This window comes from Thunnus albacares, chromosome 2 (assembly GCF_914725855.1).
Source record: "Thunnus albacares chromosome 2, fThuAlb1.1, whole genome shotgun sequence".
NCBI lineage: Eukaryota > Metazoa > Chordata > Actinopteri > Scombriformes > Scombridae > Thunnus > Thunnus albacares.
Genome location: NC_058107.1, coordinates 20,048,242 through 20,162,355, shown reverse-complemented (window position 1 = coordinate 20,162,355; position 114,114 = coordinate 20,048,242). Strand labels below are relative to the sequence as shown.

Below are 114,114 nucleotides of genomic sequence, written 5' to 3'. Positions count from 1 at the left end.
AAGTAGGAGATGGTAAAAGATTGCTTGTGTCTGGGAGAGATGGTGAGTAATTGTAGCCACCCTGGTAAAGTCCAGGAGTGTGGGAAGTTATCTGCAAAATAGCTTAGACCCTTTTCTTTTGTTTCTCTTGGTCTCTATGGTAACCAGTCGAAAACAGGATACATACTCAGATAATAAAACAAAAGTGGAGGAATGGAAGCCAAGAATTCACCGGCAGAAGAAGGGGAAGAGGGGCCGGCCCACACCCAGTGACTGTAGGCCGAAGGCTGCTGTGTTGACAGACGGCCAGCCAGTGTTTTTGTGTTCGAAAAGTGTTACAGTTGTTACACTGTGCGTCTCGTCTAGACAACAGCCTCTGATTTGAAATCATCATTAATAAAAAACAGGTTGCACAAGTTCGTTGTCACGCTAAGGATGAGTGTAGAGAGTTTGTTGTTCGATCTCTCTGTCATTTAAGTGTTCGCAAGTTTTGTGTCTTACACTTCATGTTTTCCATTTCACATTTCTGGAAACTCCAGTGTCAAGTTTCATGTACAGTACATGCACACGCAAAAAAAAAAAACCCAAAACCCAGATGCTAAAATGTTCTATTCTGCTGTCACTTCATACACAAACACCGCCTAATTAACATCTTTGCTGCTTCAGTGCCCCACCACATGCAACACACTACACAGGCCTACCATTCATAATACAGACACGCACAGTTATATAGGCCGGGAGGAACAAGAGCGTGTTACTTAAGTAATTCATTGATGTCATGCAAACAGGGACGGGAAGCCAAACGTTATATAACCTGGCTGTTAGAAAACTGCTCTCCTGCCAAAGCATACAGATGGGGGCACGATGATGTAATTTCAGTATACACACACACACACACACCAGTGCAAGTCAAGTCACTGCACAGATATTTGGTTATGTACATGATATGATAGTTTAGCCATTAAAGCCAGTATCTGTAGCACACTGGGTTGATGATCAAGTATATAGTCCCCCTTCTGTCTGTGCTCTCATATCCCAACTCACAGCTGGCAGCAGCATACTATTAGTTTTGAATTAACTTGTTGAGAAAAAGTCATAAAAAACAAGATTCACGGTATATTATGTAAAAGAAATGTTTATTTCCATAATTAACACATACAGTACATTATTTTGACCAACATAAAAAGTGCAATATGCATTCAAACTACAGCAATGTACAGTACAAAAGTTACTGCATACTTAAATATAAAAAGAAAATGGTTACAAAACTGTAACCTATTGTGATCGCAGCTTTAAAACTCATTGATGATATGAGCGTAAAAGCTTAACAGCTATGAGCCTCGATGACTCCACTGAGTCTCGTCCGTTTCTCCCAAAGGTGCAAAAAGATGTGACAGCATTTAAATACGAACATGATTGACATGATGATTCACATGTTTTGTACAGCTTCAATGGTGTTTCCAATTTGTTGAGACAGCCAAAGAACTTTGGTCTTTTCACATTTCAAGAAGCACGAATGAGTTTAAAATGTTGGCAACCCTCAAGGATGAGCTAATTTAAAGTAAGGAAGGTTTGGATGTCATATCTTTTTTTGTGTTTATATCTTGTCAAAAATGTCCAGAGAGCTCTGTATGTGGGATAAAAACCTCACATATATTGTATGATTTGACTGCTGTAAATCATTTCCTGTCACACTAGGCATTTCCATTATGATTTCAAGCCATGCAGCGTGACTCCTCACTCTGCTCTCCCAGGATCATTGTGGGGAATTATGAGGTCAATAACATTACTCTAATGTTATTTTGGAAGATAGCTTGTTGTGTACCAGTATTCACACAATAAAAAAAGCAGTGCAAAGGAACAACAAACAAACAAATGTTTCTGTTTTGTTTGTTGAAAACAGTGAGCATGCCTCTGGCAAAACAAAGTCACGACCTTCTCTCTTCACTTTCATCCCATTCACTCACTCAGACTCACATATAGTTACATATTAATTTGTCAACATACACCTCTGGATTAAAATGAGTTCAAAAGTGATTTCCTCACTTTGTCTCGATGTCAGCAAATGAACTGAATTAAACTCTAGCCCGGTGTTCATCTGACAAGGAGCTCCATGAATGCAACATGAGGTAACAATTAATTTTACAACCCTCTAGCATCTAAAACATAAACTGTGTGGTAAACAACTCTACATTTATTAACACTTTACTTTCTGTCAAGCTCCATTGAGTGACCCAAGTTCATCAATGCAGGCCACCACTTTGTACCAGACAGGTAAAAATAATCTAAGTGCCAATGGATACAATACCATCATTTGGTACATATATCAGGTACTAACAGCTGTGGAGTTAAAGGTTATCGAGCTTCTTGTACCGTCTCATCCTGCAGTCTAACACACAGCTCTGTGCCTCTGGTCTCATACGTAAGGCACTTGTTTGTCCATGAATCAAACCAAGTTAGAGGTGAACTGATGGCTTTACACACTTGTCAGATACAGCAATATGACTTTCATCACTGTGAACAGCAGTTTGAGAAACAATGTGGCGAAGGAGTGTATGCTCCTTATAATGACAGTTGGCATTGTTCAGTTTTTTTTTTTCATTTGTCTCCTTAGACTCGACTCTCTCATGCTTCCAAAATCTGTACAACCCTCTACAGCTCCACAGGGTGAGAGATGAGGGGGTACGTGGAGTGCATATAACCTCCACTTGATGTGTCAGCTTCTGGGCTCACCTGGTAGTGCTCTCTCTGGAGTGTGCAGGTCCTTGCAGAGCCGGGGCTGAGCAGAGGTGGTGGACTCCCACTCCAGGCCATGGTCTGGCTCTGGGGACAGCGAGAGGAGCAGTAGTGTTCCTGCGTCTGAGGAGCAGGCTGAGCACAGGTCCTCAGAGGACAAATTGAGGCTGCCCAACTTAGCCAGCGAGTTGGACCGCTTGAGCCTCGAGGGCACGGTTAGGCCTGCCAGACGCATGCGGGTCTCAATCTCCTGCGCCCTCTGACGGACGAGGCCAGGTTTCCCCCTCACGCTGCGCAGACTGTCACTGCTGGAGCTGCGAGTCAAGGTGGAGCCGTGAGGCGAGGAGGTCGGTGTGAGCAAGCCAGACCCCACCACCCCCAACAAGGCTTCATTGGTCAGTGGCACCACCAGTGGCTCTAACCGAACTTGGCATGGTGTAGAAGATGTGAAGCCAGAGAACTCTTCCTCCTCCTCGGTGTGAGAGGGGCTTTTCTTAGAATTGTGGCATTCGTGCAAAGGTTTCAGTGAGTGCAGGCTCTCCTGAGACAAACCTGAAAGTTTCTCTAGTCTCTCGGCACGGCGGCGCACCAGACCAGACCTCCGCAACTGCAAAAGGGTCTCCTGTTGCTGACCAAGGTAGCAGGCCATCCCAGGCGCCTCTTCCTCCAAATCCATTGTCATCAGCTCAGGGACAGCCTCTAAAGAGGCTGCAGACTGACTTTTCTCACTCTCTGTGTTTACTTCTAATAAATCACCACTGTCCTTTGCATCCTCTAGGTGCGGTGAGTCTCCTGGCTGCCCCTCTCTGTCGATTAGAGCTGCAGGAGGGGAGGCAGTACAGTTGGCACAGTCACACAGAGGGCCACAGGGGCGCAACAGTCCCACTGAAGGCTGGAGGCCTTCAGAAGAGGTATGGGATGGTGGGAATGAAACAGTTGGGACTTCAACAGGACTGGGGTTAAGGCAAAGCTTTGAAACCATGGTTGGAGAGACTTCTTTCTGCTTGGACTTGGAATCCCAAGAAGGTGGAAGAGGGATAGATGAAGCTTTTTCCTAAATAACCAGAAAAAAGAAAAATAAATGTCAGAAGGAGAGTGATCATTTCTACACACTAGATTCATGAAGTGCGCAGAATGGTAACAGTTTAATTCCAAAATTTAGGTTAATCATATTTTGTGTAACCCACTTCGGCATTGATTTAAGTTTATAATGTAACTCAAACTCACATAGAGATTAACTGGTGTGCTCAAATGGTTGTTGTTGTTGTTGGAATTTTCATTCAGGGTCGCCAGGTCCATCCCGTTACCCTCCGTATCCCCTTCTACCTCCACATCTTGCGTTTCCTCTCCTCCACCTCCTTCCCCACCCCCTCCATCATCTGGCTGCATGAGTACCTCCATCTCTGCCTCCTCCTTTTGCACCTCCTCTTCATCCTCCTCCTCCACTGTGCTAAACTCCAGCCGCAGACGTAGCTCCTCCAGGGGCTCCGGGCCACGGCTGCTCGTCTGAGCAGCAGTACCCTCTGCTGTAGGCCCAAAAGGGGGCAGCGGCAGACCTTCTCGCCCATCAAATGCTTCGTCGTCCAGCAGGGCGTCCCGCTCCACGTCCTCGATTTCTATGAAGACCTTTTCCATGCCCAGGAGGGGAGGGCCGCGCACAGGCGTTGAGGGCTCACTGTCCAGCGCTGAGTCAGAGAGCCGGCGGAAATAATAGTTGTTGTAGGCGGGATCAATTTCGAGTGAAACAGTCCTACATGGGGAAGGGCATGCTGCACCTTTATCAGACAACACCTCCTCACAGCAGGGAGACATCCCCGGCTCTGGGGTGAGGTGGCCTCCCTCCTCTCCCCCACAACACTGGGACAACCCCTGCTGCCCTTCTGCCATCTCACAGTCTCCATCTGGATGCCACAGCTTGTTGTGACGCTGTTTACTGGAAATATACAAATACAGTGTGCGGAAGGAGAGAAAGAAGTCAATAACAAGTCGACTGAGGAAAGACAACTAGTAAATAAAACTGTGCACACACATCAAGCGAGGGACTGTACCTGGCATCTAGGATTCCCTCGTACTCTGCCAGCTGTCTCATGAAACCTGGGTTAGGTCGTGTGATGCTCCTCTTTTGCTTGACAAAGTTGTAAGCCTTCTCTAGTGACCAGCCAAACTCCTTCATGGCGTAAGCAATGACGGTGGAGGCAGACCGACTGACGCCCATCTTGCAGTGAACTAGACACTTGGAGTGGTTCTTTCTGTGGGGGAGAATTATATATATATATATAATTATTATTATTATTATTTAATTATGTATACATATACATCTTATTAATACATAAAGCCCTTTTCAACCAAGTAAGTCCAGAAACTATGGAGTCACAGGAACTTTACTCTGAAACTAGGAAATAAAAGTCTCTTTTGCTCATTCCTGTTTTCACCACATCTGAAAAACTGTGAAGATTAAACAAATTGGATCTGAAAATTGATTAAACTGATTGATTAAAAAAACGACTGCGCCATCTAAGAAACACAGTACGACAACAACACTGCGTTTTTGTTTTTTGTGTTTAGTCGTAGTTCTTTGTATTTACTGTTGATGTTAATGAATTAATGCAAGCAAAAATGCAGAGGTGAAAATGGAGACTGATAACTCAGATGAATAAAATCGGCAAATTGAGATTTGTTTTTGTCTCTTTGCTCTCTCACTGCCATTCTCTCTCTCACTTTTTCACTCGTTAGCTCTCTTGATCACACCACAATCTCATTCGCTTGTGCACTAAGCTCATTTGCGCACACTGTCCTGTTTTATCTCTGGCTTTTTTTATACTAGTTGGGAATCCGATACCATAACTTAGTGTCCCTTGTCCTAGTACTGACACTGTTGGATCCCAAAGCTTTCCTTATTGTAAGTTGTAGCAGTCACAAGTTTTGCATTTGACCAAAAAAAACACCCCAATAGGTTTAACCAATCAGAAAGTAGCGACTCCAGGGACGTTTGTGGCACCAGGAACTGTGGCTTGGGACAAACTAAATTTAGTCGCTAAAAACGCAGAAGTTCCTAAGATCCTGAAATGGTTCCTGCAGTGGAAACAGGCTAATCATAAAAAAACTGGTGACAATCCACTATTTCTTGACTTTAAATCTCACTCTGGAATTTATAAAGACTTATTAGTAGTATTATATTTCAATTATTATTCAAGTTACGAAATCAAAGACTGAGTGAAAAGTGAAAAAATACTGGAACACCCATGAGTACAGTTATAGAAATGTAGTAGAAAACATGCTGAAAAGTTATTGAGATTAATCCTCCAATGTGTTCTTTGTGTTCTCTGTCAAACTTTGACCCTTAAATACTTTATAGATGTGTGAAATGAGATTTTCATAATTTGACATTTCACAATCGCAGGCGATTCTCCCGTGAGGATGAATTGTTTTTTTTAATCTGATAAATACATGAACCACATGTTTTCTGTTCCATTCAGGACTCACTTTGCTTTAACAATGAAGTTGTACGTGTCATTCCAGTGAGCCAGCAGGTCAGTGGCCTCTTCATCGTAGACGCGTATGTTGTGATAACTGAATGTGCCTGGAAAGAAGTTGTCTATCTCCCGGGTAACGTTGAGGATATAGCCCACTCTGGGGAGAAAAGATAATGTTAATTCATCAACAACATTCTTTCTTGCTCAAATCACAATGAAAATATGGTTATCGTTGCTCCTCCACAATATAAAATATATCACCCTGACTCTTGCAGCTCCTCCAAATTAGATGCATTCCACTCAGAGCCCTACAAACAAAGGAGAGAAAACAGTTTAGACGGAGTGTGTTTTTAATTCTCTATCAGACTGTTCATTCTCCAAAAATAATTATACCATAACAACGATTACTCAAACACCAGCCTTCCTTTGGGAGAGAGGGGAGAGGGAATGGTCCTATCTATGTTATTCACAGGAAACGACAGATGTGACAGATGTTTTTTGTAAATGTAAGAGACGGTATCAGTTGTCCCACCAGGTAGACGTGGTCAAAGATGAGAGTGGCTTTGTCCATCTGGCCCAGGATCAGCAGCATCTCATTGTCGATGAACTCTTTGTACTCCTTCAGGTTGCAGTTCATGTGCTGCTCCAACTCTGTACGGATCTGACAAAAAAAAAAAAGAGTTCTGGCATTAGATTATAAGTATCAGGAATTGTAAACGTGGTTACACAGATTTGTTTGGTTATTGTATTTTAAGCAAATAAAAAAGTAGACCACAAGAAAAGAACAAAACAAAACAGTAGTTTACTTCATTGTGCCTCATATTTACCTGTTTGCAGGTGACATTCTCAAGATCCTGGCACGTCATGATGCTTCTGAGTTTGGCTTTAATAAGGCACTCTGTCCTCTCTCTTTCTGAAGGCCTGCCAGAGATGAAGTCTCATTAAATTTCCGACATGTAGGCAGCAAATGACAGCTATTCGTTCAATGTCACACACTTTCAACAGTAAGTTTGGAAGCAATTAGTATAGTCTGTACATTAAAAATCAGATTTGAGTTTCTGTTCACTGACTTGTCGACAAACATGGTGGGCGAATCTGGCCTTGTTGTCTCCAAATCCTTCATGGCGTTCCACTCGTTGATGCAGCTCTGATCTGAAGCAATGCAGCTCTCGTAGTAGCCCATCCAGGTGAGAGCCATACCTCCGGGGAAGTAGTTGTACCTGCGTGACACCTCACATGCCTTGTGCAGCACCTGGATAGCTGACCTAGATTGTGGTGGTGGTGGAAAAATAAAGGTCAGAGTTATAGATGATTGAAGGAAGTACATTAATAAAAATATTAAATGACTGTGCTGTTTTTAATCTATTAAAAGCTCTATACGCTTCTCTGCATGTGCCCTTTAATACCAGCAGGTGGCAGAACGAGGCAGTACTGCGTCACCTGCCTCTCTGCAGCTGAGTGCCACATGTGTTCATCACATGCAATCAGGGGATTTATTACGCTGTGTCATGAAACTGTAGACAGCCACTGTGGCTCCAGAGGCTGTTTATTACTCACCACATAGCCTGCACTGACACAGGTTTGAAGACATGAGTCCGACCCGCTGTGTTCACAGTAAAGCCCCTGAGGAGCAAGCAAAACAGATGGTCATTCCCTGAGATGGAGCATCATGTGTGTGTGTGTGTTATGTTCATCTGTAGAGTCATGTGTAGGTGCAGTGTGGGGTAAAAGGTTAAGAAATATTAGTGGGTTAAATATATCAGCAGTGCTCTCTATCCTTACAACAGGGGGTCACACTGACAGAGGAAACTCACCCATCTCCATCCAGATGGATTTTTGTATCACTCCACAGAGGTAGCACCATGCCGATCGAACAGCTTTTGCTGGCAGAGGAGAATGAGAATTCAAAACCAGGCGAATACAGGATGTTTACTTTTCTTTAAAATGTCTCAAGTGCAATGTTATTAAAAAAAACTTTGTAATTGTAATCTTAACAATTATCGGGCAAACCAAGAAATAATAGAATTACATCTAAAATAATTGTTGTTTGTAGGAACGACATAATGTCTTGAGCAGTTTTACAAAAAATAAAAGAGTTTTTAAGTTCAGAACTGTCAACACTAATAGAACAAAGCTCATCAGCAGAAAAAAAACCCTCAAAGTAACCATCTGACTGTACACAGCATCTGTGTGCTGTTCACTGTGTGTATAGCAACTCTAGTTTATGTTTGTGGCATTGTTTACATTCATAAAAACAGATAAATGTCAACTCATACCACAAAGTAAATAAATAATTATAATCAATTACAAATGGCCCGTATCTTTTTGTTTATGTCTGTCTGTCTGGCAAGCAGTGATCATAAAACTCCACACACAGCAGTATTATTCCTACCAGTCTTTGTTGGTAAAGTCGATTCCCAGTAGGATGTTCTCCTCTGTGTCCTGTCGCCCACTGGTGTACAACACCACCATGTACCGCACACGATCTGACCATGCACTCTCCAGCCGCACCGCCTGCACAGGGGGCAGTCAGATTACGTTTAATTCAAAGCCATATTTCCTGTTTATTCATGTCCAGAGTAAGTAACACCTACGTAAGAGCTGCCAAGCCAAATTACATTTGATTACTGTGATATTTAAGGAAGAGCTTCTATGATTAGATTACTTTTGACACATAAGTAATCAAATTAAAGTATGTTAAATATAAGATTTACAACTTGTGGATTGAAACATAATTTTGTTGTTCATTTTGACCCTGACCCTCCTGCAAAAATCTGTGTCCAACAGCAGTATCCCAGCTGGATGTGCTAAGAAAACTGGATTACAAACTTGATGTCATAGGGTAACTGAGCCCTCAGGACGTGAGAGCACAGAGGCGGTAAACATAAAATGAAAAAACTCCGCTTCGCACTACCACAGACACACACCATGGAAACTTTTGGTAATGCTCTCCTGAGTGTGTTCAAGTCTGCTCTCATGAGCTAATAATTGCAGTGAGCAAATAAGCGTCTTAAGTACACAATAAAATGCATTCTGGAGGTTTTGCTACGCCAGGTTGTTAGTCACCAGCGTGTATGTGCATGTTTATGTTTTGATGTATGCACATATGTTGTCTCTCACCAGTTTGATTCTGTCCTCCGAGCGAAGAATGTTTATCATCACCTGCAGGTGCTGAGGTAAGTCGCCTGTTGAGGAAGATCATAAAGAAAATTGATCCTTGATGAGTGGCGGCTGATTATGAATCGACCTCGACATTCAGCTGATAAATGTTTGACTTGAAAGAGACGATCTGAAGATGATTAAGTCTGTTTTACACGATGAGTGAAGAACATAATGCATGCTGGGGCACAATGAGCTCATATGATGTATGACTTTGCTCCAGTATGTGAAGTAACAGTGCTCCCTAGTGTTTAACACTAAAGCTTACTCCTGGAAATAACAACAGAACCTGTGCAGCAATTTTTTTTAAATCAGTCAACATGTGATTGAAGAGAAATTAACTGATTTCACAACAGCAAATCAGTCACAAAACCACAATTCAAGAGCTGGTCTTTGTCCATCTTTCATTACTGAGTGCTCGTCGTGCCAGGTCTGAGCTGAGATAAATCAGTGAAGCTCAAAAATAAAACAGGGTGTGGAGATGAGCAGGACCAACAGCAATATGAGGTAGCTGTTGATGGAGAGCGTGTTTGTGACATGTCGCAACAGGTAGACAAATCATGTCATACTGACAGGTTTTAATTACAGCTACTAGCATAAAACAGAGAGTGCTCGACTCTCTGCCTGGTCACGTACAGTCATCTTTGTATCTTATGACTTATAGCTTCATGTCTCTTCAGTCAAATCATAATTAAAAAAAAAAATTCTGATAAACAATAAACAAATCCTTTTGAAGTTCTGGTGCCAACAACCACTTGTTTTCCTCAAATATAATGCTAAGCTAAAATTACAGACTAAAATTAGCTTGCAAAAGAAATTATGATTGAAGGCGTGAAAAAACAAACACATCTTGTTCTAAGAAAACATGATTTGATACTTAAGATGATGTTTCACACATAAACAAAAATACTGAGCACAATTGAAACTTTTTTGGGAGGGGAATGCTTATGGGCAGCTGATTGTCACTCATATCATGTTCCCAAATGTGCACATTCACAGATGGTCTTTCAAAATGTTAAAGTGGGTTCTGACAAAACTTGTCAAGACTTTGTTATGCTCAAAGTATATTATCTTCACAAGAGCCCTAGAGGTTTGGCAAACTGGTTAACAATATCTTTAATTGGCACATATATGTATTAACTGTCACAAAAATGGTAAAAATGTATAAAATAAGGAGAAATTGAAAAAATTGTCCTTTGAGATAAAAAATAAAAGCATTATTCAGCATCAGTATGGTAAAGTTTTAAACTACTGCAGTACTGACAAAGCTGAAGACTTCAAACACATTTCCCGTTATGTTGAGAAATGCAGTGGTTAGCTATCAGTTGTTGGCCCAATAACCCTTCTTTTGCCACTATGATCTATGAGTGGGCTGTGAAAATCTGATATAACCCTTTAAAGTGGGTTTTCAATGGTTTCGATGGACAAACTGTTTGAAAAGCCAAGTGAGTTCATGGCCTCAGTTCACTTGCTCTGTGGCAGCCAAGTTGGCATCTGTTCTGAATAATAACAGCTGCAACCAACTAGAGTCTTACACAGAAACATAAATACATCTACAGACAATCATGTATCATGTGCTCATGCTGATGTGAAAGGTTCAAACCAGTTCAACAGATAGCCTTGACTGACACCACTGATTTTACTTCTATGCCCTGAAACAGCTTTAGAGATAGTGCTTTTTGGGAATTTGTAATACATATGTTTGTATTTTTTTATAAAAACTTTGCTGATGGACCAAAAGATATTTGAATTCTGTGAGCAGCGACTACTTTTAGCTGGAATACCTTCATCAAGCACTTAGCATAAGTCACATCACTGTCTCTTTTCTTCCAGAAGGCCATGGTTACTGGGAAATCACACAACTGTTTCCTCGGCCAAAAGTTTTCGAGAACAAAGCAGGACCAGCAAATATGTGGGCTACCTGACAAAGTGGCTGGTAGAGTGGACGCAACCACGACTTGCCAAATGGCTTGGCGTGACTTTGGCTGTTGGCTGGTACTGATTTCCCATCAGGCCAGGTCCTCCTTGTGTCTTTAAAACTAGGCTATTAATCGTGGCTTTCAGTGTTGACATTTTAAAAACAGCCTTTGATTGAAGACACCAGCCAGTTCATCGCTCAAACCAACTTGTTATGTGACTTCAGATTTGAATTAATACAATAAATGTGGAGTGTCTCTATTCATTTTCTATCCAGATAAGTCACCAGGGGAAAGTTGGCATGTAGGGAAATAAAAGTCCTTACATACCCATAAAGACACTGATAGAGTTAACACTGAAAGTCAGCAGCACTGTCCTCTATAACTGTAGTGTAGCATCGATGTTGCAGTTAATTTACATGTTGCCAAAAGCTGTTTCACCCTCAAACTCAATTTCAATTTAACAATTAAGCTTGAACGTTAGAAAGTCATAATTCACATACAATGATTTAATCTGTCAGTGTTTCATCAATGGTGTGTTTCTTCGGTAAAATTCATCAAATGAACAAAAAGTCATTCAGGTATGCTGAGAATACATTTACCAACTCAGTAAATGTTGCATAGTGAGAAAAACAGAGACACTGAAGGTAATACAAACATTAAGGCCGTCTTTTAATTGTCGACAGAAGTTTTGCCCACGGTGTCACCATACGCTGGATTTAAGCACTAATCTGCCTAAGCTATATGTCTGGAACATGCTTATCAACGAAGCAGCCTCCATCCTCCTCACCTCTGCTACACACATCTGCTGCAGAACATTAACTCATCAGACAAACCTGCAACATAACCTGGACTGACTAACAGCTCGACAGTCTGACGAGCAGATTGATGAGACCAAAACAACAGTTTGGATAGATGTGGATAATCAGGTGAACTCCTGTTGAACTCTGTGTGTGTGTGTTGTGGCCTTGTGGTTCTCACCTGCATGTTTGTGGTGAGGATGTGCTTTCTGGCCCTGGTGACTGCTCCCCTGCTGCAGGAAGAGAGCAGCACCCTTCACCATGAAGAAGCTCTCACTCAGGCTGCAAAACAAATGGGAGACATGAGTTATAATCACTGGAACATAAGACGCTACACATCAGACGCCACGCTGCAGAGCAACAGCTCAGCCCTTTGGCTACATATTGTCCAAGCTTGTTTATTAGATAGTGAGGCTGAGAAGTGGGACACAAGATAAATGAAATACTCAGCTTTAACAGGTCGGTTCAGTTCAGTAGACGCAGGAAACGAGATGAGCATAAATCACGGTTGTCTGTTGCCGGTGAATTACCACAACAGCTGAGTGGAAAAGCCCAGCTGCCACGTTACAGAGACAGACCTCAGGTCTGCAGCAGCCATGAATCAAGCTTTGATCCTGAATGCTTATCTGTCTTTTTTCTGCTGCATGGGCTGCATGCAGATTTGACTTATCAGCTCTCTGCTAGCTTGGCCTAATGCAACACAGCCCTAAATAAGTGACCAAACTGCAGTTACAAACATTTACAAAATGACTGAAAAGCTGCGGTTATAGTAACAGTTCACACCTGCCTGTAAAAAAAAAACAAAAAAACTGACTTTCTCAGGTTAGGCTTTGGAGCTGTCAACAGATGACATAAGTGAGGAACTGCAATAAAAAAGAGCTGAGGTGTTTCCTCCAGGCTGACTTCAATCATTCCATTTCACTGGAAAACAATGTGACCACATTCATAAATCATAAATCTACCTGGCAGCAGGGTGGAACACATACACACATACTGTGTGTGCAGTCTGGCAAACGAGGACATCATTAGGAAAATATAGAACTGACGAGTGACGGGAACAGGATCCACAATCCATACAGGTACTTAAGACAGACCTGTCTGTAAACACAGATACAAAACTGCTGCACTTATACTGTCAGTATTACTGCTGAATGTCAGCTTAAAAGAGCAACACTGGCATCAGCCTGATATTATTTTATGATTAAAATAAAGTGTTAATAAATTATCACCTAAACTGACATCAATGACTACAAATTTGTGCATCACATTTTTATGTCCAGCCAGCGTCACAGACCTACAATGACCCTGACCAGCTCTAAAACCGCTCAATCAGCTCTCTCTGATTAGACTTTCAAAACCCACGTACAGAAGAGCAGGCCTGGGCCAAACAGATGATTTTCTGGGAACAATGGCCATCGTTTTGTGCACCTCACAATAAATTCCCTCCGCCCCCAGCGCCACAGAAAAAAAGTTCCACAGTGACAAAGCATGGGGGTGGACACTTCTCAGCAAGCGCTTTTGTCTCACTTTGGTGGATTTTAGTTTCAGTCTGTTCACTGTTTGAGATTTATGAGGCTGTCAGGAGGGTGTACTGTCAAAGAATGATGGATAATATGAGGCAATGGCAAGAGCAAAAAGAAGGTTACAGCTCCATTACTGCTCAGTACTGTGAACAAATCCCTGCTGCTCATTCTTCCCATTTCAACTTAAAGTCCACAGGACCTAGACTGTGACACCTGATAACTTCCCAGAAAAAAAAAACAAACTTTAAAATTGCAGACTAGTGAAACCTGAGGATGTGTGTAAATCAAGAGCTGTCCTACTGTTTCAGAGGCCCTACTCAGACGTCCTAATTAAACAGCCTTAGCTCTACTGTCTCTTGCCCTGCGGCACCCTGCTATCAGCCTCTCCACAAACACTAGAGCTAAAAATACATCTAGTATCAAAGCAAACAAAGACTATGACAAAAAAAGCTTGCCAGATAGCGTCAATGATTCCACATGATTACATCCTAGAGTGCCTAAACCCCATTTACTGTAGAAGACACTGAACGCCAACACATCAGATCATATACACAAGAAATACAGCTACTACAGTGATTTATGCTCCTCTGAATAACAGCTGCCAGTAAATGATAGCTTATTTTCAGAGAAGTGAAAATCAGCTGGTATATTCAGTAATTGATTCAGCATGCTGGCCTAAAATGAAATGATCCAGACAACATTCATACAAATATTGAACTAATGAATTAAACCTTAAAGCAATGCAGAGAATCCAAACTTGTTTTGAAACTATTTAAAACATAATCACACATCCTATTACACGGCCCAAACCTGAATAAAGTTTTGAATATTCCTTGATGTCAAACATCATCAGTGAAGAACTTAACTCACATGCGGTTTATCTCACTCTGGGTCAACACGGCGTTCTCCACAAAATAAGGTAGCATCTTCATCATGGCCTCCTGAATGGGTTTTACAACCAGATGCATCCTGTTGAAAGAAGCGAACCCAGGCCTCTCCCGCACAATCTAACTCCTCTTCATCAGCCTCCAGAAACAGTGATGGAGCAAAGTGCAAAAAGAAGAGCGTCTGTGGTTTCAGGTTTCTGCTTTTGAGTGACAGACTGACTGACAGTCTGCTCTCATCTGTGCTGCTCAGTGGAGAGGTGCCGTCTGTTTGGATGCCACTCCCTCTGTTTCCTCCTCCCTCATCCGAGCGTCTGTGTGTGCGCGTGCGAGTCAGACTCCTGCCTGGAGGGACGTACTGCAGTCTCCACTCCCTGCCTTAGGCTCACGCAACTGTGCTTGTCTGCTCCCTCTCACACTCTTCTACAGTACAAGTTACACCGTAAAAAAAAAAAGACATAAATAGTAAATCACTCTTGTATTTGTTGTTGGAAAGAACAACAATCACGAGCAAATATCCAGAATGTTGCAAAGGGCGATGAATCTGGTACAACTCAAGAGATGGATTTCCCCTTCCTTGAGCATGAATGCTGAGATTCTGTACTTTCCTCTTCCATCAGGTCTGACTCAGTGAAAAATTAACAACAGGTTTCCACTTATCCAGTGCAAAACATGTCCACTTTTAGGATCGTGTACTCTGCTGTCCAACAGAAATCCATTCACTGAGAGAGCTGTGGAGAAGTGGAACCACTTGTTCAACTGGAGGGGGAAAAAAAAAAAAAAAAAAAAAGCAGACAAAGGCGTTGTGGCCAAAACTTCCAAATGGGATGTCTTGATGTGCATGCCACCTTCTGGGTCAACAGAATCCAAGGTAGTGCCTCCAGGGAGCTTAACACATGGGCCAAGCATGGATGGAAAGGGCAGTGAGAACTGGCTATCTCCCAAAACTCCCAAATCTCATTATGCCCGGGTTTATAAGGGAGGGATTATCTTGTCTCTCTCCTTCAAGTGGCCAGCGCTGGCTGTCACTCACTGTCATGTACCGCAAACGAACCACAATGTTTTAGATTGTTTGCAATGGTTAAGGAAAAACAATTATGTCTAATGGATCCGCAAAAACAGTCACTGTTCCTTGTAGATGCAAAAAAGGAAGAAACAAAGAGCTTTAAAATACATTTACGAAATTCCAGTCCAAAAGAACCATTGAAATTGAGCCTGAAGATTAGTCTCTGTTTGGGGCTAATAGAACGTAGGCTGTAACCTTCTTTCTCACTTTCTCTCTCACACTGAGCACGCAAACTCCCCCCCGCACAGACATACACACGCACAATGAAGTGGCACGACTCTGCTAATCTGGAAGGATTTGCTGACAGACATTTACAATAGCTTTGCGACACAGATAATAAGATAGCCCTCCTATTCTTTCTTGACAATAGGGCAAACGTCTGTAACACATGCTCGCTAGCAGATACTGTACTCTACAAGCTGCATGCTCAGTCATGTTCCAGGTGGAAACTTGGGACAGCTCTATGTGTCAGGTGCATCTAGAAGTGAAGGGACTAGGTCAGACTCGGGTACGGTCTCCACTCATGAGGCCAAGCTTTAGGAGCAGCAGGCAGAGTTGATGGCACGTCACAGAGTTAAGGTATAGTTTGTTGTTGCAGCAGTGGCCAGATGGACCTGAACGGGGCCAAACAAGACCAGATGTCCTCTAAGCCACTGCTCTGAATCACCAGTTGTACCGGTATGTGGAAAAGGTGCAGGATTACACACAAGACTCAATACAAAGAGGCTACGTAGAAGCAGTAACCAGGCTGGTGTATTCATGGTCTCAAGAGTGTTTTGCACACACCGGCACAATGATGGGGGAGGAAAAAAAAAAAAAAAAAGGCTCCTCTTGGGGCAGTCAGTTGCATAATGCTGGCATTTTCTCACTGACACCACTGAAAGGGGTAGAGAGAGAGCAATGGCACAGGGAGGAAAAACCTCCTCAGGTGTCAGGGGGAGACATGGAGGGCCTGCGCATGAAAGTAATGACATCATCATGTTACTGAGGAAAGATTAAACTAGAAGAAAGATCTTCTGCTACAGTTCATCTGCCTACATTTCTTCTTCTATCCACACACGTTCTACATTCAAATCCAGAGGAGTATGTTGACATATTACGGTATTTAAATAAACAGTCTTAACAAATGAGCTACTTGAGTGAGAAAGTATTGTGATGAGTTTTAATGACTTCACATTAGAAGGAGGCCTTTTTCTGCTGTTTTTGGAGCTCATGATCTGTTGATCCTTCATCTTACTCTCTGTATTGAATCCCTCTTCTTCATTCCACACCGTGTCTACATGCTTAAACACACATTTTTGTCAAATCTGCTTCTTGCTCAACTCTGCAGTGTACAAGGTGGTAAGATGAAATCGTTCCTTGGTTCAGTGCCACCGACACCTGCATGATGTTTAGTTTGGCCTCCATCAAACCCTTGTCATCATTATCAAGGTCAGCCGAGAACACCAAGTATTCCCACTTGGCAGCCGTTTAGCTGTCCATCAACAGCTGGAGCTATCAACGGTGGTGTACTAGTTCAGAACACTCTGATCTGAAGAGAAATATGTCTGTCAAATGAAAGACAACTTAATAGGGCTGTCAAAAATGACATTTGATTATTCCTTCGCCAAAAACACATAGGTTTGAACCATTCGGACATAATGCACAAAAATAGATATTTTATGTCCATAAGAGGGACAAACCAATACAACGCAAGACATAACTACTTGTACAGGTATATTTATTTTAATTTACTTCAACATGAACATGTCTTTTAAAAGATCTACACAGCTACACAATACAGAATAGACAAATAAAATAATATCCTATACTGTAAAACTTAATTTAAAGATCGTAGACCTCTCTTTCTGCGTAGTGGTTGGTGCTAAAGTGAGAATTGAGGACATGCTGTCTCTCAGAGCAAGATCAAATGAATGATTCGTAATTGATATGTTATAGTGTAGGCCAGAACATCTCTACAGCACAACAATATTTAATTTAAAATGGTATTTTGACACACATTTCACCTTTAACAAATATTGCACCTCCTGTGATTTTAAAATTGTAGTCGGCCATATTGCGATTTCGATAAAATTTCAATTAATTTTTCAGCCCTAAAGGTGACGCTGTGTGACTGTGTGTTCAGTGCAGTGGCCAACGTGAGAACTCACAAGGCAGACAGCTGCGGTAGTGCTGCTTTTTTTTTTTTCTCCCACAATCAAATGTCTGGCTCTTTCCTACAATTCAATTGTATAATTGAACTTATAATATTCATTGACAGCCCTACAACTTAATATACCATAATATTATAAAATGTGAACTGAGTGGGAATTTAGTTGCATAACGTGGCTTACCAGACCCTCAAAAATGGAAGTAATCTTGAGGCAAGACAGGGCTTGCATCACACATAGGCTAGATCATTCTCACATACATACATAGCTCAGGGACTTTACGAAGACTATTGCATAACTGATAGAAACTAGAAAGATGCGTTCATTCATCTTCGGGGTCAGAAGAGTTTTGCTTCTTCAAAAATTCCTCTAGATTATCCAAAACTGTTTTCAGCATCAAAGACATTAAAAAAACAAAAACAAATCACAAACTCAAAACAAGAATGCACATTTACGTTAGAAAAGGGGATTTTGTCGATATGAATGACATATACAGAACCTCACTGTCATGACAGTGAGGCTATGACTAACGTTACTGTTTTGTTTCTTACCAAATAAACTACTCATTACATATCTGAACTGAAAAGTGAATCTCTCCAGTAAACAACCTCATTGTCGTTACAGTAGGCTCTCCTTACTTTGAAATGGCCCCAGGGATTCACAAATGATTATAATTATTCTTTAGGAAAATGACATTATCAAGTTTAAACATGACTGAGTCACTCTGTCACAATTTGAAAAGCACTAATCTCTTATCCGTAAATAACAAAACCATCAACAGAAGTGCTGCAACTATTTGAAGAAGAAAGTAATCTATTATTTAATAAGTGATGTCTTCAAATAAATGACTCATCCTTGGTCTTGTGTCACCACTGTAGAACATAAAATGATGCATTTTAGACTGAATCACTGTTGTGCACTGACTGAAAGTGATGGTACTGCTTCCCAAAAATAACGATGGCAGGAGAACAAGAAAATATTGTCAATTATTTGATTTATTCTTGTAGATGCAAAAATGAACATTTTGAGATGTATTTTTGTGGAGGCGCGACGACCAGCGCAAGCAGTGCTCCAACTGTTTGGTATTTTCCTGACTTTGAGAGTTGCTTTTTGTGTCTGTTCGGTATTCTGGTGACCAGCACAGAGTGCACAGTGCACAGGTTAGAGGAGAGGCACAGACAGTTGAGAGGTTCATTCAAATGAAGCAGTGCAAAGACAGCTGTTGTATTTTGGTTGCAATTTGGTCCCTGATGTTGCCCTGAGAACAGACGTCTCAGAACCACATCAAAACATTTCCTTAAGAAAAGCTTTCCGTTTGTTGAGCTGTCGTTATCAGTTTCAGGGCTATATGAACAGTGATGTGACTGGCTGAGAGAGTATTTAAAAATCACCACATACACTGATCTATAGTCACCTTCACCCAGCACTTTTGCACGTTGTGCTGCTGCACTTACATGAACCAAAAGAGCAGATGTGCATAGAGACGCACAGACAGTCCGTGTGTTTAAGACCTTACATCTTGCGCTTGATGTTGCACTTGTGCGGTTAAAATAGGGCCTTTCATGTCTCAGCTCAACCACAAGTGAAACAATGACTGTCTTACCAGAGCTTGCATAGTGGAAGAGGTTCACTGTGTGAACACTTTGCTGCTTAGTGTCACCACAACAACCAAGTATCAAAATTACAATCAACTTTCTGTTAACCCATGCAATACATGCAAGTTGTGTAAAAGCTAAATACAAAAAGCTGCAAAGAAGTGACTCAAGTGACTCAACTGATGATACATGTATCAGGAACATGTTCAATCTAAGTGCTGATAAAAATACAGACACATTTGTCAACATATTACTTGAGAAACTACTGAGAATAACATGGTTTTACAGTTGGCTATTATGAATTGATGACTCTGCCAACAAGACAGACAGGCAGATGTTTTATTACTCTGACGCTCAGTTGTTGATGCCAGCTAGTCTGCCGACACTCCAGATCTCAGTAAATGACTCAAAGACCGTTGCAGTCAATCAGTCAACAACACCTGTTCATAAAATTTGACCTGCTTTGCCATGTATTATGCAACAAAAGCACTAAGCTAAACTTAAAGTAAACTTACCTTTGATTTATTCGCCGTTCATCTTCACTCCCAAAATCCTGCAATACAGATATAGGGGAAAAATGAATACCACACCAAAACAGATTTGATGGCGTTATTAACAAAGACTCCCAGCCTGCCACTCAAACAGAGCCTACAGGCTTGTCTGTATTATTCCAATCATAAGCTTTAATTAATAAAATGTCAAATATGGTACTGTGAGCAAATACCAGTGTAGTCAGTACAAAATGCAGGGGTGTTATGTTATTTAATGGCATCAATGCCACCTGAAGAGAAGTAAGAAATAAGCATATTAAAACAAACATGGCCTGCAACCAATTAGATGACGAGCCAATTATGATTATGCCGTATTGGGGAGCTGGTGACAAGGCTGAGTGACAATTTTGACAAGTTCAGCTGCTCAGCCTGCTCACACTGCAGCATTCAAAGCCAAAAGCATTGCTCCAGCTTGATCAAAGTCCTGCAACTTATCCTGCTTAAAGCCCACCACACTCAGCAACATCAGGATGAAATTCAGATTGAACAGTTTGGGAGGATAGTGCAGCAAGCCAGTGTTTCATCTAGTTCAACAGGGTTGCTATGTCTTGTGGTTTTGCACCAAAATACAGCTGCTAATCTTGATGCTTTTTATGGAGAGACTGTGAACCATCTCTAAAACTGGGGTTTACCAAAACTCACCCAGTCCTCTTGGACCAGTTTAATGTAGAACAACATTTGTTTGCTTTGTTGTTCACTGTCGAGCTTGCTACTGACTGATTTTTCACAAAAAGTAAAGTAATTTATTTGGAACAAATATCCAATTCTGACTAGAATAATGCTACACATACAGGATCACACAGAAGGCATAAGATGGGAGGAACAAATAAGGCATGTAAATGATAAAACGCTATCTCACGCCACTGAAATAAGCATTGAAAAATCATATAGCTGCCAACGTAGAACAGCTGCGAGAAAAGTATATTCAGCAGGAAAAAAACAGAGGAAAAAAAGGCTATGGCATATAGAAAACGCAGGAGTACCATTAATTAATAACCAATTATTCTGCAAAGAGAGCAACATACACTTCATAATTGACTCTCCATAACTGAGTTATGTGAAACAGTCTTACATATTACCTACATCTCAGCATCTATTTACATCCCTGTTTACCTCAGTTCTCTTTCTCTGCGCTTCCTACAGTAGTACTCCACCACCCCACCCGCCCCTCATGAGTAGATGACATCATAGCTGCAGCAGCTTCCTGACAGCTTTATCTGTCCAACGCATAGACTTTATATACAGTCTACGGTTCAACCTTAACCAGGCTGCTGGACTACACCAACCGGTCCAGGGACGAAACCCAATCAAATTAACAAACCAATTCCTTAAAAAGGAGCAATCTATTTGCAATAAGGAAGTATGTTACAACATGCATGCTTTTGAACACCTTCATCCATTGAAACAAGGTGTATGTTGCCTGACTTTGTTTTGATTAAACCCAGCTATAGCTCAAACACTGATGGTTGTATATTAATGCAGCTTTTGATGTCAAACCTGTTTTCTCTGATGTGGTCATGCAGAGCAGGATAAGGTGAGCTACTGTAGTATAACTAGAGTTGGTAGTTAGCGCCCCCATCCGACAGTGAAGACGAGGAAAATGACTGTACTTGAAAATAGCAAAAGGAAGTTCTTCATCATCTTTGAATGATCATGTATCTGAAGCAACGACAGTCACTTCTTCTTGCTCTGTGGGTCCAGAAACCGCACAGCTCAAACTCTTTAAAGCTGTAGTGAGGCATCAGGAAGAATTTAGGGAGATAAATCTTTTACACATAATGAGTGTTTACCTAACTGGAAATCCCTACTTCCCCATCCTGCCTTTGAACAAACAGAACAACACTGTGATATGGAAATATCCTGTTTGTTGTCTGCTAATGAGAATATAGCTAGCTAAGCCAAGCAACCGCAATAAAACATCGACATCTTATTATTTCTACATATATTCTTAACGCTCAGTAATGTGCATTTAGCAGTGGTTGGACTGCAGCTTCGTCAGGCTGTTAATTAATGTCGTTTGGACCTTGAGCCAGGCAAACTGTTTGATAAAAATGTTAAAGATAAAACGTTATTTTCAATGTCAGCCAGTCACATCATAAACAGCTAACGTTAGCTGCAGCTTATATCATTCATAAGGCACTTGCCAAACTAGAGCTGGAGTTATTTCTTTATTAATAGCCCCAACTAAACTAACAGGTGTGAGGATTTTTTTGAATTATTTAAGAGCTCTACTAGCATATGTGGTGACCAGCAATATCTGCTTATTATTATAAGTAACGAAGACGCTGCTAGCTACCGTCGGCTAACGACCTAGCACAACACGTTAACTAACGGTTGCTAATTTAGCTTCAATCAGCGGGCCTTATTCTCCGGCTACATCTCTCCCACCTCTCCCTCATCTTTTACACGAACACCACCTCAACCACACCAGAAAGGCGTTTCTGTTCGTCCGGGACCAAACTCACCTCCCCTGCGGTCGTGGTAGTTGTGCTGGCAGTGGATGCGGCACTCGGGGTCGGGGACCGCTGCAGAGTAACCAACGCCATGGCTGGAAGCTGAGGATGCACCGGCCGGCCGCTGTGGCCTGGAGAGCTGCTAGCTGCTGCTGCTGCTGCTGCTGCCGGGCTAACGACACATACAACTGATGGATGGACGGATGGATGGAGGGAGAGGAGCCGTGATATCCTGCAGGCAGCGCTGTCTGTGCAGGAGGTGGTGCCTCCAAGGCCCCGGTCATCCCGGTGGAACTTTGCTCTGGGTTATTATATAGTAATAAAATAATAACAACAATAATGAAGCAAGGAAAATGTATTGCATACCACCTGTACACAAGGCAATTCAGATATATACACAAGAAACTCAAGGAGGTAGCTATAAAAAGACATTATATAAGTAGGATTTAAGAAATAAATACACTGCAAAAACTCCCCTACTTGAAACGGTACAAAATATTTTTTGAAATGGTGAAATTTTATTAAGCAAGCATTATCAAGCAAGAAAAAATGCCAAAGGGGTAAGCAAAAATGACTTAGGTTTTCTTGAAACTAGCATAAAATCTATCTATCATCCAACATGATCTAACCTTAAAACTAGCTTTAAAAAAGACTTGGATTTAAGCCTGTTTGGTTTCATATAAGAAATGAACTAATTCAAGTTAAAGAAGCTTGAAACTAGATTATTTGCCTTTAAAGTCACCTCAGTTTATGAGGTTATGAGTTGTGAAATGCTACCTTTTAGATTGGCTCACTTTAGGAATTAAAATGTTCAAACACTTTAGTTGCGGTCTGATTTTTGAAATTAGGAAAGCAATTTTGTTTTCTCATAATAGAGATGTGAGATATTGCGTAATAACTTTTCAGACTTGTTTCTTGTCAGCTCTATCTGAAAAACAGCCTGAATACTTTACTAAGAAAAATGAAGACCAGTTACCTTGAAACAAGTCCAATAACCTACCATGTGTTTGACAGGAGTATTTGTCTTTAATAAGAAAAAAAAAATCAGGTTTAATCATCCTAAAATAAGATATTATAACTTTCTTGAATTTCCTTTTTTGCAGTGTTTAGAGGAAAGACAAACTAAAATAAAACATTAAAATAGAAGAATAAAAAAATAAAGCGCAGTTACAGTGCAGTCAGAGATATGAATAAATAACCTCAATTTTGATTTACTAGAATGCAGGGACAAACAGAGAGGTTCATGCCAATTATAACAATAAGAAGAACAACAATACTATAATAACAATATAATAATAACTAGAACATTTTGGAACAAACATACAGTGTGACTGCTGATTGGTGTGTGTTGCTGCTTTTTTATTTTGGATGTTACAAAGTGGATGTGTGATGGAGCACTGCATTTTTGTCAGTATACTGTATGTGATAGTGGCAGTCAGACTTGTACTTTGTGCACTAGGGATGACAGTAGTCTATTTGTATCTGTGATAGTCCTATTGCAGACAGCCTGTAATATGAGTGCTAGTTGCACCAATAATAGCATCGTAACAGTAGTTACAGAGGTTCATTGGCCACTACTACAGGCATCATAATGTTAATAGTAATACCTGTCCTGATGGCATAGGACAAAGTGGCTGACATGAAGAGGACCATATGAGAGGAGCCATCATGGACATTAGACAACACTGGAACATTGAAATAGGAACCAGGATACATTAATGTTCTCAGTAACACGTGTGTGGTTGTGGCTTGTAAGGGCCTCATATACTTCATATAGCAGAAAGGGGGAGAGAGAAAGAGATAGAGAGAGGGAGGGCATAAAGACTGCAATGAGTACTGTGTCCTTTTTCATGGCAGCCGTGTTTATATGCCTTGACGTAATCAGAATCAGACTATCTTTATTGGTCAAGTATGTTTACACATAAGGACTTTGACTCTAGTCTCTACTCTCTCTAGTGGCTCTCAATGAATGTTCTTACACATAACAATGTTCAGGATGATACACATGGACATGCAGCCAAAACAAGGACAACAAAGCTGAACAAAGATCATTAAAAATAAGAATATTAATGTTATGTACAAGTAAGTAGGTGAAAAAATAGATACATATATTAAGAAACAAGAAATGGAAAACAACATATAACAGTGTCTACAGATCAAACTGTAGACACTGTTGTCAATTGTAAACAGGATACAAAGTAATGCAATAGTGTGTAAGAGTGCAGGGAGTGCTGAAATAAATATTGAATGTAGCTGCAACAATTAGTCAATTAATTGATTAGTTGCCAACTATTAAATTAATCACCAACTATTTTGATCATTGATTAACTGTTTTGAGTCATCTTTAAGTCAATTTTCTGGTTTCTTTAGTCTTTTATGACAGTAAACTCAATCTCTTTGAGTTGTGAACTTTTTTTTTTTTTTTTTTTGAGGAAGTCTTGGGTTTTGGGAAACAGTGATCATCATTTTTCACAATTATCTGACATTTTATGGACCAAATGTCTAATTGATTAATTGATAATGAAAATGTTTGTTAGTTGCAGCAAAAATTGAATAGATTATGTAATAAGTTACTTTATATACTGTACATACAGTCGATATAAACATAGATGTAATAATATTATTAATAATGATTACAAAACTTACTGTCTTTTCTTTGTTTGACTAAGTTACAGTAATGTAATATACATAGAAAAATATGCATGTGGAAAAATATCTTGAATTTGTTGCTGTGTAGTGAAGCATCAAGCTAAAAAAATAAAGTCTTATGTGTTACTTCATGCATTTGTTACAGTAAAACTTGTGAAAAACACAATAACTGGTTACAAATCACATAATCCACTTAACTCCGTAATGTAAAAATGTAGGCCTACTAATATTCACACAAGAATTTCAATGTGAATAAAGGTTACAAAAACTGAGCATGTCTAGGAATATGTAGTGAAAAGAGGTAGGTAGGTAGATAGATAGATAGATAGATAGATAGATAGATAGATAGATAGATAGATATTTACGTGTTCCACGCTTACTACTGCACAGCGTCGTGTCTCCGCCCCTCGCCCATGTGACAGCTACACCACTGAGTTTGGTCTGTATTTGTGACAGACTTCATCTCCTGCAGCAGTGAACGACTACTCATCCGAAGGTAAAGCAACATTTTCTGAAACTCACTCAGATTCAGTTTTCAGTTTTAATCTGTAGCAACACTTGCGTAAGTCTGAAGTTTTCCACGTTAATTAGTTTGCTTTGAAGTGCTGCTCAACTTGATGCATATTTTACCGACATGTTGCTCACTCTGTTACATAATATAGGCCAGTGGTTCTCAAAGGGGTCTTGAGGGGGCTCCAGGGGGTCCTCAGTAAAAAGGGGAATCATTTATTTTCACTATAACTCCATGCATAAGTAACACAATGACAGAATATATGACTGTTTTGGTCATGGGTTTCATACACTTTCTATAATGAAACATATAAAAGCAAAAAATCTCATCAGATGGGAAAAAGTTTGAGAACCACTGATATAGGCTACTACACTCATATTATAATGTGTCTAGATTACAAAAGTTTTACTCAGTTTTAGTGAAGGATCCACTCAACCCTGCAATCTATCAAACATAGTGATCAGTACAGATTAATATTCATTTTGATGTTTTTTTTATTCTTTTTTCTATTCAATAAATCTATTGCACATTACAGTAATAACAATAATGTATTATTTTAAGTAATATATTGTTTAATAATAGGCTATGGAAACAATAATAGAATAATAACTTTCTAATCACATCCAATCTTATGTAATAGAATACAATGTGCATACACTAGAGATCCAGATGATCATGTCAAGAAGATGTTAGTCTGTTTCCATACAGGATGCATTTATAGGTGAGTAATGTCTGAATTAACATGAATTAAGTGTTGTGTCATGTAAATTCAGACATGCGGGTGGCAGTGATTGGAGCTGGAGTCATCGGCCTGTCCACCGCTCAGAGCATATATGAGCAGTATCACTCCATTGTCAGCCCACTGACTATTGAGGTGTACGCAGACTGTTTCACTCCACTGACCACCAGTGATGGAGCTGCTGGCTTCTGGCAGCCGTACCTTTATGACAAGGGCAACATCCAGGAGACGTAAGTGTTTTCTCTTTCACTCCCTCTGTATGTATAAAAAGTGACCATCGTTTTAATGTTGTCTTCTGCTCACCTTTAGAAAATGGAATAAAGAGACATTTGACTACTTGCTGAGCTGCCTCAGTTCACCAGAGTCCATAAAGATGGGAGTATTCCTCCAGTCTGGTTACAACCTCTGCACTGAACCAGCACCGGTGAGCAAAGCTTTGTTCTTGGAAAATGCACAATGGATTTGACCTGTAAGATAAGATTTTACCTTGTTTCCGACGACTTTTATAACCGAGAGCAAAGGTACTGTGCAATGAAAATTGTAGATAAATGGATGATGGTTATGATGTAACCTTGAGATAAGTCATTCATATATATCACATACCAGTGGACTATATACCATAAACACACTCCATTAGTATTCAGCCTGAGTGAAAGTAGAGCTTTGTTCAGATGCACAAAGATGGCCGCCTGCAATGCTTAGAAAACAATTACAGTGAGGCCACATTATGGGTAAAACTCAGACTCAGGGGTTAATTGGGATTCTGTATCCTGACTGCAAACTAACACAGGCATGTTGAGGACATGATAGACATGATCTCTTACTAAGTCAGTTGTTTTTGACTGCAGGATCCATCATTTAAAGATATTGTCCTGGGCTTCAGGCAGCTCACAGAGCGAGAGCTGCAGATGTTTCCTGGATACAAGTAGGTTCTTGCTAAAAGTTTGAAGACGAAAAACGTATCTTGATAAAAGTCTTTTCCTTCATCTCCAAAGCTTTCTTCAAGTAACTGGCTAAATGTTTAATATGTGAATAACCAACTTAGTTCTTGTGCATTATTCATGTTTTTAAGAAACTCTCTGTTTTGATCTTACTTAACAGTATAGTGGTTGTTCTCAATACAAGATAAAAAACATGAATGATTGAATGGATGATTCTGTCACCAGCTGTTACTCTAACACACGTATCTCTTCTTCTATGTCTAACACTTTAGTTATGGATGGTTCAACACTGCACTCATGGTGGAAGGTAAAACATACTTACCTTGGCTGATGGATTGGTGAGTGATTAACTTCTCTTTTGAGTGACTTTCCATGGCAGAGTAGTTGTCAGCATTTTTTTTTCACCAGAACTTAACAAATCCTGAGTTGAACTTTGAACTATTGTATCACTTGCTTGCAACATAATTCATTACTGAATAAAAAGATGAAAGGAAACAAAAACAACACCTGACTGTGTGTTATTTAAATTTTTGTGGCTTTTAAATTCCTAATTTTCCTCACAAAGATCAATAGAGTTTTATCTTATCTTCAACACATGGTTTCTATTTAGCATGTAATGTCTCAATCTGTGTCTGAAATAGTTCATTTTAGAGTGTGTTTGCAATTTTGTAGCATTGTTCATTGTCATCCCATAGTGCATTGTGGAAAGTAGCACGTAGTCAATGGTCACTAATTGAGAGCTATAACTACCATCATGAATTGTGCAGATGTGGGAAAAAGACAGCTGCTAGACAAAAGGAATGACCTGATTAGTGTCTGCAACTGTTTTTGTTGATTTTACCGTCACTACCGACACACTATACAGTCCACTGCATAGAGGTGTGAAAGTGTAACTTCAGACACAGCTTTAGACCCAGATTAAAATTCTACCTCACTAGTATCCACACTGGTTTAGAAAGCTTGAGTTCAAGTTTAACAAAAATGAAAATAAGTTCATTTTTTTAGCTGTGGTTTTCTGGTGTTGGTAATGTACATCTGGTTCTGTGTTATCTCCAGGTTGCAAAAAAGGGGTGTGAAATTTTATCACAGGAAAATTCACTCCTTCAAGGAGGTTAGTGAGGGCTTTTTTTTAAATATTGTAGTTGCATTTATATTGTTAGCTGTTCATAGCTAGTCTTTAATAATGAATCATCCACAAAAAATTGCAAATTTTAACTTACCTTAGGAAAGCTACAGAAGTGCCAAATGTTATCACTTGTCATGTTTGCTATCTCTTATCATGCCTCCCTGTTTTTAGTTGGCAGAAAGTGGGGCAGACGTGATAATAAACTGTACTGGGATAAGATCAGGAGAGCTCCAGCCAGACCCGGAGCTCAAACCGGGCCGGGGCCAGATAGTGAAGGTGAGAAAGTGAGAACAGTTCAAGTGTCTGTTTGTTGTTTATATAACCAACTATAAAGACACCAAGGGAATAACTGTCTGCTCTTGTTACTCCCCTGTTTTACAGGTGGATGCTCCATGGTTGAAGCACTGGATTCTTACCCACGATTTTAAGACAGGAGTCTACAATTCACCGTACATCATCCCAGGGTAGCGCTAGTAACACAATGCACTGTTGAATACTGCTGGAGTTTACTATTGTAGTGTTTATAGTGATGGCTAGTAGTACTTGTGTACTTTTAGATTTATCTTAAACACTATGCATGTTTCTAATCCACCAGCTCTAAACATGGCCTTATATATAATTTAGCTAAATTATGTTTTTAACATCACATTCACTCCAGCAGTGGTTGCAGAGGTTTCGCTGTGTTGTCCAGCTACAGTGTCATGATGTTGCTTTTAGTGTTTCTGAAGCCTGAAAGCCAGAGTTGCTGAACTTTGTCTGCAGGAGTCGTCTTGTGACAGTCGGTGGGGTGTTCCAGATAGGAAACTGGAGTGAACAGAACAATTCCACTGATCATAAAAAAATCTGGGAAAACGCTTGCCAGCTCGAGCCTAGTCTCAAGGTGAAATGATATAAAAAGACTTTCTGACTCTACAGTAATAAATTATTTAGAATATCTTCTCTAGTGCTCAAGTATAGGCTTAGGGTTATTTAAAATGTGATATATTTAGAATATACATTCAGTCCTTAAACATGTTACTGATTCTAACGAAATCAAGATTCTGTGAAGTAATACCAGCACTAGTAGTTTAGTATGTTATACTTCTGTTTGTTTCTGCATCAATTTTCTTAACATTTCAGAAAAATGTTTCTAACCTCAGCATGCCAGGATAGTAGAGGACTGGGCCGGCCTCAGGCCTGTTCGCAGCAAAGTCAGACTGGAGAGGGAGACCATACCGTCCGGAGCAACTGCAATAGAGGTAATCCATAACAACTGATCAGTACTCCACATATGAATATTGATCCTTAGTTTCTGATATATCATGGCTCTAATTCAGGTGATACACAACTATGGTCACGGAGGTTTCGGACTCACCATTCACCGAGGCTGCGCCCAGGAAGCGGCGAGGCTCTTCGGTCAGATCATGGAAGAAAAAGGGAAAGGGCCAAAAGCTCGCTTGTAGACTTGTGTTTAGCAGTAGAGGCTCATTTTTAAAATTTTAATCAAAGTGCCTTGTATCCAAAACACATGTGTTGTGTCTGTAATTAACACTTAAAGCAAACTGATATTCAGTATCATGTATCTTTGGAGTAATTACATCACTTCAACAGTGTAATGTATATGTAACATGAAAGAGGAGATACATGTTCTTGTCCATTCACATGTGATGAAATACGCTTAAAATCTGTACAAGGTAATTTTAAAAAGAAATAAAACATATAGAGTGTATATATCTTTGAAAATGTTCTCAGTAAATGTAAAAAAACAGAGAAACTTACTGATAATGATTATACCTGATAAATAATAAATAATAACATGAATCCGCTGCTCTTTTTGAAGATCATTTACTACAGTATCATACACATTTACATTCAGTGCATTGACAAGAATCTGTGCACACAGACACTTAATGCAGCACTATATCTCAAACACTGGCAGGTAGGAGTCAGCTTGCTGGACCTGTGCTAGTTAATCTCTCTCTTTTTTTTTTTTTTTTAAATAAAACTTTGCTCAGTGTGTTTACTCATTGAATCAGACTAGGCAAAGTCCATCTCCACATCACCTTTGTTACAAACAAAAGCAAAGACAACAACTAAACCAGGTAATGATACATTATTTACAGAAAGACAGAATGTAACATCCTGATAAATGGTCGATGTGTTGCATGTCTATATGTGTTGTTAACGTAGAGTGGTAGATGCAGAATAGTTTATAGATCCTACCACCATATACCCATGTTAATGTCAATTTTTTAAATCATTGAATTCTAACTATCTAGGTTGAATAAGTTTTGGGTGATGATTTGATGAAAATACTCTTATTTGAATCTCCTAATACTTCAAATTGCATAATGTTTTCCAATGTAATGCAGGATTTGTGGACTTCTTCCACCTTGTGCTATAAATATGAGATACTGTGGACAGCACATTGATGCTCTGATGAAGGCAGATTTGTCTGCTCGTTGTAAATAAAATTACCACAAAATGATCAAGACATACGTTGACCTTTGTTTATTACTACGGGAATAATACTGGCCTCATTTCTTCAGGGAACAACAAATATACTACTGGGCCTCACATAAAAACAGAAAACACTTAAACACAGGAAGAAGGAATGCCAGCAAGTCACTGACTTACTGTACAGTTTTTCCTTTTATAACAACTCGCGCCTTGACGGTCTTTGATTTAATTTAATGATCTGTTGATGTGGATCTCCTCTTCACTCCAGCAATGCACTTCTTATAAAACTGAGTTTGTAATCTGTGTGTCTTAACAGGCAATTTGTGTGCACAAGATAATTCTCTTTCTCATCTACACACCTAAAGCAGCTGTTTCATAAGGTAAAGAGCAGGTCTCGCAATGACAGAATAGGTAGTTTAAGGCTTTCTGAAAAGTAGTTAGTTGTTTGAAGCTATTTTAACACTTAATAAAGAGGGTGACCCTTTATTCTCCTTTGCGTCTCTTGCTTTAGAAAAGCAGGATTCAAATACTTCACTTAAAGTATTTAAATTCTCACTTGTTCAAGAAGGTTTCACTTGTCTCCCACCATTCGTTTACTCAATCTTGCACTCATGTAGGCAATTTTGTCTTCCCAATCACCCAGCGTGAGGTTAAACAGTGGCAAAATTGTGACAGCAATGGTGATCGAAGACAATAATTACAGTGACATGTAAAAAATATTGTGCTGCCTGGCCTCTGAAGCCACTGTGGTGCCTAAACTGAAGGGTCATAGGATGGGACTGGAGATGGACACGGAAAGCTGATCTAGCTTTTTTTGGCCTCTCCTTGCCTCTTTTCACCACTGCGGTCACCTCTTGGTTGTACTCCAGCCGGCAAGTCCTCAGCCCTGGGAACCGGAGCTGGAGTTAGGGATTCGCCCTGAGCTTTGGGAGGAGGCCCGGCCCATCATCTCCTGGCCCCACTCACGATGGCTGGACTCCTGCAGGGCCCGACCCGTTGTCTCAATTGGCAGTGCACAGGAGGCAATGGCAGCAAGGAGGCAGCAGCAGCAGTACACGGACAGAGCCAGGTATACAGAGGACTCCAACATAACCTGCAGGATAAAGTGGAAGGACGAACAAATGTTATCACTTTGCCACTTTCTCACTTTGTACAGTATTTAAAAGGAGAAAACTGCTAAATGGGTGTTACCTGTGCAACAAAAGGTGTAATGAGGGCACCGACTCTGGCCATTCCACTGCTTGTTCCCAGACCTAAAGCCCTGGTCGCGGTTGGATACACCTGCACAGTATCAGAAAATATAGAGGAGGCCCTATCTTCTGTTGCATTTCACACAATACAAGCAAAACTTATATCTGTTTTTCTATACTTTACCTCTGGAGTGTACACGTAGGCGGCCTGGAATCCTCCTGCGATGAAAGCTCTGGCGATGAATATCAACACGGTCATGGATACTCTGGAACAGATGAACCCAAAGCAGTAACAATGGATAAATGGCGGATCCGCAATGGGTTTGAAAAAAAAAAGAACATTTTAACATTCTCATGAGGGTCCACTTTACCTCCCGACACAACCGTAGAGTGGGATGATGCACATAGAGAAGACCAAGAAACACAGCGCCATGGTCTTCCTCCTTCCCAATCGATCAATAGCCCACAGTGTCACCAGCAGTCCTATAGAACATAAATCAGTGACCTTACTCAAACAGCATGTTTGTAAGATATAAAACACTGATTTTCCCTTATGTCTATGTCTTATGTCTGTAACTTATGACGTTAATGATGGTGCTGCTCTGTACGGGTTTGACTTTAAGTCTCTTATGTCATAAGTTACACCTTGCCAAAGTGTCTTACTGGTCTGTCCTTGAAATACACTGAAGTAATGTAGTAACATGTAATTATTGACCCTTTTCAGTATAACATAGCAATCGTTGCAGCAACTAATAGCATTCATCAGGAAATGATCACATAATTACTTGTATAAAGAACCTATAGTGAGTACAAAGACATACATACACACAGTATAGTAATTAACACTTGATAAACCAAAAATGATATAAACAGTAGTATTTTAATGCACCTTTTACTGCATAATATCAGAGAATTAAACCAGATATTAACCTTGTGCCAATATTTAATAATCTAGTAAATATAATTCATGTGCAGTGAAAATGCTGCCATAAGTAACTATTATCATTTAATTGAAAATGTGTATAGACTAATAGAGAAAAAAATTAACAAATTTGTACCTGGGAATTCAGATAAGGTCGTCCACAACAGATCTTTATAGTCATCAGAGTTCAGATATTTACACTCCAAGCTGCATCGGAGCTCCATCTTATTACCTTTGGACACTAGAGGGAGATATAGAACAACAAATAAACAGGATAGTACACACCCAGCATTGTCTCAGTCTGCTCACTCTGTGCTGTCTCTTGTGTTGCTTTTGCAAAAACAAACTGTGTAACCAAATCTGTGCATAAGGAAAGATATTAAATGTGTAGACCTTTTTTCACATTACATATTTTGATTTGTAGAAGTAAGAAGTAAGTCGTAAGTCACAGAGGTGTGACTAATAGCATTAACAGTGGCTCAGTTCCCAATTTCAGTTTCCATTAAGTGTGCCAGTAAAATATTGTTAATGTTAATTAATTTTTTCACTGACTTAGAAGTATGATTTATTTAATATTTATTCATTCCAAATGCATAGTTTACTTACACTAGCTCCCATTTCTTCATTTTAGAAATGTAGACTACATTAATCTCTTCTGTTCTGGGTATATATGTATATATGTATATATGTATGTATGCATGAATGTATGTATGTGTGTGTGTATATATATATATATATATATATATATATATATGTGTGTGTGTGTGTGTGTGTGTGTGTGTGTGTGTGTGTGTATATATATATATATATATATATATATACACACACACACACACACATATAGTCACAGAACTACAATCTCTCTTTTATCTTTGAACCAACATTAAAAGGTGTGTGTGCCCTTGAGTGTATGAGAGCTTCTGTCGTTTTGTTTGAGCAGTGACTCACTTCCACATGCACCCCCTTCCTGAAACAGCTCTGTGGTGAGCAGCACCAATCCATAGTAGGAGAAGGCATTTGCAAACCTGAGGAGACAGAGACCCAGCTGATGAATATGACTGTGCAACAAGACAATGTAAAGTTTTGGAGAATAAGAAAAGAAAGTCAGTGAGTAATGGGATGAGGATGTGACTGGTACTCACCAAATAAACCACAGCAGAATTGTGGTCCAGCGAAGGTGGGATGAAAACAAGTCTCGAATCTTCCCACGATCCTCCTGATTGAAAAAAACAGACATAAAAAAACATAATATTAGGTCATACATGAATTATAAGTTATCTACAGAAACATCCTCTTACCTGTCTAGCAGCAATAAGTTTTCCCAGTGGCATGGGTGCTTTGTTCTCTGTGGCAATGCGCTTCAATGTGGCCAGAGCTTTTTCCTGATTTCCTGTCAGCACGTCATATCGAGCACTCTCTGGTAGCCACTGCTCCCCAAAGAGAAGAGACACGTCAGATGATAATGCTGCTTGCTTATTGTATATGATGTAAAGATAGCCTACTCATAACCTCATACTTACAAAACATAGGATGGCAAAGATGAAGAGAGGAATTGTAGAGAGGCCGAGCAGCCAACGCCAGCCCAGAGAGGGCATCACCAGGATTGCTAAGAGGACCTCAAACACAGTGCCCAACGCCCAAAATATCTGTGAGGCAACAGCAGTGAAAACAAGAGAAAAACAGGTTTGATTGCACGTTTTGTAATTTCTTGGTGACATAATCACTATGGCTAGATGGGTTCAGGGTAATCCATACCTCGATCAGCAAAATACACGTGGCTCTAGACTTCATAGGTAGAAATTCAGCATACAGTGTCACCCTTACAAAGAGAGACACTTCACTGTTAATTCAAACTCAAATGATTAATTACAGAGCTGCTTTTAGAGCAACCAATGAGGATTACTCACGACTGTGGTGCTCCTCCAATGCCAAAGCCCACCAGTGCACGGAGGAAGAGGATCCAGCCATAAATAGGTGCAAAAGCACTCATCAGGCCGTAGAACATGGTCCACAACACGCTCATTTTCAGACCCTGCATATGATCAAAACACAACCAGCTGCTAAACAAGTCATGTTGACCTGATACGTCTGTTCAGAAGAATAATTTGATTTCTCCTCACATGCTCTACATCCCCATATGACATCATAAATTGGACACCACTATTGTATGATATTAATCACTTTCTTCCATTTAGAGGTCCAAAAGCAACACTTCCAACACCTACAAACTCAATTCAATGTTTATCTTACAGAAAACAGAGGATTTATTAGAACTTACTGTCTTTCTTCCGTACTTGTCAGATATGTTTCCCCAAAGGGAAGAGCTGAGCATCATTCCAATAAACACCGCCTGCATTCGTGGAAAAAAATGTGAATGAATGTTGCATTTCTGCAACAATTCTAATGCACAACACTAAAATGTACAGCTTTTTTTTTACACAAGTCATCTTCTCTTGTACAGTGAATATTGTATTAAATACATCTAAATTAAGTGATCAATAATCAAAATCAATAAAAATAGGTATGGCTCAGGGTCTTTTTTTATATTACACTTAGAAACATAACTTTGGTTTTGTTTTGATGCTTCAACACAATCTAATGACATTAAAAACCATTAGGGGCTCAATTGTTTTCCATACAATTGTCACTAGTCTATACAAGCACTTATTTCAGAACAATTCCGAAGCGCTTAATCAATAACTATCAGGACAGTAATACAGCACTGCAAGCCGAGAGTACTTTATTGACATTAGAGAGCCATTACCGATGTAAGCAGTGCCACCTCGAGGCTTGGTAGTCTCCATTCACAGTGTAGCTGTGGGGCTAAGATGCTGAGGATCATCATCTCCATCGCATCAGCCATCTGAGCAAACAGGAAACCAAGAGGCACACAATAATTTAGTATTCAGTACACATAAAGATGTAGTACCTGGAGCGACGTAGTTTTAGTAAAGAGCAGTTCTCACCCAGGACAGACCAGTGAGGATGGAGAGTTTCCACTGAAATGTCCCAAAGCCTATGGCCTCTACGGCATCTTCTACCACGAATGTGTCTGAGGGAATGAGAAATGTAAGAATCTTTGAAGCCAAAGACAACTGAAATCATTTTACATTGCGAGGAGAGAAAACTGAGTATGAGTTTGGTAGGAATGTGTAGAGACAGGAAACCAAAGAAGCCCTGCCGTACTCTACCATCAGTTGGATTTGCAAACTCTCGAGGTACCGGAGCTCCATCTGCAAGTGCCACAGACTCCTGATCAGTCTGTTGCTCTGGAATCCTAACAACCTGCTCTCGATTCTCGCCATCATCCTCAGAGCGTGTGCTCTCACCTGTGCGACGGAAGCGGACAACACTACAAAAAAAAAAAAGAAGTAAAATATGATTTTCAAAAAAATCCCAAGAAGAAGCAAATATCCACAATATGGCTGGTCATAAGAGTTTCAGAGGTCTAGTGTCAAAGCCAAGCTGAGATTTGGAGGCTGTTGCCTAGGTGATACAAGCTTTTTATGGCTGTGATTTGTGAAAGGGTGGTTAAATCATCCAATGGGCGAACCATGTCAGGCCAGATAATGCACTCTACTGCTTGGCAAGCTTATAAAGGCTGAATACCCACAGATATACATGTTCACTACAGATAGAAGGTGTAATCTTCTCCCACATGTAGATAATAGATGGTTCGCTGAGGGTGAAACACTATAAGAGAACTTGAACTTGAGTGCCAGTGATGTTCTAATCACTGTAATTACATAACATAGCCTACTTGTGGTGGGAAGCATCAGTGCTGCAGATGAGTTGGTGAGATGTCCAGAAATGGGTATCTTGTAGTGTCCGCCGCTATGATATTCATTTTAAAGCTCTTATTAATGTTAAATACATATATTTTAATATATAATTATCCAGCAGTACAGCAAAAAAAAAAAAATCCCTGTTAGTCCATCCAATTCTTCTCTTTTGTCCCAACTGGAATAGATTTGTTATAATCTGTATGGTTTGACTGATAAACTATTTCATCTGGAAAAAGACTCTAAATATTATGTTACTGTTTGTCTTTGAGGAGCAATCCTAATGAAGGCCAGGCTAGACTAGTATGGGCCAGCCTTTAGCTTAATGTATGTACAGCAGGGTAGAAATAAATCACATTAGGTACTGAGACATGACAGCAAACACAATAACAAGTTAAGATGGAGAACTTGTCATCTGGCAATCCACAACAAACCCGCTTCTTATGAATAAATTAAAGCAAACTGGTCTCCTTGTTAAAATGCTACGACTGTAAACAAACCGCACCACCTTCAAAATGCTATATGGGTTGTTTTTTTACGCCTTAAACTATGAACATCTCTAAATAATCTAGCTGGATAGATATAGCTTGTAATTAAATGACTGTGCTGCTTTTTTTAGAGAATGCATGCTATTTGTGGTACAGCGAGCTGAGCAAACAAACACGGTGGGAAGAGGGAGCTGTCAGAGGGCGACGCGTCGGCCAAACATGCTGCCGAGGTTGAAGACGGACTCAATAAAAGCATACAAACGTGCACATGGTCATCTACTCACGGCAGCTGTCTCAGTTGGAACAGATCATCGTCCATTTTTGGTGTTTATTGGCTCGCTTTGTGTTTGGCCTCATCTCCGTTTACATTATCACGACGAGCAGCAGCGATTTCAGCACCGAGGAGAGCGACCCGCTCCGGGTGTCCGCTGACAGCCAATGAGAGGCCGAGTCACACAGCACGACACACACACACACACACACACACGCACGCGCGCACGCACAGAGAGCAGATAGGATGAGCTCAGGAGGATCTGACTGCTGATTACTGTGGCCAACAACACATGGCTTATCACCACCACACAGAGTCTGAGTGCCAGAGCTGATGAGGGGTGGGACATTATTGCAGTAATAAGTTGTCCTCACAGCTGGACTCAGATGATGCAAATATGCTTTAATCTGACCTTTAGAATAGTAATATTATTTATGAACACCTCAGATCACATTCTGCTTGCGCTGTAAATTATCTATGGCCTGATTTTAGATGATCAATTCAGTTTGTATGGTTTTTTTCTTAGAGAAAAATGATTATGCAAAAACTGTTATGCACGTTTTATTAGGATGTTTACTACTACTACTACTACTACTACTACTAAAAATAATAATAATTAATTCTATTCCTATTTTACAGCAAAACATGTGCTTATAAACAGAAACATCCATGCATACATACATACATACATACATACACACATACATACTGTACAAATATGTTGTGTTCATTTAAGAAAATGCTTGACTGAAAGGGAAGGTCTTGGTACTTTAGTTTTGGTTTTGTAATAATGTACTGTTGTTTGTACTGCAGTTTTTGCAGTGAATCTCAAAGGGCTACACTATTAAAACATATAAGATGAAGAGTTGAGATGAAAAGAACCTTCCTGAATAAAAAGCTTTTTGAGCCGGTGCTGCCCTCAGATGGTTAGGAAGGCTGCTCCACAAGGAAAGACAAGTTTCAAACACAGAGGAAATGTGTTTTACACAGCGAGGATATTGCCTAAGAGCAGCATTTAAAACACAAGAAAATAATGAAGATCAAGTAAAATACAAATAAACAAACAAATACCAGATATAAGGTATAAGGATGGATTCTGAAATTAAGCAACTGGGAATCAAAATTTACAGTATTGTTGTCTATAAAACAGCTTTTTTCTTTGTCTGTTAATAGTCTATAAATTGACCACAGTTAATATTATGCTCGACTTTTTCCACAATTTGTCAAATAACCTACAAAAATGCATATTTTTAGGGGCTTTGGAGCACATTTGTTTATCTAATTTAGACAAATTCAGTTCGACAAAAATAAGGTTTTGACTGTTTTTGTTAATAGAAGCTTCAAATGTGACTTGTTTGGATCCATTAAATTTCCATATATGTACGTGGCATTTAGCTAATAATATCATTATGTATCTTAAAGTCCATCTCCACTCAAAATAATGTTTTCTTCTTGTTCCTGCAGTTGGATGTTTGAGCTTCACTGTGCAGAATGATGTATGTGCAGAGTTTGACACTTGAAGGCTGTTTTCACTTTCATCTGCTGAAATTAGAAAGTTTCTCTGTGCTCATTGAAAATCAAATTTTAAAGGGTGGGCCTGCGAGCATGTTTTGTAACATTTCAACTGTTTGGAAGCCAATCCTGGTTCAATATTCAATTTACACAAGTGTGATGTGAAAACTTGAAGCCTTCAGTGCACAAACACTAAGAATGGACTTTACAGTCAACAAGGAGACATATTGTGTCCAGCAGTTCAACTTTTAAAACGAACAATATTTACATATTCATAGATTCTGGATTTTTAACGAGGGAGGAGTGGATGTAATTTTAAGGATTTTAACAAGATAATTGATCTTTATTGGTGGAAAAACCATACCAGACACAAATTATTATTCAAATAGAGTTTTTTATATACATCTTAAACATGTCTGGAGGGGATCTTTAAGAACTGTGAAAATTAGGAATCCAAAGAAATCACCACAATTTGTACAAGATTTCTTGTATGAGAACAAATAAAAAAAATCAGTGTTTCAAAATATCGCTGACAAAAAAACAATTTTCATCAATATCCTGTTAATGTTTTAACTTTGTCTTATATTTGCTCGAGAAGGTTGCACTCCAGTTGAAGATAAATCACGACTTCAGAAATGTGCGCAACTGACAATTTGTTGGTCGGAGCTTTAACCTTGAACACACCGGTGCGCCGCTCCGCGAATCCGTCGTGAAACATGCCATCAAAGACAGAAGTTCCGCAATGAAAGCAGGATGTTGTGGTGCAGACCAGAGAGCTCTGATAAGCTTGTTGGGGAGTTTCTTGGCACTGGACCCGTAGTCAGGTAAAAACAACAACTAAAGCTTATTTGTAGTTCACTTGGCCAGCGGTGAAACGGGTCATGACGTTGGACTCAAAGAAGTGTAAACATGCGCAGACGAGACAGTTAAACACGGAGTCCGGTTTAACGTTACAGCTTAAAAAACCTGCGAGGATACTGAACAATGAGACATGTCGAGTATATTTCATGATAACAGCTCGGATATTTCTGTATGGAGGCGACATAGTGCGCCGTGGGAACCGTAACCTCGGTGTTGTCGGTAAGTTAGCTCAGATGCTAACGCTAGCTCCTCCGTGGTCTCCTATCATCGGTCAGGTGGACGCGGCTGCTTAGATAATGTCACACAGAAGCTGCAAAATAACGCAACTAACCAAATTATTAACATTTAAAACTAGCGAAGTGGGACCAAGCAAACCAGGCTGAGGTGGAAAGAGGCTTTACTTGATCTGAAGTCACCTCTGGTCCTGTCTTTAATACAGATAAACGGCTCAAAGGTTAATTGATCACATTATTAATGCATTTAGTTTACAGCACGTCACCAGTTTTCATGGGAGAAGGTTTGCAGGCGCGACAAATAGAAAATAAATCCTGCCGTCATGAAGGTGATGTTCAGTTTCTGTTGAAATAGTTTTTGAGAGGTGTTGAGTCAACTCTGTGTTCATTTAGAAACTTGTAGTTTGTGGTGCTGTTGAATTGAAGTGTTTGTAATATTTAGTCTAATGTCACTGATATAAAATGTGAACATAACACACAGACCATGACTGGGTGCACGTGCTCATGTTGTCTTTGCTACACAGACTTGAGTTGAGAGAAAGAACCATGGTATGAAGTGTTTTATATATAATAAATAATAATAATAATAATAATAATAATAATAATAATAATAATAATAATGATGCATTTAATTTGTACTGCACTCTTCATTTGCAGTGAATATCAAAGTGCTACCATGTTAAAAACATATAAAGATAATAACATGAGTTAAGATGAACAAGACTCCCTAAATAAAAAGGATTTTAGGCCTGTTTTAAAAGAGTCTAGAGTCTGTGATGCCCTCAGATGGTTAGGAAAGCTGTTGGCAGATCTGAGGATGCGGGTGGAGGTTTGCGGTGTGATCAGTTCCTGTAGGTAGGGAGGCACGTGTCCGTTGATGGATTTGTATGTGAGTAGCAGGACTTTGTAGTCAATCCTGAAGGAAACAGGGAGTTAGTGCAATGAAGACAGTATTGGTGTCACATGTTTGTGTTTTCGCACTCTTGTCAGGATCCTGGCAGCGCTGTTCTGAATGTATTGGAGCTTCTGATGCTTCTGCCAGGGATCCCTGTGAAGAGCGCATTGCAGTAGTCCAGTCTTTACGAGATAAAAGCATGGACAAGTTTCTCTGCATCTGACAGGGTTAGAGAGGGGCAGCGTTTGGATAAACTTTTGAGATGGTAGAAATAGATTTTACATAGATGATCAAAAGTCAGCTGAGGGTCAAACCTAGGAGAAAAGGGGATGTCTTGGCTGTCAAAGGTGTGATGAGGTAAGGGGGATGACTGAATCTGGCAATATATTGATATAATATCGATATATTGCCCAGCCCTAGTGTGGAGTGCCAACAAGGAGTTGGGGTTTGGCTAACGGACACTTAAATGGAGCCAGAAAGCAATGTCTTAATCTCTCAGAGGCTACTGGGAGCTGCCACACAGGATGAACTCTGCTGTCTTTGCAACCTTTTGTTGTACAAGTCAGACTTTTAACCCCAGTTAGTACAGTTGTCTGTTTGTCAGTGAGAGAACAGTAAAAAACAGATTAAATAAAATGTAAGAATTGAAGTTGTCAACATTTGCCAGATCCCTCAAACAAAAAGACACGTCTCACTTTTACATTATCAACAGGAATGATATACAGTATGACTGTACATTCACCTATTACCTTCATACCTTTCTCCCTCTCCACTCTTTTTCTACCTGCCTTTTCTCTCTCTTCTCAATTCAAGGTCTGGCGCTTTAATTAACATAATGTTCTCTTTGCAGGAACAAGATGATAAAAAACTGGGGTGTCATTGGTGGGATAGCTGCTGCCATTGCAGCAGGAGTATATGTTTTGTGGGGCCCGATTACAGAAAGAAAGAAGAGAAAAAGAGGTGAGAATCAGTATAACAATTTATTACACAGATTATATGTTGGTTTATAAAAACAGCAGCTTAATAATGACCTGTGTTTCCTGCAGGTATGGTTCCTGGTCTGTTGAACCTGGGCAACACCTGCTTCCTGAACTCTTTGCTTCAGGGCTTGGCAGCATGTCCGTCCTTCATCAGGTGGCTGGAGAAGTTTTCAGGTTCACCTCCGATCCAGTCATGTAAAGACAACCAGCTGTCCAACACACTGCTTCAGCTTCTCAAAGGTAAAGAAAACAGTCAGTGACGTGAGTCAATAGAGCCCAGTGGACCCTCAGTGTTCATCCATATTTTTGACATGAATATTATTCTCTTAAATGCACTGACAGCTCTGTCCAGTGATGAGCCTGGGGAGGATGATGTACTGGATGCTGGATGCCTGCTAGATGTTCTCAGACTCTACCGGTGGCACATCAGTTCGTTTGAAGAGCAGGTTGGTCAATAGTGCTGTTGAGTGGTAATTTGTATGTCTACATATAATGCATGGTGCAGTGTTTATATAAATCTCAACATTTGTCTATTTGTGTTGTGTTTTTCTCTTCTTAGGATGCCCATGAACTTTTTCATGTCCTTACATCCTCTCTAGAGGAAGAGAGGGATCGTCAACCCAAAGTCACACACCTGTTTGACATGCAGTCGCTCGAGGCAAGTTATCATCTCCCTACTTGCATTGGCACTAAACCTGCACACAAACCTGTATTGCAAGTCAGTGTCTCCAGTATGAACTGCAGAACAGTTTTCTTAAAATAAATGTTAAGATCTGAAGGAAGAACTAAAACATGCACATAGAACCATGATGAAAATGACCTTGTCACCCAGTAGGTACTGCAGTGCACTTGTTTGATTGTAACATGTCTGCCTGTGTTGATAATGGATAACAGAGTAATAGTAGGGAGAAACACTGATCGGACAACCAAATATATAAAATGTTTGTAATGTGTAAATGTATGATAACACTCATCAGGAATAACAATAAAATAAAAAGTGAATGTAAGTTAAGTAAAAATTGTTTGAGAAGAAATGGACTGTATATGTTTTCTGGAGGGAAATTTGCGCACAATTTCACACGAATTCTGCTTCATGCACCTCTCAGTATGTGACCGAAATAACAATTACTGTAATCCTGCTTATTCTGTTTGTGTGTGTTTTTATACCAGAGTCTACCTGATCAAGATGAGAAAACTATGACTTGCAGAAGTCGAGGTAAGGAGACAAAGACATCAGGATCATTATAATATCAGGCAACAGAGAAGTACGATTGCCAAGATTATTTTTCCTTTTGCAGCTCCTCTTCATCCAATACCGAGTCCATGGAAGTTTCAGCATCCTTTTCATGGTCGTTTAACGAGCAACATGTCATGCAAGCGCTGTGAGCAACAAGTGAGTTTGATTTAGCCAAGTGAACAGCAAAAGAGTTTGTGGAGTTTTTTTTGATGTTTTTTTAATGGCAATTCATGCTTTCGCTTTGCTGTTTTCCAGAGTCCAGTACGGTATGATTCCTTTGAGAGCCTTTCACTGTCCATCCCTTTACCTCAGTGGGTAAGCAGAATTGTCAATATCATTACTTCTAAGAGTGCTTGAAGTACAGTAGTCATAGTATCCCACCTTAATATACGTTTTGTTGTACTGTTTAATCTGATGGGTGTTTGTCCTCAGGGTCGACCAATTTCTCTAGATCAGTGTCTACAACATTTCATCTCCTCAGAAACCATCAAAGAAGTGGAGTGTGAAAACTGCACTAAGGTACATCATCATCATTATAATTTTTCTTAAATTTTTAATTTACTGAAAACCACAGACAAACAACCATCATGACAAACTAAAGGCAGAGTAACTAATTTTCTGACAATTTGTCCTCAGCTTCATCAAGGGACCACAGCCAATGGGCAGGTTCTGGAAAGCCAGAGGACAACATTTGTTAAACAGCTTAAACTGGGAAAGGTAATTGTCATTTATATTTATCATGTTACTCGTATCTAAATGTTTGTACATTAAGATGATAATCACCAATCAGTAAAATCTGTACATTGATTGCTAAATCTATTTTGCCACCCAAATTAAGTGGACAAAAATCAGTAAAATCAAAGAAAACATTTCAATCATGAATAACAGATGTTGTAAACTGGACTGTTGTGGTCATTCAACATAATTGTCTCTTTCCTCCTTCTGTTAGCTCCCCCAGTGTCTCTGCATCCATTTACAAAGACTGACATGGTCCAGTGAAGGAACCCCCATCAAAAGACAGGAGCATGTGCAGTTTACAGAGTATCTATCAATGGACCGTTACAAACACAACGCTTCCACCCAGAGGAGTCAACGGATCAAATGTGCTCCAAAGCCCCTAAAAGCAGAAAAATCAGACGACGCCATGGAAAAGCACACTGCTAATGGCACCGGTACGCTGGATCCGTCAACTCTGTAATAATATCATCAGCAAGTTTGTATTTCCTCATGATGTATTTTAATTTACAGATGCAGAACATCATAACAACAACAAGCCTTTTTCCAATGGGAGCTGTTCATCTGTCTTTCTCCGATCCCCTGGTCTGAACCCACAGCTCGGCCTCACATATGACAGGTAAACTTCCTGTTACAACCGCAGGTTGTCAAGGTGCCACAATACAAGAAGTCAGGCATATTAAGCCGTTCAGTGTTATGGTAGGAATCACAGATTAAATCATTATACACAATACAATGGCAGTATGTTGCCCATGAGAACAATATCACAGAATCATCACAATATCTGTGCAACTGTCGAGGAACGCAAAACTTAAATGGTCAAGTTCAAAAAGCAGAACAGTTAATGTTAAAATAAAGAGATGAGACAGTGTTGTCTTATTAGACATGAGTATGGAAATTACGTAAATCACAAAATCAAGGCTTCAGTCACCAGATCTCAACCCACTTAAACTTCTATGAAAGATTTTAGTCCAACCTGTTAGACGCAGCTTTCTACCACATCGTGAAAACATCTGTAAACATCGTCTGATCTGAGTCTCTTTCCTCTCAGCTCCGCAGAGTACCTTTTCCAGCTCACGGCTGTGCTGGTTCACCACGGTGACATGCACTCAGGACATTTCGTAACGTACCGACGCAGCCCTCCCTCACCTCGCAGTTCTTCACCCATCAGCTCCCAGTGGCTTTGGGTGTCCGACGATTCGGTACGTAAAGCTAGCCTGCACGAGGTGCTGTCTTCCAACGCTTACATGCTCTTCTACGAAAGAGTCCGAAGACTGAACCTCACTCTGCGGTCAGAGGAGTAACCGGGAGCTCACAATCCAACAGCCTGACTGTTCGTCTGCCTTTCCAGTCACACTGTCACAGCTGTATGTGCCAGTTACAACGTGGTGGATCATGACTTTATGACACTGAGACCAGAGGGGAAAGTCATCCTAGAGACAGGTACAGTAGAGGTTATATTGCATCATGGATCACAGCAACACGGTGAAGGTCGTGCTGTGATTAGCTGATAGGAAATCCACAAATGGACAGTTTGCTGCTCTGACACAGAGCAGGAGGCTCTTAATCCCAAAGACTACGGACATGCAGGATTTTTTTTAGTCAAATGTTGTTGATCGAGTAAGCTACTTTCTTTTGACAGGTGTGTGAAAGTGTCTGTCATGTAACATTTTGGCTTCCTACGGACAAAAAAACAGGAAAACCTGACGATATAGTGCATTCCAAGCTAATAGCCCTGCAATAACTTGTACATGTGTGAAGCTTTTAATGTTCAGTTTTGTTGAGGCTGTAAGAAGAAATTCTGTGGCATTTTCATGCTGTAGTGTTTGAATGCAGTGTACTTAAAGGTGTTCCTGTTATTTTAACCTATTTTGTCCATCGCCTGTACTTCACAGACACAGACAGATAATAGTTGATTAGGACTTCTTGGAGATGTTACTTAGCAGTTGTTACACATTATGAAAAATCAAATAGTTAGAATTTTCCTCAATTCTGGTTCTCTGTTGTCTAATGGAATCTAATTTGCCTAATAATTCCTAGCAGTGTATGTAAACTGTATTGAAAATGAGGTTTCAATTGACATTGTTCATAAGCTGATGAATTTGATATTTTTTTATGTTTCCAATAATCCTTCTTACACTGTCGAGATTTGCATAGCTGCACAGTTGAGGTTAAAGTGCCATGTTGTCTTTAATGCTCGAGATTTATGGACATGAGATAAAATATGATGCATCAGAGCCATTTGGTATGGTGTCAAGATTTCTGCAAGATGGTTTAACAGATCAAATATGTGAAAGCCAGAGTATGACTGCAGGTTTTTGGGCAAGTTATCCTCAATATTTTTAATTCTGTGGAACTGATAACTGCCATGTTGCTCCTACCAAACCAGATGAGTCAAATTGAGAAAGGGCCTGGTGCAAAACCCCTTATTGATTTTGCAATTTGCACTATTGTATATTCATGTCAGATTGTGTGTATTTGTGTGCAATCTGTAAAGGTGATTGTTTTCAGGTATTAAAAGATAAAACAAATGCGCTCTTCAGAGTTTTTTTTTTTTTTTTAAAGGAAGACAGCTATATGCTAATTTTGAGGTAGCAGGTAAGTGGACTTGTGGTTAGAGACCATCCATCCATAATCCTGTCAACTCATGATCCACACATGTAATAATAACAGTGATACTTGGTGCTGGTATATCTAACATTTTGCAAACCATTGATTTCGGTATATTGATGATGAATTGCAAGATTTGTATCACAGCACCTTCTTGTTCCGTGATGTAAATGTCTTCTGATCAAAGTCTTTCACTTTTCCAGTAAACAACATAATTTCTCTGAGTTAAAGCAATATTTTTTCCAGAATATCAAGTAAAATACATAATATAAAAGAGTAAATTCACGGTCTTTAGTCACATCCTCGGGTTTAGTGTCATTGTTGACCTTTTCCACTACACCTTTAATCCATCCAAAGTGAAGGGTGACAAACATTACAGCCAAAAAGATGATCTACTGATCATAATTTTTGAAGAAAAATAAATCTTGTCATTTTTTTATACATCTGTGAGTCTTCTTTGGAACAGCACACAGTGTTTCTTTCCACCATGTGGTAAATTTGCAATGACTCCATCATGGTACATAAATAGCTCATTCCAGAGCAACACATACAGCCAAAAGTAGCCTTCATGGTCTTCAGCCAATGAAGTCCAGGCATACCTTAAATTCATTTAATTTTATTCTTTCTTCAGAATTCACACAAACTGCAACACAAAACTTTATCTGATGAAAGTTTACTTGAAGTGGACCTTTAACCTTGAGTTAGTCAGAACTTTTTGGGCATTTTAAACCACTGATTCACTGTAAAATGTGCTTTTTCTCCAGAGTCCCAGTTTACTGTCCTTACTTATTTCACCTTGTGCTGTCATTTAGTCACTCAGTCTGGGTTTTCTACATTAACAAACATTTTATATTTGTCCATCTGACCAGAGACCTTTGACCAGTAAAGTCTTCCATTCAGCTTAAATTGGTGCCAACATGGTCAAAAGTTTCTTGGCTCCATTGGCCAGGTTTATAATCTCCACCTGGCTATGCTAGCTCATTTCTTGCTCTTCAGTAGGATGCGTCTGAAGGTGAGGTTGATGCGAGGCAGGAGGACCTTCTTGCGAACAGGAAGGCTGTGGTACCAGAAAGTGTTGGTCGGTGGGTTCATGAGGAGCAGGCTTCCAGGAGCGAGCTCCAGCTTCACAGGTTCGATCTGTCGGCGGCTCTGTTTCCCCCGAGCATCCCTGTGCCGGAAGATGAAGTCTCGTGCCGCCCCGAGAGAAACGGAGGCGATGGGACAGAGGGGGTCCAGCTCCTTCTCGTCATCACGATGCTCACCCATGTGATCCTGCCCATCTTTGTACCTGGTGGAGAGAAGAACACTTTCAGCAGGGAGTCTAACGTCAAACTGAACTCCGCAGCTTAAATTCAGCCATTTCTCACCTGTTGATCAAGACAAAGTTGAATGTCTGTCCTGTTGTTTTTATGACAGCATCCCGAATGTATTCCAAGGTTGGAGTCCACGGGCAGGCTAAACGTGTCACCCCAGAATAAGTGTAGTTTAGACCTTCATCTCCATATGATGCCTGCTTCCTCGGTATATTGTACACCTTTCCAAACACCTGGACCTTCGCTTCTTCTCCTGGAACAAAAATAGCCAGGATCACTCAACTACACTGCTGCTGCTGGTCATAACTTTACAGAAAAGAAAAGGACTTGTACCTGTTGCGTACACCACTTCCTCTTCCAGCAGTTTAAAAAGGCAGTCTGCTTCCTTCTTAGAGAAGAGCAAAGCGTAGTCACAGTCCAGCCCCTCTGCCTCTATTTTTTGCCAGGGAACAGGATTAGAGAACTCTGCTGAAACTGCATCCTCATCTTCCTCAGCATCCTCTTCCTGCTTCATCCTCTCATCTCTCTTCAGTTTAATCTTCTTCCTTGGACTTCTTGTTGTGGCATCATCAGTGCAAGATCGTTTATTCACAAATGTTTCCATTGCAGAAAGTAACCTGTTGTCTGCGCCGCTCTGAAGAGTTTAATTTTGGGGATTTTTAGACCTGGATACAAAAGAGAAACAAACATTAACATAGATTTTGACATTTACATAAATGGAAAAAATTATTCTTAAATTTTGTCTGATTTAAGTAGACTGGTTTATTATATTTCTCCTAATATTTCAATTTTCAAAGTTGAAATATGTTCTGTTTAGCTGTTTTGATCTAAAGACTTATTAGAGTTTGGTCAATGGGTTGCTACAGTTATTTGATTTTCAGTTAATGTGCTGAACATTTTCTTATTTCGTTGATTAATCATTTAGTCTATAACATGTTAGAGAATATTGAAAATGCACACAGGCAACATATTCCCTGAGCCCAAAGTGACACATTAAAACTGCTTGTTCTGTACAACCAACAGTTCAAAATGCAAAAATTAATCATTTTACTATCATATTAGACAGAGGAAATCAACATATTCTCACGTTTGAAAATCTGGCACCAACATATTTTAGGCATTTTTGGCTTGAAAAATGATTAATTGGTTAGCAAAGTAGTTTACAACTAGTTTTAATTCAACAAAGCGGTGTAAACAACAAAGACCATGACAATAAAACATCATACAGTTTTGAAAAAATGTCTTATTTCTACAATAAAATGTCTTCCAGATGAATGCTAGGTGCTGCAGTGTAGAAAACACCTAGATGCAGAGTGTCTTGAACGGCTCTCAGCTCATTATCATAACTTGCTTTCGTCACTTTGTTTCGGCGCGAAATAGTTTAATATCGGTGAGTTTTGGTGTTCAGAGGAGCCCACCGCTGCTCTGCTCTCACATTAGCAACTTAGTGAACTTAATTAGTGAACGGACGCTGATAACGCCAAGGTGTTTTTCAACAAAATGATTGGACAGAAAACTATTAACTCGTTTTTTTCGCCTGTCTCGAAAAAGAGGATTTCTGCGGATTTAAATGAAACGGAGAATGATGCCAAAGACTCGGTGAGCTCATTTCTTTAAGACAGTTTCAGCTAATATTAGTCACATGTCTAGTTAATTAAAACACATGGTTGTATATACTTAAATACAACTCACAGTGTGCTTGTAAGAGAATTTAAACGCTGAGGTTTCGGTCATTTCCCGCGACACAGTCAGCGTAATCCAAGCTGCGTTCACAGCCACCACGGTGTTCTTGATTGTTGTAAAAAGTGCTGTGCACAGCTACCACAACATGACAATGTTTGTACTGCACTGTCGACGATTTCTGAAACCATTTTATCCGGTTGCTCGCTTCTTACCTGTTGTGTATGTTGCTCAATACACTAAAATTTTGCAGAAGAAGCCGAAGTCCTCGGCGGCGGAGCCAGAGCTGTCCAGGCCGTCTTCCGCTCCTCTGTCCCCGGAGCAGCTGGACAGGATCGCCCGTAACAAGAAAGCCGCGCTTGAGAAACTCGCTTCCGCTCAGACGCCTACTGGGTTCGGGGAGAGCTGGAGGAGAGGACTGTCCGCTGAGTTTGGAAAGCCGTATTTCAAACAGGTGAGAGGACGAGTCGTCGAACTGCACATGGTGTCGCTCCTGTTTGTTTTGAATTGTTTAACGACTTGACATCTTTTCCACAGCTGATGAGTTTTGTCTCTGGCGAGAGGAAAAGCCACACAGTGTACCCACCTGAAGAACATGTCTTCACATGGACACAGATGTGTGACGTCAAAGATGTGAGTTTCAACAACATTGACTTCAAACTGTAAAATATTCTGGTCAGCTGTATGGTTACAGTTTTATCATATAAAGGCAAAAATGGCCGCAAGCAGCTGTATTAGATCTGCAAGATTTGACAAATTATAACCACTGAATCTGATTCTTTTCTCACTGTTGCCTCAAAACCCTTCATCCTGACAAACTCATGCACTAAACAGACAACAATCCTACACTCTCTGGCAAGAGTTAAAGGATTTAATTTAAAAGTTTCAGTAAACTGGAAAAATATCAGCTACAAGGTTTCTACCTTCAGTCTAAAGATGACAGTTCAGACTCTTAAGAGCTTTCCATTATATTACCATTAAATGGCACTAGGACTGCAATTACATCACTTATTTTCATTATTGATTAATCTGCAGATTATTTTCTTGATTAACTGGCCCTTAAAATGTCAGAAAATTGTGAGAATTTTCCATCACAACTTTCTGCAACTCAAGGTGACGTCTTGTTTTCTGCGACCAACACTTAAATCTAAAGATAGTTTGTTTACTATTACATGAGAAAAGCAGCACATTCTCATAATTGAGAAGCTGTAACCAGAGTAAGTTTTGGCATTTTATCTCGGAAAATTAATTTTTGATTACCAATAAAAAAGGCTGATCATTTTCAGTCAGACAACTAATTGGTTAATTGTCTCAGCTGTAATTGTCACAGTTGCCTCACAGTAATATCCTTTTCTGTCTCCACCTGCAGGTCAAAGTGGTGATTCTTGGCCAGGATCCGTATCACGGTCCTAAGCAAGCACATGGATTGTGCTTCAGTGTTAAAAGACCAGTACATCCTCCACCAAGGTAAACCTAACGTGTCGGCAAGCTGCTTAACTCTGGACTAGTCTTCTTCTAAATTCCAAATCAGGCAGTACTGATTAATCTGTGTTTTATATACTTATCACTTCCTGGTTTCCAGTTTGGAGAACATGTACAAAGAACTGGTCTCGGACATCGAAGGTTTTCAGCACCCTGGACACGGAGACCTAACCGGATGGGCCAAACAAGGTACTTTTTCAAAAGCAGTCTGTGTGAAACACAAAAGAGCTGTCGGGCATCAACAAATCTGCCATCTTCATCTGTGACCTTGTTCATCAGGTGTGTTATTGCTCAACGCTGTGTTGACGGTCCGAGCGCACCAGGCCAACTCCCACAAAGACAAAGGCTGGGAGACCTTCACTGACGCTGTGGTGCAATGGCTCAGCAACAGCCGCGAAGGCCTCGTCTTCATGCTGTGGGGATCATATGCTCAGAAGAAAGGAGCTGCAATTGATAGGGTGAGTTTACACAGTTTTAAGAAAAACAAACACTTTGAACCAATTCTTTTTATGTTTTTAATGAATCTAAGTTTCTGTGCTCTCGGTTTGTAGAAACGCCACCACGTCCTGCAGGCTGTGCATCCTTCTCCCTTGTCTGCTCATCGTGGGTTCTTTGGGTGCAGGCATTTCTCAAAGGCCAATGAGCTGCTGAAGAAATCTGGAAAGTCTCCTGTGAACTGGAAGGCACTTTAAGTTGTTATGAATGTCAGCTTTTCTAACGTATGTTGATTAACTACAGACCAAAACCTACTAATAAGCTTTTCCCAGTTTCCTGTTTCAGCAACAATATGCACAGAGTTTTCTTTATAGAAGAGTTTGTGCTTTACGTTGAATGTTCTTGAAAGGCTTTTCCTCAAACTGTTAGGATATATATTAGTATCATCTGCATTTCTTGTCAGTTTCAACATTGTAAATATGTTTGTGTACACTGTTGGCTTTTTTTTCTTTTAGAACTTTTTTTAAAAACCTTTTTTACTGAAACGTTGGCTACATTAAAGTGGTTCTAAAAAGTGGATGTTGTAGTTTAATGTCTCAATACTTATAAAGTTTGCTCAGTGCAGTCTGATCTAATAAAAGTTCACTTTCTCAGACACAAATAATACAGTAGGTGCTGTCAGTGCTTCACAGCAGAATCTCGGGGCTTTTTGCAGTTTTTGTGAATAAACGAAACAATGAAAAAAGTTAATAGAAAAGGTACTTAAGGTACTGTTGAAGTAGAGGGATAAAAACATAAACTTGTGTGATTAGTAACATTAATATTGTTTGCATTCCATTAAGTAACCTGTTATTGAACATGCTGCCTCACTGCCACATCTAAATCAAGTGAGGTGGTGATTAATGTTTTAATTAGTTTCACCTGTGTTTTTTGTGCATGACAAGTTGATATGTTTGCCATTTCTGCCAGGTCTATGGTGTTATTAGAAGTCAATGTGCTGTGCATTCATTAACAAGCCAAAAACAAATACACTTTTTGGTATGTGATGACACTTTCAGGTCTGTCTCACAGTTGCTGATCAAGCTGATATACTTATTATATATAGATATTATATATCTATTATATCATAGATATAGAAATAGACTGCTTGCTGAATTCAATGTTTTCAGTACCAACTTGGTACAACAGATATAAGTATCTGTGTTGCATGTTGCAAGTAATGTTCAGTGTTGATGAAAACCAGTATGTTTTACCTAATGTGATGAAGTTGATACATCTATGTATAGGCCCACTGAATAAAAGCAAGTAAATAGAAATAAGCATTAAAGGACCCTGCACACCTGTACAGGTGTTATTCTGGTTGATAAGACACATTTGTGGGTGTATATAGAGACCCTTAATTATAGGGTTTTTGGGTGTTTAGTAGCTGACATTTATTTTCATGTTTCTCTGTCTACTCTGCAAATCAGTTTCCTCTCGGCCATAATTAAAAACTTATTTAGACCCTATGATACAATTTCTAGTAGGAACATTGAGTCCTCAATAAATAGAAACAGATTGAAACAACAGCAAGGCTACAATAACGATATGCAAACGATTTTTTAAAAGTATAAATATATAAATAAAAATAAAATATCTTTACACTACAAGAGTCAATGTATTGAGATCCAATTAGATTTCAATACATACCTAAACATTGTACCGTAAATCATTTATATATATTGAGACCCTACCAATGAATCATACAGATGACCCATGTGGTGGCAAAAATAATTAAATAAATAAATAAAAACACAAACACTAGTAAACTGCGACATTTGATTGATTTGACATTGATTTGACAGTTTTGCATTGGCTGGTGTGTTTCCCTCTCCTACATTCATTGTGCATTTTATCACTTACATTACTACTCGACATGTCAGCATTTCATACCAGAATAGATAGATAAAAGATAAATAAATTAACTTCAATGAGCAAATGTCCATGATTGGCTGGCTTTGGTCTTGACGTCGACGTCAGGGCGTGGCTCCACCACGGACGCAGTGACGTCGGCGGAAGCCTGGCAGAGTTCCTATTCAACTTCGACCCTCATCTGTTTTTGTATCAGTGATGTTTGTGCTGTTAAAGAAGTAACAATGCCTGTTGCGAGTTTACCAGTTCGTGACGCGCCTTTTCATTTCCGGTTACTGCAGCAGTATCTGCTTCTCCTGAAGAAATATCCAATTCTTACCAAGTCTGTAACGAGGTCTGTAGCTTTGTCACTGCCTTCGTTTGGTCTGTTGATGCTCTGCAGCCTGGTGCTTTATTTGCTACTGTCGTGTTTCCTTAGTTTGACAGTTAATAGACAAGATTTTTCAATTACTGAAAAAGCCAAACAATTGCAGCTAATTCAATTAAGTCACTGTTTGCCGTATTTTTTAATGCCATGTGGTTATTTGTGGATAGTTCTTGCTCGTTGACTTCAAAGTGTTTCTTTGATCACTTTGTTTGCACTGACCACACACTGGCCTCTTGTCTCAGCTGTTTGGCTTTAGCCAATCAGCATCTGCCTGCAGAACCTCCCCTATTAAATGACCCTGACACATTAAATAGTTATTATAAATGACACTATGTTTTTATTTTAGCAGAGAACCATAAAATGAATCTACCTGTTGCATGTTATGATACAGTTGTGTTTGTGTGTCCTTGATATTTTCAGTGGCATCCTCTCGGCTTTAGGAAATCTTCTGTCTCAGATTGTAGAGGCAAGAAAAAAGGCCAGAAATGGAGGCTTGGCCAGTGAGATTGATGCAGCTGGAGCGGCACGCTATGCCATTTATGGGTGAGACTCTATACAGAAACTGTAAAACATATCAACTGTGGTGCAACATAATTACTTCATTGATAGCAAAGAGAGAACATGTGTTCCCTGTTATAATCTGTGTATCTTAAAACTGACCTCCCGCCTACACATGAGCTGTTTGCCGCACATTCAAAAAGTCATGTTTTCTTTTTTGGTGGTTTATGTTATACCTTGTTGTCTATTTTAGGTTAATAATTACAGGACCGGTGAGCCATTACTTTTACCAGCTGATGGAGGTGTGGATGCCCAGCACAGACCCATACTGTATAGTCAAACGTCTGCTATTGGATCGGCTTTTTTTTGCCCCTGGCTTTCTGCTGCTTTTCTACTTTGTTATGAACATCCTGGAGGTGGGTCATCTCAGACACTTAGCTTCCTAATCACCTCAATTAAAGGGGCAATCAAGTCAAAAGTCACAATTTGGTATTACACCTCTGTAAAGTTTGGAGAGATTTTTAAAGAAGGAATAGTCAAATTGCTGAACTTAAAATCATTTTCCATTATGTCCTCCCTGTCTGGTTAATGTCCATATCTTTCAAACCCTATCCCAGTTTGTAACACTTGTTTTCTCTTATAACTTGTGTACTTCCCATGACTAGTAAACAGATTTTTGAGTGTCCCTTTAAATATGATTTACTGCCACTCATGTAATGTTTTAACCTGAAACATTTTTATATTTACAAAAGATGTTGTACAAAATTGCACATGTAATGTAAATATAAATATAAAGTCATTCTAATCTGTTCTCAGGCTAAAGGGTGGGAAGACTTTGAAAAGAAGATGAGAAGAAGTTACTGGACTGCTTTGAAGATGAACTGGAAAGTTTGGACTCCCTTCCAGTTCATCAATATCAACTTTGTGCCTGTTCAGGTATGAATTTCACCGGCATGATGTCATCAAACACATGAGTCAGATACTCACACCTCTTGTAATCTTCTTTTTTCTGCATGTGTTTCTTTGTCTGTTTTTGCTTTCAGTTCCGTGTGCTGTTTGCCAACATGATCGCCTTATTCTGGTACGCCTACCTTGCATCGGTGAGGAAATGAAGCCTCCCAAGATTTCTTCACGGGAAACGAATCTGGAGGAAAAGTCTTCTTCACTGTGTTCATCTCTCTGGCTTGTGAATGCCGGAGAACTGAGATACTGTAAACTGTTCCTAATCTGGACAATAATTTTCACATACGGTAGCTCCTCTGATTAACGTCAAACAAACCTGTTCACTAAGTTTTAATATGCTGCTTTGATATTTTGGATACATGACTGTTTTAATAACAGAACTGAATAAATGTAGTTTATAATTAACTTTTTTTTACAGAACACTGTCAAAATCTGGTGTAACAGTGAACCTTGAATTATTTTACTGAGACTCTTTTAAATGTTGGAATAATGTAAAATGTATACAGTATATTCACTACTAAAGTCTTCTAGTGGTTTGTGGTCTGGCAATAAACAGGACACACATCCAACAAGAGGGTGGAGGAAGGTACGTACAGTGGTAGATCAGTACTCAGATCCTCTACTTAAGTAAAAGTACCAATACAGAAATGCAAAAATACTCCATTAAAAGTAAAAATCCTACATGAAACATCTTATTTAAGTAAAAGTACAAATGCATTAACAGCAAAATATAGTTAAAGTATTAACGTAAAGGTAGTGGTCTGGTCCCTGTAACTGATATATTATTACATATAACATGACATATGTGGTCTTAATTCAGGGTGACAGACAGACATCAGTCATTCACAACAGGTGCAGATTCCAACAACATTTTGAGAAAAACTCTTTACAGAAACTGTCTCTGTGGGTGACTTGTTGGTGCTGCAGGAGCTCTGTGATTTCCCAGCAGCCTTCAGTCTGGTGGATGAGCGCGGCTGGTATCATCTGCACAGGGCGGCGGTTCAACATCTGGTCCTGCTCCTGGTCACAGTGTTGTACAGTGGATAAGAGGTCCAAACTTTTACTTCATAGTCAAGAGGTGAAAAAAACAGAGCAGCTGCTGTTAATGATGCAGGTTTAAATTTGACCCTTAAAAAGTCATTTCAGTTTATCTCCGCCTGCGGCTCAGTGCAGATCTAGAAGAAAAGAGAGTGACTGAGGGAGGGAGGACTGTTGTGGAAAGATAAAGACTCTTCAGTCTAGATCTCCGTGTGCCACAAACAGTCTCATTTTATTGAAGCCTCAAGGGAAGAAGGAAACGCACAGCTCTACACAACAAGACTCGCTTTCAATTCTCCCAACTCTGGGTTGGCAGTTGTATCAATTTATGCCCTTTGATTAGAGATTCCCTGACGTCACCGGTTACTCCTTACTCATACATCAGAGATAAGATGGGGATTACCTTGAAACTAAGAAGATTCATTGTCTCACACAGGACCCCGGAAGACACATGTATTTCAAGCTTGACCTTTCTTCTCCTAAAAGGGCTACATTGTAAATTGTACTTGAGTTTCATTCAGGTTACTTACTTGAACTTGTGAAAAAAATTAAACAAGATCAATCAATAACCTTATATATTTTTGGCTCACATTCCTTCCCTTTGACACTATGTGCCAACAGTCTACCTGAGAAATGTCACTCTGGTCATTGTGTGTACAATTTACACACTAATCAGTGAAGATGCCTAAAACATTAATAGTGACTGAAGATTAAATGCTGGTGGCATCTTCATCATCCTCACTATCATTCATTGATGGAAGAAGTATTCAGATCCTAGCATGCTATCCTAGAAGTACCAATACAGCAACGTAAAAATACTCCACTACAAGTAAAAGTCCTGCATGAAATCCTACATAAAGTAACCTTTCACTTGTCTAGGCACAAAAGTCACTTGTCTGGGTAAAAATGACAAATATTTACTTTTTTCATTTTGTTTGCAAATGCAGAATTCAGACAAACAAACAGTTTAAAGCATCCAAACAGTGCCAACATGTAAATGATTCAATTTATGAATTTTTTTGAAGCCATTACTTCTCTGTTAATGGTCTTTTCATTTGATCTTGAATTGCGAAGCACTTTGTGAAATCTGTTAGGTAAATAAATATAAATATATTTAAATATTAACAATATAGCCTCATCGACGATAGATGGACTAATCAGTCTCTATCTTAAAAGTAAATCTTGATTCTCACACTGTCTCTCTGGTCCTTAATACAGATCAATGTTTGTAATATAACAAAATATCAAAACTGACTCATGGGGAATTAATTTGCTCAAACTTAAAGCCAAATCAAGACAACAGTTTGACTTAAAGATAAATCAGCATTTTATGTTTCCTAATAACTGAAACTATCTGTCAGTTTTAGTGCTGTGTTTACAACAGATACTGAGGTCAACAACCATATAACAGCTTGAGAAAACATCATGTTATTAGAGTTGTTGCGTAGTGTTAGTGTCTGTAATATAATATCCGTAAGTCCATTTATAGCAGATTTTAATCTTGATCTTTGACTTGGATAACAGATTGTGCTTTTAAAAATATATACAGAACAGAAATTCATCTTTCTTTACTTTCTACTAGTTTTTCTTTCAACACCATCACATCCTGCAACTCTTCCTCACTTTTGTCTCCTCTCTCCTGATTCCTTCACTCACTCTGGAAATATAAAAAGTTCTTCCGTTTAAAAGTCTTACAGAGCATGAAGCAGAACTTTCACTTGTATGGTGTTAATTATAGTAATTGTGGACAAACGACACACAGTAGGAATACATCAGCAGTCAAGTTATCCAAACTATCAGCTACATTAACATTACTGTAATGTAAAGCAGAAACAACACTAATGTCAATTTAACAAACTTTAGCTACACTCAAGAGTTTTTGCTACACTCAGCTACTTTCCAATACTGTGTACAATAAATAGAAAGACACCTGTGAATTTTACAGAGATGACTTTATTTAAGCAGTTAACATGATTAATACAAAAAAATAACATAAATTATGAAGCCAAAACAGAAGCAGGAATGAGACACATTGAGGAATGTATAGAATTTTTGAAAAAACAATAAAAAAATAGTTAATTTTAAATATTTGCTCGTCATTTATATTAAATATAAGAATCTATATTAATCTTCTGATACCGGCAGAGTGAAAGTGTCCTCAGCCTCCTCTCAGACGCAGAGTCATGTTGATGGTACTATGTTCTATGACGTTGTAGTCCGCCAGCCTCCCGGTCGACATCTCTCTTCCTTGGTGAATGAGCCTCTGCTGGTCCGCCGGAACCCCCTCTCTACTCTCGACCTTGAGCTTGAAGTTCTTCACAGTCTCGTCGGGTTTGATGTCATAGGTGCTCACCGTCCCCTTTTCGTTTCTGAGGAACACCTGGATGGTAGCGGGCTCGGTCACCAGCAGAGACACCTGGCAGCCAGAGAGCAGACCGTAGGAGCGGATGGTCCTGGAGTCGTCGCTGAGAGTTATTATCTGCCCGTTGACGAAGGTCAGCTTCTGGCTCTGAGGTGCAAATCCCAGTTTCTGATGGATGAGTGTTTTCAGAGATCCCACCGTAGAGTCCGGATGCACGTTCAGGTTCAGGGAAGCCCCGTTCAGCATAGTTATTCTTATATCCATGATAAGTGGCCTGAAAATACATTTTTAAATAAGTTCACTCTCTATACAACTGTGTTCAATTAGTTATTTCAGTTTATTTAATCACAACATTAATAAAGCGAGCTTCCTACCTTGTGATCACTTCTCGAGTCGGTGAAAAACTTTTAAGTCTTCAGACGGTGCAAATAAACAGATGCTCAGCTGTAGATGTGCTGCAAGGTTCAGCTCACAGCAGGTTTTATAGGCTCCCTCAGCAGTGACGTCACCGTTGTTTAAGATTCGTTTTCCCTTCTTTTATTTACTTTCTGTTTCTATTCTTCAAACATGACTCTGCCGGAATGGTTGCAATGTTTTGATCATTACTATGCAACTTTGCCTCAAGCAAACCTTATAATACCTCACTTGTGTTCATCAGAGTTGTTGACAATATGAGGAGATGTGATACAGGTTTGATGAGCATATCTATGGACACGCAGTATTCATGTTTACGGTTAGCGACAGCAAAATGAATTATATAAGTCCCACATCAGTGCTGATCACTCGTTGACATGCAAGAGCTGAGAAATGAGAAATGTACTTTTCTCTCTAAGTGCATTTTAATGCACTGTGCGGCCAACTGCTCTTTCTTTCTTTCTTTCTTTCTTCTTTTTTTGGTTTTTGTTTTGTTTTTTTCTCTTTGGATTTATATGTTTTTATCATTTTTTAAAGGGATTTTTTTTTTTTTTTTTTAGATATACAGTATATCTTTAGCCTGTCTGTTGTTGCACTGCTGTGGGCTTGGAGGAACGGCATTTTGTTTGTTTTTTTTTGTGTGTATACACAAATACACAAGAAAATGACAATAAACTAAATGTCAGGCTGTGTCATCATAAACTAAATGGGCCCTCTGATAGGTGACATCATTCTCTTACCCAAACTTAATGCACCTTTTTACTGTCTTTGAAACCAACCTTCACCCAAAGTAAACAGAGGTGAGGCAGAACAGAAACAACTGTTTGGTTTATAAGCAATGGCATATTTGTAGGAGACCTTTGGATGGATTGATTATGTAAGCGTATATCATCAGATGAATTGTGACTAATAAACACGTCACAGTCTATTTTTAGTCACTTATATGATTTTAGAAATGTTTGTGATGGAAACAAAACAGAAAGAGACAGAAAATATTTTATTTATTACAGTTGAACATTACTAGAATGAAAATAGGACACATATAGATTATAATTTAAATCAAAACAAGGTTCTTGCATTGCTCTGAATATTCACACACAACTACTCACTCACCATTTTCTTAAAATCAAGACTGAAACTACAGAGAGATTTTAAACTCAGCCGTCAGATGAAACTGAAAAACAAAATTTAAATACACAACCAGCAGCTTTTTATTCTCCCTTGAATGTGTAAAACATTTACTTGACAAAACTTTGTTGTTGAAAATATACACAAGAAGAGATGTGACCATAGACTGTATAAAATGATGTAACACAGGCTGGGTGAACATGTCTGAACACGCAGAATTCATGTTAAATGTTGTTTTGAACTATTAGGCCCTGCAGGGGGCGTCAGGCTGTGTCATCATAAACTAACTGAGTCCTCTGACAAGTGACATCATTCTCTAACCAGGACTTAAAGAACCTTTTTACTGTCTCTGAAACCTACCTTCACCCAAAGTGAGCTCGTGAGCAGAAACAGCTGTTTGGTTTATAAGCAATGGCATATTTGTAGGAGACCTTTGGACGGATTGATTATGTGAGCATAAATCAGGATTGTCCAGTTCTAACTGATCATCAGACAAACTGACTGATAAACACGTCACAGTCTATTTTTAGCCACTTGTATGATTTTTGAAATGTTTGTGAGGGAAACAAAACAGAAAGAGACAGAAAAGATTTTATTTATTACAGTTGAACATTACTAGAATGAAAATTGGACACATGTAGATTACAATTTAAATCAAAACAAGGTTCTTGCATTGCTCTGAATATTCACGACACAACTACTCACTCACCATTTTTAAAAAATCAAGACTGAAACTACAGAGAGATTTTAAACTCAGCTGTCAGATGAAACTGAAAAACAAAATTTAAATACACAACCAGCAGCTTTTTATTCTCCTTTGAATATGTAAAACATTTACTTGACAAAACTTTTCTCCAGTTCTTTTGAGCTGCACATAAGCAGGAAAGTGACAATCTGGGCTTCAGCTGACAGATCTGACACATACTGTAGTTCTTGGAGGTCATATCAACTTTCAAAATGTAAGATTAGTCATAAATATCAAGAACAAACTTCAGGATCTTCTGTTTGTTTTAGCAAGGCAGCGTTCTCCTCTCTCTTAGATATTTGAATATTTCCTGTGGTAAGAACATAAATAAGAGATAAGGATCTATTAACCTTACCTTTGCAAACAAAACTGTGGCTGGTGAGACTGACATGCCTCTTATTTGACCTTTGACCTTTTGTAATCTCTGCCGTTAATAAGCCATTTTGTGTTGTTGTCATCATTTATTGGTACTTAAGGCTTTCAACTAAATATATAAAATTTAATATGAATTTTAAGGCATTAGGTCCTCCTGCCCACACATGAGCTGCTGGCAGCAAATTTAGAAACTAAAGTTTGGGGGGTTTTTGGTGGTTTATATTATAGCTTGTTGTCTATTTCAGGTTGTTCATTACTGGACCAGTGAGCTGTTACTTTTACCAGCTGATGGAGGTGTGGATGCCCATGTGGGTGAGATTTTTAAAGAGAGAATAGTCAAAATTGCTGCAGAAGAAATATCAGGACTTTAAGCCCATAATATGAATCAGGCTGAAACAACTCTGGATCCTACACTTCCCACAATGCAACTTAATATCATCTTCCATTAGACCCTCCCTGCCTAGTAAATGCCCATTTCATCAGTCTGTACCACTGGTTTTCAGTTATAAACAGTGCACTCACCATGACTAGTAGGCTGAATTTGATGTAAAATTGATGGAGTGTCCCTTTAAAAAAGATTTACTGCCACTTATGTAATATTTTAACCTGAAAGCTTTAATGAAACCACTTGTAATTTTCATTTGTCTGTAGTTTAGGTGTGTGTTTGTCTGTTCTGAGTGCTGTTTGACAACATGGTCGTCTTATTTTGGTTCGTCTACCTTGCATCAGTGAGGCATGAAGCCTTTCGGGATTTCTTTACAGTGTCTTTGGTGTACTTATGAATACCAGAGAACCCAGATAATACAACCAGGTTGTTTAGTGTACTACTGTATACCTGTTTCTAATCTGGACAATAGTTTCACATACAGTATCTCCTCTGATTAACTCCTAAAACCCGTTCAATGAGTTTTTAATATGCTGCTTTGATATTCTTGAGATGCGTCCTTAATAAAAGAAAATAATAAATGCAGTTTATAGTAAACTTTCAATGATATGATTGAGATAGTCACTTTTAAATATTGGAATAATGTAAATTTTAAAAATGCAATGTATGCCAGTTTTATAACATCTTGTGGTTGTGAACAGGATGCAGCTTCACTCATGTAGCTTTATCAAGACACAGGAAATGTAAAGAGATGTGTTCACATTTGGGGATTTATTTATTTTTTTTAACAGTTCTCAGTTAACATAATCAAACCATGTTGTTATTGTCCATTTAAAACGGTAAAAATTGCTCCTTGTATTGCCAAAACAAAACTACACAGACAGTAAAACATGTTTTTTAACACATACATCTTATTGATCGACTAAGCATTGTTTTTTCAAAAGTAACAATAACAGTAAATAAACAAGTTATTTGGTCCTCATTCACTCAGAATTAAATAATATATATTAACCCTCTCATACATCAGCAAAGTGAAGTGTCCTCAGCCCCCTCTCAGACGCAGAGTCATGTCGATGGTGCTATGTTGTCTGACGTTGTAGTCTGCCAGTTTACCATTCATCATATCTCTGCCCTCATGCACCAGTCTGAACTGGTCGTTCTGGACCTTCTCTCTGCTCTCGACCCTGCGCCTGAAGTTGCTGACAGTCTCGTCGGGTTTAATTTCATAGGTTTTTGTCGCCCCGTCTTTTCTGAGGAACACCTGGATGGGAGCCGGCTGGGTCACCAGCAGAGACACCTGGCAGCCAGAGAGCAGACCGTAGGAGCGGATGGTCTTGGAGTCGTCGCTGAGAGTCGTCATCTGCCCGTTGACGAAGGTCAGCTTCTGGCTCTCAAGTGCAAATCCCAGTTTCTGATGGATGAGTGTTTTCAGAGATCCCACCGTAGAGTCCGGATGCACGCTCAGGTTCAGGGAAGTCCCGTTCAGCATAGTTATTCTTATATCCATGATAGTGGCCTGAAAATAGATTTTTAAAATAAGTTCACTCTCTATACAACTGTGTTCAATGAGTTATTTCAGTTTATTTAATCACAACATTAATAAAGCGAGCTTCCTACCTTGTGATCACTTCTCGAGTCGGTGAAAAACTTTTAAGTCTTCAGACGGTGCAAATAAACAGATGCTCAGCTGTAGATGTGCTGCACGTTTCAGCTCACAGCAGGTTTTATAGGCTCCCTCAGCAGTGACGTCACCGTTGTTTAAGATTCGTTTCTCCTTCTTTTATTTACTTTCGGTTTCTATTCTCCAAACATGACTCTGCTGGAGTGATGCAATGTTTTGATCATTACTATGAAACTTTGCCTCAAGCAAACCTTATAATGCCTCACTTGTGTTCATCAGAGTTGTTGACAATATACACAAGAAGAGATGTGACCATAGACTGTATAAAATGATGTGACACAGGCTGGGTGAACATGTCTGGACATGCAGCATTCATGTTAAATGATGTTTTGAAGTATTAGGCCCTGCAGGGGGCGTCAGGCTTTGTCATCATAAACTAACTGAGTCCTCTGACGAGTGACATTATTCTCTAACCAGGACTTTAAGAACTACTTGCTGCCCCCTGTATTAAATTATTGTCTTTATACAACAAGAACTGTAACAATGAGTAAAATCATCACATCCATGTATAACTTCTAATCACCTGACACCAACATGCCTCTTATTTGACGTTTGACCTTTGGTAATCTCTGCTGTTAATGTGCCATCTTGTGTTGTTGTCATCATTTATTGGCAGTCACACTTAAGGCTTGCAACCAAATATTTGAAAATTTAACATGAATTTTAAGGCATTATGTCATCCCGCCTACACATGAGCTGCTGGCAGCAAATTTAGAAAGTAAAGTTTATTTTTCTGGTAGTTTATATAATACTTGATAAGATAAGAGATAAGATAACTTTATTGTCACTGTACAAGTATAATGAAATGTCGTTTGGAGCAAGCCTATAGATGCCTAATTAAGAATAAAAACTATATAAAAAAGTAGAGACACTATACAGTTCAAAAAATATAAAATATATAAGAATGAAATACTGTAAATAAACTGAATAAAAAAGTAAAATATCCGATACTGGGAGCAAGTTGAGCTAGTAGTGCATCAAACTGGAGTCACAGTAGTTGAAGTATAATACAGTCAGTTTCAGTACAAACAGTTGCACATGATGCTTTGTTGTCTATTTCAGGTTGTTCATTACAGGACTGGTGAGCCGTTACTTTTACCAGCTGATGGAGGTGTGGATGCTCAGCACAGACCCATACTGTATAGTCAAACGTCTGCTATTGGATCGGCTTATGAACATCCTGGAGGTGGGTCATCTCAGACACTGAGCCCCCTAATCACCTCAATTAAAGGGGCACTCCAGCAATTTGATATAGCACCTCTATATAGTTTGGGAGGATTTTTAAAGAAAGAATAGTTAAAATTGCTGCAGCAGAAATATCAGGACTTAAAGGCTGTAGTATGAATCTGGCTGAAACAACTCTGGATCCTACACTTCCCACAATGCAACTTGAAATCATTTTCCATTATGTCCTCCCTGCCTGGTTAATGTCCATATCTTTCAAACGCCATGCCCCCAGTTTGTACCATTGATTTCTCTTATAACTTGTGTACTTCCCATGACTAGTAAACAGATTTTTGAGTGTCCCTTTAAATATGATTTACTGCCACTCATGTAATGTTTTAACCTGAAACATTTTTATATGGACAAAAGATGTTGTACAAAATTGCACATGTAATGTAAACATAAATATAAACTCATTCTAATTCAACTGCTTTGAAGATGAACTGGAAAGTTTGGACTCCCTCCCAGTTCATCAATATCAACTTTGTGCCTGCTCAGGTATGCATTTCACCAGCGTGCTGTCGTCAAACACATGAGTCAGATACTGACACCTCTGGTATGTTTCTGCGTTTATTTTTGCTTTCAGTTCTGAGTGCTGTTTGACAACATGATCGTCTTATTCTGGTTCGTCTACCTTGCGTCAGTGAGGAATGAAGCCTTCCAGGATTTCTTCACAGTGTCTTTGGTGTACTTATGAATACCAGAGAACCCAGATAATACGACCAGGTTGTTTAGTGTACTACTGTATACCTGTTTCTAATCTGGACAATAGTTTCACATACAGTATCTCCTCTGATTAACTCCTAAAACCCGTTCAATGAGTTTTTAATATGCTGCTTTGATATTCTGGATACATGACTATGTTTTAATAACAGAAAATAATACATGCAGTTTATAGTAAACTTTGACTTATATGATTGAAATAGTCATTTTTAAATATTGGAATAATGTACATTTTAAATATGCAATGTGTGTCGGTTTTGTTACTTATGGTTGAACACGATCCACTCATGGAGCTTTAGAAAGACAAAAAATGAGAGACATGTTCACATTCAGGACTTTATTTTATTTTTTAACAGTTCACATTTAATGTAATCATAAATATTTTTGTCCATTTAAAACTGTAACATTTTTTCCTTGTATTGCCAAAACAAAACTACACAGACAGTAAAACATGTTTTAACACACATACCCACATACATTACTGATTGGCTAAGCATTGTTTTTCTAAAAGAACAGTAAATAAACAAGTTATTTGGTCCTCATTCATTCAGAATTATATAATATATATTAACCCTTTGATACATCAGCAAAGTGAAGTGTCCTCAGCCCCATCTCAGACGCAGAGTCATGTCGATGGTGCTATCTTGTCTGACGTTGTAGTCTGCCAGTTTACCACCCATCATATCTCTGCCCTCATGCACCAGTCTGAACTGGTCGTTCTGGACCTTCTCTCTGCTCTCGACCCTGCGCCTGAAGTTGCTGACAGTCTCGTCGGGTTTGATGTCATAGGTTGTTGTCTTGCTGTCATTTCTGAGGGACACCTGGATGATCGCGGGCTGGGTCACCAGCAGAGACACCTGGCAGCCAGGGTGCAGACCGTAGGAGCTGATAGTCCTGGAGTCGTCGTCGAGAGTTATCTTCTTTCCATTGACAAAGGTCAGCTTCTGGCTCTCAGGTGCACATTGCAGTTCCCTCTGGATGAGTGTTTTCAGAGATCCCACTGTGTCCGCTGGATTCACCCTCAGATTCAGGGAAGTCCCACCCAGCATAGTGATGATTATATCCATGATAAGTGGCCTGAAAGTATATTTTGAAATAAGTTCACTCTCTAAAAAACAAAAAAACAAACAAACAAAAAAAACTATTTTCAAAAAATGATCACAGTTTATTTAATCACAACATTGATAAAGAGAGCTTCCTACCTTGTTATCACTTGTTGAGTCAGTGGAAAGCTTGAAGTCTTCAGACAGTTACAGGTAAACAGATGCTGAGCTGCAGGTGTGCCGCAGGTTTCAGCTTACAGCAGGTTTTATAGGCTGCCTCAGCTGATCAGCACAGTCACCTGGAAGATTCGTTTTCCCTTCTCCACCTTGATTACTTTCGGTTTCTATTCTGCTATATGTGTGTTTGTAATGTTTTGATCATTACTAAACACGCCCCAGGCACATTTATGATTGTACTAAATTAGAATCCAGTTTTCCTAAACAGGTGTGGCGGAGAATACATAGGTGTAGGTATGAATCACAGGTAATTACATATTTATAGGGGATTTTTAGATGATGTGATCATTGTGTAAGGATAAATCAGGAGTGTCCACCATAAAATGAACTGTGGCTGAAAAACATGTCACAGTCTAATTTTTAAGCTAGATTATGGCTGATTTTTAAACATGGTGGTATGGAAACAAAACAGAATATGAGAGAAAAGATTCAATGTTTATTTATTTATTTTTTATTAAAGTAAAACAACACTAGAATGAAAACAGGACACATCATAATATAAATCACAAATCAGAACAATCCACCACCCTTGCAATTAATATTCACATCACGACATACTGCTCACTCATCATTTTGACAAAATGATACTGAAACTGAGAAAGGATTTTACACATTGTTGTCAAATGAAACTGAAAAGTAAAATCTAAATCAATTACCAGCTGCTTTATTTTTTCCTGTTTCACAACATGTGAAACCTACAGTACAGCATATTATTTATTATTTTAGGTGATTGCTGCAGATAAGCAGTGAAGTGATGGGGTCTGGATTTGATTTGACCGATCTATAACATACAGTAGTTCTCGGAAGAAACATCAACTTCCCAAAATAATAAAAAAAATTGTTATAAATATCAACGACATATTTCTAAAACTCAGAACTCTGAGTGTTTCAGCAGGGCGGCCCTCTCCTCCCTCTTCGGTAGTGGAATATTTCCTGTGGTAAAAAAAACCAAATAAGTCATTAGACCCTTTTACCTCACACCTGCAAGTGAACAGACATTCAATACACACAATATACACACAGTCACATATGTGCATGTACATTCTCGGCCCTCCATACAACACACAACCGATCCTTCAATCAACACTAATGTTTAAAAATGAATATATTCAGTTTGTTTCTTACCTGGTGGTGCCACAAAATATTCTTCAACTGTGTTTTTGGAGAGCTGCAGCAGTTCTTCTGCACAGTCTCCTTCCTTCACTGCATCTTCCCTCAGGTATAAAGCCCTGAATGTGCACGGATGAAACAATAAACGTGTTGAAAATTCAGCTGCAGTTGTTGCTCATTCCTCAAATGATAAACAAGCTGTTTTTTTTTTTTTTTTTTATAACCATCTGAACCATACCTGTCCTCTAGAACTGAATCCATTGGCTCAAACCCTGAAGTGTCAACGACATGAAGCTGATCTGCAAATCTTATCGCTTTCTCCAAACAGTCCAGTCCCTGTTTGGTGCGGAAATCAACCAAGGCCAGTTGCTCCAGTTTGTCCACCAGGTCAGCAGGGATTTGGGTAGGCTGTAAAATCAAAGCAGTACTGATAAGGACTTTGATAGTGACAGGTAACTATATAGGGACATTCATTCACAACTTGTATTCACCTAATGTAGTCATGACTGATGTGTTGTTACTTGTTATATGTATTTTTCTTTTGTTTTGTTGACATCATTGTGCAAAAACATCTGTTTAATCAGGCCAGAGGCAAATTGTGTAATACTGATGTCACTGCTACTGTTCAGTAACATAAAAATTATGAATTATTATATTAGGTAGAATTAACCTGCTTAATTAGTCACACTTAAAGGACTACAAGCCTTCTTCTGTGCAGAAATGTATTTTAAAGTTTATCTGAAGCTAATATGAAGCTTCTGCCATCCAAACTAGTCAAATCAAGTAGATATCTTTCAACGTTAAAATCTTTTTAGTGCCAAAGTCCCTCTTTTGTTACTATACTTCCACTGCAGCTCAACAGGGAAACACTAAGAGGGAATTTGATGCTAAAAAGACTGTAAATGTGGCAGATATCCACTTGACATGACTAACTCAGACTGCTGAAGCCTCATATAAGCTTCAGATAAACTTTTAAATGCATTTTACAATAATGAACAAAATGACTGTGGACACACTGTGGGTTTTGGCCTCCATCACTTACATTGAAAGTACATTTAAAGGGGATCTTTTAACAGCCAATATGAATATGAATCTTGTGTTGTTGTCATCATTTATTGGCAGTCACACTTAAGGCTTTCAACCAAATATCTGAAAATTTAACAATGATTTTAAGGCATTATGTCATCCTGCCTACACATGAGCTGCTGGAAGCAAATTTAGAAAGTAAAGTTTATTTTTCTGGTAGTTTATATAATACTTGATAAGAAATGAGATAAGATAACTTTATTGTCACTGTACAAGTATAATGAAATGTCGTTTGGAGCAAGCCTATAGATGCCTAATTAAGAATAAAAACTATATAAAAAAGTAGAGACACTATACAGTTCAAAAAATATAAAATATATAAGAATGAAATACTGTATATAAACTGAATAAAAAAGTAAAATATTCGATACTGGGAGCAAGTTGAGCTAGTAGTGCAGCAAACTGGAGTCACAGTAGTTGAAGTATAATACAGTCAGTTTCAGTACAAACAGTTGCACATGATGCTTTGTTGTCTATTTCAGGTTGTTCATTACAGGACCGGTGAGCCGTTACTTTTACCAGCTGATGGAGGTGTGGATGCTCAGCACAGACCCATACTGTATAGTCAAACGTCTGCTATTGGATCGGCTTTTTTTTGCCCCTGGCTTTCTGCTGCTTTTCTACTTTGTTATGAACATCCTGAAGGTGGGTCATCTCAGACACTGAGCCCCCTAATCACCTCAATTAAAGGGGCACTCCAGCAATTTGATATTGCACCTCTATATAGTTTGGGAGGATTTTTAAAGAAAGAATAGTTAAAATTGCTGCAGCAGAAATATCAGGACTTAAAGGCTGTAGTATGAATCTGGCTGAAACAACTCTGGATCCTACACTTCCCACAATGCAACTTGAAATCATTTTCCATTATGTCCTCCCTGCCTGGTTAATGTCCATATCTTTCAAACGCCATGCCCCCAGTTTGTACCATTGGTTTCTCTTATAACTTGTGTACGTCCCATGACTAGTAAACAGATTTTTGAGTGTCCCTTTAAATATGATTTACTGCCACTCATGTAACATTTTAACCTGAAACATTTTTATATGGACAAAAGATGTTGTACAAAATTGCACATGTAATGTAAATATAAATATAAACTAATTCTAATTCAACTGCTTTGAAGATGAACTGGAAAGTTTGGACTCCCTCCCAGTTCATCAATATCAACTTTGTGCCTGCTCAGGTATGCATTTCACCAGCGTGCTGTCGTCAAACACATGAGTCAGATACTGACACCTCTGGTATATTTCTGCGTTTATTTTTGCTTTCAGTTCTGAGTGCTGTTTGACAACATGATCGTCTTATTTTGGTTCGTCTACCTTGCGTCAGTGAGGAATGAAGCCTTCCAGGATTTCTTCACAGTGTCTTTGGTGTACTTATGAATACCAGAGAACCCAGATAATACGACCAGGTTGTTTAGTGTACTACTGTATACCTGTTTCTAATCTGGACAATAGTTTCACATACAGTATCTCCTCTGATTAACTCCTAAAACCTGTTCAATGAGTTTTAATATGCTGCTTTGATATTCTGGATACATGACTATGTTTTAATAACAGAAAATAATACATGCAGTTTATAGTAAACTTTGACTTATATGATTGAAATAGTCATTTTTAAATATTGGAATAATGTACATTTTAAATATGCAATGTGTGTCGGTTTTGTTACTTATGGTTGAACACGATCCACTCATGGAGCTTTAGAAAGACAAAGAATGAGAGACATGTTCACATTCAGGACTTTATTTTATTTTTTAACAGTTCACATTTAATGTAATCATAAATATTTTTGTCCATTTAAAACTGTAACATTTTTTCCTTGTATTGCCAAAACAAAACTACACAGACAGTAAAACATGTTTTAACACACATACCCACATACATTACTGATTGGCTAAGCATTGTTTTTCAAAAAGAACAGTAAATAAACAAGTTATTTGGTCCTCATTCATTCAGAATTATATAATATATATTAACCTTTTGATACATCAGCAAAGTGAAGTGTCCTCAGCCCGTTCTCAGACGCAGAGTCATGTTGATGATGCTATCTTGTCTGACGTTGTAATCTGCCAGTTTACCACCCATCATATCTCTGCCCTCATGCACCAGTCTGAACTGGTCGTTCTGGACATTCTCTCTGCTCTCAACCCTGCGCCTGAAGTTGCTGACAGTCTCGTCGGGTTTAATATCATAGGTTGTTGTCTTGCTGTCTTTTTTGAGGAACACCTGGATGGTAGTGGGCTGGGTCACCAGCAGAGACACCTGGCAGCCAGGGTGCAGACCGTAGGAGCTGATGGTCCTGGAGTCGTCGTTGAGAGTTATCTTCTTTCCATTGACAAAGGTCAGCTTCTGGCTCTCAGGTGCACATCGCAGTTCCCTCTGGATGAGTGTTTTCAGAGATCCCACTGTGTCCGCTGGATTCACCCTCAGACTCAGGGAAGTCCCACCCAGCATAGTGATGATTATATCCATGATAAGTGGCCTGAAAGTATATTTTGAAATAAGTTCACTCTCTAAAAAACAAAAAAACAAACAAACAAAAAAAACTATTTTCAAAAAATGATCACATTTTATTTAATCACAACATTGATAAAGAGAGCTTCCTACCTTGTTATCACTTGTTGAGTCAGTGGAAAGCTTGAAGTCTTCAGACAGTTACAGGTAAACAGATGCTGAGCTGCAGATGTGCCGCAGGTTTCAGCTTACAGCAGGTTTTATAGGCTGCCTCAGCTGATCAGCACAGTCACCTGGAAGATTCGTTTTCCCTTCTCCACCTTGATTACTTTCGGTTTCTATTCTGCTATATGCATGTTTGTAATATTTTGATCATTACTAAACACGCCCCAGGCACATTTATGATTGTACTAAAATAGAATCCAGTTTTCCTTAAACAGGTGTGGCAGAAACAAACAAAACAGAATATGAGAGAAAAGATTCAATGTCTATTTATTTATTTTTTTATTAAAGTAAAACAACACTAGAATGAAAACAGGACACATCATAATATAAATCACAAATCAAAACAATCCACCACCCTTGCAATTAATATTCACATGTCACGACATACTGCTTACTCATCATTTTGACAAAATGATACTGAAACTGAGAAAGGATTTTACACATTGCTGTCGAATGAAACTTAAAACTAAAATCTAAATCAATTACCAGCTGCTTTATTTTTTCCTGTTTCAGAACATGTGAAACCTACAGTACAGCATATCTGACACCAGTTATTTTAGGTGATTGCTACATATAAGCAGTGAAGTGATGGGGTCTGGATTTGATTTGACCGATCTATAACACACAGTAGTTCTCGGAAGAAACATCAACTTCCCAAAATAATAAAAAAAATTGTTATAAATATCAACGACACATTTCTAAAACTCAGAACTCTGAGTGTTTCAGCAGGGCGGCCCTCTCCTCCCTCTTCGGTAGTGGAATATTTCCTGTGGTAAAAAAAACCAAATAAGTCATTAGACCCTTTTACCTCACACCTGCAAGTGAACAGACATTCAATACACACAATATACACACAGTCACATATGTGCATGTACATTCTCGGCCCTCCATACAACACACAAACGATCCTTCAATCAACACTAATGTTTAAAAATGAATATATTCAGTTTGTTTCTTACCTGGTGGTGCCACAAAATATTCTTCAACTGTGTTTTTGGAGAGCTGCAGCAGTTCTTCTGCACAGTCTCCTTCCTTCACTGCATCTTCCCTCAGGTATAAAGCCCTGAATGTGCACGGATGAAACAATAAACGTGTTGAAAATTCAGTTGCAGTTGTTGCTCATTCCTCAAATGATAAACAAGCTGTTGTTTTTTTTTTTATAACCATCTGAACCATACCTGTCCTCTAGAACTGAATCCATTGGCTCAACCCCTGAAGTGTCAACGACATGAAGCTGATCTGCAAATCTTATCGCTTTCTCCAAACAGTCCAGTCCCTGTTTGGTGCGGAAATCAACCAAGGCCAGTCGCTCCAGTTTGTCCACCAGGTCAGCAGGGATTTGGGTAGGCTGTAAAATCAAAGCAGTACTGATAAGGACTTTGATAGTGACAGGTAACTATATAGGGACATTCATTCACAACTTGTTATTCACCTAATGTAGTCATGACTGATGTGTTGTTACTTGTTATATGTATTTTTCTTTTGTTTTGTTGACATCATTGTGCAAAAACATCTGTTTAATCAGGCCAGAGGCAAATTGTGTAATACTGATGTCACTGCTACTGTTCAGTAACATAAAAATTATGAATTATTATATTAGGTAGAATTAACCTGCTTAATTAGTCACACTTAAAGGACTACAAGCCTTCTTCTGTGCAGAAATGTATTTTAAAGTTTATCTGAAGCTAATATGAAGCTTCTGCCATCCAAACTAGTCAAATCAAGTAGATATCTTTCAACGTTAAAATCTTTTTAGTGCCAAAGTCCCTCTTTTGTTACTATACTTCCACTGCAGCTCAACAGGGAAACACTAAGAGGGAATTTGATGCTAAAAAGACTGTAAATGTGGCAGATATCCACTTTACGTGACTAACTCAGACTGCTGAAGCCTCATATAAGCTTCAGATAAACTTTTAAATGCATTTTACAATAATGAACAAAATGACTGTGGACACACTGTGGGTTTTGGCCTCCATCACTTACATTGAAAGTACATTTGAAGGAGATCTTTTAACAGCCAATATGAACAGGAGGAATGATTACAACGAGGAAAACCTCTTTCAGTGTGTATATAGACACCTGACTGTTGTTTTAAAACACACATGAACAATTGTGAACCTATCCTTGGGTTGATTTTCAACTTAATATCTAAAATGTAACATGCATCTGAAGGCATTAGGTCACGAAGAATTACCTCACACCATGCAGGTACTGTAGTACGTACTGTATCTGTACTATGATGGTTTTACCTGGGGCAGTTGGTCCTCTGGTACTGGTTCCCATGTTGCAAACTGTGGTACCTAGAAGATGCACGCACGCACACAACAAACAAGTCAATGTTATGCACAGGCTATTGATTAAAGCGACTGCAGTTCAAACAATAAACGTCAACCTGTATGTTACCTTAGGGTTGTGTGGTTGAGAGCTGAACAGACGCGTCACATTAGTGATGTTTCTTCTGTGGAAGTTCAACACGTTTGATACAAAGTATCGATCCTTAGTGAACGTTTTAAATGACGGCTGAATTATCTTCCGTGACACACCACGGCATGTGCGTCCAGCGGTGAAGCTAAACGCCGACATTTTCGGTACACTTTTAGCGAGCTATGTCCGAGTGGTATTACAAGAGTGTCACATTTTCTTCTGTTTTCACAAACTCATCGCGAAGGTCAGTATCAGGGTCTCATGTCGTAACTAGCTTCACGTTTGCAGCTAACGACTTGCCGTAGCTAGCCCAGGAGAGACAAGATGAGGGGAAACAAGAGAATTACCTTCCTCTTACTTCCTTCTTCGCCTACATAGCTATGGTGATTCGTTTTAGTTGAAATACAGTATCTTAACTATTTTATAGCGTCTGTGTATCTAAACTGTGATAGAATATCTCTTCGTTAAAGAAGTAAAGCTACCCTTCTGTAGGAAAACATCGTAAAGGTGAACATTTGTGAAATACATTGTGAAACCGGAGGGGTTTTCTGGAGAACCCCTTCTCCCTATCGATAAGTTGTTTTCCCTGAACCGAACCAGTCGTCTTGAGATGCTTTACCTTACCCAAACTTTACCGTTAATACAACCAGATATCTACGCCTAACCACAGCATAACCTACAGGTTCAACCCCCAACCCTAAACACAGAGGGGGGCGCACAGGTAAATATCACTGTTTTAAAAGGGAATCACTCTTCGACACAAGACTATTTTCTTCGTCCGTTGTAGCCGTTAGCGCAGGCGTACTATTGTAAAAAAAAAATCTTAAAAACGGTTCCGGTCCAAAACTAGCTTACGTATTTAACGATGTGTAACGTTACACGGGTCATCAAACTAATAAATACGCTCACAATTAAACGCTAGACACTTTTATGTATGATAAAGAGTTTTTAGTTTTCTCGAGCGCCCGGATAGCTCAGTCGGTAGAGCATCAGACTTTTAATCTGAGGGTCCAGGGTTCAAGTCCCTGTTCGGGCGACACTGCTTTTGTCAAGTTAGACTGTTCAGACCATGAATGTATGGTTCAGACCGACATCAGCTCTGAACTAGGATGGTGACATTATGGGGATTTGGTCAAAATGATGATGGCAATATATGAAGAGCTAAGGGAAATGTTTATAAGTGTGTCTTAAAACAACACTCAGGTGTCCTTATGAACACTGAAAGAAGTTTTGCTTGCTGTAATCATTCCTCCTGTTCATACTGGCCATTAAAAGATCTCCTTCAAATGCGCTTTCAATTTAAGTGATAGGAGCCAAAATCCAGTGTGTCCACAAAATCATTTTGTGCAAAAACGCATTTAAAAGTTGAACTGAAGCTTATATGAGGGTTCAGCAGTCTGAGTTAGTCATATCTGCCACATTTACAGTCTTGTTAGAATCAAATTTCCTCTTTGTGTTTCCTCAGACAGTGTTTCCGTGTTGAGCTGCGGTGGAATTAGAGGAACACAAAGAGGAACTTTAGCACTAAAAAGACTGTAACATTGACAGATATCTACTTGATTTGACTCATAATCATATTAGCATCAACGTTATTCCAGTTCACCTCGAGAGGGACCTGAATGTCTATGTCAAATTTCATGGATTCAATCCATCCAATATATACATACATAGATATATAGATATTTCACTCAAAGTCACAGATGTCAGCCTTAAGGTGGCACTCATGGAACAAGTCAGATGATCTCCAAAGTCATTAGGATGTACCTCTGTACAACATCTGTATCAAACAGCTGTTGTGCCACTTCATTGTAAATGTTGAGATATTCCACTGGATAAGTGAAAACTTTGACCTGCTGGTGGTGCTAGAGGGAAAGTCAAGATCACCAAAGTCAGCAGGTTTGATGAGTGTCAAGTTCATGTAATATTTCACAACACATTACTGTTATTTATTATGTAAGTGGTGGACTGACTGATATTGCCACCTCCTAGGAATAATTATGTTTCTTATAGATATAAAACTACTTGGTACTATGTAGGTAACTAGGTTGTACTTTTGTGAAACACGTGCTGATCTGTTGATGTGACTGTCTACCTTCATGGGATATTTTTGACTCACTCATCTCAGCATGATTTAATGTCGTAAAAAGCACATTACACTGTGTTTTGGAAAAATAATGATTCCATTTTTATTTTTTATTAATAAGAACATATACCATTTAATATATATTTATATATGAACTCTTAGTATAGAATTTGATTGTTGTACAATACACATTTAGAACTGGGCACAAAATAAAAATATCAACTTTACAAAAAAAAAAAAAAAGCAGCATCTGAATGAGAAAATCAATAAATAAATAAATATTTTTTGGCAAATAAATGTTACAATAAATTAAGGTTTTCTGACAGCAGTTAGCATTCACAAAGAAACACTGATATTAAATGCATTTCATCTCACCACATTCATGAAACAACACTTGAAGAACAGCTGAGTTCAGTTTTAGGCAATGAAAAGCGTGAATGTGGGTAACTGGGACCAACATTAGTATTAATTTAAGGGGCTAAAAGCATATATATTATATGACCTCAGAAGCTCCAAATCTTCAAAACAATAAAAACAGTTTTCCTCACATCAGGTCATTTACAATCAACTTTGAAAATCAATAACAAGCAGAGAATTTACCTTTCGTTTTCTCCTCTGTGTTGAGGACACTCATACTACAAATTTGGTCACTTGTAACTAAAATATCATTACCGTCTCATCTGTTCTTCCCAATTTATAATCATATTCAAGCTGAAATTAACATTTGATTCAAAGAACAGATGTCTAGGAAATGCTAGCGGACAATAATAACAAGACAATACAAAAAAATCAAGGTGAGTAAACTGCACAGTTTACAAAATATACAGTGTTTCACTGGATGATGAAAAATAGAACTCGGAGGACTTTCAAATCTTGTTGCTTTGTGTAAATCTTTGCTCAGATATCCATAAGTCACTTAAATATCAGGTTATGATTCTACAACTTAATAACTTAATATAATTCTCATAATTTGAACACAATTTTCTCTCGGTACAATACGGTTCACACATGACAAATAAAGACATACTATTTGGCAGACAAGGCAGTTCAAGGACATTGAAAACACTGTCGGATATTAAATCACTGAAATGGTTCTATCAGTTAAATGTGATTGGAGGTTGGTTTTGGACTAAAAGCCACTTTTCGGGATCAGTTATCAGTGAAAATTTTGGGGTAAAAACACAAAAGTCTGCTGACATTCATTCCTTCATCGGGGGAGAGGAATAGGGAGATAACCTGCTTCTATGTTCAACATTTTATTTCATCTTGTAGACTTCAACTATTAAAATAAGTACTAAAAACTATTATCACAACATATTTTTCTCATAAATATAGTCTCTGGTTGAATTCAGCTCTGCATTTTGGTTTGAAATGTGCATCTACAACCATCCTTATCTCAAAATATTAAGAGCACTCTGATTAAGTTTGACACTTGAGGGATTTATGACAAAAACATTTAGAAATCAAAGAAATATTTCTCCTGTTACGTTTGCTTTCACTTGAACATACTGACAAATATGAAGCGTAATATTCTCATACACCTGTTTGACAACACAAACAACATAGTGGATACAGTTAGTAAGGCTCATAGCAGCAAACAGTGATTGTAAAGGCTTTGTGTATAGTGTGTGTGTGTGTGTGTGTGTGTGTAGATGTTTTTTTACTCTTGTGCTGCTACAGCCGTTTACACTTTACTTGGAAGGAAAAGAAGACAAAAACACCACAATCACTTGTTCTCTATAAGCATCTGCACCTTGCACACCAGATCTCTCGCCAGGCTCAGAATCTGCTTTATGTTGTGATGCTCAGCCATTTCTGAAAGACAAAGAAAAAAACAACAACTTCAGTTTCATCGTTACCCGTTTTTTATAAATGCATGAATGACAAAAACAGCTTCAGCTACTTCAAACCAGAAGAATCGGTGGAACATTTTTTATTAAGTCTCCAGAGATTTGAAGAGACGTGTGTAGTCCTTTAACTTAATGGACCCTGGAGCTGTTATCTATCACAAGTACATTTAAACTCAAGCCCTGCACTATAATCATTTGTACGAAAGCCTGCAAGAGTTTTAATTCATTTTTCTCCATTTCTGTTCTGTATTTATCCCATTTTAATGAAGAAAATCATGTTTCAACTAAAAGTTTATTCAATATAATAAATTGTGGATGTTTGCAGGGTGGTATCTGAAAAAAAATAAAATCGGTGGGTCAAATGCTGAAATTTCTCTATTGAGAATACAAATAAAAACTCTCTTACTGAAAATTAGACTCAAGTGCATGCATGCTGTAACAACAGAGTAAACATAAAAAGCTATTCACACACAAAACCTCTATGATTAAAATGATTTCCTACGGTGAATGAAAGCAGTCTTGAGCTTTTGGGCATGGATCATATGTTATTGGGCATGGATCATAATAGAATTGTTTTATTGACATATCTTATTGTATTTGCCAACAGCTCATTTTGAAATTAATTTACCATCAGTTGAACTTTTACATTCAGTGACATTAGCTCAACAGTAAAGCATCAGGTTTCATTGCATTAAATTAAAGGGGCACTCCAGTGATTTCGTATTGCACTTCCATGAAGTTGCACCCTGATTCCAGACACCTGAATTGATGAACACGTCTCTGATTTTTTTTAGCTATTCAAAACAGTCTGGTGTTTTCTGGTTGGAAAAACAATCTAGTTAATCCTTTTGACAAAGGACAAAACACTCTTTGCCATGAAATTTGGTACAAAGGGACATTTTTTTCAGCTCTTGTGACAGAAAAATTGACATGAAAATGGCAACAAGCGTGAATGAGATCAAAGCAGCTAGATTGGTTTTATAACAACTCTGAAATTGACATTTCTTTAAAGCAACTACAAGGAGTTTTTTTTAACTGGTTATGAAACAGTCTCAATTTCATACTGATGCTTCTATATGACCTACATAAGCAGCCAGACCATCAGCGAGAGGATACGGATTTATTCTAAATGCCTGTCCCCGGGTCTGATTCCTTGCAAAATCAGATGAAACGATGATGTTTCAGCGCCGTTATCATAATCAATAATATTGACTTGTGTGAGAGACAGATTTAAAAAATGAATGGCCAAAATTGGTGTAGCAGAGGGTGAGATATCATGACTTTTAGTATGAGTCAAGCTCCAAATTTGCTGGATCCAACAGTTCCCATCCATGCTCCCAGTATGAAACACAGACTTTTGTTATAAAAGTCTCTGGCTATTTTAAAAAATTTCCTTCAGAGTCAGAGAAGACCTGTTTTCACTCTCCATGATGAGTAAACTGATCTTAATTTAGAAAACCTGTGTGAGTTGCCCTTTAACAGATGATGGAGCATATGTATGTGAACTGCAACAGCCATGAAGCTTCATGTTTTACCATTGAAGAATTTAATAATATCAGTAAAGTCCATGTTGTTCTCCAAGATGATATCCCTGTAGATCTCCACCAGCGCCAGGGCAATGAAGAGGACAAAGTGACTAGAGGAGGCAAACTTTGCCGCCCAGATGGTTTCCCAGACTGCAAACACGTCATCGTACACCAGCTCTGAAAGACAAAGCACAAAAGAGCGGGATCGAACCACCACATCAGTGTTTCCGGGCTCGGATGGGACACAAACATGTAGGAAGTTGAGTCATCAGTTGAGAGAGATGAGAGCTGAGGCGGTGTTGTTGCCGAGGTAGGAAACATACCATAAAAGCCGATAGTTAAATCTTTAGTATAAAGCATGGTTGACTTAAAATCCCATCCATGCAGTCGCAGTTCATGCCAATTATTTCATCAGCAACTCCCAGAGAACATTTTTCCACAAATATATCTGAATTCCAAATCCCTTCCTGCATGTCTTGTTAACAAGCTGCCGAAAGGTTTAGCATTTTATCAACAAACAGGGCTTTAAGAGGACTGACTCTGCTATTCCTCTAATTGGCACAAACTCTTTCACACTGTGCCGTCGCTTTACCTCGCTTGAAGTCTAGGAGAAACCAGCGGTAGCAAAAGTAGAAGTGGGTGTAGTCTCCGTTCTGGTGCATTAGCTCAAACAGCTCAGAGTCCAGGATCTATACAGAGATGAGATTCGAGAAAAGAAATAATGAGTCAAGTGTGGAGTTTGTGGGTAATGAATGGATTTAGCGGTACCTGACTTCTACAATACATATATGCCGATATGTGTAAAGACTTTACTGTGTCACCTGGATTAGAGAGCGCATGTTGGCAAAGTGAGTATCCATAGCTCCTCCATGCGGAAAGTTTTGATTCATTCTCTTCATGAGCTCAGAGAAACAGCTGAAGGCCATGGCCTCTGAAAAGGAGGGAGAGAGAGTAGAGAGAGAGGAAGCTGGAGTGAGAAAGTGAGTGGGAAAACTCTCCTCTGTTGTTCCATCAGTAAGAGTAAAAATACACCAAATGTCAGAGATTAAAAAAAAAAAAAAAAAAGATTCAGTGTGTTGACTCACCATCATCCAGAATGACTAGAAGTGGAGCCAGCAGATCGCACATTCCCTGTACATAGCCGATGTCGAGGTGCCTCCAGATGTAGCTTTAAAAATACAACCAAGAAGGTGAATTAAACTGCTTTTTATCTGCCAGGCTGAGTCATACACTGCTGTCCAGATTTAGAAGCACTTCTACATTTTTTCTTCAGCGCTGAACAGAGTTATTCAAATTGACATTCAACATTTATCGAAGCAATTACTTTTGAAGTGCAAAAATTTTTTTTATCCCTTTTTACATTATTAAACTTATCTATAAGGCAGAATTATTAATATAATTATGAGGTCATTTGGTTGGTTTCATGTTCTCTTTAGTTGTGCTTACAGACAGAGGAAATTTAAGAAAATTTAAATATAATTTATCTTCTACTGCAATCCAGGAAAAAAAAAATCTATTACTGTTAAAGTATAATGCTGGAATTATTTTATATATTTCTAATTGTCAGTCATCAGTGTTTTACCTGCACATAATGTTGCGCAGTTTCTCCAGATTTGCAGGAGTGAAGTACCAGTAGTTCCTGTCACAGCGCTGGACGTCCTTTTCAATGCGGTGCAGATTTAATGTATACAAGTCCAAAAGCTCTTGCTGAAACAGACAATAAATACATGAATAAATAAATAAAACAAGCTCATAATAGGGTTGATTTGTCTGAGGATAAATGAATTTGAGCGCTTAAAAAAAGAGAAGCGCTTACAGAGAAGGCACTCCCAGCAGATTCTTGAGAGGTCTCTTCGTTCTTGGTTTCTCCAGGTCCGGCCAGAGAGTCAAAGTGTGGGTAGAGGCTCTCCATCTCCGGCTCCTCAGACAGGATGGACTCGGTGCCCTCTGGACTGGGCTTTCCCTGCTCCTCCTCCGGCCTGAGCTCCAAGTGAGGGGCCGAGTCCTCTGAGGAAGACGATGGATCACACCGCCCCTTCCTGCTCCAAGGCACCATGGAAAATTTGGCTTTGGGGATCTCCTCCATCTCTATGGCTGACGGAGACTCATCGGATTCAGTTATGACTGGAGCCTCATCTTTCTGAGAGGCGCAGTACGCTTCTCTTGCCCTGATGTCTGCTGAGAAAAGGAGGCTCTTCTCCACTTGGGGAGCTCTGGGATCCTTCTCTTCAGCTCCTGCTGCCACCTCTGTCTTTGATTTTTCTGTGTCCTCAAATTTCAACCTTTCTGTCTGGTTTCTCTTAACTTCTCCTTCACTTTCTTCCTTTTCCACATTTGTTTCTGCAGTTTTCTCGAGCTTTGATGTTTCCTCAACACTCACATCTTCCTCTTTTTTAAGACTTTGCTCAACAAGTTCTCCTTTGGATTCTGCAGACACTGCAGATACCACCATATTATCCTCATCAGACACTTCTTTTCCTTCAATGTCTCCTGGTGCAACAGGACCTTCATCTTCACACTTGGTCACCCCTGTTTTAATATTCTCAGGATCAGCCTCAACATTTTCTTGTGTTTTGGGTTGCAGACTCATCTCTTTGTTGGCCTCTTCTGATGGTTGGATCATGTTATCATCCAACACCTCAGTCTTGGTGTCTTCTGCAGTTTTGCTCACATCAGGTACTTTCTCCTCCTCCTCCTCCTCTTTGCCCTTCACTTCACCTTTGACCTGCATGTCTGGTTCTTCTGTCAGACCTCCACTCTCTACCCCTGCTTCCTGAGGAGGTTTGACTGGGCTCTGCGGCACTTGAGGGACAACTGCAGGTCTCGAGGTTGCATCAGGCGCAGCACTGTCCTCTGTGCTGAGCGAGCCATCTGACAGGCCAGAGGTGACGGAGAAGTTGCGGGAGGAGGGATGTCCGGAGTCAGGGGAGCTTGTCCCGTTCTGGAGCGCTCCGTTGGGCATCTTTGGCACCTGCTTGGCCTCTTCATTCTTGGGCTCGGTCTCGATCTGGTCCACCTCCTCTACGGACTCGAACACCTGAAAGAACAAGCCAAAGGGAAGCAGGCTACTCCAGGGGAAGGGATGGGAGGATGTGAAGAACTAGCAGGAGAGAGAGTGCAGGGCGGAGGAATATCGGTTCAAAACATCGAGACTGTCGCATGCATCACTTTTAATCATTATTGAGAAATGTGTCAAAAAATGATCAGGATTTTAAAAGCTGTAAGTGCTGTTTTGGTTGATGTAAATTAATTGATTACCTAATTTGTATGAAGAAATGACAAATTCGATGCAGGTGCAGTACGGTCAGTTTTTGATACCTGTGTGCTGCTGCTGGAGTCACTCTGCAGGCGAACCAGACTCTGCCTGTCTGAGCTCTGGGAGGACTGGGACTGCATAATAAAGACATTCAGGCCAAGATATTATTATATAAGTATAAATATATTTTTATGGATATACAGTCTTATTGTATGTTGGCTCCTGTGCTGTGCTCACATTAGAGTCAAAGATTTATTTGTCACATGCTCATAACTCAAGTACTCATTAAAGGGATACTCCTGTGATTTAGTTGCAGGAAAAAGACTGCTGAATTCTACATTTCCCATAATGCTACCGATATCTTTTCATTAAAATATGTATATGATTTTAATTTTAAAATAGAAAAATCCCTCCAGATGTTATAAAACTGCACCCACAACTAGTAAACTAACCTTTATTTGTTAAATTGGCCACATTTAGCTTTATATACTGTAACTTTCAGAACATAAACAACTTATTCCTTTAAACAGGGAATAAGACTGACTGTGTTTCTCATTCTGCATACAAGTGTGTGTTACTGCGTTACCTCATTGCTGACAATGGAGTCATGATGGACCATCTTCTGACCGGGACTGTCGATGCTCGCCCCAGAGGAACACTTCGCTAACGCTGCAGCATGCTGCTCCTTCTCCCGCTGGCGAACAATCTCCTCACAGCCCAGCCATTCACGCATGGTCTGCTGGTAGCACACTTGGACCTGTTCATCCACCTGGGGTGGAAGGTGAGGAATCAAGGGTCAGCAGTTCAGGTGGAAAATGTTCTGGAGGCAAAGCCATAATGAAGAAATGACAAACCTCTTTCCTCTCGTCTTCAGACATTCCAAACTGGTAATGACCCAGGAGGAAAGGCCACACCTGCTTACGCAGTGAAGGTTCCACACCGCCAAAATAGACCAAACGAAGCAGCTCCTGCTCCTGGTAGGCCTGAAGGCAGAAGACGTGACTTCAGTCTCCTCACTACTTGCTTTCTAGTAAATCTGTACTGTGCTTCACAACAAAAGATTGACAGTAACAACATGGCAGCTTGTAAACAGAGGCCTCACAGTAGCTGTCACTCTTTCAATGTAGACCATGTTTAATGCATCTGAGAATGTATTAGATGGAAAACAGGCATCTCTCAGCTGTCATATATAGTATATATAGTACTATATGTGTTCATTTATTTGAACTTACTTCACAAGGACATCAGAAATTCACCTTCAGATTCAAGTTAAGTCCAGATTAGAAAAACCTGTTCAACCAGTTACCTGCTGCTTCATTGAGCAGGGTTATTTTGTGTCTATAAGATAAATCAGTTTCAAGAAAAATGTTTTGGTTATAGTCAAACGCTCCATGACTCCAGGTAACTGTATCTAATGTTCACAGGTCTAAATACACTCTAGATGTGGACATTTAGACTGACAGGGCCATTAGTCATGCTTCATACACTCTGTTGTGAGACTAATAGTGTGAGACACATGATTAGCAGAGGATGAATATGGATGAGACGGATGAGTGACAGAGTGAAAGAGATAGTCTAAGAGTGAACATGTGCGTGTGTGTGTGTGTGTGTGGACTGCATACTGTCAGCAGTTAATGTGAAGTTTATGTTGCAGCGCTGTGGCACGGATAATGCTTACTGTGCTGTCCTGGAGGAACGTCTGCCACACATCTGCGGTGAGCCCTTTGTAGGCATCACACGGCACGTCCGGAGCCACGATGGCATGATTGACGAGAGCAGAGAGATGTGTGCGCACAGTAGACAGGTGACGGCAGTATGCCAACCCTGGTTGACAATACATGTTAGTTATTTAATGCTTCTGCAGGAGCTAGTGATAATTAAAATGAGGATATTAACCCTTTGAACCCAAGTTTTTAATTTTCTTCACTTACATGCTAATGGCACAGTCACTACATGTGTCACCCTGTCATGCCATATGTTGTTGTTTTCAGGAAAAGTTTGGCTATTCAGAAATGCCACTATTTTGCATGAGAGCAGTACTATGTATGCTCTAATGACGTTTTTATGAAAAAATAAACTAAAAATTGAAATTTTGTAATTTTTATCTTCACTGTATGTCCAGTGGTTTTCAATACAGCACAAATGTACATAATGAATGGATGGAGGAGATTGTCCGGGTTAATAAAAGAACCATGATGATGGGATACTCTTTTGCTGATTGTTCTGTATCAGCCAGCAAGGTACGAATATGTTTTGAGACATAATTGTGGTTGATATCAAGTTGTGATGTCATGTTTTGGACATTAAAAACAACAACTATCTGCTCAGAATTACATGCTGCGTCTACTTCTCACCACAGTCATGGATGCAGCTGTGAAAAGATCGACTGGCTTACTTTTACTGGAGAAAAAGTAAATAAATTTGATGATTATGACCCAAGATCTCAAGTTATAAAAGGAGCGTCTTTATCCTGTGATTCAAAGGTAGATTTACTGAATCTTATCCTTAATAGATTGCAGAGAAACTGTCATGTGTGTAAACCTTTGCATTCTACTTTGACAGAGTGAGGATTTTGAAATTAAGGCGTACGAATTTTGATGTTAATTGCATCCCTCAGGTGCAAAGGGTTAAGTAGCACAGATTTTCATAGCGAATGTGAATAGACAAAGTGAAAGCACAATAAGAAATCACATACAGCCATAAAATGCCCGAGAGATGATTTGATACTTCATGTTGTCACACAGCAGCTTCAGAGGAGTCCTGCAGAGAGACAGAAGGAGCAACACTTTACTGATGTGGAGAAAACACTTTGGTATAATGTAACCATTACATGTAGTGCATGAGAAGTTATTCAAACTGTCCTGAAAATGTGAGTCTGTGTCTAATGTAGCTTTTAACAGTATCGGGGCCAACCTTATATTATTCAAATGATAACCTATTGTGCTGCCATACACAACAAAACATTCATAGCCTTTAACCATTTTATCTGCCTTGCTTATCACCTCATTTTCCCAACACATTATCGTGCCAGTGAGGTAAATGTCACATAATTGTCTTCCAGGCAATTGCTTGTTTCTTGTATCTTTTTCCCCCATCCCTTTGTTTTCAATGATTTTTCGAATTGGCACTGAAGGGAGCGGGTCTGGTGAGCGGGTGTGTCTCTGCAGCTTTAAGCAGTCATCGAATTTAACATGAGCAAAACTAAAAACAAAAAAGTAACTCCAAGAATGTGGTGTGTTGATCTCTCACCTCTCGTGGTTGCACCCTTTGGGCATCAACCCATCAGAGAAGCTCCCCTGAGAACAGGAGGAACACGAGGACTTCCTGAGAGTCGGGTGCCACATAGTGGCTCCCTGATCCATCAAGTCTGGTGGAGTCACTGCAACATGCAGACACACACATCGTCACTGTCACTTTAAAAAACATTACGCTGCCTGGGCTCTCAAGAACAATTACATTTAGACTTAAATGATTTAAGCAGGATTAGGCTGATCAATTGTGATCTGCTGAAAGCACTGCAGAGTATAATTGGTTTGCACTTGATTCCTGTTAGAGCAAAGATAAAGCATATAAACAAAAAGCCATCATTTTCAATTACTTTATATAGAGAACAAGAGCAGCAGAGATCAACTGAGCAAAAGCCTCTCCCAGATCAGGAGCCATAACCGATCAATCAGTTGTCCGCCCATCAGCTGTTAAAAGGTTACCATGTTGTAAAGCAGGAAAAAAAGGTGTGACACAAGGTGGCAGGGAGTGGGTGGGGTTTTAATAACGGGACACATCAATAAACTTGGCCAGAGGCACAGGAGAGGCCAGGAGGATATTAGATGCAAGAGATTAAAGCAAGCTGACAGATGGACAGACAAGCCGAGGTGTGACAGTGTTACAGCTGCTTCCTGTGAGTGAGGGGGATTCTCCAGGACAGCTGCAGGACCTCTTGGGGACAACCAGAGTCCCTGTTTTGGAGGGGGACTGTCCACTCAGTTGAAGGGAGAGGGAGGAAGTCAGATGGGGAGGATGGGTTACAGTCACTGTAACAAACAACGATTGACATGTTCATGAAAAAAATGCAACAATCTGAAGAGGCCCGTGGTCACTGCTCATGTTCATTTTCTTCTCTGGGGAGGGAAAAGTCTCTCACCAAACTCTGACTGGCTGTTTGGAAAGAGGATGCGGAAGACGTAGTCTGTGGCCTCGTCCTCCTCCTTATCTGAGACCGAGTCTGAAGATCCAGATCCCTGAGGAACCCTCTTCCGCAGCTTTGGAAACACCTTCCCCTGCAATGAGAAAATAACTGTTATTAAACAAATGCCAACAAAAAAAAAAATCACTAAAGCACCAGAGCCCAGCTAAGCCATCCATGTGAATTTAAGATGATTGTCTGCATACTTGTGCCTATTAATAGTGGCAGCACAGGCGTGGGTGGTTTTCATTATTCAGTTTAGCTGCAGATACAATGCTACTCACAGTCCGACAAAAACATCCATTAACTCAAGTGCAGAGAGAACATTAAGCTGCATGTTCATCAGTATCACTCCAACCACTACTGCAACAGGGCAGTTCATCCGTTTCCAAATCCAAATGTCTTTTTTATTGATTTATTGATCAGATAACGCTGATTTAGCATTTTAGGGCTCTTTTTCTGGAAGAACGGCTCATATGTGTAATTTGTAAGGTGGGTTGACCCCCTAAGAATGACCTCTGGTGCTTACCTTTCCCCTCTGAGACCAGAGTGGAGGGTCCAGCTGGCCGTGTGGAAGTAGACCGTTTTCCAGACAGGAGAGGAACTGGAGCAAGTGGCCTCCTCTGGGGAAGCGAAGTGGAGGCCTCTGGATCCCGTCCTGACTGACCAGCACCACCGTGCCCCCACTGTCGACTACAGGAGAGGTACAGGATTATTTATTCATCAAATTATCCACGATGACATTCTATTGTCAGTCATAATAGCAAGAAAAAAGCTTTAATATCACATAAACACTAAATAAAAGTTATGGTATTATGGTAGTTTTGTGTGGACCCACCTTGTTGGTGACAGTGCAAGTAAACTATCTCCTCTAGAGGGATTGTCATGGCATAGTCCCAGTATACACTGAAAAACATTTAATCACACGCAGTCAGTAAGATAACAATCCAGACTGAGTGAAGCGCCAGCTAATGCTGGAGCACACAAATCCATAGAGAATGTTTACGTATTATGTGTGTGAGTCAAAATCTCAAGGAACATTAATTTTATGGCTAATAAAGAAAGTAGTCAAGATCATGCACACAGACGAGCAGGCACAGAGTTGCATAATGTGATAATCAATTCTTTTGGTGAAGGAAACCATGCACACACACACATACACACACACACACACACACACACATACACACACACAGAGGAACATAACATGGTTTGCTAGTTTGAGAGATGTCTGACAGCGTCTCAGTCAATAAACCATCAGCTGGCTTCTGGTGAGCTGAAAATAAGCCTCATCAGATCTGCAGCATTTACACCGCACACAGAGTCCCTGAGCCGCACACAAACACACTGCATTATTCAGTAACACCCGAGTGTTCCACTAACAGCAGAGAGACGCAGCAAAGAAATAATGCAGAGTGTTTACATGTCTTTGTGCAAACACAAATGTTAGATATATACAGTTTATAATCGCCAAAATCAATTTGCAGCTGGATGATTTTGCACCTGCGCTCATAGTCCAGATCTCCAACAGAGCCATTCATGAGCTGGTTGGGTGTCCACTTCAGTGTCATGATGTCAGCGGTCTGGTGCAGAGAGAGGTAACCCGGGATAGCCTCCATGTCATCCCTCTGAAACATATGAAACATGTGGACAGATGTTTTAATTTGATGCATCAGACCGAAACTGGCTGTATTGTTGGTGGAGAAGAAAACGCTACTTAAAGCACACGTGAACAAAGAAATAATTTTGTTAAGCATATTAGGCTTTTTGTACAGTGTTCTGAGTTGTATAGGATGACAACAAATTACCATTTTATTCAAGTAAAATGGAAAAAAAAATATTGTCTGTCTGTTAATAAAACGTTCTTGCTGCATACTTTCAATAGCAAACCTCGTCTTTTTTATCTTTTATAAACTCTTTTATATATTTTTTTAAAAAAAAATTTTTTAGCGAGTGTCATATCAATGTAACTGTGAGTGAAAAGGAGGAATCAGACAGTTACCGGTTGAACAAGCACATTGTTTTTGCCAAACAGCAGTGTCGCCCTGCTGTTTTGATGCAGTGACTCCACATATTCACGAGCCGATGGAGAGGGAGAAGGGCGTTCATCCATGCTGCTGCTGGAGTGCCGCTTCTGGATCTGGAAAAAGACACAAAATATTGGACAATTCTAAGCCGATGCTACACTGATGTCTTTGCAGAATGATAAAGATAAAGCCTCTCTTTCAAATAACTTAAGAGAAATATACAGTATCATTCATCCATGTGCACAGTGCATCCTTCCTTGTTCCTGATGCCGAAGACCAGGATACTTTTACTTGGAACACACACACACAAATACACAGCACCAGCCGACTGTAAAGAGTATTAGTGGTGTTGTACGATAGGCCGAGTTGACCTGGTTCACTGATAACTTGACGACTGAACAAATATGAGGCTTTCAGATAAACACAGTAATCTAAGCACTGACACTGATGAGACGTGGCACTGATAAACATGTATTACTGACACATGGGATAAAATCAAAGGAGCCCAGGATTAGTTTTAACACTTACACACAGTGCGGGCCTCTTGGTGGGTGAATCCTGCCTGCAGTGGCCACCGTGGATGCGATGTCTTTGCACCAACTCGTCAGCAGACGGATCCGTCCAGAAGTGGTCGGCTGTCTTCATCTTTGTGTACTCCAAAGCACAAGGGCCAACTGTCACAATGAAGGTGCACAGTTAAATGATGGTGCAGACACGAGCTGTAAGAGTTTGTTAACTAAACAGGCTTAAGATTATCTTTAACATTAATGAGCACACTCAAAAACAGAGGTACAGAACAAGTAGATCTTATGAGTTAAAAAGTAGGCTTTTTAGAGATGTACCACAATAGGCCTCAGATTATCCACAATTCGATCCACCATGAAGGCGAAGGTAGACTTTTTCAGTGGTTGTAGCTCCCAAACTTTTTGATTTGTAACTCCTTAAAACAAGTCATCTCTACTTCTCTTTGTGCATAAGTCTACAGGTGAAGACCAGTTCAAAGAGTGATTTTTCCCTCCAGAATGTTTTCAAATACATTTCAGAGACTTGAAGATAAAAGATTATCTAGTAATTCACAATAAAAAAACAAAGTTCAGAAAAAAAGAAAAACAAACATTTTTATGGCAGAAATATCTTTTCTGCCTCTGCCTGTCTTATTAACAACTCATAGTCTCTCAGATTAATATTGCAACCCTCATGGGGGTGTGGTTTGTACCTATTCCACTGGTTTAGGGTACAAAATTGTACAAAGTCAGCCTAAAGGTACAGGTACTAGCACATGGAACAAGTTGCCTGCTCTGACCCGGGTTCAGTCACCAGCTAAAGTGCTTCTGGCTTTGCTCAATCAAACATAGTAATCACTGTTGACTGGTGGGAAGCTGGTGAGGGATAATGTTTTTGTTGCTGCAGAACCAACTTCCACTGGTTGTTCTGTCAACACTATTTCCTTCAATTTACAACCTCCTCTGGTCAAGAGTAGGAGTTAGCTGCAACACAGACTGCAGTGCAGGAAGATATAGCCATTACACATTGGGAGAAAAACAGAAATGTGCCAAAAAAAATATTCCATTGGTTATAAGTGCTTTTTTGCCACTTGTACTTTTGAAAGTGCAAACAGTGGGGGTACGAAAAAACTCACTAGACAAGGTAGGGTTCCATAATGTTCTTGTGCGGCGTACTGGTCTAAGCTTTTATGCTGCACCATGATCTCACATTTTCATGTGCACATAATCTCAGACCAGGGTGTGTCATATGATGTTAGATGATTACAGTAAATGACATAAATGCTCACAATGTCACAAATAATTACCCAACAAAGAGGCGAGGATGGGTCCGTCTACAGGGTCCATTAGAAAAGCCTCTTTCTCGTAATATTTACTGGAAGACAAACGTGAAAGGGGAATTTTGAGGGGTCGTAGAGCTCTAGTAACACACACAGCAGAACAACATGTAATTTGCCTCTCTCAACGCACCTGCTGTTCTCCACCAGGTAAAGGACGATCTTGTCCAGCACCTTCTCAAATAGAGCCGTGCGGATCCACAGGTTCTTGACGGTTTGTGGGGTGAGGCTGGGCAGTCGAGGCATTTTGCGCAAGCTGTCTTGACTTTGTAAGCTTTGACTTCGTCTGCAAGATGAAAAAAGGGTAAAAAGTGTTGTAGAGCAAGAATAACGTATTTAAAAAATGATTATATTATCTTTAACAAGTAAAATTGCAAATGCATGAGGCTAATGGAATCAGCGAGTCATGATTCATAGGAGCTTATATGAATTATTTAGAGGGCTTTTCAAATTACAAAGTAGCCCTTCAAGTAAGCAGAAAGCCATTTGTTTTCGGTGCTTTTACTCGTACAATCAAACAGGCTTTGATGTCTGCTGTGATGTGTCCGTCTCTCACTTTGTCTCGATGATCTGCTCCAGCTCCTGGGCCTTCCTGCACAGCTCTTCAGCTGGGGCAAAGTTCTTCCCCACCTTCATGAAGAGTGCCGCTATCTTGTTGCTACGCAGAAAACCTGCTGCTCGCCGTTTCAGCCCATGCAGAACACATGCCTCCACGGCAGCTGTTGGGACACAAACGCACCATGTTTGGAAAGAAGAAAACACACTCTTCACAAAAGTGTACTCAATTAATTCTGTGTGCTAGAACAGTATAATGGGAACAAGAAACCAACATAATAACAAGATCACAACCTGCAGAAGCAAAGAGAAAGCAGTAGCAATTGTGCATTATGTCCAAGGTGTATTATGTGCTAGAAAGCATTTCTTGCCATAAAAAGAATGTAGTGGAGTATTAATAGTGTCACGTCACTCCAATATAGAGACAGAGGTGAAAACAATTCATTGTTCTCCATTGACTTTGTATTGAATGAAGGTGCCTCCTTGTCAATTCTGTCTGCTAGCAAACAACAGAAAAATATAGCTGCTGTGTGGTGGGATGCACAACCAACAGGGTAAAGAACCAAGAACTAAGTTTTTATAAGCTGCCGTACCAAAAAACTGAGCCTTTAAGAAGACAAAAGTGGATAACGTTACAGGGCTGTGGAACTGTGCTGCAGAGTGCCTACAGCTCAAAAACCTCCGTAAAAATGACACATATACCTGGACAAGCTGCTAGTCGCAGAGAACACACATGAAAGTAATTGTAATTGAAAAGTATGAGATGTGTGTAACAGACATTTAAATCACAGAATAGCTAACCTGCATTCAGCTGAAATACTAACTGTAAAAAGAGTCTGAATGGGAAATGATTGCACGTCTGTGCGTGTAATTTCCTAAACTATGATTACAAATTGTACTCGCCATATCAGCTGCCTGTGAAAAGTGTCATGCCAGCCTGCCATGTAGTGGAGTTGTGCTATCGCTACTGTAGATGTTGTCAGCCCTTACATTCATCTTAGCATATACAATGTAACGGGTTTCAGCATATGCTATAAACTACTTTTTCCTTTCTGGTAGACATATGGTGCTAAAATAACCCTTTGACATGCTGAAATGTAATGTTTTTAGCTAGCTACAGGCATTTTATTAGTGTTTCAGCCTTTGGTTGCATATTATGGCAGTAATTGTTTTCCCCTCCAGTGGACATGGTTTTCAGAGAATGTCGTGTTGCGCTCTGTCTCTATGTTAATAGATTTTTTTCTTCTGGCCACTTGGGGGCAGCACAATAAGCCGTAAACAAAACAATGACATATCATCACCTTATGAAGTTGTTAACAGAAATGTGTTGGCAAACAGTTGCCTGTTGCCATCAAGCAGACACAAAGCAACATTCATTTGGAGTGTTTCTGGCCACCTGATGAATGTGAATTCAATATTCTCAACATATTTGGCTCTTTAGCAGCTAAATGCTCCATTATACTCTTTAGCTAGTCAGTGACTTTGTGTGTCTGCTGTTTGGTGCTGGGCAGGTAGCGTACAATGGTTTTGTAGAGCTGGGAATCAGACTGATGAGAGCTGTGAGAGTGAACCATTACAGTTGCAAGCTTTAAAACCAAAACAATGAGCTGAAAGAACCTAAAAAAACTCTGTAGAGCCTAGGAAGACTGCAGAGCTGGTGATAATTCTCTGTGATTTTGTCAGTATGAGCAACATCTTTAACACTACACAAAGTAATTTAATTTACTGTTTACATAAAATATTAATAAATGCAGCTTTAATCTGTAGCTTTTGGGATAAACATTTTATGCCATAAAATGCACTGGCAGCTGATATCACACAAAAATAGTCTATGTGGCACAAGATGCTTTTTCTTGACATTTCATGAACATTTTGTTCCAATAATCACAGTTTGATGGCACCAAATGTGTCTAAATGAGATAATATTATACTGCTGGGACAAAACATAAATCAGTTTGATTATTTTTCACTATTCTGCTACATTTTATGGAAAGTTTTGTTTTCACTGTTTACTAGGCTGAGAATGGCATATTTCCTATAATGATTATTTTTTTTCTCTTTGCATGATCTTAGTTTATCCAATAAGCTGTATTGAACACACAAGTAGCGACAAACAGTTGATGACATGATGACACAGTTGCACAATCACTCGACTGTGCAGAAAAACAGACACCCCTCTTCTCTCTCAGGCCTACGTGGCAGCGCCTGGAGCTGTGTTGACATTTGAGTTCTCTTTCAGGACTAATCCTGTGGCTCTGTTCACATGGGGTCAGGGGGAATGCTGGGGTTGCCATGACAACCCCTGTTGATGGAGCGATTGAGCTCTGGGAGAGACGAGCGTAGGGAGGGGCGGCGGCAACTCATTGGCATCACGATCTCTCTCTTTCCATCATCCTGACTCCTTCAAATCGCAGCTTCTCTCCTTCCACCATCCTGTCGCTCTGTGAATCTGTGTGAGTCACTTTCTCTGTCGTTGCCTCTACTACAGTCACTGTTAGCAAGGTTTTACTTAAACCTCACCAATGAAAGTGTCATCACAGCCATCAACCTTCAGGTTTTGTTTTGTTATTTTAAATCTAAAATATGTCCTCAAGATCTTCTCTGCATCTTTGTTGATCTTTTCTTTTTTTCTTCTCTTCTTGCACTTTCTCTCTTCATCTCTATGTGCTGCTTTTCCTCACATCATTATCAGAACAAGAAGCTAAATGTCAGAACAAAGCGTAACACTAAAAGGTCTCCAAATATAGTTCATCCTCCTTACTGTCTCATCATTTGTGCTAACTAGTCTCAGATGGCAAAAGTGCAAAGAAAGCGACTCCCAAACCTTAAAACTCTTCTTAGAGCTACTGTCTACCCAATAAGCTTCAGACAGCTTCTTAAATTCCTCATGTGCCACAGTTTCTGCTGCTACAAACTTATAAACAGTGGCATCAGCAGCATGGTCACAAACAATACTTTGTGTATCCCACACTTAGAGAGCACGTATATATAACTAGAAGAGTGCACTCAGTAGAGTGCAGATCTCCACCAGGTGTGTCTGAGGGCATCTATAGTCTCAGTTTTCTTTAAGATGCATAGAGTAGTGTGATGGTATAACCAAGCGTCCTCCTGGGTTCACCTAACTGTATAAACTCATTCAGATAACAATAAATGACAATAGAACAATAAAAACCTCTCCCTACCTCCCTCTCCCCTCCAAAACAAAGAAGAGTTGCTCAATTGTCCCTCTTGGCTCCCTTACAGTCAAGATGGTGGCAAAGCTAACAAAAACGGGGATTTATTCATCTCATATCGTGCCTAACTTTAGTGCATCATAACATATCAGTTATGGAAATTAATCTGCAGATGCTCTGCTTCAAAATGAGACCAAACTTTTCTATGGATGCCAGTTTTTGAGCCACGACAAAGGCCAAAATGTGGCCTGCAATAGACTTGTTTTTAGCCGATTGTCAGAAATTCCTTTTGCTGCAGTTGTTGATGACTTGTGGCCCCTACCGGCTGGTTAAGAGGAGTGAGGACTCGGTGGTATAAAATACATTATAAAATAGGTTTTTCAACAACTGTGAATCACCACAACCATGAGAGGTCCTTGAGCATACAGTCATAAATGTGCATAAAAGATATTAGGCTGATGGGTCCAGTAGTATGCAAGATTACCTGCGGACAAATTCACACACGGACACACAGACACACAAGCCCAAATGCATGATTTCCTCCAGGCTTATGTCTGGCGGACACAAAAACATGAAGCATTCAGTGTGACTTATTACTTATTTCTTATTACTTATTTCGTAAAATTAAATATTTTATCTGAATCATTTCCCTCAAACAGCAGTTAAATGTGCTGTGAGGTAATGAGCATCATGTCAGCAAGATCACTCTGGTCCCTTCTGGTAAAAACAGCAGTAAATTGCCTCTAATCAGCCTGTATCTGTGGCAACTGAGTGCATTAAGAGACTCTTGGACACTGACACACAGCTGACCAACACACAGCAGATCTCACCAACACAAGGTCTGAATATGTGAAATGCTGAAATGGTTAGTGGATGATTCAATAATTTAATCAGACAATCCACAGAATATTAACTGATGATGTTTTTGAAAATAATTTTATCATCATCAATACTTAGATAAAAGCACACACATGCTCATTACCACTTCTGATAGGTGAGCATTTTCAGCTTGGCTTCATATCATAAACTAAAATCCTTTCTTTTACTGTAGTTCAGACAAAATAGGCAATTTTCAGACATCATTTTGGTCTTTAATAACCTGAGATAGTTGGAGCTACTTATTAATATTTGACATTTCAGGGACAAGATGACTAATCACTTAATTGCTCAGCAATCAGCAATTAAAACAGCTATTAGCTGCTGACCTGAATATGTAAGATGGTTCACCGCAGTTTTTAAAATCAAGTTCATCTATCTTATTCTTCTTTATATTATTTAATATTTTTTATCTTCAAATGAGCAAAATGTTCATTTCATTGAAATATGTTTTGCACAAGTATGATGAAAGAGTCTGGATATGTGAAAAACAGCTGTACGGACTGCGGGCGATGTGGGAGAGAAAATCTAAAAGCTAATGCATAATAGATCTGTATACAGTATATAGTGAACCTATAGTAGTATGTGTTATTATAATAAAATAATTAAATTAGTATTAAATTGGTGATAAATTGGTATTATTTTATATTATGAACAAGTAACAGTACTACCTGACTTATCTTGTATTTTGGGGTTAACACTTCAAACTTATAGCACTAACATTACTACAAATTTCACCTCACGTTTTCTCTTTAACTTTTATGTGTGTCAGACAACTCCAGTGAATATATTCCAGTTCATTTAAACAGATTTGGCAGCATTTCTAACTTTTGTCACATTTTTGCTTTGTCTTCTACAAAGTTGAATTAATCCTCATCGCATCTTGAGAAAACTATTACTTTAATGATTAATAAACAATGACTTGGATTCTTTTGTCCATTTAGATGCAATATACAAATTATTTCTGTGGTTAGGACAGAAAAATAAGTGAGCTGTACTGTCTTGACCATATTCAAACTTCCAAAGTAGATACATGTTTTTATGCATTTTGAATGTAAAATTACAACAATTCCTCTTAAGTTAAGTTGACTTATTGAGAAAGGTGCTGAGACTTTGGGGTTAATTTGATAAAAATGAATCAAATTAATTCAAATCTGTCCACTGCAGTTGAAAGAGAGAGAAAAGGATAAAGAATCCATCATGATTCATATAAGAAGCTCAGAGTTTGACACACAGGCTGTGAGGGGAGGACAGAGCGGTTTATAACTGGGAACTATGGGAATTAGCAATTAAATTCAGGATATAAATACAACTTCTAATCTATCAATGAAAGTATAATTGTTTGGCTTTTCATGGATTCACAACTGAAAGTCAGTGGTGGCTTTTTGACACACATTCCTTGAACACTGTCTCTACATTTCAGACTCTGCCTGGGCAGCTCAACAAAGTAGCCATGATGTTGGAGGCTAATTGCTCCCTGGTGAGCTGGCCGAGCTCCTCTCCCATCCTCCACTCACTCTCATCTCTAAACAGACCGCAGCTGAACGAGGACGTGTAGTAACAAGAGCCGCTGCGAGGATCATAGGAGGAGTCAGGAGGAGGAGGAGGAGGAGGAGGAAGCTGGCTGACAACAAAACAGAGAGTAGCGAGGGTCATCCTGAGCTGCTACGTGTCCACTGGGATGTATGATAGTAGTGGAGAGGGGTTCCTCAGACTGACTGGCGGCTGTTAAAGCCGCTAGACCAGTCCAGTGGATAATATCCATAAAACTGAGCACTAACATGAGTGTGTTATTGGAAACATAAAGCAAATACAACACTAAAACATTGTGTAAGAAAGTCTCTCCATCACATAAAAATCTGTGTTCTGTGACAAATTATTTTCATAACACTCTGAGAGAAAAATGAAACCGTAAAAAGAGATTTGGGGTAAGCTGATTACTGGGTGGGAAGGATGTCCGTTATCATTCGCTTATGCTGGTTTTAATAAGCTTTCAAGCTGTGCTGCAAATTCCTTTCACACTTTGAGATGATGAAAATTCAAACAAGCTCAACTTGGACATCATGAGGAGCTGATTGTACCTCTGAGGACCCAGAAAGAACACAAGATTGATCGTGTATTCTACAAAATCTTAACTCATTTTACCCATCTTCACACTTTTTCTCGAGAAGAGAGAATTCCCGCACACTGTCCTTAGAGATACAACATTTCAGTCCTTAGACCGTCATCAGGTAAACGTTGTATCTCTAATAAAGTTTATTGCAAGTAAAAGGACAGTGTGCAGGAATTCTCTCTTCTCTTGCTTATGGACTTTTCCTCCTACTCACCTGTCTACTAGAAACTGAAGGTATGCACGAGCCTTTACATTTAAGTTTCACATTCTCGCTACCTTTTTTCTTTTCAACTTTAATGAGCTCATGTGTGTGTGAAATGAGGACATTAAGTTAAACTGTGACTGCAGTGTCTTAGCGTGCAAGTGGTGACGATCTCAACTGTTCTGACAACAGCTGGTGAAACTGTGACTTACATTAACGCAGATTTGAACTTTCTTTTTTCATTTATCCGTTACTAAATATAGTGGTGTGTCGCCCGTTCTGACATCCAAATCTGTGATATGTAAGTGTGCAATTATATTTTCACAAGAATATAGAGCAGACAAGCCTTTAGAGACCTTACAGGCAGATAGTCATTATAGTTTCTCCTTATTATCACTCGTGTATCTCCTTTCACATATTTACTCTGTGGTGCAATGAAGATGACTCATTCATTTGCACAATTTTTCATGGTAATAAGGGTCTTTGTCATGGGATGTTTACCATAAAAATGGTTTCTTGACTCAAATATGATTTAAGGGACTTGACTGTTATTAAAAATAAAGAAACAAATAAGATAACATTGCAGAGTTATAATAAAATAGCCTCCTATTATGTCTTTGTTGCACATATGGTTTCCAAATAGTAAAAATATCACATTTTCTGCAGACTGAGAGTCATATTATTCACACTGAAATCCTCAAATCTATTTTGTTGCTGGTTGCAGCTCTGGACTGAGCCAGACATCTGACGAGTGTGAGCGCCTGCATGTGGGCAGTGTGTTTCTCACAGTAATCATACTGCACTACATCAGTGCCATTTGGAGGCAAGAACAATAACAGTTGGTGAAATAATGAACTTTAAATGTCCTTAACACTAATTATACACTTGTGCAAATGTTATGTTGACGATGTGGCTCTTGGCGTCACTGGACCCGACAGCTTGTTTAAAGTAGCACCTAAAACTTCCTTCTCTGTTTAAGAAAAAGTTTTTTTTTGTATTCCAGGATTTGTTACTGGACAAAGATTCTTGTTATTCAGCGTCTTCTCTGATCCACAATCCTCCTCTCAAACTTTAAAACGCTTTACCCTTATTTGAGTCGAGGATCAAAGGACAGAGGCTGTTGTATGTTGTTCAGATTGTAAATCCCTCTGAGGCAAATTTATGATGTGTAATTTTGGGCTATATAATTTCAGTTTACTTGTTGGAAAAATAATATAATAAAGATGTAAATGTAAATGAAAAATGTAAATTAAAGAGTACGGTCTAAACCTGCTCCATGTGAAAAGTGCCCTGAGATGACTTTTGTCGTGAGTTGGTGCTATATAAATAAAATTGAATTGAATTGAATTGAAAGAAGTGCTACCAGCTTTAGCCACACTATGCCATGGACTAAGATTGTTAGTGCCAAGTAAGCTAGACTAGTGTTAGACCTATTGTGTAAGTTATGATTTATTTCATAATGTATTCATACATGTATACAGTCATTTCATACAAAGACTACATAAATAAATCACAACACAATGAAAATGAAACATGATTAAGGATCTACAGCCATACTAGTGGCTCTGTGAGGCTGTAGTTAGGCACAGTGGTGCTTTGAGCTAATGCTAACACATTGTGGTTTATCTTGTTAACATTTGCTAATTAGCACTAAACCAGAACTACAGCTGACGATGATGGGAATGTTATTCCATTTGCAGGTATTTGGTCATCAACCAAAGTATTGGACAAGATTAAATTTTGACCTGATGATGGCGCTTTATGGAAAGTAAAGCTATCACCAAAGTTACTAAAGTCATCCAGAGGGGGACATGAATGAGTGTGCCAAATGTCATGGCAGTCCTTAAAATAGTTCTCAAGACATTTCACTCAAAACCACAAATGTGGAACTAGTGGTGGCACTAGAGGGAAAGTCAGAGGGTCACCAAAGTTATTAGTATTTATCGTCTGGCAACCATAAATATGTGTACCAAATTCTGTCACAATCCATCTAGTAAATGTTAAGATAATTCATAGGATAAGTGAAAACTCTGACCTGCTGCTGGTGGGAATCACTATTAACCACCAGCTTGAAATTAATCAGAAATCTGGTCACATCAAATATGACTGTGACATAAAGGCAAAACAAGTAACAGAAAGTAAAGCTTGCAAAGATCCGCAGTACGATTGCTTTGAAATAAAACTTTGATACATGAGACAGTCATGAGTCACATTAGGAATGACTTCAAATTAAAAAAACTAAACATTCAGTGTGGCACAATTGTTCAAACTGAAGAGGCTGTAAATGAAAGTGTGATTAATTTGTATATTTGGTTACTCACCACAAAAGGACACAATATGGCTGCTGTCTTCATGAACAAATTTCCTGGTGACTGCTTCCTCCATAATCTGCTTCACCTGTCAATGACACGGCAGATGCTGGATGACTCATTCATTAATATGCCACTACTGGTACAAACACACACACACACACACACACACACACACACACACACACACACACACACACACACACACACACACAGGCTGTGAGGGGCTTGTTGGTGAGAGTTTGCTTGAGTGATGAATATATTTCAGAGAATAATTAGGAGATTTGATCTGAACTAATGCACGTCTGTCCGTAAAAACGGAGGGTAAAATGATGGTGAGAGAGTTTGAACTGTGGTTGAAAAGTTAAAGGGAAGAAAAACACTGAGTGGGAAGAGTGCATGTTAAGTTGGTGGATGAGTCACCAGCTCTCATCCCAAGGACCTCTACTGGGAAATGGAGGTGGTACATTTGGGTGTGTGTGTGTATGTGTTGTGGGGGGGGGGGGCGTTCATCCATCACAGACCCCTTTTCTGAACAATTTATAATCCTCAGTGGGAGCAATTGATTCTGTTGCGTCAAACGCTGATGACATCCTTTTCATGCACACACAACTTCTTTTAAAAAAAAAAGATGGAGAAGGTCAGATACACGTGCTCACAAGGCAACGCTCATTAGTTAGCTTTTGTCGTCACGGCGATGTGCCCTTCTCCCCGCTGACCTGACAACAGCTACAGACCAATAGTTAAGACGACTGATAAATCAATCCCCACGGTGGCTATGGAGACGTCCCCCTGTGTGGACACCACTCTGCAATCTGCACGGGGAATATCAACCTCCGGACGCAGCCACACAGATAGCTGTAATTTCCTGTTGAAATGAGTCTGTCCACAACGACCATATTACACAAAATCACTGCCAAGTTCAGCTCCTACACAAACACAGACACATGCATAGATGTTCGCTCCAGTGGTCCAAGTTCCTTCAGCTCGATCTTAAACCCGTTTTCCAATTTACACATTGATTCAATCCTTCGGTGCTGAGAGCAAATCTCTTCTCTGTGAGGCAGTCCAGTGGTCACGAAGCAGTGGGCTGTCTTCTAACAATATTAGTTTTCATCGTTTGATATTTACAGCCTGATCATAAAATGCTCTGGGACATCAAGTTCTATCTTCAGGTTAGATATTCCACTATGGCTCAATTTTATGGACCAAAGAGCATTTATAATATCTAGTTAACCTGCTGTACACAGATGGGTTATAATACCTGTGAGTAGGGGTCGACTATAAGGATAAAATCTTCCATCACAGTATATGTAACTTTTTTATTGTTATATCCAACTACTATATTGTCATGAAGTGCATTTTCTGGAATTTTAACAAGGCAGCCGTTTATGGTAGGGCTGCAACCTATGATTATTTTCATATTTTGATTATTTTCTCGATTAATCAATTACTTGTTTAGTTGAGTGTTAAAAAAAAACATTGAATAATTTCTCAGAGCCCACAGTGATGTCTTGAATTCTCTTGTTTTGTCTGACTAACAGTCCAAAACCATAAAATATTCAATGAGAGAGAGAAACATCAAGATGTCACATTTGAGAATCCGAACATTTGGCATTTTAGCTTGAAAAATAACTGAAACAATGAATCGATCATCCAAATAGTCACTGATCTATTTTCTTTCGATTGACTAATCGATTAATTGACTTATCTTGCAGCTCTAATTTACAGACAAAACAACCAAATGTGAATGTTTGTTTTTGGATAATTCGGTTAATTACATACCTGAAAAAAATCACTGTACTTTATCACATTGTTTCTCTACATCAAGCTAATCGATTATTGGATCAACAGAAATTTAATCGTGAACTATTTTGATTAATAATTTCATTTAAATTCATTGTAATTTTTCAAGCATACATGCAAAAACCTTGAATCTCTGGGTTTTGGACTGTTGGTCAAAGCGACGCGAAGATGTCACATTGGACTCAAATTGTGATGACATTTTACAGACCAAATGCTTAATTAAGTAATCAAGAAAATAATCAGCAGTTAATCGATATTGAAAGTAATGCAGCCCTATAATTCAGCAATTTTGAAATATAATGAAATTTGATGGTTTGATGACAAATTTCTTTCATCTCACAGTAGATATCACATCAACTATACTCGTGAGACTAAACTTAAGAGGCTAAATACACACATGTACATCCATACACATCCATGAATCCATATGGAGTTTATTTTTGTCTCAAAAAAGCAACATCTAAGTAAAAGAAGAACAGAACAGACCCTGAAGATTTTGTGTGAGACACAAAACAACTTGTTTTTCTGTGTAGGTGCAGAGAAAAATCTGCCAACTGAGCACTGATCGCACCCTTATTATTAATTCAAGATGAGGATCTAAAACTGACTTCACTCCTGAAAAAAAGAACAAAAAGAGGTTTACGAAACAGTTGGAAAAGAAAAGTGCACAGAACACTCCCACCCCGAAAACTTCTGCATATTAAAAAAAAAATTCCACTAATTAGACAGCAGTCATTACGCAAATTTGGCCTGTTGGCATCAGTAGCATTGTTATGTTCAGCATCATCAGAAATGATTCATTCTGCCAACACAACAGAGAAAGTTTTAGTCTGATGTGATGCACACTCGCTCTGCTCATGATCAGACTTATATAAAGCCTGCATGCACACGCACACAAACACACATACACACATATATATAAGATGCAGGGGACTTATATGCAGCAGCTTTCTCACTGAGTTCACCCGACATACAGATGCCTGATTGATTTGACAACTTGAGGATGCAGACTCCTCCTTGAGTTTCAGCCGCTGTGTTTTCTCATCTCTTCTCATCTGGGCTACAGATCAGGTCTCGGAGGAATTTATATAGCAAAGTGTTGAAGCACAGACAACCTGCAGGTTTCTATGGAGACAGCACGTGTCGCACAGTGGATCACTTCCGCCTAAGGAGATGCGTCAACAACATTCATTCATTTCTGCAATAAACAGAAATAACTGCAGCTCTCCAACTACAGCAACTAATAATATCTAGACGCACCGTGCCTTTATCATTTCAAAGATCTTCCAGCTATGTAGAGTCATCATGCGTTAATTTGGTATCATTAAAGAATATTAGATCCAAAAAAGATCACCATTTAAATCAGCTAAAACACCACCACATAAAATAGATTTTCACAGCATTTCACAGATAAAACAATGTGCGTGATGTGACAAGTCATTAAATGTCTGTGTTGCAGCAGCAAAGCCTGATGAATCTCCTCTAACTAACCACCGCAGACTGAAGGCATCAGCCAGAGTGATAAAAGATCTTCAGAGTATTCCAATTAACTCCTGCAACAGCAGAGCCAAGAAATAAGAGCCAGGGAGAGAGCCCCATCCATTAACATCCACCCTTCATTATTCATCATCTCTGTGGCCACACTGTGATGAACGAGAGGAGCGCACGCGCACACACACACACACACACACACACACACACACACACACACACACACACACACACACAATGGAGAAAAAAAAAGAAAGAAGAAAAACCATCACTGTTACGTGTATTAATCCATGCGCACGGAGCTGCAGTTTTCATTTAAAGTTATTAACTGCAGTTAGACGTTTGAATTATGACGATATTATTTAGAATAACAATTGAATGAATGAATAGACTGATCAGCTATTAAAAAGGGTAAGTGAACGTGATCCCGCCACTAAATCAATGCAACCACAACACAACCTGAAACAGTGGACACAGCGTTCTGGTGCTGTGATCGTGACATACAATCTTCCTTAGCAGATGGAGCTGCCCGGTTGTCATGAGTTTGTAGATGTTCAAATTTCCAGTTTTCTGAACACTTCGAGGACTTGTTTTCTATGTTGGCTTAATCCTGATGAGACTGTTTTGTCAACCACTGTCTGCAAAGTTAAAACTTAACTTTCAGTCATGACTTGAAATTAACGTGTGATCATTCCTCCATTACATATGTGTAATTAAACTAGTTTTCCTGTCCTTATGGTGACAGCGCCAACAGGAGGGAACTTGGAAGCCGATGGCACTAGTTATGTTCTTACAGAGATGAAAAGAATTATGAGTTATGAAGGACCAAGTTTTTGGGCCATCTGCAGTTGCTAGGACTAAAGGGGACCATATTGAATCCTTGTTAGCCAGAGCCTAATGAGGAGGAGGAGAACGAGGATGCTAAGAAAAATGAAGACGTCTATGCTGAATTGATACAGGTTTTGGATGACAGAAGTTTGTCCCCTGATTATGAGAGAAGCAGCAGACGATGAGAGAAAAGCGTTGCAGATATTGAGGGACCATTATGCAAGCAAAGGGAAGCCACGCATGATTAGCCTCCACACAGAGCTAACATCTCTCCAGAAAGCCACCAACGAGAGTGTTACAGACTACATCATTCATGCAGAGACGGCTATTATAGCACTGAGAAATGCTGAGGAGACTCTTAGCGACGGGCTGTTGATTGCATTGATTCTGAAAGGTTTGCAGTGGGCTTTTGTTTTCGGAGTAAAGGGCTGTCGGATTAATGGGCTTTCAGTCCAATGGGAAGTTTTTGAACTATTGGGGTTATGGAATAATGGGCTGTCAGACCAGTGGCATGGAACCCATAACACAGGGTGATGAGAAGATAAGTTTTGGTGAGTTCAAAGCCAAGTTGAGGAGCTATGCGAGAGCCGAGAAGTTTAATGCCAACTTGAATGATGACAATATGATGATGGAAGGTGGCTGGGTGAGGGGGCGAGATAAAGAGTGTTCAGAGATAACCTGCTACAGCTGCTGTCAGACAGGGCATAAAGCCTGGGAATGTACTGGTGAGGGTATAGAACAGAGACGGTGGTGCGGTTTTTGCAAGAGCTCCACTCATACAGACACAAATTGCAGACAAAAAAGGAGGGACGACGTGACACAAGCATCCGACGCTGAGGACCACACATTTGCATTCAAAATAAGGGACTGACAGGTTCGTGGATTGAAACAGAAAGGGCTGATGGTTGATACAGGAGCAACATCACATATAATCATAGACATTGAGTAGTGTTAGCAAGTTTGGCAAGACTTTCCAGCCGGAAAAGCACTTCCTGGAGTTGGCTGATGGAACAAGAACAAGCAGTGTCACATTAGGGAGAGGTGATGTGAGGTCTGCCTGAAAAACAGCGATGGTCTTCAGATGAATAGAATGCTGATGAAGGTGCTGTACATACCGTCGTATCCACAGGACATTTTCTCTGTCAAAGCAGCAATGGTCAACAGAGCTTCAGTCAACTTTTGACAAGGGTGTGACCAGCTCATCCACAAGGATGGTAGTTTGACATCAAAGAGTACGATAGACTTGACTATCAAAACACTATAAATGATGAAAATGATGATGGATGTCATTGGTGTTATGATATTCACTGTTATTATGAGGATGTGTCAAAGTTGAAGAATGTAACAGAAGGAATGAAATTCAAGGGTAAGATTGATAAGTCTAGCCTAAACTGTGAAGTCAGCACAAAAGGGAAATTGGCTCAGAGTAGGAACCAAGAGCCTGATGAAAGACCAAAGCAGCACTTGAGGTTGTACATACTGATTTAGCTGGTGCAATAGAGCAGGAGGCAAAAGATGGGTTTAGATACACTCGAGCATTTACTGATGATTATTCAGGGGCAGTGTTTGTGTACTTCCTGAATGCAAAGAGTGATGCTGTCAAAGCCACTGAAATGTTAATTGCTGACTTGACCCCTTATGGGGAAATAAATTGTTTTAGGTCAGATAATGGCACAGAGTTCACAGCAAAAGACTTCCATTCATTGCTCAGTAAGCTTGTAAGTTGCTCATAAGACATGAGACTTCAGCACCTTATTCACTCCATCAAAATGGGACTGCTGAAGGAAATTGGAGAACACTGTTTGAAATAGCAAGATACATGCTACTTGAGAGCAACTTACCAAAGAAGTTGTGGACATACAGTGTGCTGTAATGACTGCTGCAGTAATTCTCAACAAGTGCTACAACAGACATGTAGGAGAGACTCCACACTACATGTTGACAGGGAGGAAGACTAATCTTTCAAAGATGAAGGTATTTGGATCAGTCTGCTATGTGTATAAACAGGACAAAAAAAAGTTAGAATCCTGATGTAAAAAGGGGATCTTTGTTGGGTATGACAAAAGTAGCCCATCATCCCTAGTCTACTACCCAGACATAGGGAGAGTCCTTAAACACAGGTTAATGAAGTTTGTTACAAAAAGTGTAGTTGAACGCCAAACTCAGACGGATCTGCAAATGAGTGATGATGATCTTCATGGGAAGAGATTTGTATTCCCCATGCCAGAAGCCAAGATGGCTGATCACAGTTAAAAGAGACACAAGAGCCTCAAATTGAAACTTCAGAGAGTGACAATGACACTCAGACAGTTTTTAGTCTGAATAATGGAGATAGTTCTGATAATTTGTGTCAATTATCTAATTATCTCTGCCAGTGATAGTGACTCACTCAATGGTGTGAAAAAAAATGTTGAGAGCAAAATTAAATTCAAGATGAAGGATCTTGGGAAACCTAAGCATTTTCTAGGCATTGAATTTACACAGAGAGGAGGGGAAGTAAGGATGAACCAAATAAGGTAGATAACAAAGATACTGGAGAGGTTTGGTATAAGACAAGGTTAGCAACATGTGAACAGAAACAAAATTTTAATGGTGATGGTGAACCTGTTGAGGAAATGTTAGGCAGCTTGATATATGTAATGACATGTACAAGACCTGATCAAAGTCTGTCAGCAAGCTGTCATAATACCTACCAGAGCCAAAGGAACAACACTGGATAACTACCAAACATGTTGAGGTACTTGAAGGGTACAATAAACCAGGAGTTGAGTTACAAGAACGGAAAAGAAAAACTCAAACTTGTAGCAAAAAGTGATGCTGATTGGGCAGCAGATCAAAATAACAGACAAAGCACAACAGGGTATTGCTTTAGTTTAACTAAAAATGGCCCTGTCATTTCATCGAAATGTAAGAAGCAGCCAACAGTAGCTTTATCTACATGTGAATAAGATTATATGACACTGGCTGTAGCCACACAAGAAAGTTTGTATCTTGTACAGTTATTGAATGGGATGGATAGTGAGTGCCAATACACACCAGTAGAAAACTTTGAAGATAACCAAGGTGCAATTGCTCTGTCAAAGAACTGAGTATGTCGTCACATGTTGACAGCAGGTATCATTTCATTTGGTTTGCACTCAGTGGTAGTAAAATAACCAGTGAATATTGTCCAACAGCAGACATGAATGCAGATGTTTTGACTAAGCCTGTAACAAAGGTCAAGACTGAAAAATTTGTGGGTTATATGTTTGAAATGTGAACTGCCAGACAGTTGTGAAGTGTTTAATTGCATACATGTGTAACTGATACAGTTGAGTATGGCTTGTACAGTATAAGAACAAGTGGGGGTGTTAACTTATAGGTTAAGATGTTGTTAAGGTCTGCTCTTACACTGATGTCATGACCTTTGATTGATGTATAAATGAGCATGTGCAAATAAAGACATCCTTTTCCGGTTCAAGCAAGACCAACGACAAGCACATGTGATTATTCTTCTGTGAAACACTTGTAAACAAACCGGCTTTCCTACTCTTATGATGACATCGCCAACAGAGGTGAACCACAACGCTGCTGCTTAGTGTCTGATGTCAACAGAAAGAGGAGGCTCCACACTCCCCTCACACAAGGTTGCCCAGTTTATTAAGCGTTATCTTAACTGTCAAGCCGACACCCTCTTTTTATTCAAGTCATACAAACCACGGTCTGTATATGTATATTAATGCATCTCTCTCAGTCCAATCAGGTAATCCTGTCTTATCGAAACCAAACCCTGATTATAAGTACATTCACTTAGAAAAGTCAAAAACTGTATGACAATCTCAGTGTAATAATCTCTATCAATATCTATGACAACAATAATATAATATATAATAATAATTATATATGATGGTTTCCCTACAGCTGGTTCCTGCAGTATGAATCAACTCTGTATTAATGTTTTCTATCAATATGCTATCTGGAATCTTAAAATCTCCAGTAAGCAGAAAACACAGACTATGGATTATCTGACACTCTGTTAGAACGGCCTGAAACCTTATCCTGACTAAGCAGCTATAGCCTTAAAAAAAAAAGCAACGCAGGGAAGTAAATGGTGCAGATCTCTGTGTCCTGTATGTATTTTAATAGTCTCTAGCCCCTTCCTCTCCCTCTTTCTCCTTTAGCAAACACAGGTGTGTATTTGTGTTTGTATGCACGTGTGATATACAAAAGGCGGAGAGAGGAGCTTGATTTAGAGGTACAATCAGAGGAACATAGAGAGACAGACAGACAGACAGACAGGGTTTTTTTTGTATCAAGGCTACAGCAAATAAGAGATCTCATTCAAACCAATTTTGAGCCAGAAGGTAATTCTGCTGCCACAGACGTCCTGCACTCTCTGGATAATGGCCCACATCCAGGTACATTTGAACAGACTGATGGCAAATAACCAGCTGGACAAGGAGAGCGTGAGAACACACAGCATAGAGACACCATATGGTATAACCCACACAGAGTAATAATAATCATAAACTAATGGCAAAAACAACAACTAAATCTATGTTTTCTTCAAAGGGGATGAATACATTTAAAAATCATCGAAAAACATCCATTGATTGTTAATTAATCTAGATTAATGTTGATTTTCTATAAAGTCATTCCTTCATTAAGTGCTATTAGTGAAAAAGGTGAGCTGCCATGCTAACAAGTTGTTTCGTTGGACCATCTACAGACTGAATCACCGACTGCATTCGTGGTACGCAGTGAAGACTGTGAATGAATTTCAGCAAGGTCCTGTCAGCACACAGGAGGCAGGGTTAATCATGGGAAGGGTCTGGTCTTTACTGATAAGATTGCAAACAGGACTCGGAGGAAAACAAATCAGATTAAAGTCTCTACATTCCTCCTTTCACAAGATCTGAGATGTGATTTTTATCTTTGTTATTGGGCAGAAATAAAGTCTTGTAATTTATGAGGTAATCTGAGATTGAACAAATAGAAAAAAACCCATCAGTTGTTAACTGAACGAAGGTAAAAAAAACAAAAAAAAAACAGTCTGGACTCAGGAAATCTGGTCAGGAAGAGTGAATGAGTAACAGCCCCATTACAACTGATACTCAGGTTGTATTGGGAATCTTTAAGGCTTCAAGGTGTGTGAATGTGTAAATGTTAACCCTTCTCTGAACAAACAGAGGGAAACAAAACCTCAGCCAACTGACAACAAAGTACACACTACTGCAGGACAATGGAGACACAATGGAGTTATCAGTTCACTGATATGCCAGGCTTATATTCATCTTTCATCAAAAATCAATTAAATATTTTCCAATTCAGTGGATGTGACATACAGAAGTTTGTTTGAAGCTGAATTGGTTCAACTTTAAATATTTAATCACACTCCCGTTGAACATTTGAATGTGGTTCTATTATTTAGTTTTAGTTCACTGCACCAGCTGTTGGCAAATTCAAATTTGACCTAGTTTTAATGCAAGCATTAGCTGAACTAAGACTTAAACATCAGTAAAATAAAATGGGTTGTACCACCCAAACTAGTTCTTTGGTATAAATGTTGTTAAATATTTACACACAGTAACTGCCAGGTGTAGCTGACAGTTGGGTAGCTAACTGAACCAACTGACAAGGCTAACACTAGCTTGCTAATATATAGCTAGCTCATTTAGATTGAGTAGAAAGGGTAATATGGTTGACATATTTTGTACACTTTTGTAGAATCTTATTAATTATTAATATACCTCAAATTACAAAACATATGCCAAATAAGGTCATTTAGCTAACATAGGTTAGCTAAATCCTTTCCCTCTCATTCTAAACTAACGTATATATTTCCCCATGTAAGCATTCATAAAAAAAACAGATTTAATATAGTTTTAATATTTAAGATATATATCTTGGCCCTCTAAAACTCTTCTTTTTTAGAGGTTATTTTAGCTTGTGATGCTACAGTGATTTTGTGTTTACATAAACTAGCTAGTAGACTTAGGAAGGACTTAAGACACGTCTTGATGACAGATTAATGAATAACTGGTGCCATGTGGTCTAAATGCAGTTTCAGAGGTTTAACAAGAATAAGCTTCTATATACTTTGTTGTGTTTTTGGCATGAAAATAGTCATATTTTAGTATTACATGTTGGTGTTAACGCTGACAGCTACAATCCAAAAGTATTGGACTTTTGGACACATAGACAGATAAACTGTGTAGGACAGTTTGACCACAATAAGACTAAACAATCTCAGAAAATGTGATGATATTACAGTATAATAAGCTGGTCCAGAGAGGGTATATTATTATCTGGTGAGACTGTTTTAAACTTTAAAATGCTTGGGTTGTTTTGCAATTGAAAAAAACCAATAAAAGTATTAGCAAAAGTATAACAAATCACCATCCATCTTCCTCCAAATGAATGCTCATGCAACTTGAGCTTTGCAGCATCACTACTGTTCACTTCCATCTTATGATGACAGACTTAATGTGACATTTCTAAAAAAGTGACACCCTGATGCAAGCAGTCACATTATGTCATATCATGGGACCCAAAATCGTGATGCAGAATTCTCCTTTAAGCTTTGGTGACGTTTCATTTGATCTTTACTGAGATCTGTGTAACTACAATAACCTCAAATGATGATGAGTGACAATGAAATGTTGCAAACCAGCTGAACAAACCAACTGAGCCTTTACCATATTTGATTCCACTCAGCACACTATAACTAAGTATGCATCATACACACACACACACACACACACACACACACACACACACACACACACACATACACACACACACACAAATACACACAGTTTGTGTCTTATTGAAACCACCAAATGGCTTGGCAGAAGGCTGCTGGGTTCCTCTGCCATAAACATCACAAACACCAGACAGACAATCTGTTTCCTTCTGCTTCTCCACCCGAATAATTACTGAGCTGCAGCACAAACAGGGACCACTGAACAAGGAATAATGCTATTTTTTAATAGAAAAAAACTCAATTAACTGTACTGCATTTACTATTAGTTTCCCAATATTTAATGTCTTGTTTTTCTAATATTTCAAAGAGCTTGTGATACAGATAATCAATCTTAGGTGTCATCATTAGAGAAAAAGACTGCACATCCAGTTCAGACAGATAAGTATCCCACCATTCTTTAACTACTGTAGAGATCACCTGGGAATCCTCCCTGTGTGCAGTGTGAATTGTACAGCTTCATACAAACAAAAACGTGTTTGTTTTTCCGACTCGATAACTGCTGAGCTGAAAACACCCACCTCCTTCTTGACGGTGCGCAGCAGCCTCTGACGGGTCTCGGCTTCTAAAACACAGAACAAACAGTCTCATATAGGACATTTTTTGCAGCTGATCAAGACTCAGCTGCCACCACATTTACAAAGCACCTCAAACATGATGTAAATATATTTATCATTAGATTAATTTTGCTCCCACCTGCCATGATTGTTGCCATGGATCCTGTCTCCTGTCTGCAAGCAACACCCCTCCCATCAGCTGAGTGTTGGCTGCTACACTGTGGATCAGGACTCCGCCTCCTCTTCACACACGCCTCTTAAAGACACATGCAGGTGTTTCTACTGGGTGGTTTACTCATCAATATAACAGCCTTCATTCAATGTATGTAATTTAAGCATCAATGTAACAGTCTATATTCAAAGGAAAAACAGCTCTCTAGCTTTTAAAGCTGCTTATACTGTCTTTGAAATACAGCTGCCCACATTAAAGCAGCTATAATTGATTTTTTAAAATAATAATAATGTATCAAATCAGGGGCAATATATCTATTATATCGTGATATGAGACTATTGGATTTTGGATATCGTAATGTGTATCGTAAAGTGTTGTCTTCTCCTGGTTTTAAAGGCTGCAGTACAGTAAAGTGATGTAATTTTCTAAACTTTGTGAACTGTTCTAGCTGTTCTATTATTTGTCTTTACCCTCTCATTCATTATATCCACATTACTGATGATTATTTATCAAAAATCTCATTGTGTAAATATTTTGTGAAAGCGCCAATAGTCTTCCATATAATATCGTTGCATCGATATTGAGGTATTTGGTCAAAATATCATGATATTTGATTTTGTCCATATCACCCAGCACTGGATCAAATTGCTGTGTGAAATGTGACAATTAGCTAGTAATGAGTCCCTGCTATCACCTGGTTCTGCAGGTGCCCTCAGCTCATTGTTTAGATTTTCTGGCACACAATTTTACTGTTTTGGTTCATTCTCATCGCTCTCACAGCTGCAACAGGCAGATGGGGGTTTTTTTTGGGGGGGGGGGGGGGGGGGGGGGGGGGGGGCTTACAGACAAAGTTAATGGATAGTTGTTGAACACAGTGGAGCATTTAGCAGCTAAAAAGATACCTATTCCCCTAAAAATTCATCAGCGTTTGTGTGCACGTGTGATATACATATTCATCATTCATCAGATGGACACAAACATGAGTCATATATCATATCCATATGAATGTAAAAGATGAAAATATGTCTGTTCTATTCACAGTTTGTTTCCACTGAATCCAAGTAGCCAAAAAAATCTGTAAATGCAGGTGTAAAAGTATTAGTACACAGAATTACTGTAATTAATTGATACTAATCTTCAGTATCAGTTCAGGGAATTACACTCTAGTGTGATGTGATCTCTTATATTTCTAAATACAATTTTTTTTTATAAAGACCTTCAATACAAACTGCAAAAAGAAGAGAAAAATCCTGAACTGAAAACAAAAATATAACATAATATGAAGGCAGGTCTTAGTTTTGAGCTTGTTGTGAATTTCCCTGATATGGAAACGTTTTGTCATTCTGCCATCTTGTGGTCAAAATATGAAACTACTGTTGGGAGATAAAAGTTCTGCCTTGAGCCAGTTACATACAGTACTTGCAAACCACACTGATTTTATAGCTATTTTATAGATTTATTTAGTCATATAATTTATTCATTTATCTATTGATCTACCTCATTTTTAAATTTTTGTATTATACAATTATTTGGGCTCAGGATACCTACAGTCCAAATGTGGTTCAGTGTCTATGCTGGGCTGCACTTTGGACGCCCTGATGCTCTGCTGCATTTCAAAACCCTTCGCACCACTTGCAGAGCAGCTGCTGCTGGATACATTCAAGACAAACAAACACTGAGTTCAAACTGTGTGAAGAAAACTGTGTAAATGTGCCAAAAATTCATTCATTTATGTGACAAACATTATTCCACTTATTCCTGTAAAGCATGTCAACAATGCTTAAGAAAAAGGTATAAATCATATTGTCCAGAAGATGGCGACTGTGTCATTTTTGATGACCATGACAAAAAAAAAGAGAAGTATAAGTGGCTTTTGTTTTCACACCTTTTAGTGAAACATGGTAACAATTTTGTGTCTCATATGAGTGAGAACAAATTTAGAAAAACCACCATCTGAGTCAGTTAAAATCTGAGTCACTGAGTTAAAAGGCTTCAGTGCTCCGGACTGTGGAGTCTCTGGGCCATAAAGTCCAGTTCTGCCTGGAGGACTGAGCTGTCAGGTAGATCAGGTGGTGAGAGGATGGAGTGATAACACGGGATGACAGACTGAGAGGAGCAGGGCTGGAAAACCCCAAAGCTGCCTTCATGGTGGTTTCAGTACCAGTAACAACAAAATCCCACGGATCCATCTGTGGATGAACATGTCAGGATGGATACATACTATCTCAAGCCTGGTTTTACTCCTAATCCTGAGCCTGAATTGCATGCTGAGGCCTTTAATCCTACAATTTTACATGATAATACCACACCACAGCACAATTACTAGAATATAGTGTACAAACATTCAAATGTGATTCTAGTTAAAAACACAGTGCAGCAGTTAATGTGTCCTTGTGAGAGCTGCACCTCAGTCCCTTTTTTTCCTTCTATTTTCCTGACAAACATCCTTTTCAACCCAGGATTCCCTCGCTGAGATGACTCACACCTTGCTCTGGCTTTAGATAATATGTGGTAATAGCATGTCTTGTTAAATGTCATATCAGGACTTCTGCCCGAGTAAACAGCACACCAGAGCTCTTCTCCAGCTTGCCTTTGCTTGCTTGTCAGCCTACAGCACAAAGAACAACACACAACAACGGCATCAGTCACAGTGGAAGAGTGAAATCAATAACTTGAACACACACATAGACATGATTATGTGAAATGATGCTGAAAAGCCCAATTCCAGTGAACTTTTATCGGCCCAGGAGACAACAGAGATTAGAAGGATTTACAGTGGGTGCCACCAGAACACAGGGACCTTATTGATACCAGTG

General features: G+C 39.3%; 14 protein-coding genes and 1 non-coding gene across 21 annotated transcripts; 5 read left to right on the top strand and 10 right to left on the bottom strand.

Annotated features, from left to right (window-relative positions):
* Window positions 1-1,096: 1,096 nt before the first annotated feature.
* ssh1a (slingshot protein phosphatase 1a) lies at window positions 1,097-23,050 on the bottom strand. 2 transcript variants are annotated; one of them, XM_044371577.1, is made up of 15 exons: window positions 22,298-23,050; window positions 19,797-19,834; window positions 12,245-12,345; window positions 9,309-9,373; window positions 8,581-8,702; window positions 8,003-8,071; window positions 7,746-7,811; window positions 7,259-7,453; window positions 7,016-7,109; window positions 6,721-6,849; window positions 6,450-6,496; window positions 6,199-6,345; window positions 4,764-4,964; window positions 3,943-4,648; window positions 1,097-3,769 (listed from the first exon to the last, which is right to left on the bottom strand). In XM_044371577.1, the coding sequence occupies exons 1-15, from the start codon at window positions 22,376-22,378 to the stop codon at window positions 2,696-2,698; spliced, it is 3,135 nt and encodes a 1,044-aa protein (XP_044227512.1). In that variant the 5' UTR covers window positions 22,379-23,050; the 3' UTR covers window positions 1,097-2,695. The 2 variants fall into 2 exon arrangements, with proteins under 2 accessions (XP_044227512.1, XP_044227518.1); XM_044371583.1 differs by lacking the exons at window positions 19,797-19,834; window positions 22,298-23,050 and adding an exon at window positions 14,457-15,181.
* A 2,285-nt stretch (window positions 23,051-25,335) lies between these two features.
* On the top strand, window positions 25,336-30,724 carry LOC122996035 (D-amino-acid oxidase-like). 2 transcript variants are annotated; one of them, XM_044371560.1, is made up of 11 exons: window positions 25,336-25,430; window positions 26,219-26,414; window positions 26,494-26,608; window positions 27,033-27,109; window positions 27,398-27,463; window positions 28,182-28,236; window positions 28,423-28,527; window positions 28,633-28,715; window positions 29,014-29,131; window positions 29,391-29,489; window positions 29,568-30,724. In XM_044371560.1, exons 2-11 carry the CDS (start codon window positions 26,221-26,223, stop codon window positions 29,691-29,693), a joined length of 1,038 nt encoding a protein of 345 aa, XP_044227495.1. In that variant the 5' UTR covers window positions 25,336-25,430; window positions 26,219-26,220; the 3' UTR covers window positions 29,694-30,724. The 2 variants fall into 2 exon arrangements, with proteins under 2 accessions (XP_044227495.1, XP_044227503.1); XM_044371568.1 differs by lacking the exon at window positions 29,568-30,724 and having other exon boundaries at window positions 29,371-29,489.
* On the bottom strand, window positions 30,060-38,567 carry svopa (SV2 related protein a). Its single transcript, XM_044371550.1, has 16 exons — window positions 37,357-38,567; window positions 35,994-36,154; window positions 35,769-35,854; window positions 35,567-35,665; window positions 35,081-35,152; window positions 34,710-34,834; window positions 34,558-34,621; window positions 34,323-34,448; window positions 34,101-34,229; window positions 33,945-34,018; window positions 33,751-33,827; window positions 32,939-33,043; window positions 32,252-32,363; window positions 32,065-32,146; window positions 31,882-31,971; window positions 30,060-31,783 (listed from the first exon to the last, which is right to left on the bottom strand). The coding sequence occupies exons 1-16, from the start codon at window positions 37,389-37,391 to the stop codon at window positions 31,571-31,573; spliced, it is 1,650 nt and encodes a 549-aa protein (XP_044227485.1). The 5' UTR covers window positions 37,392-38,567; the 3' UTR covers window positions 30,060-31,570.
* Window positions 38,568-39,535: 968 nt separating this feature from the next.
* On the top strand, window positions 39,536-46,331 carry usp30 (ubiquitin specific peptidase 30). 2 transcript variants are annotated; one of them, XM_044371531.1, is made up of 13 exons: window positions 39,536-39,679; window positions 41,695-41,804; window positions 41,891-42,064; window positions 42,167-42,270; window positions 42,384-42,482; window positions 42,995-43,040; window positions 43,123-43,217; window positions 43,317-43,376; window positions 43,494-43,580; window positions 43,698-43,778; window positions 44,011-44,233; window positions 44,310-44,415; window positions 44,848-46,331. In XM_044371531.1, exons 1-13 carry the CDS (start codon window positions 39,609-39,611, stop codon window positions 45,098-45,100), a joined length of 1,509 nt encoding a protein of 502 aa, XP_044227466.1. In that variant the 5' UTR covers window positions 39,536-39,608; the 3' UTR covers window positions 45,101-46,331. The 2 variants fall into 2 exon arrangements, with proteins under 2 accessions (XP_044227466.1, XP_044227475.1); XM_044371540.1 differs by lacking the exon at window positions 39,536-39,679 and adding an exon at window positions 39,725-39,935.
* Window positions 46,332-47,006: 675 nt separating this feature from the next.
* Window positions 47,007-49,710, bottom strand: alkbh2 (alkB homolog 2, alpha-ketoglutarate dependent dioxygenase). Of its 2 annotated transcripts, none has more exons than XM_044371517.1 (4): window positions 49,615-49,710; window positions 48,053-48,384; window positions 47,774-47,972; window positions 47,007-47,694 (listed from the first exon to the last, which is right to left on the bottom strand). In XM_044371517.1, exons 2-4 carry the CDS (start codon window positions 48,321-48,323, stop codon window positions 47,385-47,387), a joined length of 780 nt encoding a protein of 259 aa, XP_044227452.1. In that variant the 5' UTR covers window positions 48,324-48,384; window positions 49,615-49,710; the 3' UTR covers window positions 47,007-47,384. The 2 variants fall into 2 exon arrangements, with proteins under 2 accessions (XP_044227452.1, XP_044227443.1); XM_044371508.1 differs by having other exon boundaries at window positions 49,412-49,646.
* On the top strand, window positions 49,081-51,893 carry unga (uracil DNA glycosylase a). Its single transcript, XM_044371497.1, has 7 exons — window positions 49,081-49,318; window positions 49,653-49,853; window positions 49,937-50,032; window positions 50,769-50,866; window positions 50,982-51,070; window positions 51,161-51,339; window positions 51,433-51,893. Exons 1-7 carry the CDS (start codon window positions 49,220-49,222, stop codon window positions 51,571-51,573), a joined length of 903 nt encoding a protein of 300 aa, XP_044227432.1. The 5' UTR covers window positions 49,081-49,219; the 3' UTR covers window positions 51,574-51,893.
* Window positions 51,894-53,374: 1,481 nt separating this feature from the next.
* pxmp2 (peroxisomal membrane protein 2) lies at window positions 53,375-55,460 on the top strand. Its single transcript, XM_044371484.1, has 5 exons — window positions 53,375-53,561; window positions 54,015-54,137; window positions 54,346-54,508; window positions 54,909-55,028; window positions 55,136-55,460. The coding sequence occupies exons 1-5, from the start codon at window positions 53,452-53,454 to the stop codon at window positions 55,202-55,204; spliced, it is 585 nt and encodes a 194-aa protein (XP_044227419.1). The 5' UTR covers window positions 53,375-53,451; the 3' UTR covers window positions 55,205-55,460.
* Window positions 55,461-58,026: 2,566 nt separating this feature from the next.
* Window positions 58,027-58,942, bottom strand: LOC122995977 (polyubiquitin-like). Its single transcript, XM_044371457.1, has 2 exons — window positions 58,830-58,942; window positions 58,027-58,729 (listed from the first exon to the last, which is right to left on the bottom strand). Exon 2 carries the CDS (start codon window positions 58,717-58,719, stop codon window positions 58,252-58,254), a length of 468 nt encoding a protein of 155 aa, XP_044227392.1. The 5' UTR covers window positions 58,720-58,729; window positions 58,830-58,942; the 3' UTR covers window positions 58,027-58,251.
* Window positions 58,943-62,258: 3,316 nt separating this feature from the next.
* Window positions 62,259-63,232, bottom strand: LOC122995984 (polyubiquitin-like). The gene is made up of 2 exons (XM_044371471.1): window positions 63,120-63,232; window positions 62,259-63,018 (listed from the first exon to the last, which is right to left on the bottom strand). The coding sequence occupies exon 2, from the start codon at window positions 63,007-63,009 to the stop codon at window positions 62,545-62,547; it is 465 nt and encodes a 154-aa protein (XP_044227406.1). The 5' UTR covers window positions 63,010-63,018; window positions 63,120-63,232; the 3' UTR covers window positions 62,259-62,544.
* Window positions 63,233-65,623: 2,391 nt separating this feature from the next.
* LOC122995963 (polyubiquitin-like) lies at window positions 65,624-66,453 on the bottom strand. The gene is made up of 2 exons (XM_044371436.1): window positions 66,333-66,453; window positions 65,624-66,207 (listed from the first exon to the last, which is right to left on the bottom strand). The coding sequence occupies exon 2, from the start codon at window positions 66,195-66,197 to the stop codon at window positions 65,733-65,735; it is 465 nt and encodes a 154-aa protein (XP_044227371.1). The 5' UTR covers window positions 66,198-66,207; window positions 66,333-66,453; the 3' UTR covers window positions 65,624-65,732.
* A 380-nt stretch (window positions 66,454-66,833) lies between these two features.
* LOC122969828 (glutamyl-tRNA(Gln) amidotransferase subunit C, mitochondrial-like) lies at window positions 66,834-69,260 on the bottom strand. The gene is made up of 4 exons (XM_044335831.1): window positions 69,231-69,260; window positions 67,759-67,928; window positions 67,536-67,639; window positions 66,834-67,343 (listed from the first exon to the last, which is right to left on the bottom strand). The coding sequence occupies exons 1-4, from the start codon at window positions 69,258-69,260 to the stop codon at window positions 67,282-67,284; spliced, it is 366 nt and encodes a 121-aa protein (XP_044191766.1). The 3' UTR covers window positions 66,834-67,281.
* A 1,244-nt stretch (window positions 69,261-70,504) lies between these two features.
* On the bottom strand, window positions 70,505-71,433 carry LOC122995970 (polyubiquitin-B-like). Its single transcript, XM_044371449.1, has 2 exons — window positions 71,214-71,433; window positions 70,505-71,088 (listed from the first exon to the last, which is right to left on the bottom strand). The coding sequence occupies exon 2, from the start codon at window positions 71,076-71,078 to the stop codon at window positions 70,614-70,616; it is 465 nt and encodes a 154-aa protein (XP_044227384.1). The 5' UTR covers window positions 71,079-71,088; window positions 71,214-71,433; the 3' UTR covers window positions 70,505-70,613.
* A 445-nt stretch (window positions 71,434-71,878) lies between these two features.
* On the bottom strand, window positions 71,879-74,404 carry LOC122995957 (glutamyl-tRNA(Gln) amidotransferase subunit C, mitochondrial-like). Its single transcript, XM_044371424.1, has 5 exons — window positions 73,689-74,404; window positions 73,535-73,585; window positions 72,464-72,633; window positions 72,245-72,348; window positions 71,879-72,052 (listed from the first exon to the last, which is right to left on the bottom strand). Exons 1-5 carry the CDS (start codon window positions 73,866-73,868, stop codon window positions 71,991-71,993), a joined length of 567 nt encoding a protein of 188 aa, XP_044227359.1. The 5' UTR covers window positions 73,869-74,404; the 3' UTR covers window positions 71,879-71,990.
* Window positions 74,405-74,672: 268 nt separating this feature from the next.
* On the top strand, window positions 74,673-74,745 carry trnak-uuu. Its single transcript has one exon. It is a non-coding gene; the product is annotated as a tRNA-Lys (tRNA).
* A 1,142-nt stretch (window positions 74,746-75,887) lies between these two features.
* sgsm1a (small G protein signaling modulator 1a) lies at window positions 75,888-111,335 on the bottom strand. 3 transcript variants are annotated; one of them, XM_044371248.1, is made up of 25 exons: window positions 111,266-111,335; window positions 111,091-111,134; window positions 99,715-99,790; window positions 91,031-91,193; window positions 90,608-90,760; window positions 90,445-90,512; window positions 89,163-89,308; window positions 88,610-88,747; window positions 88,111-88,235; window positions 87,446-87,513; window positions 87,137-87,300; window positions 86,566-86,701; window positions 85,674-85,803; window positions 85,120-85,184; window positions 84,103-84,248; window positions 83,279-83,407; window positions 83,011-83,193; window positions 82,487-82,558; window positions 80,985-82,268; window positions 80,751-80,875; window positions 80,254-80,336; window positions 79,990-80,099; window positions 79,761-79,857; window positions 79,178-79,345; window positions 75,888-77,607 (listed from the first exon to the last, which is right to left on the bottom strand). In XM_044371248.1, exons 1-25 carry the CDS (start codon window positions 111,282-111,284, stop codon window positions 77,519-77,521), a joined length of 3,981 nt encoding a protein of 1,326 aa, XP_044227183.1. In that variant the 5' UTR covers window positions 111,285-111,335; the 3' UTR covers window positions 75,888-77,518. The 3 variants fall into 3 exon arrangements, with proteins under 3 accessions (XP_044227183.1, XP_044227191.1, XP_044227199.1); XM_044371256.1 differs by having other exon boundaries at window positions 80,985-82,205; XM_044371264.1 differs by lacking the exons at window positions 90,445-90,512; window positions 90,608-90,760; window positions 91,031-91,193; ... (1 more) ...; window positions 111,091-111,134; window positions 111,266-111,335 and adding an exon at window positions 89,938-90,388.
* Window positions 111,336-114,114: the final 2,779 nt, after the last annotated feature.

Coding starts and splice junctions, on each gene's coding strand:
- ssh1a (XM_044371577.1), bottom strand. CDS start 22,378: ATGGCGTTGGTTACTCTGCAGCGGTCCCCGACCCCGAGTGCCGCATCC. Junction 6,346..6,449: donor GAGGAGCTGCAAGAGTCAGG/GTGATATATTTT, acceptor TTTTCTCCCCAG/AGTGGGCTATATCCTCAACG. Junction 4,649..4,763: donor GAGGGAATCCTAGATGCCAG/GTACAGTCCCTC, acceptor GTATATTTCCAG/TAAACAGCGTCACAACAAGC.
- LOC122996035 (XM_044371560.1), top strand. CDS start 26,221: ATGCGGGTGGCAGTGATTGGAGCTGGAGTCATCGGCCTGTCCACCGCT. Junction 26,609..27,032: donor TCTGCACTGAACCAGCACCG/GTGAGCAAAGCT, acceptor TTTTGACTGCAG/GATCCATCATTTAAAGATAT. Junction 29,490..29,567: donor CCGGAGCAACTGCAATAGAG/GTAATCCATAAC, acceptor GCTCTAATTCAG/GTGATACACAACTATGGTCA.
- svopa (XM_044371550.1), bottom strand. CDS start 37,391: ATGGACGATGATCTGTTCCAACTGAGACAGCTGCC. Junction 34,835..35,080: donor ACAAGTACGGAAGAAAGACA/GTAAGTTCTAAT, acceptor GATCATATGCAG/GGTCTGAAAATGAGCGTGTT. Junction 34,622..34,709: donor ATTGGAGGAGCACCACAGTC/GTGAGTAATCCT, acceptor TCTCTTTGTAAG/GGTGACACTGTATGCTGAAT.
- usp30 (XM_044371531.1), top strand. CDS start 39,609: ATGTTGTGGTGCAGACCAGAGAGCTCTGATAAGCTTGTTGGGGAGTTT. Junction 42,271..42,383: donor TCAGTTCGTTTGAAGAGCAG/GTTGGTCAATAG, acceptor TTCTCTTCTTAG/GATGCCCATGAACTTTTTCA. Junction 43,779..44,010: donor AACAGCTTAAACTGGGAAAG/GTAATTGTCATT, acceptor TCCTTCTGTTAG/CTCCCCCAGTGTCTCTGCAT.
- alkbh2 (XM_044371517.1), bottom strand. CDS start 48,323: ATGGAAACATTTGTGAATAAACGATCTTGCACTGATGATGCCACAACA. Junction 47,973..48,052: donor GGAAGTGGTGTACGCAACAG/GTACAAGTCCTT, acceptor TTTTTGTTCCAG/GAGAAGAAGCGAAGGTCCAG. Junction 47,695..47,773: donor AACTTTGTCTTGATCAACAG/GTGAGAAATGGC, acceptor TCTCTCCACCAG/GTACAAAGATGGGCAGGATC.
- unga (XM_044371497.1), top strand. CDS start 49,220: ATGATTGGACAGAAAACTATTAACTCGTTTTTTTCGCCTGTCTCGAAA. Junction 49,854..49,936: donor GAAAGCCGTATTTCAAACAG/GTGAGAGGACGA, acceptor TCTTTTCCACAG/CTGATGAGTTTTGTCTCTGG. Junction 51,340..51,432: donor AAGGAGCTGCAATTGATAGG/GTGAGTTTACAC, acceptor CTCGGTTTGTAG/AAACGCCACCACGTCCTGCA.
- pxmp2 (XM_044371484.1), top strand. CDS start 53,452: ATGCCTGTTGCGAGTTTACCAGTTCGTGACGCGCCTTTTCATTTCCGG. Junction 53,562..54,014: donor CTTACCAAGTCTGTAACGAG/GTCTGTAGCTTT, acceptor TGATATTTTCAG/TGGCATCCTCTCGGCTTTAG. Junction 54,138..54,345: donor GCACGCTATGCCATTTATGG/GTGAGACTCTAT, acceptor TGTCTATTTTAG/GTTAATAATTACAGGACCGG.
- LOC122995977 (XM_044371457.1), bottom strand. CDS start 58,719: ATGGATATAAGAATAACTATGCTGAACGGGGCTTCCCTGAACCTGAAC.
- LOC122995984 (XM_044371471.1), bottom strand. CDS start 63,009: ATGGATATAAGAATAACTATGCTGAACGGGACTTCCCTGAACCTGAGC.
- LOC122995963 (XM_044371436.1), bottom strand. CDS start 66,197: ATGGATATAATCATCACTATGCTGGGTGGGACTTCCCTGAATCTGAGG.
- LOC122969828 (XM_044335831.1), bottom strand. CDS start 69,260: ATGACCCACCTTCAGGATGTTCATAACAAA. Junction 67,929..69,230: donor TTCAGGATGTTCATAACAAA/GTAGAAAAGCAG, acceptor TTGATTTTACAG/CCTACCCAAATCCCTGCTGA. Junction 67,344..67,535: donor ATATTTTGTGGCACCACCAG/GTAAGAAACAAA, acceptor TTTTTACCACAG/GAAATATTCCACTACCGAAG.
- LOC122995970 (XM_044371449.1), bottom strand. CDS start 71,078: ATGGATATAATCATCACTATGCTGGGTGGGACTTCCCTGAGTCTGAGG.
- LOC122995957 (XM_044371424.1), bottom strand. CDS start 73,868: ATGTCGGCGTTTAGCTTCACCGCTGGACGCACATGCCGTGGTGTGTCA. Junction 73,586..73,688: donor CTCAACCACACAACCCTAAG/GTAACATACAGG, acceptor TGCATCTTCTAG/GTACCACAGTTTGCAACATG. Junction 72,349..72,463: donor GATTCAGTTCTAGAGGACAG/GTATGGTTCAGA, acceptor GTGCACATTCAG/GGCTTTATACCTGAGGGAAG.
- sgsm1a (XM_044371248.1), bottom strand. Junction 83,408..84,102: donor CGTTCCTCCAGGACAGCACA/GTAAGCATTATC, acceptor TTCTGCCTTCAG/GCCTACCAGGAGCAGGAGCT. Junction 80,876..80,984: donor CTGCTGGGAGTGCCTTCTCT/GTAAGCGCTTCT, acceptor TGTCTGTTTCAG/CAAGAGCTTTTGGACTTGTA.